Here is a 144,179-nt window from a genome sequence, read left to right as displayed (position 1 = left end):
CTGGAATCTGCAGGTTCCTCCAGCTCCCTTAGCCTGTACAGAAAAGGTGGGGAAATGGAACAAGCCCAGCTCCAAAGCAAATGCCCCTATATACCACTGGGTTAGGTACTGCTATTAGATCTGGTTTAATCTGTCTCGATGAACAAATACAGGATGGAGGAAAAAGTAAGGGCTCAGAGCCAAACCTTCAGCAGAGCCTGACCATAAGATTAGTAAGAAAGGCCCTGAGGCAACTGGACTGTCTTAGCCTCACCATGCCCTGCTTCACTAAACAACATAATCACAAAGGCAGGTTGGGCAAAGGCCAAAATCTAGCAGGGATTAGAGAAGATGGAGAGGAGAAATGATGAGCCTGTACCATTGCATCTGGCTTCTCAAATCCAGTGCTGCAGGAAAGGCCAATGGCCAATATGAGCGCATGCTCTATCGATTAGGTACAACGCCCCAAATAAACTTGTGCCTAATTAACAGTTGGGTCACATTTGAAAATATACCAGGTAGAATGTTACAAACTGACCTTAAAAACTCATAAGCTTGTCTTATTCTTTACCAGAGTCTCCTTTAGGCACTCTCTCATTCAAACTCCTGGTCTAGTCTCTATTTTACACTACTCTCTAGTATCTCCACTGACTTCTGACATGGATTCTAAACCACACATAGAAGACTTAATGATCTTTGAACTTATAAATGAAAATTCAGATATTTTAATCACTGGTTTGTTGCTGAACTCTCAGGGCCTGGTGAAGAGAGAACTTGAGCCGTGCGTCTGTTTTACTGTCATCGCCGCATCACGCATTGTTTGGCGAATGCTGAGGAAATGAAGCCAGCTCCCTATTCATGTCGGTTGGAAGAGGAAAAGGTGGGCCAATAAGAGATGAAGAACAAGCATTTTGGGAAATACTTTCCTAATTAACAAAGAATCCCAGGATAAGGCTTAGCAAACATACCTTAATCATTTCTGTGCGTTGGCATTCAGGATCACGACCAGCCATTGGCAAGATTCTAATCTTCTGTGTCTTTGAACACCTATCTGCAAGCGACAGAGTCATCTTTCTATGTGTGGCACTGTCCGTAGAGTGAGGTCTGCCAGGAAATAAACGAAGAGCATCTCACTGTTTACCAAATACATTTGTGAGCCAGTGATACCCACGTCACAGAAAAGCCCAGTGACCATTTCCTAGTCACCAGAAAAAACAGGCAGGGACACTCGACTGAATATACCAGGTGGACGATTGTGAGTTTTCTTCATTCTATGGCTCACTGAGACATTCTTATTCCACAAATGAAAAACAGAAGGTTGGAGTAAAAAAGACTGTATGGCATGATCACCTTCTAGCAATAAATGGATAAGCTCAAGCAACATTAATTAGATACTACAGGTTGGTGCAAAAGTAATTATGGCTTTTGCCATTACTTTTAATTAGTATTAATATATTAATATTGTTAATATAACTATCCTATTTTATAGATTTAGGAAACTGAGGCAAAAAGAGATTGAGAAAGTGGCACAAGGTCACACAAGTGGAAACGGAATTCAAATATGAGCCTAACTGATTCCAAAGCCTGTACGTTGACCTCTATAATTTCAAAAAGCTAAATCATAACCAACATTATTGTGCCCCCTCTAAAGATAAGCATTACCCAAGGCAGTTATAATAGTCACTGGAATTAAATACACTGACATTCTCTTGTAAGTCTGGTTAGCATGACCTGGTTCCCTAAGAAATAGCAACTTTCAGTGTATTTGACAAAATAACTTTTGAACCATCAGAACTATGCACAAGATCTTGGTTCTTGCTGAATCATACCGTGGGGTTACATCAATCAGGTGGCAGGCATTACAGAAACATCTATGTTTCACTGCTTTTACCATAAAAAATAATACATAATAATAATAACAGTTACCTGAAGGTGAGTTTCGTTTTAAAGACTGCTTGTCCCTGTAGACCAGTACCTTGTCTTATAAAAAGATGATTGTGGTCGCCCTGCAGTGGGGCTTTGTACACATCAAACACTTCATTGCCTAAATGCAGGGACATGCTGGAAAGAAGAAACATTTCATATACTAAAGTCATAAAGCTTTCACTCTACCATCTTACTTCACTTAAAGGTGATTCAGGCTGGGCACGGTGGCCCAAACATGTAATCCCAGCACTTTGGGAGACTGAGGCGGGTGTGATCACAAGGTCAGGAGTTTGAGACCAGGCTGGCCAACATGGTGAAACCCCATCTCTACTAAAAATACAAAAATCAGCTGGGCGTAGTGGCACATACTTGTAATCCCAGCTCTCGGGAGGCTGAGGCAGGAGAACTGCTTGAACCCAGGAAGTGGAGTTGCAGTAAGCCAAGATCGTGCCACTGCACTCTAGCCTGGGCAATAAGACAAGACTCCATCTCAAGGGAAAAAAAAACAAAACAAAACAGGTGATTCAACTGCTGCTCTCTCTCTTTAAATAGAATTCAGAAGGAAAGAAAATAAGTCATAATGAGAAAAACTGACTGACTACAAAGAAGTAACACATGCTGGGACATTTACCAGGCTCTACTACAGTCCCAGTGAAGGGCAATTTTTCTAAAATGTCAATTTGTGGCCAGGCACGGTGGTTGACGCCTTTAATCCCAGCACTTTGGGAGGTGGAGGATCGCTTGACCCAGGAGTTCAAGACCAGCCTAAGCAACTTATGGAGAACTGTGTCTACGAAGTGGTTTTTTCTGTGTGTGTGTGTGTGTGTGAGACGACATCTTGCTCTATTGCCCAGGCTGGAATGCAGTGGTGCGATCTCAGCTCACTGCAACCTCCACCTCCTGGGTTCAAGGAATTCTCTGCCTCAGCCTCCTAAGAGTACCTGGGATTACAGGCATCTGCCACCACACCCAGCTAATTTTTAGTAGAGACAGGGTTTCACCATCTTGACCAGGCTGGTCTTGAACTCCTGACCTCGTGATCCACCCACCTTGGCCTCCCAAAGTGCTGGGATTACAGGCGCGAGCCGCCGTGCGCAGGCTTTTTTTTTTTTTTCCCATAATCCATGCAGGGTGGTACACACCAGGTAGTTCCAGCTACTTGGGAGGTGGAAGGATCACTTAGGACTAGGAGTTTGAGGCTCCACTGAGCTATTATCATGTCACTGCACTCCAACATGGCAACAGAGTGAGACCCCATTTCTAAAACTAATAATAATAAATTTAAAAATAAAAAGTATTTCAAAACTTGATCCCTCTGACCCATTCTGGGTATGTCAATACCCTTCAGGCATTTTGTGCTCACCTTCCATCTGACCATTTGACTATCCGAGCATTGCTTTCTTTAATTTCATTTCCTTCTTCATCCCGGCGTATCCTCCATCTTATAGTATTTTCTACCTGTTTCACAACACAAGTACTTTAGAAAATTACAGTTTAAATGATTCTATGAATCTTTTTTTTTCCTTAAGAGGCACATAATCACAGAATAAGCATACAGAGGTGACAGATGTATGTGTGGCAGGAAAATGAACAACACTGAAACCCTCTTAATCACCTAGAGATGTTGGATAAATTAAAACAGGGGAAAAAATACACTTAAGTGAATTTCTGAACTCCCAGTATCAGAATCACAGAAAGCTTAGAGCATTTGAGCAGATGGCAGATACTAAATGTACAGTAACCTCGAGATACGTTAAGACACAGTAAGAATTACAAGGGACAGGCGATAAAACTTGAGTCCATGTGAGGCAGAAATTTTGAACTGAAACCCCTATATAAAGCAGGTTCTCTCATAGAGCTAAAAACTCTAGAAAAATGAGACCAAAAACTCTGCCAATTGGCACAAAGAGAAAAACTTCCCATATATGAGCAAGGATAAATAAGTACCCTATGAAAATTAAAACCCCAGATTTCAATAGTTTTAGAGCCTATCTTACCTGCATGGTGGAGAAACACCAGACAGAGTTGGCAAATGAAAACCACTGTTACTGAAATTAAAGTCAGTGGGACCTCCAGGATGCATGCAGTTTATCACTGCTGCCTCCTGGAAACCCACTAAAATGACAATGAGAGTAAAAACAGGACAGACAAGATAGAAAGAATGAGAATGAAGCTGGCAACAGACAGAGAGATGCCAACAGTGTGAAAACTGCCAATGCCAAGACCATGCTTCCCTCTGCCTGTTCCCCCAGTGTCAATCCTAAACACAGCTGCTCCCAGTCCCAAGGAGATCGTCTGCATCTCCACTCCCTTAGTTGCAAATGTCTGTGCAACTGGGTCCTAATGATTCCCCCTTCCGGTTTTTCTTCTTTCCCTATTTATTCCTCACAAATAGCTATAAAGTATGCTGACTGAATAACTCCGTAATATTCATGAATTAAATATGACATCATACCTGAAATTTGTTTCAGAATAGTCTGGGGAAGCTGGGGTGGGGAATATGGAGATGACAAAAGATTGTTAACTTGACGACTGTTGAAGTGGGTCACGGGCACAAGAGAGAGTTCATTATACTGTTCTTAATATATTGACGTATGTTTGAAATTTTCCTTAGTAAGGAATGAAAACAAAACAATCTGTCACTATTCCTGTCTTCCCTCTCATACGATAGGTTGGCCACATATAAATACACAAATACGCCAGGCGGGGGGCTCACACCTGTAATCTCAACACTTTGGGAGGCTGAGGCAGGCAGCTCACCTGAAGTCAGGAGTTCAAGACCTGCCTGGCCAACATGGTGAAACCCCATCTCTGCTAAAAATACACAAAAATTACCCGGGTGTGGTGGCACGTGCCTGTAATTCCAGCTACTTGGGAGGCTGAGGCTGGAGAATCGCTTGAACCCAGGGGGCGGAGGTTGCAGTGAGCCAAGATTGCACCACGGCACTCCAGCCTGGGCAACGACAGAGCAAGACTCTATCTCAAAAAAAAAAACAAAAACAAAAACAAAAAACGAATAGGCCATTATTAATCAAGAAGCCATTCTAAAAAAATGCTTCCTATTACATAAAGTGATTCAAATAGTAATTATTCTATAATAGGACACATTGCTAGGTCCTAATCTATCGGGATGAAGGACACATAATAGTATTTCTGAAGACAGGGGAACCTCAGAGAGGTACATAAGCTGTACCTGGTTCCATGGTTCCTTGTTCTTAAAGAATTAACTACAACATGCTTTAAGACTGGTCAGCCTAGTCTTAAACATCACTCAAGAAAATAAGGGTCCAGGGTTATTTTCTGTCACACACCAAGGTTTTAAGACAATAGTTTATGTTAAACATCAACATTTTATAGTCTGATGCACTGAAATTTTAGGGTGAAATACATATTTATAAATTTTTTTTTTTTTTTTTTGGGAGACAGGGTCTTGCTGTGCCACACAGGCTGGAGTGCAATGGCACAATCACAGCTCACTGCAGCCCCAAACTCCTGGGCTCAAGCAATCCTCCCACCTTAGCCTCCTGGAGTAGCTGTCACTACAGGCACGCACCATCTCTGCCGGCTAATTTTTTTTATTTTTAATAGAAACAAGGACTTTCTCTGTTGCTCAGGCTGGTCTCAAACTCCTGGGCCAGTCTTCTCACCTCGGCCTCCCAAGGTACTGGGATTACAGGTATGAGGCACCATGTCCAGCCTTATTTACGAAGTTTGATACCCATACTAGCATCTGGTATCACATGGTCTAAAAATATAATAGATATATTGATACAAGCCTAAATCAAAACATCCACATGTCTCAAGGAAATAATATAAACAGATGGGCTAATAAACAGAGATGAGTAGATGGGTAGTGGAGGGAGGACAGGAAAAACAAAAAAACAGTGTAAGCACTATATGCGTTGACTGTGTGATCTTGAACAAATTATTGGCATCTGTTTATCTCAATTTTCTTATTTGGTTTGCATTTCTATTAAGAGGAGTAGTGAAGTCTACTGAAAAGTTTTTGGATAGAAACCATCTTATACCAAGGTTATTTAGGTAGTTGTTAATCCACCACATTGAAGAGATGGTACTATTAAAAATATAAAAATTCAGCGCCTAAAAAATGCCAGACTATCCCTTTCTAACAATTTAATACTATTTAAGGTACCAAGGCCGGGTGTGGTGGCTCATACCTGTAATCCTAGCACTTTGGGAGGCCGAGGTGGGTGGATCACCTGAGGTCAGGAGTTCAATACCAACCTGGCCAACATCGTGAAACCCCATCTCTACTAAAAATACAAAAATTAGCTGGGCATGGTGGTGCGCACCTGTAATCTCAGCTACTTGGGAGGCTGAGGCAGGAGAATCACTTGAACCCAGGAGGCAGAGGTTGCAGTGAGCCGAGATTGTGCCATTGCACTCTAGCCTGGGCGACAGAGCGAGACTCCATCTCAAAAAATATATATATACCCACTGGAAAATAAGACATTTACGGGAAATCCTTCAGATTTAAGAACTGAAAATGCATAATTCCGGTTTCAGTATCATGCATTCAACCACCTCTTGTTCCCTTGTACAATTCAATTCTAAAATGTCTACTTGGCCAAGTGCAGTAGCGATCACACCTGTAATCCCAACAATTTGGGAGATCAAGGCCAGAGGATCACTTGAGCTCAGAAGTTCAAGATAAACCTGGGCAACACAGCTAAGACCTCATCTCTACGGGAAAAAAAAAAAAAAAAGCTGGGCATGGTGGCATGTTTTCTGTAGTCCCAGATACTCAGGAGGCTGAGATGGGAAGATCACTTGAACCCAGGACATTGAGGCTGCCAAGGGCTGTGTTTGTACCACTGTAATCCAGCCTGAATGACAGAGCAAGACCGTAGCTCAAAATAAAAAGATGAAACTTCTACTCAACCTACAGCCTCCTTACTTAAAAGATTAGAGGCCCTCCTTGGATAGTGTGACCAGATGGTATGAGGTATCAAAGAGAAGCATTCATGGGAATTTAGTACAATAAAATTTTCTCCTAATAGTCAACAAAAGCAATCAAAAGAACACAGCCATATAGTGAAGTGTTAGGTGAAAAAATCACTTTCTTTTTTTTTTTTTTTGAGACGGAGTCTCACTGTCTCCCAGGCTGGAATGCAGTGGCTGGATTTCGGCTCACTGCAAGCTCCGCCTCCCAGGTTCACACTATTCTCCTGCCTCAGCCTCCCGAGTAGCACAGGCACCCGCCACCATGCCCGGCTAATCTTTTGGATTTTTTTTTTTTTTTTTTTTTTTTTTTTTTTTTTGAGACGGAGTCTTGCTCTGTCGCCCGAGCTGGAGTGCAGTGGCCAGATCTCAGCTCACTGCAAACTCCGCCTCCCGGGTTTACGCCATTCTCCTGCCTCAGCCTCCGGAGTAGCTGGGACTACAGGCGCCCGCCACCTCGCCCGGCTAGTTTTTTGTATTTTTAGTAGAGACGGGGTTTCACTGTGTTAGCCAGGATGGTCTCGATCTCCTGACCTCGTGATCCGCCCGTCTCGGCCTCCCAAAGTGCTGGGATTACAGGCTTGAGCCACCGCGCCCGGCCTAATCTTTTGGATTTTTAGTAGAGACGGGGTTTCACCATATTAGCCAGGATGGTCTCAATCTCCTGACCTTGTGATCCGCCCGCCTCGGCCTCCCAAAGTGCTGGGATTACAGGCTTGAGCCACCGTGCCCGGCCTAAAAAAATCACTTTCAAAAGCTCAAGATTCAAGTTAGTTCTCCAGGTTTTACTTTATAAAAGGAAAAAGCATGAAATGGTACCTTTAATTTTAACCTGGTTCTACCTTCTTCATCCAGCATTTCTTCATCTTCAAATTCATCTTCATAATACTGAGGATCAAAAGGTCTACAAATTGTTTTCCAAATAAACTATTAATCATATTTTATAAAGAATATTACTGTTATGTAATAATATCTCTATTAATAAACACCATTATATCAAAAAATCATAATGATCAATATCTTCATGCTTAACTTCAAGGAAGTAGTAATTTTACTTTTTTCTTTTTTTGGAGATGAGTTTTGCTCTTGTTGCCCAGGCTGGAGTGCAATGGCACGATCTCGGCTCACTGCAACCTCCACCTCCCGGGTTCAAGCGATTCTCCTGCCTCAGCCTCCCGAGTAGCTGGGATTACAGGAATGTGCCACCATGCCTGGCTAATTTTGTACTTTTAGTAGAGACAGGGTGTTTCTCCATGTTGGTCAGGCTGGTCTCAAACTCCCGACCTCAGGTGATCCACCCACCTTGGCCTCCCAAAGTGCTGGGATTACAGGTGTGAATCACCATGCCCAGCCAATAATTTTACTTCTTAAAACTTGTTGTTAATACATATTGCTTGAAATAAAGTACAAGCAAGGGTAAATATTCAAAATATCCTTTCTTCTTCTTATGTAATTCTGCCAAAGAATAGGCAACATATGCTCTAGTTTTCCACATCATCGTGCCTGTGGGAAAAAAAATTTTTAAAGCACAAGAGTTTGAATAAACTTAGTAAATAATACCCATCAAACACTGTCTAATTGTCCAAAATCATCACCTTTTCTAGACTAACATTAGTTGCTACAATGGACACTGGCATTTCTCTAGCAAATTTCATCACTTTCAATTTCAGCTTTTTCAAGGTTGTACTACTTACAAAAGTATCTTGAAGACCTGTGGTGTCTGTTAATTCATAAGAAAGTATCAAACTGCTCAAAACAGTTATAGCATTAAAAGCCTCCCCTACCAATACATACTTTTTCTCTCAGGATGTGCTTGACTAATTTTTTCAGAGATACATGATCAATTTTCCATTTTTGTGATTTGTAAACTCAATGCGAAATAAGAAAAATAAACATTCTATGTATTTCTATTCAACATCCTGAAAAAATTTTGATTGATTTCCTTACCTGGGCTCTACACTGAGAAAGTTGGGCAATTTAACAAAATATAAGTCGTTTCCTAAATCAGTGTTTACTTTGGGTATTTCTACTTCTATTCTGGTCTCAGGAATTGGCTCCTCTTCCTGTTGATCCTGAGGCAATCCATTTTCATCCTAGTGAAAGAATCAGAAGTTTGGAGCTTGATGGGACCTTAGAAATGGCTTCCTTCAACCTCCACACTTTAATTACTCTGGGGTGCAAGAAACATAATTAGATATCACTTTAGGACTAAAGAAGCCCCCAGTCCCCATCCGAACCCACCCACACACAAAATGGGAAACAAGATCAATTTGGATACCTCAGTTCAAGAAACTATCTCCTTTATGATAAATCTATCTTCCAAATACTCATCAACAAAAGTGTGAAATTAACACTTTAATATGAAGTCACTCTATCAATTAAAACCAGAGAAGATTATCAACATAGCAGACACTTCTTGGCATGAGCAAGAAAAACATTCAAGTCAATGGTTCTCAAATCACAAGTCCTCACAGTTCAGTCCCCTAAGGCATGACACCAACCTCACGTTTGGCAATTATTTCCATTCCCCTTATAACCAAGAGTTCCCTACATAATGAAGAAAGTCATCTGTTCATTGTATTTTTGTACTAGAATTCAGTTATCAACTTCCTTTCTTAGAATAAAGGAGCCTCTTCACCTTTGAAACTTTATACTTGGCCTTGAATAAGTTCATGTTAGTAATTGACTTACAACAGGCTGTCCTGGAGTAGGTGGTTTGTCTTCTCCATCACTCCCTGAAGAGATATCATCTGCACCTCCAAATAGATCCATGGTTCCACCATTATCTTCAATGCAGAAGGAAAAAGGCATTAGTGTTACTATCTGTAACTAAGGTTCTTCACAGCTCATCATTTCAGCACATTCCCAAGGCTTCTGGACCAGCATCAGAAAACCACCCAAAACATAATGCTGAGCCTGGCTCTCAAAAGACCCAACCAGACAGTGTGGGGAGAGGGAAGGGGGCAAATCTAGTGAAAGGCAAGCTGCACAGGAGGCACTTATTTCTCCTTTCATTTTCACCATCCTTGTTCTCCCACCTTCCTTTATTCCCCAGGAGCCCAAATGTTTCCTACAGTCTAGATGCTCAAAGTTGGGGCTCAAGCACTCCACAGACACCTATTTTCCATACGTCTATCCCAGATTCAAAATTACAGTCCAGGCACAGTGGTTCACACCTGTAATCCTAGCACTTTGGGAGGCCAAGGCGGGTGAATCACTTGAAGTCAGGAGTTTGAGACTAGCCTGACCAACACGGTGAAACCCCGTCTCTACTAAAAATACAAAAATTAGCTGGGCATGGTGATGGGTGCCTGTAATCCCAGCTACTTGGGAGGCTGAAGCAGGAAAAAGGAAGCTGCCACACCTGGCTGGTACAACTACTTTCATCCTTCCAACTTATAATACCAGGTGGTGGTGGTAGTGGTGGTGGTAGGTGATGTTGTTGCTGTTGTTTTGAGACAGAGTCTCACTCTTGTTGCTCAGGCTGGAGTATAGTGGTGTGACCTTGGCTCACTGCAACCTCCGCCTACCAAGTACAAGCGATTCTCATGCCTCAGCCTCCCGAGTAGCTGGGACTACAGATGCATACCACCTCGCCCCGCTAATGTTCTGTATTTTTAGTACAGACAGGGTTTCACCATGTTGGCCAGGCTGGTCTTGAACTCCTGGCCTCAAGTGATCCACCCACCTTGGCCTCCCAAAGTGCTGGGATTATAGGCGTGAGCCACTGCACCTGGCCAACACGGGGTTTTTATGAGCTCTTCATCTAACTCACAGCTCAAAGAATCAGTTTCTTCATCTGTTAGGAACAAAACACTGAGACTGCATTATTCAAACTGAAGAATGGACATTGTAACCTCCACCCCAAGAAGAAGGCCAGCCCCCTAATAATGAATTCACTCTAACTATAAACGGACTGGGCACAGTGATTCACACCTGTAATCCCAGCACTTTGGGAGGCTGAGGTGGGCGGAACACTTGAGATCAGGAGTTCGAGACCAACCTGGCTAACATAGTGAAATCCCATCTCTACCAAAAATACAAAAAATGTAGCCAGGCATGGTGGTACGTTCCTGTAATTCCAGCTACTCAGGAGGCTGAGGGAGGAGAACTGCTTGAACCCAGGAGGCAGCAGTTACAATAAACTGAGCTTGCGCCACTGCACTCCAGCTTGGGTGACAGAGCGAGACCGTCTTGGAAAAAAAAAAAAAAACTACAAAGAAGCAGGTTCTTATTCCACTAATTAAGCATGAGCAGCTTCTCACAGCTATATAACTTCTCTGAGTACACTGAGTATATCCACACTCTTCTGTGGGTCTTGTGATCTGGGATAAACACACTCAGGGTTAGAAATGCACTACAGTTAAATGCAGAAAGGTATGGAAATATACATATATATATAAAAAATAATAATAATAGGGGTACCTTTTGGCACCTCAGTGTCGCTATCCGCTTCTGAATCAGATGCAATTGCATTCTTGCGTTTCATTCGTAAAACTTCATCTTCACTATCACTGCCTCTTGCAGATTCTATAAGGGTAGAATTAGAAGTTCTGCATAATCAGTCGCCTTAGTTGAATTTTGTGTTTTAAAAGCAATATTGGAGATAAACAAATTGTGATACACCCATACAATGGACTACTACTCAGCAATAAACAGGAATGAACTACTGATACATGTAACCAACTGGATGAATCAAAAATGATATATGCCAAGTTAAAGAAGCCAATCTGAAAGACTACATATTTACTGTATGACTCTATTTATATGACATTTTCGAAAAGCCAAAAGTATAGTGACAGAAAAGACACCAGTAGGTGCCAGGGTTTAGGGACAGCAGAAAGATGTGACTCAAAACGGATAGCATAAGGGAGTTTTTCAGGGTAACATCTATTCTGTATCCTGATTGTGATGGTGGTTATACAAATCTATAGATATGTTAACATGAATAAAGCTGTACATGCAGAACCCCCCCTGCCAAAAAAACAATCAACTCTAGTGTGTGTTAATTTAAAAAATAGAATTCTTAAAATAAATACTGGCGCCAGGCATGGTGGCTCACTCCTGTAATCCCAACAATTTGGGAAGCCGAGGTGGGTGGATCACTTGAGGTCAGGAATTCCAGACCAGCCTGGCCAACATGGTGAAACCCATCTCTACTACAAATACAAAAATTAGCCAGGTGTGGTGGCGTGCACCTGTAGTCCCAGCTACTCAGGAGGCTAAGGCAAGAGAATCGCTTGAATGTGAGAGACGGACGTTGCAGTGAGCCAAGATCTCACCACTGCACTCCAGCCTGGGCAATAGAGTGAGACTCTGTCTCAAATAAATACATAAATAAATACTGGCTTCTGCAAATAGAAAAACTTGATAGAAATGAGAAAAGTAGCACTAAAACTTATTATCAAATTTACATAAGACAAATTTCAGAGAAAAAAAGGTAAAAATATTAGAAAGAAACTAACATATATATCATTATTTCTAGAAGGTCCAATTGTTTACGTTAAAAACTTCACAAAAATTGGGCCGGGCGCGGTGGCTCACGCCTGCAATCCCAGCACTTTGGGAGGCCGAGGTGGGTGGATCACGAGGTCAGGAGATCGAGACCATCCTGGCTAACACGGTGAAACCCCGTCTCTACTAAAAATACAAGAAAATTAGCCGGGTGTGGTAGTGAGCACCTGTAGTCCCAGCTATATGGGAGGCTGAGGCAGGAGAATGGCATGAACCCGGGAGGCGGAGCTTGCAGTGAGCCGAGATCGCGCCACCGCACTCCAGCCTGGGTGACAAAGCGAGAATCCGTCTCAAAAAAAAAAAAAAAAAAAAAAACTTCACAAAAATCAATGGAACCACTGTTGAACTAGTAAGAGATAATAAGCAGGATGATCAGCTACAAGGTTCCCTCCTATGACCCTGCCCTTGACCTGGTCTGCTAGTATTTGGGATGTAGTACATAAGCCTTAAAGATTCTTTCTGATAACAGTAAAAACAACCCTACTTTTGGCCGGGCATGGTGGCTCTTGCCTGTAATCCCAGCACTTTGGGAGGCCAAGGTGGGCAGATCACCTGAGGTCAGGAGTTTGAGACCAATCAGACCAACATGGTGAAACCTCCTCTCTAGTACAAATACAAAAATTAGCTGGGTGTGGTGGTGCATGCTTGTAATCCCAGCTACTCAGGAGGCTGAGGCAGAAGAACTGCTTGAACCCAGGAGGTGGAGGTTGCAGTGAGCTAAGATCGTGCCACTGCACTCTAGCCTGGGTGACAGAGACTCCGTCTCAAAAATAAAAAGGATGAGTGGCCGGGTGTGGTGGCTCACGCCTGTAATCCCAGCACTGTGAGAGGCCGAGGCAGGCAGATCATGAGGTCAGGAGATCGAGACCATCCTGGCTAACACAGTGAAACCCCATCTCTACTAAAAACACAAAAAATTAGCTGGGCATGGTGGCGGGCGCCTGTAGTCCTAGCTACTCTGGAGGCTGGGGCAGGAGAATGGCGTGAACCTGGGAGGCGGAGCTTGCAGTGAGCCGTGATCGTGCCACTGCACTCCCAGGCTAGGCTGGGTGACAGAGCGAGACTCCGTCTCCAAAACGAAAAAAAAAAAAAAAAGGATGAGTTCATGTCCTTTGCAGGGACATGAGGGACATGGATGAAGCTGGAAACCATCATTCTCAGCAAACTATCACAAGGACAGAAAACCAAGCACCATATGTTCTCACTCATAGGTGGGAATTGAACAATGAGAACACTTGGACACAGGGCGGGGAACATCACACACCAGGGCCTGTCAGGGGTTTGGGGGCTGGGGGAGGGATAACATTAGGAGATACACCTAATGTAAATGACAAGTTAATGGGTGCAGCAAACCAACATGGCACATGTATACCTATGTAACAAACCTGCACATTGTGCACATGTACCCTAGAACTTAAAGTATTAAAAAAAAAAAAAAAAAAGCCTCTACTCTGAATTAGTTATTCAAAACTTACTGCAGTCCCATAGTCTACACAGATCTATATTCATCTCTGGAAATATGCTGCCCTCCTCTTCTAATAACACCAAGATGTGGTTTTTGAATGCTGTCCTGTGAGGTGTGTGTTAGATGCTATTTAAGCTAAGAAGATAGGATCAAAATATAATTAATATAATCAATCACCTATGGAAATGAAGCAATCCAGGTATCACTTCAGGAAGACTTCAACTCAATTAAGGTAACTTTTATATAATACAAAGAAATATGATCTCTAATTTTTTATACATTCTATATGAAGAATGTGTTAACTTGAGCAGAATAGTCTAAATGGCAATGATAAAAGCAGGGTCCAGAAACCGAAGTTCAGGTGTATGCCTCCTGTAGTCTTTAGGGAATGAGTGCTCTAATCCTAGCTCGTCTCTGTAGGGTGAGGACATGCATATCAATCTGTCTTGGCTCAGTGACACTGTCTACTAAGATCACCCAGCCATGTTTGCACTTTCTACATATTATACTCCCCAGGCAACCTCCTGATTATTATAAGGTGGTATCCACTGTAGATTTGCCCCTGGGGAAACATACGATTATAAGGGAGAAATAACTGAGCCTCTTGAAACAATTTTGCAATTCGATTTTATATATTAATATCTTGTAAATTTGACTAGTTTGAGTAAACTCCTTACAGTTTGACCATCTCTGGATGATCAAATTTTGGATCTCAAAAAGCTGAACGGCAGCAATGGTGCCCACATCTCAGTACAGCTGCTCTGTGGGGACATTTCAATGGGATTGTTTTTCCCCCAGGCTAATCTGTTCTCTCACATGAGGCATGCTCTTCAGTTATCCACAGAAATGGAACCAACTTAACTCATTAGGTAGCTCTTCTTACACCATATCCCACTCTCTAAGACTCAATTTTAAGTCCTCTTTAAATTGTTTTTCTCCAGACCCATCAACGAACAAATGGAAGGGAAAGTAGTAAGAAAGAATAAGTAGATTAGAAAGATTTAAAAGAAGCAAAATGTATTCTAGAGTTAGAAAAGTTTGAAAGGGAGGGACAGAAGAGAAAAAACAGGGTAACAAAGATGGGAATGAAAGAAGACTAAACGGGTCCCTGCTGTAGCTGAATGCTGCTTTCTGAGCCATTCTAGTTCTCATAAATGTATTACCTGATTTATGGTCCTGTTCCTCTTCATCATCTGAATGCCTGTGTTCTTCATCTGAGGCCTGTGGCCTTTCATCATCAGAATTTTGCATTTTCTCCTCATCAGACAGCTGTGGTTGTTCTTCATCATCAGAATTCTGTTTCTCATCATCATTATCAGAAGTTACCGGCCGTTCATCATCAGAATTAGCCTTTTCCTCCTCAGATAGCTGCTGTCTCTCATCATCGGAAAGCTGAGGCCTCTCCTCATCATCTGTGTTCTGCATTTTCTCATCATCGTCAGAATTCTGCAGCTTATCTTCATCAGATCCTTGTGCCCTCTCCTCATCATCAGAATTTTGTATCTTTTCATCATCTGACTGGTCACTTTTATCTTCTCTGCCCCATTTTTCATCATCTGAATGTGCTTTTTCAGAGCCTTCTGCTTCTGAGTGATGGCTCCCTCCATCAGATCTGTGACCTTCATCTTCATCATCATTAGGGGCTTCTGATCCACTGTGCTGATCTACATCTGAGGGGTCATTGTCCTCGTGGTCGGAACGCTCAGAAGCTTCTGATCTATTGTCTGATCTTTCAGAGTGATTATCACTACCACTATGATGTGAAGCTCCCTCGTCCTCACTGTCATCTCCAAACAGTTCCTTATTACTTGGTTGTCCTGAATCACCTCTTTCATCCTGATCACTTTCACTTCCAGAGGCATTACTGCCAGAGGCAGCATTCTCTTGATCAGAATCTGAGTCAGATCCAGAATCAGAATCTATGGGATCATATAAACATAGGATAACATCAGCAAAAAAAGGCAGAGTAAGGCAGTCCCAAAGTCCATCCCAACATAAAAGCAATAAAGAAACTGGCAAAAAACTGTTAGAACTAACATTCTAAGGCTGGGTGCGGTGGCTCACGCCTGTAATCCCAGCACTTTGGAAGGCCGAGGTGGGCAGATCACCTGAGGTCAGGAGTTTGAGACCAGCCTGACAAACATGGCAAAACCTCATCTCTACTAAAAATACAAAAATTAGCCGGCCGTGGTTGCACACGCCTGTAATCCCAACCACTCGGGAGGCTGAGACAGGAGAATCGCTTGAACCCTGGAGGCGGAAGATGCAGTGAGTGGAGATCATGCCACTGTACTATACAGCCTGGGCAACAGAGTGAGACTCTGTCTCAAAAAAAAAGAAAAGAAAAGAAAAAGAAAAGGAAAAGGAAAAATACAATAACTAAAATCAAAGAGTCACTAGAGGGGCTCAACCAAAGATTTGAGCAGGAAAAAGAAAGAATCGGTAAACTTGAAGATACGTCCATTTGACTGTCCCGTCTGAGAAACAGAAAGAAAAAAGAATAAAGAGAAATGAACAGAACCTAAAAAAAGCTTTATGGGACACCTTAAGTTATACCATTGTATGCATAATGTAGTCTCAGAAGAAGAGAAATGGGCAGAAAAAAATTGTTAAATAAATAATAGCTGAGGCCAGGCACGGTGGCTCACACCTGTAATCCCAGCACTTTGGGAGGCCAAGGTGGGCAGATCACTTGAGGTCAGGAGTTCGAGACCAGCCTCGCCAACATGGTAAAACCCCATCTCTACTAAAAATACAAAAGTTAGTCGGGTATGGTGGTGCAAGCCTGTAATCCCAGCTACTTGAGAGGCTGAAGCAGGAAAATCGCTTGAATCTGGGAGGTGGAGGTTGCAGTGAGCCAAGACCACACCATTGCACTCCAGCCTGAGTGATAGAGCAAGACTCTGTCTCAGAAAAATAAATAAATAAACAATAGCTGAAAACCTCCCAAATTTATGAAAAATATAAATCTACACATCCAATAAGTTCAACAAATGACAAGTAGGATAAAGTTAAAGAGGTTCACACCTAGATACACTGTTATCAAACTGTCAAAGACAAAGAAACAATTCCAAAACCAGCAAAAGAGAAGCAGTTCATCGCAGTTCATCGGATACGAGGAACCCTCAATAAGAGTAACAGCGGATTTTTCATCAGAAACCAAGGAAGCCCAGAGGCAACCAAAAGAGGACACATTCAAAGTGCTAAAAAGACTGTCAACCAAGAATTTTATATTCAGTACAATTATGCTTCAAAAACTAAGGCGATATGAAAGACAAAAGAAAACATAAATTGGACTTCCACAAAATGAAAAACTTTCGCGCGGCAAAGGACGTTATTAAGAAAGTAGGCCCGACGCAGTGGCTCATGCCTGTAATCCCAACACTTTGGGAGGCCAAGGTGGCCGGATCACCTGAGGTCAGGAGTTTGAGATCAGCCAGGCCAACATGGTGAAACCCTACCTCTACTAAAAATATAAAAATTAGCCAGGCATGGTGGTGCACGCCTGTAGTCCCAGCTACTTGGGAGGCTGAGGCTGAAGCAGAAGAATCACTTGAACCTGGAAAGTGGAGGTTGCAGCGAGCTGAGATCATGCCACTGCATTCCAGCCTGGGCGACAGAGTGAGACTCCATCTCAAAAAAAAAAAAAAGTGAAAAAAACAACCTACAGAATGGAAGAAAATATTTGCAAACCATGTATCTGATAAGTGTCTACTACCCAAAATATACAAAGAACATTTATAACTCAACAATATAACCAATTTTTTGTGTTTTTTGTTTGTTTTCTTGGAGACTGAGTCTCTCTGTATCCTTCAGGCTGGAGTACAGTGGTCAATCTTGGCTCACTGCAACCTCTGCCTCCCTCAAGCGGTTCTCCTGCCTCAGCTCCCGAGGCACACGCCACCACACCTGGCTAATTTCTTTTGTATTTTTAGTACAGACGGTGTTTCACCATGTTGGCCAAGCTGGTCTCGAACTCCTGACCTCAGGTGATCCACCCACCTCAGCCTCCCAAAGTGCTGGGATTACAGGAGTGAGCCACCGCGCCCGGCCTAAAACCAATTTTTTAAAACAGACAGAGGACTTAAATAGACATTTCTCCAAACAAAGTTACACAAATGGCCAATAAGTACATGAAAAGATGTTCAACGGTTGGACGCAGTGGCTCACACCTGTAATCCCAGCACTGTGAGAGGCCGAGGCAGGCGGATCACCTGAGGTCAGGAGTTTGAGACCAGCCTGGCCAAAATGGCAAAACCTCATGTCTACTAAAAATACAAAAATTAGCAGGGTGTGGTGGCAGGCGCCTGTAATCCCAGCTATTCGGGAGGCTAAGGGAGGAGAATCACTTGAACCCAGGAGGCTAAGGCAGGAGAATCGCTTGAACCTAGCACTTTGAGAGGCCCAGGCAGGCAGATCACCTGAGGTCAGGAGTTTGGGACCAGCCTGGCCAACATGACAAAACTCCATCTCTACTTAAAATACAAAAATTAGCAGCGCATGGTGGCGGGTGCCTGTAATCCCAGCTACTCAGCGATAGACTGAGACTCCGTCAAAAAAAAAAAAAAAAAAAGATGTTCAACATCATTAGCCTTCAGCAAAGTGTAAACTGAAACCACAATGAGACACCACTTGATAACATCAAGGATGGCTATTTTAGAAAGAAATAAAAACTTAAAATAACTGTTGGCAAAGATGTGGGGAAAGGGAACCCTGGTGCATTGCTGGTAGTAATGTAAAATGGCTCAATCACTATGGAAAACAGTTTGGCTGCTCCTCAAAATATTAAAGATTTACCATATGAGTCTGCACTCCTACATAATACCCTCCTCCCAAAATTAAAAACAGGCACCCAAACATGTACATGAATTTATTTGTTTATTTTTTTGGAGACAGAGTCTCACTTTATCACCCAGGTTGAAGTAAAGTGGCACAATCTAAGCTCACTTCCAACCTCTGTCTCCCAGGTTCAAGTGATTCTCATGCCTCAGCCTCCTGAGTGCCTGGGACTACAGGCATGCACCACCACACCTGGCTAACGTTTTGTATTTTCAGTAGAGACAGGGTTTCACCATGTTGCCCAGGCTGGTCTTCAACTCCTGAGCTCAGGCAAATCCGCCTGCCTGAACCAGGAATGTTTACAGTAGCACAATTCAAACAACCCAAAGTCCATCAACAGATAAATGGATTAACAAATTTAGGATATATACATTCAATGGAATATTATTAAGTCATTAAAAATGAATGAAGTACTGATACAAGCTACAATGCCTTGAAGACATTATGCTAAGTAAAAGAAGCCAGACACAAAAGACCACAATGCATGATTCAATTTGTATGAAATTCCCAGAACAGAGAAGTACAGAAACAATAACAGACAGGGGTTGGAGGAAGGAGCATATGGGAAGTAAGTGCTTTATGGGCACAGTGTTTTATTTGGGGGTGATGAAAATAACAACTAGATATATGTTGTCTACAAGAGACTCACTTTAGAACCAAATACACAAACAGGTTGAAAGCAAAAGGACAGAAAGATGTTACATGTAGACAGTAACCAAAAGAGAGCTGCAGTAGGTATACTAATATTAGACAAAACAGATTTTATAACAGAAATTGTTACAAAAGACAAAGGATCATTAAATCCATCATGAAGATATAATAATTATAAACACATATGCACCTAAAAACAAAACCAAGAGAATTGAAGGGAAACATAGACAGTTCAACATAATAGTCAGAGACTTCAATGATGGATAGAACTGGCCAGGCATGATGGCTCACGCCTGTAATCCCAGCACTTTGGGAGGCCAAAGTGGGCAGATCACTTGAGGTTAGGAGTTCAAGACTAGCATGGCCAACATGGTGAAACCTCGTCTCTACTAAAAACACGAAAATTAGGCAGGTGTGGTGGCACGTGCCTATTGTAATCCCAGCTACTAGGGAGGCTGAGGCAGGAGAATCACTTGAACCTGGGAGGCGGAGGTTGCAGTGAGCCAAGATCGTGCCACTGCACTCCAGCCTGGGTGACAGAGCAAGACCCTGTCTCAAAAAAATAAAATAAAATAACGGATAGAACTGCTAGATCAAAGATCAATAAACACAGGACTTGAGCAACACTATAAACCAATTAGACATAACAGACAATCAATAGGACGCTGTATCCAACAATAGCATCTTCCCAAGTGCATATGGAACATTCTCCAGGATAGACCATGCTAGGATACAAAACAAGTCTCAAACATTTTAAAAAACCGAAATCATACAAAATACATTCTCTGACCACAAGTGAATTAAAATTAGAAATCAGTAACAAAAAGAAATCTGAAAAATTCATAAACTTGGGGAAATTAAACAACACACTTTAAAACAACTAAGGACTCATAGAAATCACATGGAGGGCCAGGTGCAGTGGCTCACACCTATAATCCCAGCACTTTGGGAGGCTGAAGAGGGGCAGGTTGCCTGAGTCTAGCAGTTTGAGACCAGTCTGGGCAAAATGGCAAAACCCTATCTTTACTAAAAATACCAAAAACAAAGAAAAAGAAAAGAAAAGAAAAAACATAGCCAGGCACAGTGGCATGCACTTGTAGTCCCAGCTACTCAGGAGGCTGAGGTGGGAGAATCACCTAAGCCAGGGAGGTTGAGGCTTCAGTGTGCCAAGATCGCGCCATTGCACTCCAGCTTGGGCAACCAGAGAAAGACTCTGTCTCAAAAAATAAAAAAATAAAGAAATCGCAAAGAAAATTAGGAAATATTTTGAGACAAATAAAAATGAAAACACAGGCCAGGCACGGTGGCTCATGCTTGTAATCCCAGCACTTTGGGAGGCTGAGACGGGCGGATGCAACGAGGTCAGGAGTTTGAGACCAGCAGGGCCAGCATGGTGAAGCCCCAGTCTCTACTGAAAAACAAAAAAAATTAGCTGGGTGTGGTGGCACATGCCTGTGGTCCCAGCTACTCAGGAGGCTGAGGCACAAGAATCACTTGAACCTGGGAGGTGGAGGTTGCAGTGAGCCGAGATGGTGCCACTCACTCCAGCCTGGGGAACAAGAGCGAGACTTCATACCAAAAAAAAAAAAAGAAAAAAGAAAACACAGCATACCAATACGTAAGGAAACATGTTCTGTGCTCCCAGAGGTTGGGGGGAAAAACTTAAGGATACAATGAAAACAGTCCTCAAGGTGCTCAAAAAAATTAGGCTGAGCATGGTGGCTCATGCCTGTAATCCCAGTGCACTTTGGGAGGCCAAGATAGGTGGATCACAAGGTCAGGAGTCCGGGACCAGCCTGGCCAACATAGTGAAATCCCATCTCTACGAAAAATACAAAAATTAGCCGGGTGTAGTGGCACGTGCCTGTAGTCCCAGCTACTCAGGAGGCTGAGGCGGGAGAATTGCTTGAACCCGGGAAGCGGGGGTTGCAATGAGCCGAGATCATGCCAGTTGCACTCCAGCCTGGGTGACAGAGTGAAACTCCGTCTCAAAAACAAACAAACAAACAAAAAATATATATATACACACATATATATCTGTAAAAATCTTTGTTTAAAAAAAAAAGTCAATAATCTAACCATTCATTCACTTTAAGGAATCAGAAAAAGAAAACTAATAAACTAAAAAGAAAACTAAACCCAAAACAAGCAGAAAGAGGGAAATAATAAATTAGAGGCCAGGTACGGTGGCTCACGCCTGTAATCCCCAGCACTTCGGGAGGCCGAGGTGGGTGGATCACCTGAGGTCAGGGGTTCAAGACCAGCCTGGCATACATGCTGAAACCCCATCTCTACAAAAATACAAAAATTAGCCAGGCGTGGTGGCGACCACCTATAATCCCAGCTACTCAGGAGGCTGAGGCGGGAGAATCACTTGAACCCAGGAAGCGGAGGTTGCAGTGAGGCGAGATCATGCCGTTGCACTCCAGCCTGGGCAACAGAGCGAAACTTCATCTCAAAAAAAAAAAAAAAATTAGAGCAATGATAAATGAAATAGAGAATGGAAAAACAATGAAGAAATTTAATTAAACCAAAAGTTTGTTCTTTGAAAACATCAAAAAGCAGACAAGGCTTTGGCTAGACTGACAAAGAAAAAAAAAGAAAACTAAAATTACTAAAATCGAGAATCAAAGTGAGGACATTACTACTAACTTTACAGGAATAATAAGATTGTAAACTACGATATACTAACAAATTAGACAACTTAGATGAAATTGATCAATTCCTAGTAACACACAAATTATCAAAACTGATTCAAAATGGAATAGAAAATCTGAATAGACCTATAACCAAGAGTTTGAATCAGTAATGGGAAATTTTCCACCAAAGAAAAGCCCAAGACCAGATGCCTTCACTGGTAAATCCTACTGAATGTTTTTAAAAGATTTAACACCTATCCTTCTCAAACTCTGCCAAACAACTGAAGTGAATGAACACTTCCTAACTCATTCTATGAGGTCAATATTACCCTTCTACCAAAGCCAGAACAAGACATCACAAGAAAACTACAGACAAATTATCCACCAAAATAGAGATGAAAAAAACCACTTAAAAAAATACTCCCAAATCAAACCCTAAAGCATATGAAAAGAATATATACCAAGCTGGGTGAGGTGGCTCACACCTGTAATCCCAGCATTTTGGGAGGCTGAGGTGGACAGATCACTTGAGCCCAGAAGTTCAAGACCAGTGTGGCCAAAATAGCAACATCCCACCTCCACTAAAATTACAAAAATTAGCTGGGTGTGGTGGTATGTGCCTGTAGTCCCAGTTACTCAGGAGACTGAGGTGTGAGGATGGCTTGAGTCCTGGAGGTAGAGGGTGCAGTGAGCTGAGGTTGCGCCACTGCACTCCAGCCTGGGCAACAGAGCAAGAGCCTGTCTCAAAAAAAAGAGAGAGAAAAAAAAAACAGAATATACATCATGACCAAGTGGGATTTATCCTAGTATTACAAGGGTAGTTCAACATCTAAACATGAATCAAAGCGAAACACCATATAAAGAACAAAGAAAAAATCATGTGATCATCAACGCAGAAAAAGCATCTGATATCCAACACCTTCTCTTGATGCCATTCAACAAACTAGGAACAGGAGTGAACTTCCTCAACCTGATCAAAAGCATCTACAACAAAAACCCCACAGATAACATCATATGTAATAGTGAAACCCTAGATGGTTTCTTCCTAAGATCAGAGACAACACAATGATGTCTACTGTCACCACTCCTATTCAACATTTTACACAAAGTTCTAGCTGTGGCAATTAGGCAAGAAAAAGAAATTAAAGGCATACCAATTGGAAAGGAAGTAAAACTGTCTCTTTCATAGATAAGTTTTTTTTTTTTTTTTTTTGAGACAGGGTCTTCCTCTGTCACCCAGACTGGAGTGCAGTCATGTGATCTCAGCTCACTGCAACCTCTGCCTCCCCGGTTAAAGTGATTCTTGTACCTCAACCCCCCACGTAGCTGGGATGACAGGCGTGTGTCACCACACCTGGCTAACTTTTGTCTTTTTATTAGAGACGGGATTTTGCCATGTTGGCCAGGATGGTCTCAAACTCCTGACCTCAAGTGATCCACCCACCTCCACCTCCCAAGAATTTTTTAAAAGAGACAGGGTCTTGCTCTGTTGCTCAGGCAGGAATGTACTGGTACAATCATAGCTCACTGCAGCCTTGAACTCCTGGTTCAAGTGGTCTTCCTGTCCTGGCCTCCCAAAGTGCTGGGATTACAGGTGTGAGCCATTGCACCCAGCCAACATGATCTTATATATAGAAAATCCTAAAGAATACACGCACACACACAAAAAAGAAGATTACAGCTCATACATTCAGCAAGGTTGCAGAATATAAGATCAACATACAAAAATCAGTTGTACTTCCATACACTAGCATTAAATAATTCAAAATGAAATTAAGAAAACCATTCCACTTGCAGCCGGGCGTGGTGGCTCACACCTGTAATCCCAGCACTCTGGGAGGCTGAGGCAGGCTGATCACCTGTGGTCGAGAGTTTGAGACCACCCTGGCCAACATGGAGAAACTCCGTCTCTACTAAAAATACAAAAATTAGCTGAGCGTGGTAGTGGGTGCCTGTAATCCCAGCTACTCAGAAGGCTGAGGCAGGAGAACTGCTTGAACCTGGGAGGCAGAGGTTGCAGTAAGCCGAGATTGCGCCATTGCACTCCAGCCTGGGCAACAAGCGAAACTCCTCAAAAAAAAAAAGAAAAGAAAAAGAAAACCATTCCACTTCCAATAGTATCCAGTAGAATAAAATACTTAGTAATAAATTTAACCTAAGAAGTGCAGGAGTTACACAATGAAAACTATAAAACATCGTTGAAAGAAATTAAGAACTGGCATATTTATACATGGAAGCAGCATGCTAGGCCTAGGTAGAAGTTCTACTCATTGTTAAAATAAGAGTTATCGGATGTAGTCTGGGCACAGTGGCTCACGCCTGTAATCCCAGCACTCTGGGAGGCCGAGGCAGGCGGATCACAAGGTCAGATCAAGACCATCCTGGCTACCACGGTGAAACCCTATCTCTACTAAAAATACAAAAAAAAAAAAAAAATTAGCCAGGCGTGGTGGCCAGCGCCTGTAGTCCCAGCTACTCAGGAGGCTGAGGCAGGAGAATGGCATGAACCCAGGAAGTGGAGCTTGCAGTGGGCCAAGATCGGGTCACTGCACCCCAGTCTGGGCGACAGAGCAAGACTCCATCTAAAAAAACAAGAGTTATCGGATGTAGTTATTTTCCACAACTCCCACAGACCAGGGAGATAATGAAATATGCTAGGCATAAAAGGAATCATATCCATACAATCAATCTTCAGGACCAACAGCAATCTTCAAGGATAGCATACAAGATTTGGAAGTAAATTCTGGAAGAAAGTCTCAATGGACTTACAAGAAGGTAAAACATGAAGCCCAGAGACGCAACCAGCTCCACTCCTCACCTCCCTATACACCGAGTTTGCAATGCGACAGCACTGCAGCGTACACCTTACGAAACTATTGTTTCTACTCATCCAGTTAATCAATTATGTATTAAGCACTGATGTAAGCTGGGAGGTAAGGGGATCATCTTTTCATTGTGCCCTCAAAATCTAGCAAAACAGCTGGAACACAATAGGGGATCAATACTTATCAAATTAATTCATAACTTCATGGAAATTAGCCATGGGAGGGTTCACACAGAACTGTACCTTGAAGGGTGAATGGGATATACACAAGTAAAAATGAGGAAAAAATGAAAACATGAGCAAAGGTAGTGGAACAAGAGTTAGTATACGGAGCTCTATATTTCCATATTTATCCTGACTAGCATCTCCTGGATACCCATCCCTGTAAAGCCTTCACACTAGAATTTAGTTCTCTGTACCTCCACCTAGTGCTGCCTTCACTACACTCTAGAAATGATGAATAAATTGGAGTTAGAGAAAATAGAGGAAGAAAATAAAGAACCACCAAACAATGCATTTTACTAAGGAAAAAAGGTACACAGATACACCTGGAGCCTAGAGGGTTGCAAGAATTCTGAACTTGGTCTTGGGTTCTTTCTCACTTCAAATAGCTCCTATTCATATTTCAAGTGCCCGTAGTCTCAACTACTTGAAGGCTGAGGCAGAAGGATGGCCTGAGCCCAGAAGTTCAAGGCCAACCTGAACAACAAAGTGAGATCCTGTCTCTAAAAAAGTAAACTTTAAAAAAAACACCCACAATCCTGTGCCAGAAATACTTCCATGCACCATGCACATACACTAATTCATTCATTTCATCAACAAATCCTTCATTCCTCCTCTCCGCACACAGACCCCATGCACTCCCCAATCTAACATCACAGACTCCGGAAATTCTGTAGTTTCTGTACAAGCTCTTAGAGAACATATACTCTCCAATGTGAAACATCTATCTGTAACCCCATCCCATTATCCGTCCCAGACCCCTCATCCAGACATCTCAAGCACCCTATCACACCATGCTCTGGTTTCATTCAAGAGGGCATTCTGAGGCCCTCTGTAAATTCGCCTACCCCATCCCATATTCCTGCATTCGTTTCCATTCATTCACAAATAGCCCTTACTCTGCGCTGGCCTGTGCAAGGCAAGGCGGAACAGGACTCCAGCGTTCCTACCGGCGCTGCGCAGGCTCGCCTGCACCTCCACCACTGCCCTGCGCCCACTTCTCTCTACAAGCTCCCAGGCACCATCAACTCCACCGACACCCAGAGCCTCGAGGCGCAGACTGTGTCTGACTCTCCATCCCGCCCGCCGGAGGAGGATGGCACCTCCGGGAGTGCAGGGGGCGCTGAGGCAGGAGTGGAGGAACCGCCACCTCTTGCCCGCGGCGCCGGAGCCTCCACGGTTGTCCGGCTCCCACAGCGGAAGGCCTGCCACGCACCCATCCTCCGAAGCCCAGTGAACCCACCTTTACGTTCAGCTTCGCTGTCGGCGTCGCTCCCGAAGAGATCCTCCATATCCGCCATTGTCGCTCACGTCCGCTGCTGCCTCGGCTAGGGGCAGCTCCCGGCCTCTCTTTACGGCACGGAACCACCGAAACACGACAGTGTCGCAAAGATTCGCTGAAGACACTCTTTTCCTTCTGTGACCTAGTTTTCGTTTGCCCAGTGAACCTATCCTCTCCCGGGTGTGCATGGTATACAAGCCAGGCCATTTCGTCAATATCTATTATTTGCCAGGATTCTTACCAGGCGGCGGGGCGTCCTGCGTTCGGGTGTGGGTGCTGGTGCGGATGGGTTGGGCGGTGACTGGGGCTCTCTGGGGCAGGGCCTCTGGCTGGATTAAACCTATCGCGAGTTAGGCCTGAAGCCGTTTGTTTCTTACTAGCAGCTATTCTCCAGTGGTTTCATCCCAAACCCCTTTACCCTCTTAAAAATTGTTGAAGACGCCGAAGAGCTTTTGTTTACGTGGGGTACAGCTATTGATATTTACTGTATTCTTACTAATACGGTAATAAATTTTTAAGTTAATTCATTTAAAAATAATATCCATGTTAACAAATAGCTTTTTTAAGCTTTAAATGACCATTTTTTTGGCCGGGCGCGGTGGCTCACGCCTGTAATCCCAGCACTTTGGGAGACCAAGGCGGGCGGATTGCCTGAGCTCCTGAGTTTGCGACCAGCCTGGGCAACACGGTGAAACCCCGTCTCTACCAAAATACAAAAAATTAGCCGGGTGTGGTGGCGGGCGCCTGTACTCCCAGCTACTTGGGAGGCTGAGGCAGGAGAATCGCTTGAAGCCGGACGGTGGAGGTTGCTGTGAGCCGAGATCGTGCCACTGCACTCCAGCCTGGGCGACTGAGCGAAACTCCATCTCAAAAAATAAAAAAATAAAAATAAATGAAAAGACCATTATTTTCAAAAAAATATTTAGGCCAGGCGTGGTGGCTCACGCCTGTAATCCCAGCTCTTTGGGAGACCAAGGCGGGCAGATCGTCTGAGGTCAGGAGTTCGAGACCAGCCTGGCCAACATGGTGAAACCCTGTCTCTACTAAAAATACAAAATTTAGCCGGGCGTAGTGGCACATGCCTGTAATCCCAGCTACTCGGGAGGCTGAGGCAGGAGAATCACTTGAAACCTGGGAGGTGGAGGTTGCAGTGAGCTACGATGGTGCCATTGCACTCCAGCCTAGAGACAGTGAAACTTCATCTAAAAAAAAAAAAAAAAATTTTAGAAGAGTGGAATTGTTTTAGTTTTGAAAATATCTTTAATGCCTAGCTTTAAAGAAGACGTCTTATTTGTCATACCTGTTTCTACAATCTGTTGAGAAATGTAGTTGAAGCACATGAAGAAAATCTGGTCTTGCATAAATACATTTGTAATTGGAAAAGGGAGGCTCTCTCAGGGCTGTCTGAGATCCCCTGAAAGCGTCTCCATCCAACCACAGCTTTGGAGCAGTGATTCTCAAACATCACAGATTTTCCTTCCTAGTTTGTTTTGAATGTCCTCTCCAAAACTCATGTTGAAATTTAATTCCCATTGTGAAGGTGTTAAGAGGTGGGACTTTTAAGAGGTGATTAGGTCGTGAGTGGTCTGCCCTCCCGTGTGGATTAATGCCATTATCACGGGAGTGAGTTAGTTATTGCAGGAGTGGTCTCCTAATAAAAGAATAAGTTCGGTCCCCATTTTCTCATCTCACTTCTGTCTCCTGCCATGGAGTGACTGACCCTTGCCAAATGCCAGTGCCATGCTCTTGGACTTTGCAGTATCCAAAACCATGAACCAAATAAACATACTGTTTATAAATTACCCAATCTGTGGTATTCTGTTAGAGCAGCAGAAAACGCACATTCTAACACACTTTGTGAACACTTTATGTTTACATACGTTATGTATAAAATTGAAGCAAGTATTCCACAAAGCATCATTTCCCTTTCTACTAATATGCATTCTGAGATTTTCTATTCGATTTAATTCTATTTCAGTTTTTTGTAGTGCTGTCAGGCAGTGCAACTCACTAAATTTGATTTCATTACTTACAAATGGGTTGCAACCTGCAGCTAGAAAAACATTATTCAGAGGGTTCCATTGGCTGGTTTTGCAAGAAAAAACTTGATTTTGCTAGGAAATGTTGTTACAGTTAGTTGTACATTATAAAGTCAGATGGTAATAGAGTTTTCATAAATGGTCAATGCTAGGTAAGCCCCCTCACTTTAAAGGGGCTCAAAAAAATGAAATGATTTGCACAGGTTAAAGAAGAAGGTGTCTTAAGGAAAACACAATTATATTTTAATTTTTAAAAGAGGTCTGGGTGAGGCCAGGCGCGGTGGCTCACGCCTATAATCCCAGCACTTTGGGAGGCCGAGGCGGGCAGATCAGCTGAAGTTGGGAGTTCGAGACCACCTTGACCAACATGGAGAAACCCTGTTTCTAGTAAAAATGAAAAAAATTAGCTGGGGGTGGTGGCACACGCCTGTAATCCCAGCTACTCAGGAGGCTGAGGCAGGAGACTCACTTGAACCCAGAAGGCGGAGGTTGCAGTGAGCCAAGATCGCGTCACTGTACTCAAGCCTGGAGAAAGAGAAAGACCCCAAAAAAAAAAAAAAAAAAAAAAAAAAAAGATGTATAAAATATATACTTACACCAAATCACACAAAAAGGAATATATGTTTTTAAATTTGTGTAACACCTTAAAGACTTAGAGGAAAAACAACAGATTGATTAAACAGAATATATTCACTGAAAATTCACTCCATTTATGGTAAACTGCCACTCCACAGGAGGATCATGTGGCTTTTCTGAGTACTTTGTGGAAGGAGTTGGCCTTTAGAAGGGAACAGGCTGATCTGAATTAAAGAGAGCAAGAGAGGAACCCTGTAGTTTCTCTCTATAGTAGTAAGTGAATACTCAGCTCATTTCTTGGAAGACACAGGATATTCACTAACAGGCTGCCGTTACTCGATTCCTTACTGAATTACTGAATTAGGTTTCCACAATGGGTGCTATACGGATATAAAAATAATAACAAACATATTTCTTCATTTAAAAGAGTTTGGGGGGCTGGGTGCGGTGGTTAACGCCTATAATTGCAGCACTTTGGAAGGCTGAGGAGGGCGGATCACCTGAGGTCGGGAGTTTGAGACTAACCTGACCAACATGGAGAAACCTCATCTCTACTAGAAATACAAAATTAGCCGGGTGTGGTGGCACATGCCTGTAACCCCAGCTACTCAGGAGACTGAGGCAGGAGAATTGCTTGAACCTGGGAGGCGGATTTTGGAGTGAGCTGAGATCACACCATTGCATTCCAGCCTGGGCAACAAGAGGAAAACTCTGTATCAAAAAAAAAAAAAAAAAAAAAGAAGAGTTTGGGGGAAATGAAACAAATATCCTAAAACATCTGAAGAATTTCAGTTTTAGAAGTTAATTATAGGCCGGGCGTGGTGGCTCACGCCTGTAATACCAGCACTTTGGGAGGCTGAGGCAGGCAGATCACGAGGTCAGGAGATCGAGACCATCCTGGCTAACATGGTGAAACCACGTCTCTACTAAAAATACAAAAAATTAGCCGGGCGTGGTGGCAGTGAGCCGAGATCATGCCACTGCACTCCAGCCTGGGTGACACTGTGAGATTGTTGTTGTTCTTGTTGTTGTTGTTGCTGTTTTTTGAGTCAGGGTCTCACTTTGTTGTCTAGGCTGGAGTGCACAATCACAGCTCACTGCAGTCTCGACATCTTGGCTCAGGCAACCCTCCTGCCTCAGCCGCCCACGTAGCTGGGACCGCAGATGCATGCCACCACGCGTGGCCATTTTTTTTTTTTTTTTCCAGACAGAGTTTCACTCTTATTGTCCAGGCTGGAGTGCAGTGGCATGATCTTGGCTCACCACAACCTCTGCCTCCCTGGTTCAAGCAATTCTCCTGCTTCAGCCTCCCGAGTAGCTGGGATTACAGGCATGTTCCACCACGCCCAGCTAATTTTGTTTTTTTTTTTTTAGTAGAGAATGGGTTTCTCCGTGTTGGTCAGTCTGGTCTTGACCTCCTGACCTCAGGTGATCTGCCCACCTCGGCCTTCCAAAGTGCTGGGATTACAGGCGTGAGTCACCATGCCCAGCACATTTTTAAAAATTCTTTGTAGAGATGAGATTTCTCTATGTTGCCCAGGCTGGTCTCAAACTCCTGGGCTCAAGTTATCCTCCCACCTTGGCCTTCCAGGGTGCCTGGATCATAGGCATGAGCCACTGCACCTGGCCCAGGCACTATTTTCATATAAAAGAGTTTGGGGGACAAGGTTATTTATAGATTCAATGCCATCCCCATCAAGCTACCAATGACTTTCTTCACAGAATTGGAAAAAACTACTTTAAAGTTCATATGGAACCAAAGAAGAGCCTACATCACTAAGACAATCCTAAACCAAAAGAACAAAGCTGGAGGCATCACGCTACCTGACTTCAAACTATACTACAAGGCTACAGTAACCAACAGCATGGTACTGGTACCAAAACAGAGATATAGACCAATGGAACAGAATAGAGCCCTCAGAGATAATTCCACCCATCTAAAACCATCTGATCTTTGACAAACCTGACAAAAACAAGAAATGGGAAAGGATTCCCTATTTAATAAATGGTGCTGGGAAAACTGGCTAGCCATGTGTAGAAAACTGAAACTGGATCCCTTTCTTATACCTTATACAAAAATTAATTCAAGATGGATTAAAGACTTAAATGTTAGACCTAAAACCATAAAAACTCTAGAAGAAAACCTAGGCAATACCATTCAGGGCATAGGCATGGGCAAGGACTTCATGACTAGAACACCAAAAGCAATGGCAACAAATGCCAAAATAGACAAATGGGATCTAATTAAACTAGAGAGCTTCTGCACAGCAAAAGAAACTACCATCAGAGTAAACAGGCAACCTACAGAATGGGAGAAAATTTTTGCAATCTACCCATCTGACAAAGGGCTAATATCCAGAATCTACAAAGAACTCAAACAAATTTACAAGAAAAAAACAAACAACCCCATCAAAAAGTGGGCAAAGGATATGAACAGACATTTCTCAAAAGAAGACATTCATACAGCCAACAGACACATGAAAGAATGCTCATCATCACTGGCCATCAGAGAAATGCAGATCAAAACCACAATGAGATATCATCTCATACCAGTTAGAATGGTGATCATTAAAAAGTCAGGAAACAACAGATGCTGGAGAGGATGTGGAGAAATAGGGACACTTCTACACTGTTGGTGGGACTATAAACTAGTTCAACCATTGTGGAAAACAGTATGGCAATTCCTCAAGGATCTAGAACTAGAAATACCATGTGACCCAGCCATCCCATTACTGGGTATATACCCAAAGGATTACAAATCATGCTGCTATAAAGACACATGCACATGTATGTTTATTGTGGCACTATTCACAATAGCAAAGACTTGGAACCAACCCAAAGGTCCATCAATGATAGACTGGATTAAGAAAATGTGGCACATATACACCACGGAATACTATGCAGCCATAAAAAAGGATGAGTTCATGTCCTTTGTAGGGACATGAATGATGCTGAAACCATCATTCAGAGCAAACTATCGCAAGGACAGAAAACCAAACACTGTATGTTCTCACTCATAGGTGGAAATTGAACAATGAGAACACTTGGACACAGGGTGGGGAACATCACACATTGGGGCCTGTCATCGAGTGGCGGGGGGAGGGATAGCATTAGGAGATATACCTAATGTAAATGACGAGTTAACAGGTGCAGCACACCAATGTATACATACATAACAAACCTGCACATTGTGTACATGTACCCTAGAACTTAAAGTATAATAATAATAAAAAAAGAGTTTGGGGGAAATGAAACAAATATTCTAAAACATCTAAACAATTTCAGTTTTAGAAGTTAATTATAAACTATGAAGAGGTGCTAAAAATTGAAAGCCAGAAAATGATCAACGTAGATGGAGGTTAGTCAGCAAAGGTTTCTTTCCCGAGTAGCTGGAACTGTAGGCTTGCACCATCACTCCTGGCAAATTTACTTTTTAATTTTTTGTAGAGACGGGGTCTCCCGTCTTTGAGAGGCCGAGGCAAGCAGACCACTTGAGGTCAAGAGTTCAAGACTAGCCTGGCCAACATGGTGAAACCCTGTCTTTACTAAACAACAACAAAAAATTAGCCAGGCATGGTGGCACTTGCCTGTAGTCCCAGCTACTTGGGAGGCTAAGGCAGGAGAATGGCTTGAACCTAGGAGGTTTTTTATGTACACATCCATAGCCCTTTACCCAAAACCCCTGGAGCAATACGCATTTTAAAATTCAGATTTTTTTTCAGATTTCAAAAAGTAATACAGTATCTAAACTCTATTACCACACCCAGCAGGGGCTGACCAGCATCCTATAATCAAAATGAGATTTCTGTAGTAAAACATATGACAATTCAAACTAAGAGTGATAAACAAACTTTAAACAGGTTTAGATCAGTTTGGGTCAGCATTTGCCATCAAAATGAGTTATGAAAGAATGCTCAATTTCAGAGATTTTTGGGGGGGATACTTTAAAACACCATTAAAAGAAAACAAGAAAAAAATTTTTTAAAGAAAACAATTTCAGAGATTTTTTGGATTTCAGAATTTTGAAAAAGGGATTGTAGACTAGAACTAACTTATTTCATTTTCACAACAACCCTATAACATAGATTATATTACATTCCTCCCATTTTACATGTCAAGAATTTGAAGGAGTCAGCCACGGTGGCTCACACCCATAACCCCAACACTTTGGGAGGCCAAGGTGGGCATATCGTTTGAGTCCAGGAGTTTGAGGCCAGCCTGGGCAACATAGTGAGACCTGGTCTCTAAAAAAACAAAAAAATTAGCCAGGCATAGTGGCTTACCCCTGTAGTCCCAGCTACTTGGGAGGCTGAGGCATGAGGGAAGTCAAGGCTGCAGTGAGCCATGATTATGCCACTGCACCCCAGCCTCGGTGACAGAGTGAGATCTTGAAAACAAAAAAAAAGGGAGAGAGAGAGAGAGAGAGAGAAAGAAAGGGAGGGAGGGAGGGAAGGAAGGAGGGAGGGAGGGAGGGAAAAGACAGAAAGAAAAAAGGATGAAAACAAAAAGAAGGAAGGAAGGAGGGAGGGAGGGAGGAAGAAAGAGGAAGGAAGGAAGAAAGGAAAGAAGGAAGAAGAAAGAAAGAAAGAAAGAAAGAAAGGAAGGAAGGAAGGAAGGAAGGAAGGAAGGAAGGAAGGAAGGAAGGAAGGAAAGAAAGAAAGAAAGAAAGAAAGAAAGAAAGAAAGAAAGAAAGAAAGAAAGAAAGAAAGAAAGAAAGAAAGAAAGGAAGGAAGGAAGGAAGGAAGGAAGGAAGGAAGGAAGGAAGGAAGGAAGGAAAGAAAGAAAGAAAGAAAGAAAGAAAGAAAGAAAGAAAGAAAGAAAGAGGAGAGAAGGAGGAACAGAGAAGCTAAGAGGCTTTGCCCTAAGCTACACAGCTAGGAAGACTTGCTCAGACGTAATAACATAAACATATTTTCAGTTTAGTAGGATTATTTGACTTTTAAAACGTAACGCCACACACTAATAATTTTCGTAAAGAATATTTTATTTCCAAGACACATGGTAAGGAGGAGAAAAAAAATTCTGAATAATATTTATATAAAGGTACCATTAAAATTTAAATATAGGCTGGGCATGATGGCTCATGCCTGTAATTCTAGCACTTTGGGAGGCCAAGGTGGGCGGATTACTTGAGCTTAGGAGTTTAAGACCGACTTGGGAAACAGGGTGAAACCCCATCACTACAAAAAATACTAAAATTAACTGGGGGTGGTGACGTGTGCCTGTAGTCCCAGCTACTTGGGAGACTGAGATGGGAGAATCATTTGAGCCCAGGAGGTCAAGAATGTAGTGAGGCAGAGATTGCACCACTGCACTCCAGCCTGGGTGACAAAGTGAGACCCTGTCTCCAAAAAAATAAAAAGTAAAACAATGTGAATATGTGTGTGTGTCTAGCATGTAAACAAAGAGACTATCTTTGGAAGACTGCATCAGAAGCTAGACCCAGCACTAGCCTCCAAGAGAAGGAGCTAGGGAACTGGAGGGGAGGGGGAGGAGAGAAACATCACTTTTCACTCTGTAACTTTTTAATTTTGTACTAAATGAGCATATTTAAAATTAAAATTAGAAGTAGAAGGGCCGGGTACAGTGGTTCACACCTGTAATCCCAGCACTTTGGGAGGCTGAGGTGGGTGCATCACCTGAGGTCAGGAGTTCAAGGCTAACCTTGCCAACATGGTGAAACCCCATCTCTACTAAAAATACAAAAATTAGCCGGGTGTGGTGGCAGGCACCTGTAATCCCAGCTACTTGGGAGGCTGAGGCAGGAGAATTGCTTGAACCCGGGAGGCAGATGTTGCAGTGAGCCAAGACCTCTCCATTGCACTCCAGCCTGGGCAACAAAATGAAACTCCGTCTTAAAAAAAAAAAGAAAGAAAATGTGAATACCGAAATGGCAGTAGTGTTTAGTTAACTCTGGATGCTGAGATTTTATTTTTTTATTCATTTTAATATTTTCTAGAGTTTCCACAATGAACATGTATTTGTTTTAGAATAAGCAGGAAAAAAAACCTTTGTTTAGGTAGCATATCCTTTGTTCAACTACAATTTTCCTACTAGTTTGGTATCTAGGATGCATAATTCATCATCAACTGGGAATCACATTAGTTGCCTCAGGTATTTTTTGTGTGTTTGGAGCTATTTACCCAGTTGGAACTACAAAAGCTATTTTTTTTATTTTTTATTTTTTTTTTGAGACGGAGTCTCGCTCTGTCACCCAGGCTGGAGCACAGTGGCCAGATCTCAGCTCACTGCAAGCTTCGCCTCCCGGGTTTACGCCATTCTCCTGCCTCAGCCTCCGGGTAGCTGGGACTACAGGCGCCCGCCACCACACCCGGCTAGATTTTTGTATTTTTTTTAGTAGAGACGGGGTTTCACCGTGTTAGCCAGGATGGTCTCGATCTCCTGACCTCGTGATCCGCCCATCTCGGCCTCCCAAAGTGCTGGGATTACAGGCTTGAGCCACCGCGCCCGGCCAAAAGCTATTTTTTTTAGACAGAGTCTCTCTCTGTTGCCCAGGCTGGAATGCAGTGGCATGATCTTGGCTCACTGCAACCTCCACCTCCTGGGTTCAAGGGACTCTCCTGCCTCAGCCTCCCAAGTACCTGGGATTACAGGCACACACCACCATGTCCAACCAATTCTTATATTTTTTAGTAGAGATGGGGTTTCACTATGTTGGCCAGGTTAGCCTTGAACTCCTGACCTCAGGTGATCCTCCCGCCTCAGCTTCCCAGAGTGTTGGGATTATAGGTATGAGCCACCGCACCCAGCCAAAAAAGTTATTTGAATGTAGAGCTGATTACCTCATGGAAGCATTTGCAGGGTATCCAGAAAAAGTCCGAAAACATACTTCCCATTATTCAATGTAAGCTGTTTTCTAAAACAACAGCAAACCCCTTTCCCGAACCTCTTTCCTCCGCCACCATTAATCTAACTTGCTTTTCAAAGATTCAAGTGTCATCTCCAAAGCACTAGCATGTAAATCACTCCCTATGGAAATGAGAGTTTGGACATGCAAATATAAGCTTGGAAAGGGTTCCAGTATGCTTCCTATGAAAAGTCAGACTTATGTGAAGAAAGAAAGAACAGAATAAAGGTAATAAGTCAGAAATTATTTCTTAGGACAGAAGCAAAGTTTGTCCTTTTGGAACCTTTTAAATATAGGGTTGGTTTTAGGAACCCGCTTCCTGGAATAGGTAGACTTTAGGCTCCTTCCTGAAGCTTGAGGGTTACCAGAGAGCTATGTCCTGAAAAGACCTTTGCAGCAGGCAGGATGAGGTCAGCGTACTCAACACCAGAGCAGGAACAACTACTGGAGGAAAGAATCAGAAGGAACAAAGAAAGGAGGACGAGGTACGGAGGGTGCTGTGGGTGTTAGTGGAGGAAGCTGAATAAGAAAAATGATATGCAGAAAAGATATCAAAGAAACTGAAAATGAGAAGTATAAGGAAGGAAAGCAAAGACAGAAAAAATAGATTAAGAAGATAAAGGGAAAGGAGTGAGAGAAGGGGATGGAAAAATAGTTGTTTAAGGCACATAATAAAATGGCACCGAGGTGGGGAAATATTGAAAGAAAAATATGAAAACATCCCAACAACACAAATATAGAGACAGAGAGAAACATCAGGAAATGTAGACTTCCCTGCCAACCAAAATTTTACAAATAGAAAGGAACCACTAAAGCAGATCCGGCTCAAACACAAAGCAAAACTGAAAATTTTCACTTCACAGCAAAACAGCTCTGATTAGATCTTTCACTGGATTTCCTTATTCAACTGGCTGTTTTAGAATCGTGTGAGAACACAGCATAAGTGCAGAGATACTATCTCGTCAGCGGGTGGGGACCGCTGGCATGCAGGCTGCATCTGGCCCTCAGTATATTTCATCTCACCCACAGAGGACTACCAAGAGGAGATAATGTGAATTTCATGCTTCCAATAGCAAAAAAAGCATTGCAGTATTAAAATCCTTAACAGTAATATGGCAAAAGGCCACAAGATGGTGATGGTATACCCTAAAGAGATCTCAATCATATGTAAAGTGAGGTACACACACACACACATTCACACATACACCATACACTTACTAATTTTTCTTTAGCAAGAAATTGTCATGTGTGTGGTGGTGGTGAAGGAGGTCTTAAGGAGAGAAGAGGAGATTTGAAGAATACTGCAGTTAGATAGTAATCAAAACACTTCTTATGATAAAATCAGGCAGTGTTTATTCATTTGTTTTTGTGTTTTCCCAAGTGGAAAAAAAAAAAAAAAAAAAGCAGTATTTTTCAGACTAGAAAACACTAAGGAAACACTTTTCAACTATAGGCACTCTGATTTGTATGCATCTGCTGACAAAGTAACTCATTTATGTAAAGTGACATTCACCTTTTAAGGAAATTTTTAAATTTTTTCTTGGGCTCCATAAGATGAAATTTCCCTAAAGAGTCCAGTGAAGATTTTATTTCCTTGACTGCAATTTATTTCCTTACTCACTGAGGAAATGACAGGCAGGATTAACTCCTTTCTTTAAACAGGTGTGACATTTTAGGTTAATAATGATTCATAGTGATATATGGATAAGTTTAACTTTCAGATGTGCAAACATACACGTACGTACTTTTTATCTGCTACTTAACACAGAATCGAAATTCGGGTAGGGAAATAGGGTAGAATCCTGGGCCTAAAATGTCAAAAAGAAGTAACTAATAGGAAAACAGCCAAAAAATATCCCAGGGTCATAAATTTCTATTTGTAAAAACAATATTAACCTTTAGAAATTTTTTTTTAGGCCAGATGCGGTGGCTCATGCCTGTAATCCCAGCACTTCAGGAGGCCGAGGCTGGCAGATCACCTGAGGTCATGAGTTCGAGAGCAGCCTGACCAACATCGAGAAACCCCGTGTCTACTAAAAATACAAAATTAGCTTGGTGTGGTGGCACATACCTCTAATCCCAGCTACTCAGAGACTGAGGCAGGAGAATCACTTGGACCAGGGAGGTGGAGATTGCTGTGAGCGGAGATCACACCATGGCACCCCACCCTGAGCAACAAGAGTGAAACTCCTAAAAAAAAAAAAAACAACAAAACACACACACACACACACACAGGACAACGGGGCTCTTGCTTGGAATCCCAGCACTTTGGGAGGCCTAGGTGGGTGGATTGCTTGAGCCCAGCAGTTGGAGACCAGCCTGGGCAACATACCAAGACACTGTCTCTATAAAAAATTTAAAAAATTAGCTGGCATGGCATGTGCCTGTAGTTCCAGCTACTTTGGAGGCTGGGGTGGGAGGATCACTTGAGCCTGGGAGGTTGAGGATGCAGTAAGTCATGATCATGCCACTGTACTCCAGCCTAGGTGACAGAGCAAGATTTTAATAATTATTATTATTGAAATAATAATAAGACAGCCTTTTGAAAGGGCAATTTGGTATTATCTATCTAAACTGTAAATGGCTATACTCTTTAATTAAATATTTCCATGTCTAAGTTCAAGGCTGCAGTGAACTTTGATTATGCCACTTCACTCTAGTCTGGGTGAAAGAGCAAGATACCATCTCGTTAAAAAAAAAAAAAAATCCAGTCTAGAAATTTATCTTAAGAAATTTGACAGATGTGCAAATATATGAAAAAAAATCACGAAAACTTTGTTTATAATAGCCAGAAATTGGAACCAATCAAACACCCCCTCAATAGAGAATTGTTCAAATAAATTATAATTGTGTAGTTACACAGTGGAATACTAAGTAGCAATTAAAAAGGATTAGGTTGATGAATGTGTATTGAAGAAAGGAGCATCATATATTGTTGAATCACCAAAGCCCGCTAGGAGTCTCGCTCTGTCGCCCAGGCTGAAGTGCAGTGGTGCAATTTCAGTTCACTGCAGGCTCTGCCTCCTGGGTTCATGCCATTCTCCTGCCTCAGCCTCCCGAGTTGCTGGGACTACAGGCATCTGCCACCATGCCTGGCTATTTTTTTTCTTTTTTTAATTTTTAGTAGAGACGGGGTTTCACCATGTTAGCCAGGATAGTCTCGATCTCCTGACCTCATGATCCGCCTGCCTCAGCCTCCCAAAGTGCTGGAATTACAGGTGTGAGCCACCGCAACCGGCCAGAAACAAATATTTAAATATGCAGTAAATGTCTAGTAGGATGTGTACAGTGATGTGCTAGGAAAAGCTTAACAACCAGTTCTCCAGGTAGGGGGGAGGGAAGCCCTGATATGTGGTGTTTGCCAATTTCATGGTGTAAATATTCCTGGCATGGCTGATTTGAAGCTGTCAATGTATAGCTATTGTACACACTCAGGAAGAGATCTACACAGTCAGCTTAAATGGGCCACTGCAGGCAGGACGCAGCACAGCTCTATATCTCTAGGAGGTGAGATTATGGGAAGACTGTTATGTCCTACTCTATATACTTCTGTGAGTTTGTTTTGTTTTTTGTGTCACACTTTTGCAATGAAATTGTATCACTACTACAATCAACAAGAAAAATAAAAATACTGACTTAAAAAACCAAAGATTTTTAAAAGACTGTTTAAAGTCATGAGAAGATGCCTATAACATATTGCCAGGCGGCCAGGCACGGTGGCTCAAGCCTGTAATCCCAGCACTTTGGGAGGCCGAGACGGGCGGATCACGAGGTCAGGAGACCGAGACCATCCTGGCTAACACAGTGAAACCCCATCTCTACTAAAAAACACAAAAAACTAGCCGGGCGCGGTGGTAGGCGCCTGTAGTTCCAGCTACTCAGGAGGCTGAGGCAGGAGAATGGTGTAAACCCGGGAGGCGGAGCTTGCAGTGAGCTGAGATCCGGCCACTGCACTCCAGCCTGGGTGACAGAGCGAGACTCTGTCTCAAAAAAAAAAAAAAAAAAAAAAAAATTGCCAGGCGAAAATTGTTGGCTGGCTGTGGTGGCTCACAACGTTGGAAGGATGAGGTGGAACGATCACTTCAGCCCAGGAGTTCTAGACCACACTGGGGAACATAGTGAGACCCCTATCTCTACAAAAAATTATTTTAATTAGCTGAGTGTGGTGGCATGTACCTGTAGTCCCAACTACTCAGGAGGCTGAGGCAGGAGGAATGCTTTAGCCCAGGAGTTCCAGGCTACCATGAGCCACAATCACACAACTCCACTCCAGCCTGGGTGACAGAGCGAGACTCCACCTTTAATAAATAAAATAAAATACTGTATATCATGGCCAGGCACAGTGGTTCACACCTACAATCCCAACACTCTGGGAGGCCAAGGTGGGCAGATCGCTTGAGGTCAGAAGTTTGAGACCAGCCTGGCCAACATGGCAAAACCCCATCTCTACTAAAAATGCAAAAATTAGCTGGGTATGGTGGCCCATGCCTGTAATCCCAGCTACTTAGGAGGCTGAGGCAGGAGAATTGCTTGAACCTGGGAGGTGGAGATTGCAGTGAGCTAAGATCACACCACTGCACTCCAGCCTCCTGGGTGACAAAGCGAGACTCTGTCTCAAAAAAAAAAAAAAAAAAAAAAAAAACTGGCTGGGTGCGGTGGCTCACGCCTGTAATCCCAACACTTTGGGAGGCCGAGGCAGGCAGATCACGAGGTAAGGAGATCGAGACCATCCTGGCGAACACGGTGAAACCCCATGTCTACTAAAAATACAAAAAATTAGCTGGGTGTGGTGACAGGTGCCTGTAGTCCCAGCTACTCAGGAGGCTGAAGCAGGAGAATGGCATGAACCCAGGAGGCAGAGCTTGCAGTGAGCTGAAATCCTGCCACTGCACTCCAGCCAGGGCGACAGAGTGAGACTCTGTCTCAAAAAAAAAAAAAAAAAAACCCAGAAATGTATTCCTTTGCAAAGTTCTAGAGGCCAGAAGTTAGTTCATCAGTATCACTGGGTCAAATAAAGGTATCAGCAAGGCTGTGATCCCTCCAGAGACTCTAGCATAAGTTAATTGCCTCCTTCAACTTCTGGTGGCTCCTGGGCACTCCTTGGCTTGTGGCCACATCACTCGAATCCCTGCATCTGTGGTCACATTGCCTTCTCCTCATCTATCAAATTTCCCTTTGCCTCCCTCTTCTAAGGACATATGTAATTCCAGTTAGGGCCCATGAAATAATACAGGATAATCATTCCATCTCCACTTGATCTTAGCCAAAAGGCCGAGAAGCGATAATCATTCCATCTCAAATCCCATATTATTATTATTTTTTGAGATGGAATCTCACTTCGTTTCCTAGACTGGAGTGCAATGGCATAGTCTCTGCTCACTGTAACCTCTGCTTTCCAGGTTCAACCAATTCTCCCACCTCAGCTTCCCAAGTAGCTGGGATTATAGGCACCCGCCATCATGCCCGACTAATTTTTGTATTTTTGTAGAGACTGAGTTTCAACATGTTGGCCAGGCTGGTCTTGAACTCCTGACATCAGGTGATCTGCCTGCTTCAGCCTCCCAAACTGCTGAGATTACAGGCATGAGCCACGACATCCAGCCTCAAAATCCATAATGTAACATCCGTTTTTGCCGTATATGGTAACAGTCACAGATTCCAGGGATTAAGACATGGATAGCTTTTGGGGAGATATACATAGCCTACCACAGATAACTGCCAGTAAAAGTTTCTGTTAATACACAGGAGAGCTTCTTCATGGTCCCTAACCCTTCTTTCTTCACTCAATTCTTTCTATTTCAAGGCACCTTATATGAACAGGAGTTTAAAATTTTTATTATTTTTTATGTTTTTAGAGACAGGATCTCGCTCTGTTGCCCAGGCTGGAGTGCAATAGGGCAATCACTACCCACTGTAACCTCAACTGCCCCAGTCTCAAGCAATCCTCCTGCCTCAGCCTCCCAACTAGCTAGGACTACAGGCATGTGCCACCGTACCTGGCTAATTTTTATTTTTTATTTTTGTAGAGAAAGGGCCTCTCTATGTTGCCCAGGCTGGTCTCAAACACTTGGTCTCAAAGGATCCTTCCACCTCAGCTTCCTGAATTGCTGGGATTACAGGCATGAGCCATCGCACCCAGTTTAAAATTCTTTAAACTGCCAACTAAAATAATTTATCTAGCAATGTCTAGCAGGCTACTAGAGATGAATACAAGTTTAAAAGCAGTAGAATCAAGCATGAGGAAAAAAACACCAGAAGTCCATTGTTTTGGCTACTAAACACAGCAAGATTAATAGGAACAGCCTAAACAAGTGAAGCACTCTAAAACTAATTTGGTGAAATCATTCATTGCACATCTATGGTGTGCTGCTATCCTAAGACTTGTGAGAAGGATACAAAGAAATTAGAAGACAACTCTGAGTCAAAGTGTTTACTGTCTAATGATTCCTTTTGCACTAAAGAGTTAATAAGGAAAATAATACAACAAAGTAGCCTAGATTTTCGATAATGCCCAACTTTGGAACAGATTATGCAAATCCATGCTAAGACCAATACAAAAGAAGCAGGTTGATCTCCTGCTGTAGTTACATAATTGCTATGGGCAGTGAGAAATTGGGGCCATCTCTCTGCAGATAAAAATATGATTGCAATCAATATGCAAAGTAATGCACATATTACAGAAAAACATGAAAATGTCAATATTTCATAACTTTAAAAGTTAGAATGGTATATGATTTGGGCAGGATAAAAATATAGGCTTGCGGCCGGGCACGGTAGCTCAAGCCTGTAATCCCTAGGAAGTCCTACACCGCTTCTTCTATACCTCGCCCTATGCATCTCCTCCATCTGACTGTTCATCCGTATCCTTTGTAATATTCTTTACGATAAATGGGTAAACATAATTTAAAAGCATTTTCCTGAGTCTTTGAGCCACTTAAGCAAACTAATTGAACCTAAGGGGAGAGTCGTCATGCAAACCCCACTTTATAGCTGGTGGGTCAGAAGTACAGGTCAGAACCTGGGACTTGTGATTGGCATCTAAAATGGGGGACAGCCACGAGTGGTGGCTTATGCCTGTAATCCCACCACTTTGGGAAGCTGAGGTAGGCAGATCGCTTGAGCTAGGAGTTCAAGATCAGCCTGGGCAACATGGCAAAACCCTGTCTCTACAAAAAATACAAAAAAAAGGGGCAAACATGGTGGTGTGCGCCTATAGCCCCAGCTACTCAGGAGTCTGAGATGGGAGGATCACTGGAGCCCGGGATGTCAAGGCTGCAGTGAACTGTGATCAAGCCACTGCACTCCGGCCCGGGTGACAGAGCGAGACCCTGTCTCCAAAAAATAGTAAATACATACATACATACATACATACATACTTAGTTGTCTCTAATTTTCTCCTAGACTTTTTCCTATACAAAGATACTTCAAATGCCCTAAAGCTATATAAACCCAGATCTCAGTAAGAATGGATTATTCACTTTTCTTCAAATGTGCTCCAAGCTGTTTTCCAAGCTCTGTGCCAGATTCTTCTACCTGGCCCATCCTCCCATTGCATCTCCAAAGGTCCTTTGACCTACATATCGTTCAAGTCACACTTCAGACGCTGTGTCCTCCCTAAAGCCTTTGCCGATGTCAGCAACCCTGGACCCTCAGAGGACTGTGTATGTATCTATAACATGGCCTTTTCTGATTTATATTCTAATTACCATTCCTAGGAAACTAGAAACTAGTTCCCTGGAGACCGGTACTGTTTCTTTTTCATCTCTTCACTCCCTGGAGGCCTTGCACATTGTAGAGGCTCTGAATACATTTGTCGAGTTATGTAATAAAGGTTTACATGGTTTGTATTAATTTCTCTTTATGTGATACACTTTCCAGGACAATTCAACTTCCTTGGAGGTCCATGGTTGGTGGGGGGGTAAAATTTCTAACTCTCCAATCACACGGTTGGTTTCCCTGGCAACCAGCCCCCATTCTGAGGCTATTCAGGAGCATACCAAAAGTTACCTCATTAGAAAAAGATGCACCAATCACAGGAATTTCCAAGGAATTTTAGGAGCGCTGTATCATATGCACCTATCACGCAGGAAATTACACAAGTGTTGGGAGCTCTGAGTCAGGAACCAAGGTCAAAGACCAAATATTAGAACAAAAGATCCTCCTAGCACCACTATTGCTCAGGAAATTAGAAGGGTTTTAGGAGCGCTACATCAGGAACTGCAAATGAAGATCAAAATATATACCTTACAATGTCACAGACAGACACAGGAGATTGTTTGCATATGGAAGGATTGATTAAATAAGTCATCATATTGAGGATAATAGGACTCAAGTTTCTCACTGGCAGAAATAGAGTTATACATATGGAAAGTGAAAAAACTAGAAGAACTATTTGGTGTTGGATTAGAAAGGTATTAGTGCAAATTCATAATTTTAAATATACATAGATGGATGTAGAAATAAATACAGATGTAAATGTGTGTATATGTAAAAGTTTATATATATAAATGCTCACATATATGTACACACATACACATATTTCATATATTCTCTAGCTCTGTCCACAAAAAGGGCCTGAGAACAGTGACACCTAACAGCAATGAGCAATGCATACACATAATGCCCAGATCTTGGTTCTTCTTTTCTTTCTTTTCTTTTTTTGAGATGAGGTCTCACTATGTTGCCCAGAATAGTCTCAAACTCCTGGACTGAGGAATCCTCTGCCTGTTTCCCAAGTAGCTGGGATTACTGGAACACACCACCATGCCCAGCTTAGCTCTTGGTTTCTTTTTATTTATTTACACTTTTTTGAGACAGAGTTTTGCTCTTGTCGCCCAGGCTGGAGTGCAATGATGTGATATTGGCTCACCGCAACCTCCGTCTCCCGGGTTCAAGCGATTCTCCTGCCTCAGCCTCCCAAGTAGCTGGGGTTGCAGGCATTCACCAACATGCCTGGCTAATTTTGTATTTTCAGTAGAGACGGGGTTTCTCTATGTTGGTCAGGCTGGTCTTGAACTCCCAACCTCAGGTGATCTGCCTGCGTCAGCCTCCTAAAGTGCTGGGATTACAGGTGTGAGCCATCGTGCCTGGCCAGCTCTTGATTTCCAAATACCATTCTCCACCGAAAGGAACCAGGGGCCCCTTGCAGAACGGCTGATTCCAGGGCTGAGGCAGATGCTGGACATGGTGGCTCATACCAGAGCCTGAGACAGAGGATTGCTTGAACCCAGGAATTTAAGACTAGATTACAGGCCATTTATTTTTGTAGAATGTCTTTCAATTTAGGTTTGAGGTTTCATCATGATTATCACTGTGGTGAGTGATGTACTCCAGCCTGGGCAACAGAGTGAGACCCTGTATCTAAAAAAAAAAAAAAGATTTTTTTTAAAACTGGAAGTTTGATGAGGAATGGAATATTTACATAGCTTCAAGGTATTCCTCACAAAATACTTAATTACAAAGAGAAAAAGAGTAACTTTACAATGGAAAAGTCTGGAAGACACCATCTTATTCAAGTGATCAAAATTAGCCACATCAGTGATGAGACAAATTGACATCATGCTATTGGAAGAACACAGCGTCACTTCTCTGATTGTTCTGCCAAAGCAGCATGAATCTAATCATGATAAAACCTCAGACAAGCCTACATAGAAAGACATTCTATAAAAATAAATGGCCTGTAATCTAGAAAAGTATCAAAGTCATAGAAGTAAAAGAGTCTAAGGAACCATTCAAGATTGAAGAAGACTGAAGACCTATAATAACTAAATACAGCCATCATTTCTGAACATTGCTGATTGTGATGATTGTTGCTGGAGGAATATTCTTATTAGTAAGAAATACTAAAGTATTTGGGCATGATGGGGCATTTTCACCGCTGAAGCTTTGCAAGAAGTCTCTGAGTCAGAGTTTAGTGTCCAGGATGTTTGTTAGGGAGTGTCTTTGGGATCGACACCTGTGCCAGGGCAGAGGCGGAAGCAGGCTTAGACAGAAGGAAAAATAAACTGTATGTAAGGAAGGCCCAGCAGCCTCAGCTGACCTCATGAGGAGCTCTGGAGCTACAGTGACCCTTGGGCATTGTCCCAAACCAGCCTGAAAGGGCTAGACTTTCAAATTATACCTTGATCAGCCACTGGATGAGGACTGTTCCCAAAAGGGCATGAGCTTGGGTGAGGTCGCTTTCTGCAGCTGTAGGAGTTGATGACTGATTGCTGTCTGCTGACAGCACTCCAAGTAGAGGGGACAAGAAGTCCTTCCATAAAGGGCAGCTCAGTGGCTTCACCCCACATCCACTTCTTCATATATGTTTGAGTAGTAACTCCTGCAATATTTCTGATAGGCCTCTCTCCCTGGGGAAACTTAGGAAAGGAAGACTTGTAGAACAAACTATAGCTGCCTCTGCTATAGCTGGTCCTGGGGCCACAGTCAAAACTTACAGGCTTTCTAGGCCAGGCGTGGTGGCTCATGCCTGTAATCCCAGCACTCTGGGAGGCTGAGGCGAGCAGATCACTTGATGTCAGGAATTCGAGCCAGCCTGGTCAACATGGTGAAACCCCGTCTCTACTAAAAATACAAAAATTAGCCAGGTATGGTGGTGCACACCTATAGTCCCAGCTACTCAGGAGGCTGAGGCAGGAGAATCGCTTAAACCCAGGAGGCAGAGGTGGCAGGGAGCTGAGATGACACCACTACACTCCAGCCTGGGCTACAGAACGAGATTCCGTCTCAAAAACAAACAAACAGACAAACAAAACAAAAAAACTTACAGGCTTTCTAAATTCCTCTCATTCTCAGCTACCACCTCTTTTAGCCTTGGTAACTTACTGAAAGGAGACGATTTAGATTCCCATCTCAGAAAAGTCTGAGTTCCTGGTCACCAGGCCTTTCTGAGGACAGAGTTGCTGTATGATCCATTTACCTTTATAACAAGGCAAGGCAATAACACGAGGCATTCAAGCAGATCCTCAGAGCACTGAAACATTTTTCCTTCCCCTTATTGTATAACAGAAGAAGAACTAACTCCTTCTGATGACCAGGGTCAATACCCTTGCCAAGATTGTTGGTCTATTTCTAGCTTGCTGGTCTCTGGATTCTAGGAGTCCTCAATGCCCAGATGGCAGCTTTTGCTAGTAATTCGGACTTTGGCTGTGTCCCCTGGTGGAAATATTCCCCTTTTATTTTTTATTATTTTTTTGAGACAGAGTCTTGCTCTGTCACCCAGGCTGGAGTGCAGAGGCACGAGCACAGATCACTGCAGGCTCCAACTCCTGCGCTCAAATGATCCTCCTGCCTCAGCCTCCCAAGTAACTGGGATTACAGGTGTCCACCATCACAGCTAGCTAATTTTTGTATTTTTAGTAGAAATGGGGTTTCACCATGTTGGCCAGGTTGGTCTTGAACTCCTGACCTCAGGTGATCCACCTGCCTCAGCCTCCTAAAGTGCTAGGATTACAGGCATGAGCCACCGCACTGGGCTGTTTTTTTGTTTTTTTGTTTTTGTTTTTTTTTGAGGCAGAGTCTCACTTTATTGCCCAGGCTGGAATGTAGTGGTGTGATCTCAGCTCACTGCAACCTCTGCCTCCAGGTTCAAGAGATTCTCCTGCCTCGGCCTCCCAAGAAGCTGGGATTACAGGCATGCACCACCGTGCCTGGTTAATTTTTTTAACATGGAATATTACTCTGTTGCCCAGTCTGGAGTGCAGTGGCACCATCTTGGCTCACTGCAGCCTCCACCTCCCAGGTTCTAGCGATTATCCTGCCTCAGCCTCCAAAGCAGCTGAGACTACAGGTGTGCCCCACCACACCCGGCTAATTTTTTTGTGTGTTTTTGGTAGAGACGGGGTTTCACCATGTTGGCCAGGCTGGTCTCGAACTCCTGACCTCAAGTGATCCACCTGCCCTCAGCCTCCCAAAGTGCTGGGATGATAGGTGTGAACCCCTGCGCCCAGCCTCCATTTTTAAAATTATAACCATTTAAATGGGTATAAAGTGGTATCTCATTATAGGTTTGATTTGCATTTCCTTAATAACCAATTATGGTGATCATCTTTTCATGTGCTTATTTTCCATTCATATATCTTCTTTGGAGAAATGTCTGTCAAATCCTTTGCTTATTGTAAAAATGAGTTACGTATTTTATTATTATTGAGTGAAGAGTTTTTTAAATATATTCTGGCTAGTAGACTCTTATCAGATATATTATTTATAAATATTTTCTCCCACACTTTGGGTTGTTAACTTTCCTTTTTTAAGGTTTCCTTTTTATTTTAGTTTCCCTCTTTTTATTTTATTTATTTATGTATTTATTTTATTTTTTTGAGACAGGGTCTGGTTCTGTTGTCCAGGCTGGAGTGCAGCAGTGCAAACACGCTCACTTCAACCTCCACCTCCTGGGCTTAAGCCAACCTCCCATCTCAGCCTCGTGAATAGCTGGGACTACAGGTGCATGCCACCATGCCTGGCCAATTTTTGTATTTTCTGTAGAGGCAGTGTTTCACCATGTTGCCCAGGCTGGTCTTGAAGTCCTGAGCTCAGGTAATCTGCCTGTCTTGGTCTCCCAAAGTGCTGGGATTATAGGCGTGAGCCACCATGCCTGACCTATATTTATTTATTGATATGGGGTCTCACCCTGTTGCCAGGCTGGAGTGCAATGCTGCAATCATGGCTTACTGCAGCCCAGACTTCCCAGCTCAAGTGATCCTCCTGCCTTCACCTCCCCTGTAGCTGGGGCCACAAGGGTGTTTTGTTTGTCTTTGTTTTTTTATTTAGAGATTGTGTCTCCCTGTGTTGCCCAGGGTTGTCTCAAGCTCTTGGGCTTAAGCTATCCTCCTGCCTTGGCCTTCCAAAGTATTGGAACTACCAGCGTGAGCCACTGTACCTGGCCTCGTTTTCACTTTCTTGATGGGGTCTTCCGAAGCACAAAAGTTTTTCATTTATATAAAGTCCAAGTTACCTATTTTTCTTTGGTTGCCTGTGCTGTTGGTGTCATATCTAAGAACCCATTGCCTAATTTAAGTTTTCTTCTAGGAGTTTTGTAGTACTAGCTCTTGCATTGACCCATTTTGTGTTAAATTTTAGTGTACTATATGAGATAAGGTCCAATTTCATTTTTTTGCATGTGGCTATTCTTTTCTCATATAATTGTTTTGGCATTTTAAAAAACTTTTCAATAGCCAGGCACAGTGGTTCACGCCTGTAATCCCAGCACTTTCGGAGGCTGAGGCAGGCAGATCACAAGTTTAAGAATTCGAGACCAGCCTGGCCAATATGGTGACATCCCGTCTCTACTAAAAACACAAAAATTAGCTGGGCATGGTGGCATGCGCCTTAGTCCCAGCTACTCGGGAGGCTGAGGAAGGAGAATCTCTTGAACCCAGAAGGAGGAGGTTGCAGTAAGCTGAGATCGCACCACTGCATGCCAGCTTGGGCGACAGAGGGAAACTCCATCTCAAATAAAATAAAATAAAATAAAATTCAATAGCTTTAGGGGTACAGTTGTTTTTTGATTATATAGATGAATTGTATAGTGATGAAGTTTGGGCTTTTAGTGTACCTATCCCACTAGTAGCATACGTTGTCTCCAGTGGGTGATATTTTATCCCTCACCCCGCTACCACCCTTCCTGTTTTGGCACTCTTGTTGAAAATCATTGCCCATTGCTATGACTTGAATGTGTCTTCTCCAAAATTCAGGTGTTGCCAATGTGATAGCATTAAGAGGTGGGGACTGTAAGAGGTGACTGAGGCTATGAGGGATCCTTTCTTGTGAATGGGGTTAGGGCCCTTAGGAAAAACGTTTCATGCAGTGTTCAGTCTCTTGCCTTCTGCTTTCTGCCATGTGAAGACATAGTATTCCTCCTCTCCAAAGGATGCAGCCCTCACCACACAGCCAAACCTACCAGTACCTTGATCTTGGACTTCTCAGCCTCCAGAACTGCAAGAAAATAAGTTTCTGTTCTTTATAAATTACCCAGTCTCAAGTATTTTGTTATAGCATATAAGCAAATTAAGATTTTGTTATAGCACATAAGCAAAATTAGATAAACATGTTTATTTCTAGACTCTCAATTCTATTCTATTGGTCTGTATGTCTATCCTTTTGCTAGTGCCACAGTTTTTATTACCATAGTTTTGCAGTAAGTTTTGAAATTGGGAATTGAGTGGTATACCTTTGGCCTTTTCCTTTCTTTTTTTTTTTTTTTTTTGAGACGGAGTCCCACTCTGTCCCCCAGTCTGGGGTACAGTGGTGCAACCTCAGCTCACTGCAACCTCCTCCTGCTGGGTTCAAGCGATTCTCCTGCCTCAGCCTCCTGAGTAGCTAGGATTACAGGCATGAGCCACAACACCTGGATAATTTTTGTATTTTTAGTAGAGACAGGTTTCACCATGTTGGCCAGGCTGGTCTCGAACTCCTGGCCTCAAATGATCTGCCCACCTCAGCCTCCCAAAGTAGTGGGATTACAGGCGTTATCCACCATCCCTGGCCACATATAGCCCTTAATAGGGAAGAACAACTCACTTCTGTAGACTCAGAGGGTCAAGAAGAATCTGGGAATTCTAGATTTTGGGGTCATCAACCAAGATGTCCCTATCCCATGTGTCAGAGTCTCACTCTTTCCCAACGAGAGCCCTGACCTAATTTGATTGGTAGTTTAATCTTCTTTGGAGTTTGGCTACACTGATGATTTAGTCTGGGTCTTATCCTCAGCATCTCTGCCTTCCCACCTTAGGTCACAAAAGTCTCTTTACATGCTACCAGAGACCCTCTGGCGAAAGCTTTCGTTTGGCTCTTAGTTGCCTGGTGGTTACTCTCTCAGCCTTTTGGTTTCTTTTCCTAGAGCTTCAACAGAGGTAAACAATAACCATACAATCCCACTGTCCTTAGAATTACTATTCCTGCCATATATTGCTTGAACTAATACTTCTCTTTCATTGGTATACCATCCCAGTTCACCACTGGTGAAAGTTTTAATACCTGGCCGCCACCTTGTGCCAGGGGTTATCTGGGTTCCATCTATTACCAGTAACAGGGTCCTCCCTACCAGCTAGGTGGGTGAGTGACCCAGTTCTAAAACTCCATCTTATCTGTGCTTTCTCAGACCTCTCCTGGCTCTGACTGTGGTAGTTTGGGTTTTCCAGGAAGTAGACCCTGAGACAGACTTCAGCGTACAGGATATTTATTAGGCAGGGCCCTTGGGATCAACATCTGTGAATGAGAGGGAAAGGAAATAAGATTGCGCAGAGGGTGAAGTCGATCTGAGATGTAGGTTGATAGCCTCAGTTAACCCCACATAGGAATCTCTCCAGAGGAAATGGATCATCAGAGTTGTTCTGACAGGACAAAATAGCTAGGCCTTTTGCATTAGTCTTTTTTCACGCTGCTATAAAGAAATACCTGAGACTGGGTAATTTATAAAGAAAAGAGGTTTAACTGACTCAACAGCTCCACATGGCTGGGGAGGCCTCAGGAGACTTACAATCATGGCGGAAGAGGTAGCAAGCACATCTTAGATGGCAGCAGGTGAGACAAAGAGAGAGTGTGTGTGAAGGAGGAACCGTCTAACACTTATAAAACCATCAGATCGCCGGGCACGGTGGCTCACACCTGTAATCCCAGCACTTTGGGAGGCTGAGGTGGGCAGATCACGAGGTCAGGAGTTCCAGACCAGCCTGACCAACACGGTGAAACCCCGTCTCTACTAAACATACAAAAATTAGCCGGGCGTGGTGGTGCGTGCCTGTAATCCCAGCTCCTCAGGAGGCTGAGGCAAGAGCATTGCTTGAACCTGGGAGGCAGAGGTTGCAGCGAGCCGAGATCGCACCATTGCACTACAGCCTGGGCAACAAGAGTGAAACTCCATCTCAAACAAAAAACAAACAAATAAAAAAACACCATCTGATCTCGTGAGAACTGATTCACTATCACCAGAACAGCATGGGGGAAACCCGCCTCCATCATCCAATCACCTCCCACCAGGTCCCTCCCTCCACACACGGGGATTATGGAGATTACAATTTGAGATGAGATTTGGGTGGAGACACAGAGCCACATCATATTACCTTTCTACTTCTGCCTTGATCACTCATTGGATTTGGGCAACCCAGAAAAGGCACATCTTCTTGGGCAAGGTAGCTCTCTGCACATGAGGCAAGCCCAGAAGGAAATGGTAGCTGACAGCTGTGTGCTGAGCACAGTCCCCACAGCAGGGCAGCACCTTCCTTGAAGGGGGATCTGGTCAAAACATCTCAACATCCACCACAGGTATCATGTCAGCAATTGACTCTTAAATTGTTCAAATAAAAATTAATTATGCTATGTATGCAACTTTTCTGTTAGTTTGAAATACTTTAAAAATAAAATACTTTTAAAACAAATGAACAGACTTACACAAATTAAATGTGACTGAAAAAAATGTCTGAAAAAGAGCCTCCTGGTTTTTTTTTTTGTTGTTGTTATTTTTTGAGACGGAGTCTCGCTCTGTGGCCCAGGCTGGAGTGCAGTGGCCGGATCTCAGCTCACTGCAAGCTCCGCCTCCCGGTTTACGCCATTCTCCGGCCTCAGCCTCCCGAGTAGCTGGGACTACAGGCGCCTGCCACCACACCCGGCTAGTTTTTTGTATTTTTTTAGTAGAGACGGGGTTTCACAGTGTTAGCCAGGATGGTCTTGATCTCCTGACCTCGTGATCTGCCCGTCTCGGCCTCCCAAAGTGCTGGGATTACAGGCTTGAGCCACCGCGCCAGGCCTGAGCCTCCTGTTGCTGACACAAAGAAAGGAGCATGATGTTGAAGAGATGAAAATTCATTCAAATGAATAAAATATGGATGGCCGGAAGAATTAGTGAGAGATAAGAGTGAAACAGTAAATTGAAGCTTCATCCTTGCTGATGCAATATAATTCCAAGCCTTCAGAATAGGGCAAGAATGCAGAATGCTTATTGCCTCACATTTACACTGGCCTTTAATTTCACCTCACCTCTTCTGAGTAGGTGAAGTCTCTTCTAGATTGCCTTTAGTAGTTCCTGTTCCCTATCTCCCTCTTCCTTTTGTTCCTTTCCTCCTCACGACCATCATGAAAATTGGTCTGTGGAGATCTGAGTCTTTCCTAAGCTTCTCATACTGGGATGAAGATTATTTTTAGGATTAATCTGAGTCACAGAGGGAGGAGGGAAAGAACCATTTTAATCTTTTCCTTTTCACTCCTTCATAACCTGCTGTACGGCTAAATCATTTTACAAATACGTCTTTCCTCCTTTTCCCTAGGAATGCTTTGCCTTTTATTTTTCCTTTGGAAACAGTATCCATAAGCCTTCATCACAAGCTTCTAAAAGTGGAAGGAATTTTTCTTTGTTAGAATGGACCACGGGCTAAATTAAAGGAGATTGCTATAAGCTGCTTTCATGTAAGTAAATCCATTTATTATTATAGCGGTTGTTGGGATCTGAGGGGTTATATAGTTGCCCCTGCTTCCCTTTCTCACTGGCCCCCTCAGCTATACCCCTGTCAGTCCGTTTTGTGCTTTTTATAACAAAATACCTGAGACTGAAAAATTTAGAAAGGAAAAAAAATTATTTGGCTCACAGTTGTGGAGGCTGGGAAGTCTAAGAGGGGACGGCATCTAATAAGGGCCTTCTTGCCGCATCATCCCATGGTAGAAGGCGGAAGGGCAAGAGTGATCTCAAGAGGGCAAGATACTGAACTCGAAGCTTCCAGCTTTATTATAATCAGCATTAATCAATTCATGGGAGTGCAGCCCCTATGACCTAAACACCTCCCATTAGGCCCCACCTCCCAATGCTGCTGCATTGGGGATTAAGTTGCCAACATACCCTTTTTGGGGAACACGTTCAAACCATAGCAACCCCACTCTGGATTTTCCCTTCTGTCCCTCCGAGGCTGAGTGTGGAAGGCACTCCTGCTTTCTGTGGAGAGATGCAGGCAGAGACTGTGTTTGACCTTCTTCCTTTGCAGCAACACGCTTGAGTATGCCTCATGTTTCACTGTTGGACCACATTTCTTTGAAGGGTAAATAAGCATGTGAACGCTACACTTTAAAAAATATCTCTACCAGTTTACACATTAAACACTGAGGAAACAAGGAAGAACAAACAAACCCCCCCCAACTAAGTTACCCCAAAAGGTGGGAGAAAGTTCTATCTTGGATAAAATAGGCACTCAAAGGCTATCTGTTGAATGAACTGAATGAATGAAGAGAGATCTGGGCCAGGTGTGGTGGCTCACTGCCTGTAATCCCAGCACTTTGGGAGGCTGAAGAGGGCAGATCACCTGAGGTCAGGAGTTCAAGACCAGCCTGGCCAACATGGCGAAACCCCATCGCTACTAAAAGAGTACAAAACTTAGCCAGCTGTGGTGGTGGGTGCCTGTAATCCCAGCTACTCAGGAAGCTGAGGCAGGAGAATTGCTTGAACTTGAGAGGCGGAGGTTGCAGTGAGCCGAGATCGCACCACTGCCCTCCAGCCTGGGCGACAAGAGTGAAACTCCATCTCAAACAAACAAACAAACAAAAAATCTGGCTTAACTTAGGTGAACGATAGTTTAAACAGGCAAGCTTCTGGCTGAAGATACTAACAACAACCTTATTTAGAGTAGGTTAGCCTTTTTAGAGTGCTTCCACACACATTATCTCATGTACTCCTTGGACAGACCCTGCCCTGCGAGGGAGGGGAGCAGGTGCTATTTATACCATTTTAAAGTTGAGATTAAATGACTTGCCTGGAATCAAACAACTAAGTGGCAGAACTGGGGCCAACACCTAGGTCTGCTGACTACCATTGGTGCCAAGACACCAGAGAGATTCTTCTGGTTTCAGAGTGAAGCCCCCAAGGGTTACTGCTGGGGGACTTGTCTTACTTAAAACTGTCATAGACTGTGTGGAAGCAGACCCATGTAGGAAACATCACACGGCTGAAATGGCCTTAAGCTCTCCAGAGGAGTAAACACCAGGCAGATGGACCTAAATTGAAAAGATAAGCTTCACACAGCTTATGTGAGTGGACAAAAATATGGCAAATGAGTTTCATTCTGTACTGAATTGGAATAATGCATTTAGTATTGTTAGTCTAAAGTCACTTAAAAGATGAGTTTGGAGCTGTGTTTTATTCTAAGAAAGAGACCCATGAGTTACTGTTGACTGTTTCCTAAAGTCATATAACAGTATGCTAGGCCTCTTTGCTAAGAACGTGGAAAACAGAACTGAAAGCATTATTTTGTCTTACATTTGACAAAATGGTAATGAAGTTATACCTGGAATCATGCATTTAATTCTCCCTGGAAACCATAAAAAAGAGTCTAGTATTTAATAGATATATCAGGTCATAGAAAGAGGTAACTAAAATGACCAAATAGATTTCCTAAGAAGAAAGTTGCTTTAAAAGTAAAATTAAATAAGGGGAAATTTGAAGGAAACCCCTATTCACCTTCTGTTTTTAACAAACATTTATTTGAGAAACCACTATATTCAGACACTGTGCTCAACACTAGAGTTTACAATGACTAAAACACAGAAGTTCACAATCATTGTGTGAGAATACCAGCCGGGATGAATCATGAGTCCAACTCAGCACAGCTATTCTTGTGTGCTTAATGAATTGGCAGCTGGTTTAGGGTGCAATCTCTTGAACTTGGTTGGTATGTGTTGGTTGCCGGGGCCAATCAACCCTGGTAAACCTGCAATCAAGTTCTTCAAGCAGCAAGTCTGAAGGACTGGACCCTTCATATCAGCCAGAGCATAAAGTGAAGTTATGATTTATTAATAGTGTCATTAACATTTAGTTGTTTACCTGGGTCTAACAGATACCATCCTTCTCTGTGGTCTCAGCACTTCTGAGCTCGGAAGGTGCAGATAGTCCCTGCTGGTGACTGAATTATGTTCCCAGGAGTTGATTTCCAACTTGGTTGTTTGAAACTGAAAATACATTTTTTCCCCAGAGAATTAATGTTAGAAATACTGGTTCTGTTCTCAGGCAAACTCTTAGAAGGCCATTTAGCTTTGAGACTATAGAACTGTGACCTACGACATTGTTTCTATGGGAAAATGTGCCCCAGAAGGAACAAGGTCTTCCTTCCTACCCTACTTCCTACCTCCCTGTGTAATGAAGCCTGTGTGTTTACTACAGGAAGTGCTGCTCCCAGGAGTGGGCGGCTGGGCTTTGAGGCAGCCTTGGACACTTGTGCCCTAGGGCAGAGATATTCTCACTTCTCCTGCCCCAGCTCTGGCAGGGAGGGGAGTGGGAGCAGGTCGGGAGTCTGCCCCTGACCCATCTTCTTCAGGGCTTCTGCGGGGTGGGGTTCTAGCAAGACTGGCTACATAATTTCTGGGGCCCTTTGTTCAAAAGGCAGAAAAATAAAAATGCTGCTAAGTTAGTGAAGTATAAAACTTTTTTTCCTTCTGCTCTCTCTCTCGACGTATTACAGTGTTTTAAATATGTGATTTAATGTTATTCTATGTAAGAAAAAAGAAAAATGTAAATGATTAGCATGAATGTTATAATTCATTTTTATACTGTGCAAAACCAGTTTTAAATACAAATGTAAGATCATTTAACTCCCGAGGCAGGAGGATTTGCTTGAGCCCAGGAGGCCAAGGCTATAGTGAGCTATGTTTGCACCAATGTACTCTAGCCTGGGCAACAGAGCTAGAGCTCTATCTAAAAATTAAAAAAAAAAAAAAAAAAAAAAAAAAAAATTAACTCCTTTGTGGACTCACCAAAATGACACAATTTCTATTTTTTAGCTCTTACATACATATATAGTTGGTTATTACCAGAACAGTAGAAAAACTACACAAAACTACCTCAACTGTTATTTCATCTTTTTTTTTTTTTTGAGATGGAGTTTCACTCCGTCACCCAGGCCAGAGTGCAATGGTGTGATCTTGGCTCAATGCAACCTCCACCTCCCAGGTTTAAATGATTCTCCTGCCTCAGCCTCCCAAGTAGCCGGGATCACAGGTGCCCGCAACCATGCCCGGCTAATTTTTGTATTTTTAGGAGAGATGGGGTTTCACCATGTTGGGAAAACTGGTCTCGAACTCCTGACCTCACGTGATCCACCTGCCTCAAGCCTCCCAAAGTGTGGGGATTTCAGGTGTTAGCCACTGCGCCCAGCCCTTATTTCACTTCTTGATGCACACACATTGTACTCACACTCCACCTTTGACTTACTGAGGAGTAAGAAAGTACTAAAAGGCAAAGGAAATGTCCTCAGCACAAGCAGTCAGCTAACACAGGGAAGTGACACAAGAAAGAGAAGATACCATATGGTACCTTTGTCTTTTATGTCTCAGGATGCCATTGCCTTCTTTCTGTTTGAAGTTCTGGTTCCAGTGGAAAGCATGACTTCTCAGAACTATCAGGACCCCCACTTACTCAGTCGTAGACAAAACAGGCTTACCTTGTATAAATACTTATTTGCTTTGTCTCGTTGAATTCTGATGCACTGTGGGCTCACCAGAATCCTGTGCACGTGGGTCATGGAGAATGCTATATATGAATGGGGTGGCAAGAAATAGTGAGCATACTTATTGCATCTATCTCCTCTGCTCACCTGCGGCTTCACTGCCACATCTGACTTCACTACACAATGTGAGTTCAAAGACAAAATCATCAGGAATGTTGGCCAAGCGCGGTGGCTCACGCCTGTAATCCCAGCACTTTGGGAGGCTGAGGCAGGCGGATCACGAGGTCAAGAGATCGAGACCATCCTAGCTAATCTGGTGAAACCCCGTCTCTACTAAAAATACAAAAATTAGCTGGGTGTGGTAGCGGGCACCTGTAGTCCCAGCTACTCGGGAGGCTGAGGCAGGAGAATGGCGTGAATCCGGAAGGTGGAGTTTGCAGTGAGCCGAGATATGGCCACTGCACTCCAGCCTGGGTGACAGAGCGAGACTCTGTCTCAAAAAAAAAAAAAAAAAAAAAAAAAAAAAATCATCAGGAATGTCAGGATAGTCATAGCAGAACATTAAACCAAGCATGGGGTCTTTTTGCACACAGGGCCCTGTGTAATGCCCTGGTTGTGGGAGGGAAAGGAGAGAACTGTGAAAGTATGGAATGGGCATTTATAGGTTTAGAGGCCAGGATGGGCAGGTGAATCTTAGGCCTCTTGAGCCCCTGGCTGTTTTTCTTCCAGGACACCAGACCTAGGGGATTGCCAGAGGCAATGATGAGTGCAGATAAAGACTGCAGAAGTGGTTATCAGTTTCCGGGGATGATGACATCCTCTGGGAAGGGAGTTCCAGTGGCAGTAATTATCAAATAGCGGGTGAGAGGCGGGATTGTGGAAGGCAGACCTACTAAGCCTACCATATTATATACTGATTGATAAATGATGCACTCAGAATGACCAGTGAAAGCAAATGTTGGGAACAGGTTTAGTTAGAGGTAGTGATTACCTTCTTCCCCAAAGGACAGGATAGCTTGACTACTGAAGTGTAAAGGGGAGGAGCATGACCCTTGCGAGTTGAAAGCTGCTTTGTCTCCACAACTCAAAATATTTATCATTCCCTGTGCATGGGCTGACGAACATCATGTCTATTCTTTCCTTTTATTTACTCTGGTCATGTGGCAGAGGCCCAGGTTGTTCTCAAAATCTGAGACTAGTCATAGAAGGCTTTGGGGTCTCAAGAGGTTCAAGTTGGACACTGTCTCCAGAAATTAGGAGTATCTGTTCTCCTCAAGCCACTGGGCCTCTCAAGATATAAGAAAGGACAGAATGCAATAAGAAAACCTTTGGACTAAATTTCCCTAAAGCTAGAAAGTGTCATTCTCTCTATGCTTCTCTTAAAGTGTGTTGAGGGAGGCTGTAAGTTTCGTATTACTAGTTTAATTCTACCATTTCTACAAATTTGCCCTGCTTGCAGAAAATACTGACTTCCAAAGCAGATAAATTAGAGGGGCTCTTTGGATTATTTATTTGGTTTTATAAATTTATCCCAATAGATATTTCCCAGTACATTCAAATGTTTAATTATATAACCATTATTCAAAAAGTAAATGTATAGTTTTTGTCTCATAAATTGATTTTATTACAAGGAAAGCCAGGTTTTGTCTAAAATATTTAAGTAATTTTTTTTTTTTTTTGAGACAGAGTCTTGCTCTGTTGCCCAGGCTAGAGTGCAGTGGCACGATCTCGGCTCACTGCAACCTCTGCCTCCTGGGTTCAAGTGATTCTCCTGCCTCAGCCTCCCGAGTAGCTGGGATTACAGGCGCCCACCACCATGCCCGGCTAATTTTAGTATTTTTAATAGAGATAAGGTTTCACCATCTTGGCCAGGCTGGTCTCGAACTCCTGACCTCGTGATCCACCTGCCTCAGCCTCCCAAAGTGCTAGGATTACAGGCATGAGCCACTGTGCCTGGCCTTAAGTAATTTCTTACAGCTTTTTTATGAAATCCCATTTGTCATAGTCTGAGAAAATGATAGAACATTTGTAAAGTGTGTACCTGAAACGGGTTACTTGGTAGGAACTTGATACATGATTGCTATTACCATTCTCCTCCTGAAGGATATATATATATTTTTTTAAGACAGAGTTTTGTTTTTGTTGCCCAGGCTAGAGTGCAATGGCACGATCTTGGCTCACTGCAACCTCTACCTCCCGGGTTCAAGCGATTCTCCTGCCTCAGCCTCCCGAGTAGCTGAGATTACAGGAGCCACCACACCTGGCTAATTTTTGTATTTTTAGTAGAGATGGGGTTTCTCCATGTTGGTCAGGCTGCTCTTGAACTCCTGACCTCAGGTGATCCACCTGACTCGGCCTCCCAAAGTGCTGGGATTACAGGCATGAGCCACTGTGCGTGGCCTTTTTTTTTTTTTTTTTTTTTTGAGACAAGAGTTTCACTCTGTTGCCCAGGCTGGAGTGTAGTGGCACAATCTTGGCTCACTACAACCTCAGTCTCCTGGGTTCAAGCAATTCTCCTGCCTCAGCCTCCTGAGTAGCTGGGACTACAGGCACACATCACCAGGCCAGACTAATTTTTGTATTTTTAGTAGAGATGGGATTTCACCATGTTGGCTAGGCTGGTCTTGAACTCCTTACCTCAAGTGATCTGCTCACCTTGGCCTCCCAAAGTTCTGGGATTACAGGCGTGAGCCACCGCACCTGGCAGAGGGGATAAACTCTTGTTGCCCCATCCAGTTAAATGTTGGATACTAGTTTTGTTTGCAGGTAGTCTTCCATTTCCAAAAAGCATTCCTGTGATCTGCCTCATCAAAATGTATGTACAGGTTTGATGGATTTTGACTGAAAACATTCTCTCCATCATCTTTAACTCTTGCCAGTCCTCATTATTCACAGATTCTGTTTGCAAATTTGACTATTGTTGAAACTTATTTGTAATCCCAAAGTAGTCACAGCACCTTTGTAGTCACTTTTGAACATGCACAGTAACGAGATATTTGAGTCACCCTACATGAATATTGCCAGCTGAGGCCAAATAAGACAAGATTCTGCCTTCTTGTTTCAACTCTTGTACTGTAAACGAGTATCCTTTCTATGGTCTATTTGGTGCCACGAGTTTTTTGTTTTTAGAAACAGGATCTATGTTGCCCAGACTGGACTCAAACTCCTGGGCTCAAGTGACCCTCCTGTCTCAGCCTCCTGAGTAGCTGGGACTATAGGCTTATGCCACTGTGCCCAACCATCACATTTTTTGCTTTCTGTTGGTGATTTTGCTGTTAAAGTGGCCGCCAAATGTATTGCTGAAGTGCTGTATGGAGTTCCTAAGCACAGAAGGCGGTGAAGTGCCCTACAGAGAAAATACATGTTAGATAAGCTTTATTCAGGCATGAATTACAGTGCTTTTGGCAGTGAGTTCAGTGCTAATGAATCAACAATAAGTATTTAAAAAGGTGTCTTTAAACAGAAATACACATGAGACAAGATTATATATTCACTGGCTGATGAGAATGTTGTGCCAGAGGTTTGCAGGAACCTAACCTTGTATTTCCCCTAGGAGCAAGGGTTCCGTTTTCACTAATTTACTGTTCATGATGACTTTACAGAACATAAGTAACACAATCATGAGAATCCACTGTAAGGATGAACTGTACTTGGCAATGAATTTCTTCAGTGGAAGGCTGTTTTGTTTATTTACAAATCAAATTACAATGTGTTCTTCTATAAACCATGTCTAGGAGAGCAGTCATTTTAAATTAAGAGTATAAACAGACACACAGAAGCTTCAAGCTGGGGACCATGGAAGTTATCAGCTGGCTGTAGGCCCCTCCTCTCCTCAGCAGTTCCTTTTAGAGCCTCCTTGACAGGTGGCCATTGTTTTCTGATTGAATGCTTCCAGTGATGTAGCACTCATTTCACGGGAAAGTCCTGTCCACTGTGGCTCAGTTCCAATATCCAAAACAGTCCTTTCTTATGCTGAGCCAATGCCTCTCGGTAACAGCCCTCTCAGTGGTTTTAGATCTGAACTCCCAGAGCAACCATTCTCTCCTCTGCACACAATAACCCTTCAGCAAATCTCTTCTGCAGGTTAATCAGACCCAATTCTCACATCTTTTCTTCAGAGAACATGGTTTCCACACCCCGCCTGAACGTCTCCTAATGAATTACTCTAATTTGTTATGTGTGGTAGCTTTTGTAAATGTGGTGTCTATATTTGAACACGTAAGTTCAGATATCTTGAGCTGAATCGCATAGGTGTGGTACCCCCTGGGACCTGGACACTGTTTCCTATTAACACATTTTGTTACATTTCTTTTTGGCATCTGCTCGCACTGCATTAATATCCCTTATTGTCACAATAGCAGGTTTAGCCAAGTCTCCCAAATCCTGGCCCTTTTCAAATGATTTTTCTGAACAAAGATATTGTGCTTTATTGCAGTCAAATGTCATCTTTTTAAAAAGATTCTTTGCAACCTATGGAGATGCTTCTGAGTAATTATTTGGAAATCTATCACACTCTGCTTTATATCTCCTTTAAGTTTAATAAGTACCTTAACTTAAAACATTGATAAAAATATTACCCGGCCAGGCACAATGGTTCACGCCTGTAATCCCAGCACTTTGGGAGGCCGAGGCGGGAGGATCACAAGGTCAGGAGTTTGAGACCAGCCAGGCCAATATGGTGAAACCTCGTCTCTACTAAAAATACAAAAATTAGCCTGGTGTGGTGGCGGGCGCCTGTAGTCCCAGCTACTCGGGAGGATAAGGCAGGAGAATCCCTTGAACCCAGGAGGCGGAGGTTGCAGTGAGACAAGATCGTGCCACTACACTCCAGCCTGGGCGACACAGTGAGACTCTGCCTGAAAAAATATATGTGTATTACACAAGACTAAAGAGGGGAAAATTTATATTGCTTTTCTAGAGAACTCTCTCAAGATTCCTTGTCATGCTATCAATTGGCACTCTGAATCAACCTTTCTCTGCTATAATCTAAACCCACATCACTCCATCTTATCCACAAAAGTGTCTTGCCTTCCTGAATGACCAATTTCTTGGTTAAGTAATGTAAAAATCCTATCAAGAAAGGAAGTGGTATTTCTCTGTAATGACTTACTTGAAGAGAAGTCATGATGACCTGTTACATTTTCCCTAACATACTGTCTTTAATGATTTATATCAGACATTTTCCAGGGTTTACCATCAAATGTAGTAGTTGGTATTGCTAAACTCTATTTTCCATCCATTTTGAAAATCAAGGTATTTGATAGTTTATCTTCATAGGGTAACTTAACTGGAAGAAGATAAAACAAGAAGCCTAAAGAGGGAACTTAAAGAGGTAATGTGGGAGCAACTGGGTGACTTAACACACATCTCTGACTCATCTAAGCATTCACCAAGTCCACTTTACCCAATAATCTTTCTTGTATTACCATCTTCTTCCTCACCCAGTAAAGGTACAATACCCATCTAAATATATTGTGTCTCTCTCATGAGATACAGTTTGGTTTGACTTCTCTATTACTTGCAACAGAAAAAAATTTTTACTTACACAGGAAAGGGAGGCTCCTTAGAGGACATGGGAGTTTTGTTACCAGAAGACCATACGTTGGATACAGGGCAGAAAAAACAATGGATTCTTCTACCTGCTCCAGGTCTCCAATCTCTTGTTCAATCTACCCTTCCTATCAATGCCAGTGTTATATTCTAAAATACTAGTTGTATCCTTTACATTCCTCTCCTACTCTCTTTAGCATAAAATCCAAAAGTTTTGGCCTTGTAATCAAGGCCTTCTCAGTGTGGTGCTAACTTGTCTTCATTCTCCCAGGCCTATCAGACTTCTCCCATTTTCCAAAGTGTGCCCTGCATGCTCATGTCTTTGTACATTCTTTCATCCGAGATGTTTTTTTTCCAGATACTACCCGATGGAATCAAGCCCAGTTCAAATACTCTCTCTCCCTGTGTCCCCAGTTCTTATCAATTGTTCCTTCCATTATAGTCCAACAAGAGCAAGTAATTTGCATCTCTGCTCAGGAAGCACTCATCTAGTTCACACTGTACTTATTTTTTCTCTCCTGCGTTCCTCCACTATGGCAGTGACTTTCAAACTTTCAGCAATAGCATAGCTCATAGCAATAATAAGCAGTAAATAGAAATACATTTTACATTATGTTCCAAGAGACAACATTCATATAAACTATATATTTCATCAATTTTAAGAAGTACTTCCTCCATTTTAATGCCTCAAATCAGGATTTAGGCCAGGTGCGGTGGTTCATCCCTGTAATCCCAGCACTTTGGGAGGCCTGAGGCAGGAGGATCACTTGAGCTTAGGAGCTGGAGATCAGCCTGGGCAACAAAGTGAGATCTAATCTCTACAAAAAATAATTAGCCAGGTGTGGTGGAGCACACCTGTAGTCCCAACTACTCAGGAGCCTGAGGCAAGAGGATTGCTTGAGCCCGAGAGCTTGAGGCTGCAGCGAGCCATGATCACACCACTGCACTGCAGCCTGGGTGACAAAGTGAGATTCTCTCAAAACAAAACAAAACAAAGTATGTAGCAATAAGGTATCATATTTTGATAGAGTTTTCACTTTCTTAATAGTACATAAAATAATGGTATGTTTCATAATGAATGACATTTTCAGATCCGTTGAAATGTGTTACATAACCAAGACAAAAGTTGCACAAAACAATGTTTGCCCTTTCTTCTGGGCAATGCTCTCTTATTTAGTTTTTTGCTCTATTAAGACAAAATGCAAATTGTAATCCACTAAAATGATTTCACTACTCACTAATGGATCATAATCTGCAGTTTGAAAAAATGCTGAGAATTGAAACTTTTTTTGTTTTGTTGAGACGGAGTTTCACTCTTGTCGCCCAGGCTGGAGTGCAATGGTGTGATCTCGGCTCACTGCAACCTCTGCCTCCCAGGTTCAAGTAATTCTCCTGCCTCAGCCTCCTGAGTAGCTGGGATTACAGGCGTGCACCACCACGCCTGGCTAATTTTGTATTTTTAGTAGAGAGGGGGTTTCACCATGTTGGTCAGGCTGGTCTCAAACTCCTAACATCAAGTGATCCACCTGCCTCGGCTTCCCAAAGTGCTGGGATTACACGTGTGAGCCACCGCACCTGGTCTATGCCCAGCTAATTTTTGTATTTTTAGTAGAGACAGAGTTTCACCATGTTGGTCAGGCTGGTCCCGAATTACTAACCTCAAGTGATTCACCTGCCTCGGCCTCCCAGAGTGCTGGGATTACAGGCCTGAGCCACCGCACCCAGCCAAGCATTGAAACTTTTTATAGCTACAGAATGGGATTTATTTATTTATTTTTTTTTTGGAGAGGGAGTCTCGCTCTGTCACCCAGATTGGAGTGCAGTGGCGCGATCTTGGCTCACTGCAGCCTCCACCTCTTGGGTTCAAGCGATTCTCCTGCCTCAACCTCGTGAGTAGCTGGGTGGTGCACGCCACCATGCTTGGCTAATTTTTTTTGTATTTTTTAGTAGAGATGGGGTTTTACCCTGTTGGTTAGGCTGATCTCAAACTCCTGACCTCAGGTGATCCACCCATCTTGGCCTCCCAAAGTGCTGGGACTACAGGTGTGAGCCACTGCCTAGAATAGGATTAAGAACTAAAACCGGGCTGGGTGTAGTGGCTCACGCCTGTGATCCCACCACTTTGGGAGGCTGAGGTGGGCGGATCACTTGAGGTCAGGAGTTCAAGACTAGCCTGGCCAACATGGTGAAACCCCCCTCTCTAATAAAAATGCAAAAGTTAGCTGGGTGTGGTGGTGCCACCTGTAATCCCAGCTACTGGAAGATTGAGACAGGAGAGTAGCTTGAACCTGGGAGGCAGAGCTTGCAGTGAGCCGAGATCCTGCCACTGCACTCCAGCCTGGGCCACAGAGCCAGACTCCATCGCACAAAAAAAAAAAAAAAACTAAACTAAACTAAAACTGGCCGGGCTCAGTGGCTCACTCCGGTAATTCCAGCACTTTGGTAGGCCAAGGTGGGTGGTCAGGAGTTTGAGACCAGCCTGCTCAACGTGGTGAAACCCCATCTCTACTAAAAATACTAAAATTAGCTGGGCGTGTGGTACAAGCCTGTAATCCCAGCTACTCAGGAGGCTGAGACAGGAGAATCGCTTGAACCCGGGAGGTGGAGGTTGCAGTGAGCTGAGATTATGCCACTACACTCCAGCCTGGATGACAAGAACAAAACTCCATCTCAAAAAAAAAAAACCCCAAAAAACTAAAACCAATTACATTACCATGACTTTACAGTTCAACTATCTGCAATAAATATAAATTGAATTCCAAGAAACTCTTGCCCAAAACGGTGGGGTTGCAAATAACTTGATCGTGGTTTCAGGAACTTCCTAAAACCCATTTATCTCATTAAGTTACTGACAGAATTTGCCTTCATCAGGGTAAATAGCCCTCTGCTCTACCGAGTTTAACAACTATTTATCCCTTTAGGCTCTCTTCAAAACTCTCCCCATCCTCTGCCCACCCATCCTAAACTATGATATCACAAATTTGTCCCAAACCCAATCAGAACCGTCACTGAAAAACCAGTCTTAAACCAGATCCCTGGGCTGGGTGTGGTGGCTCACGCCTGTAATCCCAGCACTTAGGAAAGGCGAGGCGGGTGGATCAACAGGTCAGGAGATTGAGACCATCCTGGTCAATATGGTGAAACCTCGTCTCTATTAAAAATACAAAAATTAGCTGGGCGTGGTACGCGCGCTTGTAGTCCCAGCTGCTCAGGAGGCTGAGGTAGGGGAATCGCTTAGCAGAGGTAGCAGTGAGGCGAGATCGCGCCACTGCACTCCAGCCTGGCGACAGACCAAGACTCTGTCTGAAAAACAAACAAAAACCAGAGTCCCCAAATCTTGTAATTATTCCATCCTTGACCTCCCCTTTTGAAAAGGTACAAAGATTCTGTCAACTTAGTGGTCTCCCTTACTATTATAAGCCAACTTTGCATTATCCACAGGTTATTTACCGGAAGTCAGCAGTGACACCGGATTAAACGCTCCTTGAGGGAAGGCCCAGTGCTTGGTATTTATTCTCCCACGTTCTCTGGGTGATCAAACATTGACGGAAGAGGAAGGTAAACGAGTTCTCAAACGGTGAGAGGAAAAATGTCCTGAGGATCAGAGGAGAGCCTAGAGCAGGGGCAGTGGGGCTGAAGGTAAGAGCTCTTGTTGCAGAAGTTGGCAATTCTGCGGTTGCAATAAGTCTCCCCTTTCTCTTGGTTTTATTCACTCATCACCTCTTCTTCACACCTGGTACTCAGCTGACGTTGTTTTAAATATTAAAAAATATAAAGCATTCGAGCTCACCCCAACCACTTAACTTCGTTACTCTGTGATTTTTTTTTTTTTTTTTTTTGAGACGGAGTGTCACGCTTTCGCCCAGGCTGGAGTGTAGTAGCGCGATCTCAGCTAACGGCAAGCCTCAGCGGGGTTCAAGGGATTCTCCTGCCTCAGCGTCCCGAGTAGCTGGGATTACAGATGTGAGCCACCACACCTGGCTAGTTTTTGTATTTTTAGTGGAGACGGGGCTTTCACCATGTTGGCCGTGCTGGTCTCGAACTCCTGGCCTCAGGTGATCTGACCGCCTGGGCCTCCCAAAGTGCTAGGATTACAGGCGTGTACCACCATGCCCGGCCCTTTGTGATTTTTTTGAAGTGGTCTTTGCCTCACTCTTGAAGATGCCCATAATAATGGCTAAAGGGCTGTTGTATGGTTCTCATAGAGATGGTGATGAAGTCATTGAAAAAATATGCTGACCTGCATCTCTCATTTCATAAATACTTAAATTTCACATAAACACTGGAAAGGCTCCTTGGACTCAATAAGCCATTAAAAGTAATGTAAGTTTGCTTTTAGCCAAGAAGTGGGCCCAAGAAGGTACCCATCCACCTTTCTACGTTTCACAGTGCATCCCTTTCCAAATCCAAATTATCCTATCCCAGTTCCTGCAACAAGGCTTCCCAGTCTTTGCTCACACTGTTCCCTCGGCAGAAACACCCTCCCCTTCACCTCCTGGTTACACCCGCTCCTCCAAGATCCAGCTGAAAGGCCACCCGTGGCGACCTCTCCTAAAAGCCTTCCTCCATACTCTCTGGCAGAATGAATGACCTTAGTACTTGGCCTCGGACGCGTCTGCCTTGTGCGCGGGCTGCCGCCTCCCAGCCTAATCCATATTGAGGTCCAGCCTTCCTGGAGACTGAAGCCTCTTCCTCTCGGATTGCCCAGTGCTCTGCACGTAGTAGGTGCTTAGTAAACGCTCGCACTGGGTTTGGTCACGTTGTTCCCTTAATGCCGGGGCAGGTAGTAGAGCAGAGACGGCCCCGGCTGTCTTCCTCCTCGCCCGCCCGCAGGCAAAGCCCCCCGGAGACGCAGGACTAGCCGCGTGCCTTTCCCACCGCCCCCGCGGCGCGCGCAGCCCAGTCACGGGCACTGGAAATTCCGGCGCGTGCGGGCGCGCTTGGCAGGGCGGGGGCGGGAGAACCCGTGGAGTGAGCCTGTGACGTGAGGGGGCGTGGCACGGAGAGGCCCCGCCCCCTCTCCCTCGCCCTCTCTCGCGGGTCGGGGTTACATGGCGGCGACTGCGGCAAAGCGAGAGCCTCGGAGACGCCGCTGCTGCCAGCACAGCCGGAGACCTGAGCCGACACTGGGGGCTGTCCGCGGGCCCCGCACTCTCTCGATGAGTCGGAGAAGTCCCGTGAGTGTGTGTGTGTACGTGTGCGGGGTGCGCCGGCGGGGCGGCTCGGGAGGGCGCCGCGGCGGGCCCGGCGGCGGCGGAGCCGGCTCCCTCCTCCATTGTGTGTGACCCTCCGGCGGCTGCCGCTCAACAAAGGCGCTTTTGTTTGGTCTGCCGCCCGCCCCCTGCTCGTCCGCCTGCCCGCCTTCTCGGGCCTGGCCGGCGCGTCCCCGCGCGGGCCGGCGGGCGGCGGGCCGGGGTCCCCGCGTGGGGCCGGCGAGGCGGCCAGTGGGCCCCTCCCACCCGGCACGCCCCTCGCCAGTCGCCCTGCCGGGCTGCGCCGGTTCCCTGGCCCCGCACGCCGGCTGCTGCCCCGCCACCTGCGCCCGGCTCCGCGGGTTCGAAACCCAGCCGGACCGGAGGGCGGGCGAGCGAGGGGCGGCGGCCCGGGGAACATGAGGTGGCGTGGAGTCTCGCCTTCCTGGCAGTCTGCCCTTCGAAATGCTCCCGTGTCTCCTCCCCCGTCCCAGCCGGTGACTCGGCCTCAGCTGACTCCGGCCGGGCAAAGTCTCCAGTGGCGTAGCGCGCAGCGCTCACCCGGCTCGCCTCAGAGCCCTGAAGTCCGCCCAAGTTTTGAGTCTAGCCATGAATGAGGTACTGAAAACTCGGAGACGAAATTCCTGATTTCCTCCCCCGGCCCTGCAGTCTTGCCTTAGCTTCTTTCGGGACCTTAAGTGGTGTTCTGTGAAAGTGCCCAAATGAAAGCTTGTTTTGTCGGTTCACCAAAAAGGGCCTTGTCGCTTTGCTGTGCATTTTAGTCCGCCTTGTGAGTTGTGTCGAAAAGTAAAGGTGTTTTGGCAACCTTTTGTTTATTGACGGGTGTAGGACCCAACCGGTTCAGGTGTTACGGGGGAGCTCTGTGCAGCAGGAGCTTCTCGATTCCTTTCCTGTTTTATTTTTTCTTTTGCTGGTTCATTGGAAAAGGTCCAGTGAAAGGGACTGGTGAGTTGGAATTAGAAGCCTGCTTGTATTAACGGCGTAATTCATGTTCATTGCTAAAGATGCAGTCTCAGTAATGACTTTTTTTTTATTTTAACGAATACAGATGATTTGTCGAGGGGAAAGATTAACACGCCGTAGAATGAAGAGCAAGCAGCTTCAGAGTAATTTTCTGATGACTGATTCTTCTAGCCTGTCTCTTACAGTTTCAATTGGGCATGTCCTCTCTCTTTGACGCTGGAAAACTGAGATGGAAAGAATGATCTGACCAGAAGAATGTAGGGTCCAAACAGGGCCTGGCCCTGAAATCAGGAATTTCTTCATAGAAATGTCAGATTTTAATTTTTAAAAAATAATTTTAAATTGGGTGAAAGAAACTTTGTCTTTAGATAGTAATTGTTCAAACATGTTTATGAAGTGTTTGCTATGTGCCAGGGAGTGTAAAGTCTTTACATCATTTATTAAGAATTGCCATGTTAAGCTTGTCAAATTATTTATTGATGTCCTGAATTCAGTAATTGCAGTTAATCTAGAAAATATGCCAGATTTGAGCAGAACATATTTGATGACCTACGTATTACTGTTCAGAAGAAAACACTGGAAAATGGAGAATATTTTAGGAAAAACTTCGTATATGAGGATATTTTGGAATTCAGTTATTTGCAAAAGAGCATTAGAAGTAGTCGTTGGCTACTTTGTGATTAAAAAATCCAGAGAAGAGTGATCTGAAGTAAGTTAATTTTGCGATTAAAAAAATGCACACATTCTAAAGACAAATGTTAGCACTAAAAATGTTGCAGTGCTTTACATAAATTCATTTAAAGCATCGTGAGAAACATAACTGACAAAATAGTAAGGTTTGCTGACTCAGGGTACTTTGCTGAAGGGGATGGGGTCGGGTAGGAGGAAGCTTACAAGTGCTGCTGCAAGTTTTGAGTTGGATGATGACTCATGCTGCCCACGGACTGCTACGTGGCTTTTTTTTTTTTAATTGTATTTTTTTTTAAATGATAGGCTAAAATGTTCCTGTCCACATTGAAATTCTTTCTCATTTTTTTTCTGAAGAGGAACAGCAGTTTCTATAAAGTAATGGCTTCTTAAATTGCATTTTAAAAGGATATCGTATACCCTACAGGTGGAATTGTGTAACGTTTGCTGAGAGGAAAGGTAAAACCAATTGCTGATCAGGTGCTGAAATTAAATGTTTGATACTAGCAGGTTTTTGGCTACTGCTGAGAGAGATTTGTTACAAGTTATTTATAAAGGACAGATAGTACTTTTATGGTGTAATTAGAAATTGATCTTATGTTTTTATTGGTTATGTGAGTTATCTTTATATTTAATATTTAATCAGATATGGCTCTGAATATGAATGTTTCACTCATGGAATTATTAAAACATGATTATATGTTGTGCTTTGTGATTTATGTGAATTTTCTGTTTTAATAAAGACAATTTGAAATAGGTATTAGGCACTATTTTTCTTTTTCTTTTTTTAAGATAAACTGAATGTACACTTCCAAATTTAAAACTTTAAGTTGAAACTTGGTAATAAGATAAATCTTTTGACTGATTTTAATACAGGCAATGTTTAGCAAGTTGGCTTAAAATAAGATTGAGAGGGGGAAAAAGATTGAGAATGGCAGTTTAAGAGTGGGGCTGGGTGCGGTGGCTCACACCTGTAATCCCAGCACTTTAGGATTCCACTGAGGTGGAAGGATCGCTTGAGGCCAGGAGTTCAAGACCAGTATGGGCAACATAACAAAACCCTGTCTCAATTTTTAAAATAAAAGAAAAATTTCCCACCCATCCTCTAGTTTTTCTGTGTATACTGTTTAATTTTCCAAAGGGATTTGAGGAGTTTGTGGACAGTAAAGTGTTTGTTGTTGTTTTTGTGAGACAGAGTCTTGCTCTGTCACGCAGGCTGGAGTGCAATGGTGCAATCACTGCTCACTGCAACCTCCACTTCCTGGGCTCAGGTGATCCTCCTGCCTCAGCCTCCTGAGTCCCTGGGACTACAGCTGTGTGCAACCATGCCTGGCTAGTTTTTGTATTTTTTGTAGAGATGAGTTTTCACCATGTTGCCCAGGCTGTTCTTGAACTCTTGGGCTCAAGCAATCTGCCTGCTTCAGCCTTCCAAAGTGTTGGGATTTCAGGTGTGAGCCCCTGCTCCCGGCCCATAAAATGTATTGTTAATGTGAATTAAATTTTTGGAACTATTTTGGAAGACTGTTGCGTGCTTTATATCTAGAGGATTTTTAAATAAAGTTTAATTCAAACTTTAAAAAAAATTTTCTAGTAAAGGAAACATAAAAATACAAATATAAAGTATTGAAAATTTTCAGAGCATCACATTACTTAGAGGTTTAACACATTTCCGGCATTGTTTTCAAATATAGATAATTAGCTGTAGTGCATAATTCAGAGTTTAAAAACAAACTGAAGCCAGGGCGGTGGCTAACGCTTGTAATCCCAGCACTTTGGGAGGCTGAGGTGAGACTCCAAAAAACAAACAAACAAACAAAAACTGGATATCTTAGCTTGCTTCCTGTCTCCAAGGTACTGTTTTATGAAATGCTGAGCCTTCTCACCAGTGCTATCCAATTCCTTGTTACTTTTGAACCATTTGAACCTTGTGTTACTCTAGGTCCCCTGTTAAAATGGAAAGAAGATGCCTCAGAAGTAAATTCTGTGTGGCATTGTTGGCTGCCTTCATTAGTTCCTTCAGCCTGTTTTGTGGGCTGTTACATTACACTACAACCTACCTGTGGTATGGGAATTTTGCTCATTTTTATTGCTGAGAACCTTGACTGAGACTTTAAGAAAACAACTCCAATGTTACTGTAATTAATGGCATTTTCCAGGGGTTGCTTTCATGTGAAGCTGATGCTTTTAAGGTGACAGTGATGTGGGCCAAGTCCAGCACTGGTTTTTTCATCTCCATGAACTGCCTATTTGGAAAATACTGTGTGGCTGTCTGATAGAGTTGGTTTTTTTTTTTTGTTTTTTTTTTGTTTTTTGTTTTGAGACGAGTCTCACTCTGTCGCCAGGCTGGAGCACAGTGGTGCCATCTCGGCTCACTGCAACCTCCGCCTCCCACATTCAAGTGATTCTTCAGCTTCAGCCTCCTGAGTAGCTGGGATGTGAGGCACACACCACCATGCCCAGCTGTATTTTTTTTTTTTTTTTTTTTTTTAGTAGAGACGGGGTTTCATTATGTTGGCCAGGATGGTCTCGCTCTCTTGACCTCCTGATCCACCTGCCTGGGCCTCCCAAAGTGCTGGGATTACAGGCGTGAGCCACTGCGCCCGGCCCATAGAGTTCTAAAAGCTTTGTCTTTTATACATGTCAGTCTTCTAAGTCCATTTCTAAAAACTTGTTCAGAGATTGAATGTTTATATAGCAAATAAAATTTTCCAATTGATTTTCATTAAATTTGGTATTTTTTTCACAGAAAAAAAATGGTATCATAAAACTTGTTTTTAGAATCCTAGCATTTGAACAAATAAAATACATCAAATACTCAAAAAAAAAAAAAAAAAAGAATCCTAGCATTTACCTCAGAAAAGTCTGCCTCTGCAGAGAGTACAAATCTGTATGTATTTAATTCTGTACAATCATAAAACTTTTAAAATATTACTGTTTTGGAGGTGTCATGGGCATTATCTTGTTTCATTCGTGTACATCATTTGACAGTTAAGGAAACTGAGGCCTGGAGAGATCTAAGACCTTGGTACTGAAAGTGTGATTTCTGGACCAACAGTATTAGCATCACCTGCGAACTTGTTAGAAGTTAGAATCTTGACCTCATCTCAGTCCTACTGAATTAGAATCTTAGAATCTACATTTTTTTTGTAAATAAGAGGCACAATCTTGCCCTGTTGCCCAGTTTGGATCGGAGTGTAGTGGTGTGATCATAACACACTGCCACCTGGAACTCCTGGACTCAAGTAATCCTCTCACCTCAGTAGCTGGAATACAGGTGTGTGCCATCATACACTGCCTTTTTTTTTTTTTTTTTTTTTTTTTAGGAGTGGAGTCTCGCTGTGTTGCCCATTCTGTTTTCAAACTCCTGGCCTCCTACCATGCTGGGAAGAACCTACATTTTAACAAGATTTTCAAGTCATTCAGTGCGCATTCAGTTTGAGAAGCACTGCTTAATGATGCATACACCTGGGCAGTATAGTGAGACCCTGTCTCTACAAAATAAAATGAGCCAGTTGTGGTGTGCACGCCTGTAGTCCCAGCTACTTTAGAGGCTGAGATGAGAGGATTGCTTGAGCCCAGGAGGTTGAGGCTGCAGTGAGCCCTGATTGCACCACTGCGTTCCAGCCGGGGCAACAGCAAGAGACCCTGTCTCAAAAAATACGTAAATAAATAAAAATTAAAATGATGCATACATGGTTGTTCAGCTCGTTAGTCTTCTGAGTTGCTCTTTCCACTGACCCTTCAGAAAAAAGTCAAATGGAAAATGTAGAAGCTAATCACTGCCCAGTTGAACTTTCTATGATGATAGATGTGTTCTGTGCTATCCAGTGAGGTAGCCATTGGCCATGTGTGACTGTTGAATACTTGACGAGCAAGTAGTGCACTTGAGGAATTGAATTTTTTATTTAATTTTAGTTACTTTAAATAGTTGGACGTAGCTGGTGGTTACATGGACAACACAGATCTAGATGATCTTTGCCCACCTAAAATCTAAGTTGTAATTTAATAATGGGTTAGACTCAGTTTAATAATTGTTTTCTCCTAATGTACAAATTGGAGAGAGGGTATGTTGACTTAGTTTTTCTAATATGCCCAGGTATTATTTTAGTATGTATTATAAAACAGTGCTGATATTTTAATTGATACATCTGTGTTCAATAAAGTAGATAATCTAAGTTGTAAGGAAGTCCATTCCTTCCCATTTTAATAGGTATTTTCACTTGTATTTTTTAAAAATGGCTATTATTTGCTTCATTATTCTGTGGAAAGCATCGACAGGATAGTTTTTGCCTCTGGCCTAGTATCTCTAGGCTTGTTGGCACTTGTTGGTAACTTCCAGATTGATCTGCTGTTTATGTTAATTCCAGGTGCAGAAACAGAGTGGTTCTTAACCTCCCACCTTTTTTTTTTTTTGAGAGGGAGTTTTGCCGTTATTGCCCAGGCTGGAGTGCAATGGCGTGATCTTCACTCACTGCAACCTCCGCTTCCTGGGTTCAAGTGATTCTTATGCCTCAGCCTCCCAAGTAGCTGGGATTATAGGCATGCGCCATCATGTCCAGCTAATTTTTTATGTTTAGTAGAGATGGGGTTTCAACCATGTTTGAAGTAGATAAAGTAACCTGACCTCAGGTGATCCACCGGTCTCGGCCTCCCAAAGTGCAGGGATTACAGGCGTGAGCCACCATGGCTGGCCTTAACCTTCCACCATATGCAATGGGAAAATTCTAACCCTATAGTCACAGGCCTATGTCCAAATCCTGGCATTTACTGTGTGTGTAATTTCATGAAGTTGCTTTTCTTAGAGCGTCATTGTTCTTCTTTATAAAATGATATTTACAAGACTGTAGTTAGAGAAGAGAGAAATAATTTGTCATTTAGAAAATGCCTGTCATGGCTGGGCGCGGTGGCTCACGCCTGTAATCCCAGCACTTTGGGAGGCCAAGATGGGCGGATCACAAAGTCAGGAGTTCTAGACTAGCCTGGCCAACATGGTGAAAACCCATTTCTACTAAAAATACAAAAAATTAGCCAAGTGTGGTGATGCATGCCTGTACTCCCAGCTACTCTGAAGGCTGAGGGAGGAGAATCACTTGAACCCAGGAGGTGGAGGTTGCTTTGAGCCAAGATCGCACCATTGCACTCCAGCCTGGGCGACAGAGCGAGACTCCTTCTCAAAAAAAAAAAAAAAAAAAAAAAAGAAAATGCTTGTCACATAATAGGTCCTTAGTAGATATGAGTTACCTACCCTCCCCCTCCTGCTTGGATTTTATAGCCCTCTGTAATTGAGTTACATGCTTAAGATTCGAATCAGGCTTAACACATATTTTGAGTCTTTACCAGTTACTGTAATTTCATGCCTTGCTTCATTCATGTTGTATCCCATGTAGATTTCGCCACTTGTGCTCTGGACTTCTTCTCTTGACTTTTTTTTAATCTTAAATTTTTTTGTGTGTGTAGATGGGGTCTCCCTCTGTTGCCCAGGCTGGACTCAAGCAGTCATACTGCCTCGGCCTCAAAAAGTGCTGGGTTTACAGGCATGAGTCACTCTGCTCAGTCTGTTGATTTCTCTTTATTTATGTATTTATCGTTTTTTGAGATGGAGTCTCACTCTGTTGGCCAGGTTGGAGCGCAGTGGCATGATCTCGGCTCGCTGCAGCCTCCACCTCCTAGGTTCAAGTGATTCTTCTGCCTCAGCCTCTTGAGTAGTTGGGACTACAGGTGCCCACCACCACGCCCGGCTAATTTTTGTATTTTTAATAGAGATGAGGATTTGTCTCTATGTTGGCCAGGCTGGTCTTGAACTACTGACCTCAAGTGATTTGTCCACCTTGGCCTCCCAAAGTGCTAGGATTGCAGGTGTGAGCCACCGCACCCTGTCAGCCTGTTGACTTCTTAAGGACTTACCTCGTTCTTGCCTGCATCATGAATTTTTCCCTTTCTGGATCATCTTTGTTAGTATACAGATGTGCTTTAGAACTGTACTGTCCAGTATGGTAGCTACTAACCAGTAGTGCTTTCTGCAATGAAATGTGTGACTGTTAAAAGAAAAATTTTAAAAATTTAGTTCCTCAGTGATGCTAGCCGTATTTCAGTTGTTTAGTAGCCATATTTGGCTAATGGCTACTTTATTGGACAGTGCAGATATATATAGAACATCCCTATCATTGCAGACAGCACTATTGGACAGCAGCTCTAAGTGAGGCTTCCTTCTTTATAAGCCCTCTCCCCATTCCACATTATTCTCTAGCTACAGCCTCATTTCTCTGATTCTCCTCCAAACCAGTTTTCAAAAGTTGTCATTTTGTGCTCTCTCTACAAAGTAGTGCTTCTCAGCCTACTACAGATTGGCCTCCATTCTTACCATTAAAACTACTCTAATCAAGGTTACCAGTGGTTTCTATTTACTAAATTCGTCTTACAGGCTCTTGTAGGAGCGTTCAATGTAGTTGACCACTGTTTTCTGCCTGTTCATCTACTTCTCATTTTATGAGACATATGTTTTTGTTTTCCTTCACTTTACTCCTTGTTATACTGTATTTTTTTTTTTCTGAGACGGAGTCTAGCTGTCATCCAGGCTGGAGTGCAGTGGCGCAATTTCGGCTCACGGCAACTGCCACCTGCTGGGTTCAAGTGATTCTCCTGCCTCTCAGCCTCCCCAGTAGCTGGGATAACAGGCGCACACCACCACGCCTGGCTAATTTTTGTAGTTTTAGTAGAGATGGGGTTTCACCATGTTGGTCAAGCTGGTCTTGGAACTCCTGACCTCAGGTGATCCACTGACCTTGGCCTCCCAAAGTGCTGGGATTACAGGTGTGAGCCATTGCACCTGCCCTTTTTTTTTTTTTTTTAAAACAGGCTTCTCTCCTTTACCTACATCTAAGTATTGGCATACCTAAGACAGAATAAAACTCCTGGGTTTTTTTTTCACCCTCTTTTTCTAAATTCATCCCCTAGGTGGTCTCATTCAACTCATTGTTTTAAATGCCATCTACATGTGAATCATTCTCATATTTATGTTTCTAGTTTAGACTTCTTGCCTGAGCTCCAGACATATTATCCAACTGCGTTGCTAGACATTACCACTTAGTAACCTAGTAGGCAGTTGTCTAAATATACCTCACATGTCCAAAATAGAACTCTCTTCCATAATATTCTTCCAGTCTTTCCCTCTTCCGTAACTGGCACCTAGGAGTTATCCTTGAATCCTGTTTTTCCCTTATCCCTATAGCTAATCCATCATCAAGTTCTTTTGGTCTCCAGAATATCACTTAAATCTATTTATTCAATGATCTGTTTTACATCTTTGTTTCTACCACCCTAGTCTCAGCCCCCATTATGTCACCTGGCTTACTGAAATAGCTCTTAACTGGTCTTTGCTTTCACTCAGCTACCTTGTTCAGACATTCTTTCTCCCGGTAACAAGAATCTGCTTTCAAAAATGTAAATGAAATAATGTAGATTGCCTGCTTAAAGCGGTTTCCTAGTTTTTCTTTGGTCTTAGTTATGAGATTCAGAATCCTGCCTCATGTGTTCTTCCTATCTTATTGCTACCTCCTTTCCTATGCCCTTTGCTGGAGATGCTGTGGCTACACTGGCATTTCTTTTGCTCCAAAATGCCAAGTTTTGTCCCGCCTTAGGTTGTTCAATTTGTTGTTTCCTCTGTTGGGAATGCCCTTCTCCCATCTCTCAGCAATGCTGGTAGCTTCTTACTCAGGTTTCAGCTCCTCAGAGGGCCATTTCCCAGCTACTAGGCCAAATCTGAATTTGTTGATTAGCTAACTTGTTTGTTGGTCTCTCCTTACTAGATTGCAAGCTCTTTGGAAGCAGAATAACCTTGTCTGTCTTATTCTCTACTGTATCGTCATACAGTGCCTTTCACATCAGTAAATTTTTGTGGACTGTATAAAATGTTTGATTCCTTTAAATCTCGGAAGCGAAAAACTGCATTAATAATTGCATCGTACCCAGCGTAACGTGATTCTGGACTGGGTCCTTTACGTCCCAAGTACATGATTGGGATTATTGCAGAAACTTAAATGGGGTCTGATTATTAGATGGTAGTACTATACCAGCATTAATTTCCTGATTTTGATGATTGTATTTTAGTTATGCAGAAGAAGGATTTTTTTTCTTTTTTTGAGACAGAGTCTCAGTCTGTTGCCCAGGATGTACAGTGGTGCAATCTCAGCTCACTGCAACCTGCGCTTCCCAGGTTCAAACAATTCTCCTGCCTCAGCCTGTGGAGTAGCTGGGACTACAGGCGTGTGCTACCATGCCCAGCTAATTTTTTTTTTTTTTTTTTTTTAGACAGGCTCTCACTCTGTTACCCAGGCTGGCGTACAGTGGCGCAATCTCGGCTGACTGCAGTCTCTGCCTCCTGGGTTCAGGCAGTTCTCATGCCTCAGCCTCCCGATTGGCTGGGATTACAGGTGCCACCTCGCCTGGCTCATTTTTCTGTATTTTTAGTAGAGACAGGGTTTCACCGTGTTGGTCGGACTGGTCTTGAACTCTTGACCTCAAAGGATCCACCCACCTTGGCCTCCCAAACTGCTGGGATTACAGATGTGAGCCACCACGCCTGGCCTTAATTTTTGTATTTTTAGTAGAGAGACAGGGTTTACCCCTGTTGGCCAGGCTGGTCTCAAACTCCTGATGTCAAGGGATCCGCCCACCTTGTCCTCCCAATGTGCCAGGATTACAGGTATGAGCCGCTGCGCCCAGCCAGAATAAGGTCTTTGTCTATAGGAAATATACACTACCCAAAGGGTTGGGGAGTGAAGGGAGATATATACTAGTCAATTAAAAAAAGGTACAGTGAGAGATCTTGGAATTTGGTTTACAAACCTGGTTCAAATCCTGGCTCTCTCATTTATGTGTGATCTTGAATGTATTTTTTAAATTCTCTAAAATAAAGATTATAATATTTATTTTGCCTATTGAGAGGATTTAGTGTAAGGGTGTATGTCCAACACAATACTTCACACACAATACAGTCTCAATAAAACCTTGCTTATATTCTTTTAAAATTCAAATATTAAAAAAATGTTGACCAGGCGTGGCGGTTCACGCCTGTAATTTCAGCACTTTGGGAGGCCCAGGTGGGACGTTTGCTTGAGCCCAGGAGTTCAAGACTAGCTTAGGCAATATTGTGAAACCTTGTCTCTACCAAGATAATAAAAAAATTGAGCCAGGCAGGGCTGCTCGCACCGTGGTCATAGCTACTTAAAAGGCTGAGGTGGTCCACCCACCTTGAGCACTGGTGGCGGAGGTTGCAATGAGTCATGTTCATGCCACTGCACTTCAGCCTGGGCGAGCGAGACCCTGTCTCAAGATATAAATAAAATAAAAATTTCAACATTTTATTTTCATGTTCAGTGCTATGACTTCCTTTATAATATGAACAAATAATTTTTTTTTTTTTTTGAGACGGAGTCTTTCTCTGTCACCTGGGCTGGAGTGCAGTGGCGTGATCTTGGCTCACTGCAAGCTCTGCCTCCCGGGTTCACACCATTCTCCTGCCTCAGCCTCCCGAGTAGCTGGGACTACAGGCGCCCACCACCATGCCTGGTTAATTTTTTTGTATTTTTAGTAGAGATGGAGTTTCACTGTGTTAGCCAGGATGGTCTCGATCTCCTGGCCTCATAATCCGCCTGCCTCGGCCTCCCAAAGTGCTGGCATTACAGGTGTGAGCCACCGTGCCTGGCCCAATAATTTTTAATTTTTAAGTGTTTTTTTTTTTTTTTTTTTTGAGACAGAGTCTTGCTCTGTCACCAGGCTGGAGCGCAGTGGCACAATCTCGGCTCACTGCAACCTCTGACTCTCTCGTTCAAGCGATTCTCCTGCCTCAGCCTCCTGAGTAGCTGGGATTACAGTCATGTGCCACCATGCTTGGCTAATTTTGTGTTTTTAATAGAGATGGGGTTTCTGCATGTTGGCCAGGCTGGTCTCTAACTCCCAACCTCAGGTGATCCGCCTGCCCTGGCCTCCCAAAGTGCTGGGATTACAGGCGTGAGCCACTGCGCCTGGCCATGGATAGGTATTTTTAATAGGCTTTTTATATTTTTGAGATATTTACCCTTTCTGAGTTTTTTATTCCTCTCTGTAGATCTGGGGTTCGTTACATTTTTCTTTCATCCTAAAGGACTTCTTTTAGCATTTCTTGAAGTGAAAATCTGCTGGAGACAGATTCTATCCAGTTTTCTTAATACTTTTTTTTCTTTTTTTGTTTTTTGACGGGGAGTTTCACTCTTGTTGCCCAGGCTGGAGTGCAATGGCACAATCTTGGCTCACTGCAACCTCTGCCTCCCACGTTCAAGTGATTCTCCTGCTTCAGCCTCCCTAGCAGCTGGGGTTACAGGCATGTGCCACCACACCCAGCTAATTCTGTATTTTTAGTAGAGATGGGGGTTTCTCCATGTTGGTCAGGCTGGTCTCAAACTCCTGACTTCAGGTGATCTGCCCGCCTCAGCCTCCCAAAGTGCTGGGGTTACAGGCATGAGCCACTGCTCCCAGCCTCCTTTTTAAAATGGAGACAGAGTCTCACTGTGTTGGTCAGGCTGCTCTTGAACTCAAGTGATTATCCCACCTCAGCTTCCTGAGAAGTAGCTGGGATTACAGGCATAAGTCACGGTGCCTGGCATCTTTCTGCTTTTGTCTTTTTGAAAAGGTCTTCATTTTTGAAGGTTATTTCCCTTAGATACAGAATTCTGGTGTGATGGTTAGTATTAGGTGTCAACTTGATTGGATTGAAGGATGCCTAGATAGCTGGTAAAGTATTGTTTTTGTGTGTGTCTGTCAGGGTGTTGCCAGAGGAGATTGATCTTTGAGTCAGTGGACTGGGAGAGGAGGACTCACCCTCATCAGTGTGGGTAGGCACCAACCAATTGGCTGCCACTGAGGCTAGAACAAAGCAGGCGGAAGAAGATGGGATAAGGCTGGCTTGCTGAGTCTTTTGGCTTTCATTTTTCACCCGTGCTGGATGCTTCCTTCTGTTCCTCCTGCCCTTGAACATCAGACTGCAGATTCTTTGGCCTTTGGACTCTTAGACTTAGACCAGTGGTTTGTCGGGGGTTCTCCAGCCTTCTGCTGCAGATAGAAGGCTGCACTGTTGGCCTCCCTGCTTTTGAAGCTTTTGGACTGGGATTGAGCCACTACTGGCTTATTTCTTCCCCAGCTTGCAGACGGCCTGATGTGGGACTTCTTCGCCTTATGATTCTGTGAGCCAATTCTCCCTAATAAGCTAATGAGCTCCCTTTCATATATACATATAACCTATTATTTCTGTCCCTGTGGAGAACTGTGACTAATACATCTGGCTTGATAGATTTTGTTTTTTATTTTGGTTTTTCTTTATTTTCTTTTTGGGTTGATAGTTTTTTTTTTTTTTTTTTCCTTTTGGTACTTGAAAAATGTTCTATTGTTTTCTGATTTTCATTGTTTCTGGTGGTAAATCAGCTATCATTCTTATTCTTCTTCTCTAGTATATACTTTCTCTCTTTTCCCTGGTTGCTTTTATTCCAAGTTGCTTTTTTTTTTTTTTTCTGGAGATGAAGTTTCGCTCTTGTTCCCCAGGCTGGAATGCAGTGGTGCGATCTCAGCTCACTGCAACCTCTGCCTCCTGGGTTCCAGCGATTCTCCCCTGCCTCAGCCCCCTGAGTAGCTGGGATTACAGGCATGCACCACCATGCCCAGCTAATTTTGTATCTTTAGTAGAGATGGGGTTTCACCATGTTCTCTAGGCTGGTCTCAAACTCCTGACCTCAGGTGATCTGCCTGCCTCTGCCTCCCAAGTGCTGGGATTACAGGCGTGAGCCACTGTGCCCGGACTCCTGGTTGCTTTTAAGAGTCATTCTTTTTTGTCATTTGTTTTTTTGAGACAGAGTCTCGCTCTGTCACCCAGGCTGGAGTACAGTGGCTGATCTCAGCCCACAGCAGCCTCTGCCTCCTGGGTTCAAGCAGTCCTCCCACCTCAACCGCCCAAGTAGCTAGGACAGGCGCCTGCCACCATGCATGGCTCATTTTTGTATTTTTTGTAGAGTCAGGGTTTCACCCTGTTGCCCAGGCTGGTCTTGAATTCTTGAGCTCAGGCTATCCGCCTGTCTTGGCCCCCCAAAGTGCTGGGATTACAGGCGTGAGCCACTGTGCCCTGGCCAAGAGTTGTTCTTTCTCTTCGTTCCTTCTCTTTTCTTTTTGTTTTCAACATTTCACTGTGTGCATAGGTATGTTTTTTGTTTGTTTGTTTATTGAGATGGAGTCTTCCTCTGTCACACAGGCTGGAGTGCAGTGGTATGATTTCAGCTCACTACAGCTTTCTCCTTCCGGGTTCAAGTGATTCTCCTGCCTCAGCCTTCCAAGTACCTGGGACTACAGGTGCGTACCACCACGCCTGGCAAATTTTTGTGTTTTTAGTAGAGACAGGATTTCACCTTGTTGGTCAGGCTGGTCTTGAGCTCCTGATCTTGTGATCTGCCTGCCTTTACCTCCCAAAGTGCTGGGATTACAGGCGTGATCCACTGCGCCCGGCCCAGGTATGGATTTTTTTTGTATTTATCCTGCTTGGGTTTCATCGAACTTCTAGATTTGTGGGTTGCTGTCCATTATCCTTTTTTTTTTTTTGAGACTGGGTCCCATTCTGTTGCACAGGCTAGAGTACAATGGCTCGATCTTGGCTCACTGCAATCTATGTCTCCCAGGCTCAAGCAATCCTTCCGCCTCAGTCCTCTGAGTAGCTGGGACTATAGGCATGCATCACCATGCCTGGCTAATTTTTATGTATATTTTGTAGAGATGAGGTTTCACCATGTTGCCCAGGCTGGTCTCGAACTCCCAGACTCAAATGATCTGCTTGCTGGCCTCAGCCTCCCAAAGTGCTGCAATTACAGGCATGAACCACTGCGTCTGGCCTTGTTATCTCTTCATATGCCTTTGCTTTACTGAACCTTTAAGCTCTGCTTTTCAGTCTAGATTCTGGTTCTTTGGACTGCTGGGAAATTCTCTTTGCTCTCTAGTCTCACTCAAGATTTTCCTTATCTCCTGATTTTGCCCTAATTCTTTGACTTAGCCTTAGGAGGAATATCTGTCTTACGTTCTTTGAAGACTTGAAGACTCAGAATGCCTCAGAGGTGTTATTCCATGCTTCCTGTCTTGATCTCCTTCTACAGAGAGGGCCGCTGCCTTGAATATGGTAGAGGCTCTTTTCATGGGATTTTCTCCGCTTTTCTTCCTTGCTCTCAGACTTGCACACACTGAAAACCCCTAGGGGGCTGGGCACAGTGGCTCACGCCTGTAATCCACCACTTTGGGAGGCCGAGGCAGGTGGATCTCGTGAGGTCAGGAGTTTGAGACCAGTCTGGCCAATATGGTGAAGCTAAAAATACAAAAATTAGCCGAGTGTGGTGGTGCACGCCTGTAGTCACAGCTACTTGGGAGGCTGAAGCAGAAGAATTGCTTGAACCTGGGAAGCGGAGGTTGCAGTGAGCCAAGGTCGCACCACTGCACTTCAGCCTGGGTGACGGCAAGACACCATCTCAAAAAAAAAGAAAACCCATAGGGAAGAGTTAGCATTGGGGCTTGTAGTTGGGCCTCCTCCAGATTCTCTAATACATTATCTGAGTCCACATGCAACCATTAAAATTAAGTTCATTATAGGTTTGGCTGGTTTCTCCTTAATCCTGTCAGTGGATTCCTGGTTCTGCCACTTCGCCAGGAATGCGAATAGCTATGGTCTCTTCCCTTCTGAAGGGTTTGACATTTTCTCTGATTTAGCTTATTTATTATTTAGATTTCTTTACATCCTTAGCTCTCTGATGGTTTTTTTTTTTTCTTAAACTATGATTTTTGTAGCTTATCCAGCTTGTTGCAGTTTATAGAGTGAGGCTTGGTATCTTGCAACTTTGAGCATTCTAGTCAGAAGTGGAAATCCTGAGCCTTTTGTTAGAATTATAAAATTTGAGAGCTGGAAGAGACCATAGAAATCATGTAGTTTAAGCCAGGTGGGGTGGTGTGCGCCTGTACTCCTAACTACTGCCTGGCTCTGCCTGGGTGACAGGGCAAGACCTTGTCTCTTAAAAAAGAAGAAATCCTGTAGTTAGCCACTTTGTTTTCCTGATGAGGAACTGAGACATAAAAAATGTGAAATTCTTTGACTACACAGCTGATTTAGCCATAGATCCTGGAGTAGACACCAGATCTTTAAACTTATGGTTTATTTCTTTTAATATAAGCTGTCCGACTTAGTTTTGTGTTGTTAAAACAGAACACCTGAGACTGGGTAGTTTATAAAGAAAAGAAATTTATTTCTTACAGTTCTGGAGGCTTGGAAGTCTGATACTATGGTGCTGGCATCTGGTGAGGGTCTCCTTTCTGCATCATCCCATGGTGGAAGAGAAAGAGAGGCCCAAACTTGCTTTTGTAATAGGCCCACTCCCACAATAATAACATTAACCCATCTGCTTCTTACTAGTGATTAATAATCACCACTTATTAGGCCCCACCTCCCAACACTTGCATTGAGGATTAAGTTTCCAACCCATGAACTTTGGGGGACACATTCAAAGCATGGCACGGGCCTAGTGAAATCAGACTGGACTCTTTCAGTAGGGCCAAATTCTCAGCTGGGTCTGATAGGAAACAAACTTAAAATTTTGTTTTCAAATCTCACATGCTTTCTTTTTTTCTTCCTTCCTTTCCTTTTCCCTTTCCTTTCCTTTTCCTTTTCCTTTTCCTTTCTTCCCCTCCCCGCCTTCCCCTCTTTTTGTGAAAGCAAGAAATTATATGCCATTCTGAATTTTTTTAAAATTAGGGAATTGGCCAGATGCAGGGCTGATCTGTAATCCTAGCAATTTAGAAGACTTAGCTGGGAGAATAACTTGAGGCCAGGAGTTCAAGACCAGCCTGGGTAACATAGTGAGATCCCATTTCTACAAAAAAAAAAAAAAAAAAAAAAAAAAGAGCGTGGTGTGTGCCTACAGGTCCCAGGTACTTGAGAGGCTTACTGGGAGAATTGTTTGAAGCTACAGTGAGCTTTGATCATGCCACTGCACCACAGCCTAGGCAACAGAGCAAGACCCTGTCTCTTAAAGAGAGAAAGGGAATCTTCAACTAAGCGTATGGTTCTGTCCGTTTGATAAGAGTCCAGAGATGTTTTATATGGCCTTGCATAATGTGACTTTCTTTAGACCTTCACCAGAGTTAGCTCAAAAACAACAGCAATCATGTTTGATCTGTACTCTGAAAAGCTGTGGTGCTAAACCCTGCTAGGATGGACTGAAGAATACTGTCAAGGTCTTGCATATCTTCATTATACCTTCTTTGGTATTAGATGGGCTGATAGGACTTTTTAAGAGTCCTGTTTGACTGATTATATAGGATGCTATTTCAGTGGCACAGTCCCTCCCCACCACCTCAACAAAATAAGATGAGAGCTGTAACAAAGCTGAAGTGTTTTATTTCTTCATTCTGAGTGGGTTGAAACCAGCTGCCTTCTTCATGTTATTGGCAGACCTATAGAGTGAGGGTCCTGGTGGAATGCCTGGAAAGGAAAATACCATGTCTAGGAATCTTCACTGATGTTTTCTAGTGGTAGATCAGAATATGATCAGATTCTGAAAAATTTGAGGTAGGACTTCCCTTCTCCAAAGCTTTCTACTGCCAGGTAGCATATGCTATTTACATTGATTCGTTCAGTACATATTTTAGGGTACCTACTAATTACCAGGTACTATGCTTAGGAAATGTCCCCGAAGCTACTTAGTCCCACACCTTTTGTAACAGACAAAGCCACAGAAAAAAGGAGGGGAATGGTGCCCTGGAAAATGAAGAGTAGAGGTTCTGAAGAATCAGATTAGATTAGATTAGATTGGGGAAGGATGGCAAAAGAAAAGGGAGTGAAAACGTTATTAGAAAGAAGAGAAAGAAAAGTGAAATGTTAGTGAGATAGGGAGGAATCCACTACATGTCCCTGTGCTCCAGGAGTAATAATGTGTTCCTATGAGCTCAAGATTGAAAAAAAAAAAAAAATTGACCTCTGCTCTACGTTAATGCCTAAAACAATGCCTGGCACATGGTGAGCATTCAGTAAAACGTTGAATGAAACGTAATGGATGGATGGGAGAGTTGAATCTGTTTAGTCTGTGTAAAAGATGTTTTAAAAGCATCTTGGCTCATTCTGCTTCTGGGCTCATGTTGGGATTGCTTTTCCTCACTCCCTTGGTTATACACGTATGACCGTGTGACCTACTTTAGTCAGTAAAATCAGAGAAGTGAATGGTGTCACTTTTGGATGGAAGCTTTGTTGCCAGTGAGATAGTCTTGTTTTCTCTGCTACATTGCATGTCATTGGTGGAGATGGTAGGTACTTTAACAGCTTGGCTGACAGCTACGTTGGACTTGTGGCATGAGCACGACTTAGATTTTTGGGGGCCATCTATTATCCTGACTGCTACGAAAATTTATATTTTCATCTGGTTAGAATCCTCAGGTGTCCAAAGGTGCTTGAAGAAAGAGGCTGTGCACATGTCTCCTGTCCTGCATTTGCACCAATATTTCTTTAATGTTAATGAGGTTAGGAATCTTAGAATAAAGCCTCCTGCCAGGAGGAAGATAAGAAATGGAATGAAGGGTTATTATAATTATTTAAAAATTTCCAGCCATAAATTTGTGGAAAGGATTGTATTTGTTTAGTATGCAACAATTCGAATAATATCTCTCCCATTCTGAGCATACGTATTAGCATAGGGCTTGGGAATAAAACTAAAGAAATGTAAGATTTGTTCTGTGGTTTTGTAAGTCATAGACTTAGAATTGGGAGAGTCTATAGGGATGTTATTACTAGTTTATCTGGTCTATGAATTTTTGAATTTCTAATATGGATGACTTAACAGTAAAGCTGTAACTAGGAGATGGAGTCTCGCTCTGTCCCTCAGGCTGAAGTGCAGTGGCAGGATCTTGGCTCACTGCAACCTCCACCTCCCAGGTTCAAGCGATTCTCCTGCCTTAGCTCCTGAATAGCTGGGGTTCCAGCCATGCACCACCATGCCAAGCTAATTTTTGTTTTTTTTACTAGAGATGGGGTTTGGCCATGTTGGTCTGACTGGTCTCAGGTGATCCACCCGCCTTGGCCTCCCAAAGTGCTGGGATTATAGGCGTGAGCCACCCCGCCTGGTTGTAACTAGACTTACTAATTGTAATCTAGTTACACATTTACTGTAAGTCATCCATACTGGAAATTAACAACTAGAGATAAGCAACAAAAGAAACATAATGGCATGCGCTTTTTTTTTTTTTTTTTTTTTTTTGAGACAGGATCTCACTGTGTTGCCCAAGCTGGAGTGCAGTGGTGTGATCTCAGCTCACTGCAGCCTCAGCCTCCCAGGTTCAAGCAATTCTCCAACCTCAGCCTCCTGAGTAGCTGGGATTACAGGTGTGAACCACCACACCTTGCTAGTTTTTGTATTTTTAGTAGGGATGGGTTTCACCATGTTGGCCAGGCTGGTCTCCAACTCCTGGCCTCAGGTGTTCTGCCCGCCTTGGCCTCCCAAAGTGCTAGGATTACAAGTGTGAGCCACCACGCCCAGCCTGTTTTGTCTTTAAGTTGAATAGTTTGTTACTGTCTTCTCTGACTTTGAAAGTTTCTCTCTGTAGATAAGCATAGATACTGATACTACCCAAAGCCTTTTAGACTTTGGCATTTTAGATCTGAGGTCCTGTGTCTCTTCCCAGGTTCTTAAGTGTATTTGTTGTTAACAGTTTACACTCCCAGCCTCCTTGATGTCCAAATCCTGAAAGGGTCCCTGATAGCTCTTACAGCCACCCACCACCCATTAGGAGCAAGGGCTTTGTCAAGAATGCAGTGAGCAAGCGGCTAAGCTGTAGCACTTGGCCTTCTCTGCCCAAAAACCTTAGTAGCTTTGATGAGAGCTTGAGACATGATCTCAGGGAAGGGCAAATTTGCTACAGCTACATTTATCTGTGCCAGGTTAGGAGATAGCTCTAGGTGAATATAAGAAAAGCTCAACCTTTCCCTTCAGTCCAAAAGCAACTGGGTTTTGGCCGAGGAGATGTGAGGCTGGCTAGGTTCCTGTTAACTCAAATTACTCGCTTGACTATGGAGAAGAGCAAAATGAGTAAGAGCCTTTGTCGAGAGGGGATGGGGGAAGTGCTGTCAGTGAATGTGAACAGGCCAGATGACCCATGTCAGCATTTATCCAGAGAAGCAGCAGAGCAGGAGGTTGAGGAGAAAGCCAGAAAAGTAACCTTTATGTTTGTGGCCCTTACTTCAAACTTTCTTTGCACATCTAGACTTCCTTTTTGACATAGATAGGCCAAGTTGCTCCTTAATAAGAAAAAAAGAAAATTCAGTTTCTATAGATTGGCGAGATAGGACAAAGTAAAGTTACTTCTTTTGTTTGCATTTCATTACTTTATATACTTAGTCTTGACTCCCAGTACCAGCATTGCTCTTGGTGTGGGGGCAGACCAGGTGACAGAGAGCAGGAAGTAATGCAGCAAAGAGAGCAGTGCTTGAGCAGACAGTTGTGGCTAATGCACTTTCAGGGAACTGCCTTATAAACTTAGGAAGCTGCTATCCAGCCTGGATTATAGAGAGCCCTTAATTCCATGGCATGGTAGATCACTGAAAGAAAGCCAAAGATAAAAAGCCAACTTTATTCTTGTAAATTATTCTCTGTACTTCATTTTATTCACCAAGTTTTTAAAAACAAAACAACATCAAACCAGCTAATCAAACTTAGCGATCATTCCCCAGACCACCCAGAATCAGCACTGGTTGGTAGGAATGGGTAGCATTTATTTGGAGGCAGAGAAATTGGAAAGATGCTGGAAAAGGTCCCTTTATGTTACCTTCCTTTTTACTCCCTTGTTGAAGTGTGTAGAATATGTAAAAATATGGAGCCGCAGTTTTTTCCTGGGTCTAAGCTTTAAACTTCGCCTTTATGAAATTAAGTATGAAAGATGGTGGAGATAATGGCAATTAATAGGACACTGATGTGGATGGAGGATGCAGTGACCATCTGCTGGTCCAGCTGAGTTTTATATATGCTTTAGTCAGGCCAAGGAGCTCCATGGTTGACGTGAAAGTTGGAGGTAGTTGGAGACATCAGAATTTGGAATATAACTGCCCTAAGAGTTAAGGTGATGAGGGAACAGTTTTCTTTCTAGGGCCACTAGGAGAGCATGAGAGGCCTCTGCCTTTTTTATGGTTACCAGGCACACACATCTTGACTTTCTTAATCAGGTCAGACCCCCAGTGTGCAGACTCTCAGTAGTATCTTGTAGCATTCGTTGGTACCACTTGTCCTGTCTTCATTTCCTTGTTTACTTTTCTTCTTTTTAAAAAAATTGTCTCTAGTCACATGATAAACTCCATGAAGGCAGAGCCCAAGTCTCTCTTTACTCACCATTTTATCCCCATTGCCAAGGGATTTACTGACACAGATACTTATCAAATACGTACCGAATAATGGAATATGACTGAATTGTAAACACTTAATGGATCCACTGTATGATATAGAGGTACAGCATGACTCCCAACTTACTAATTAAGGTGGGTCTACTTTCCAAGATCCTGGCTCCAGCAGCGTTTGGTCTAATGGATCGTGAAGGATCCTGAAGACTACTACTCACAGAGCAATGAGGCAGAATCACTGAACAAACACTGCCATTGTAAATACTTTCCCCCCCAGGTGTTTACTTGGTATAATCCTCATTGTCTAGTGGAATTACAGTTTGGTTTATAAATACTACCTTCTCTTGTTAGAATGTATAGTCTTCATCATCTGAGTACATAATGATGGCTCTGCAGTTCTCAGTGTAGGCAAAGCTCCTACCTTCCCTAGTATCATTTTTTACCCACTCTGCCTCGTTAAGTGCTGACCAGTCACTGATAATTCTGAAAAGGCACTCTCCTTGAAGTTTCTAGTTTGTGAGGCTTCTTAGTCTCAATAAAATTTAAGTGGGGCAGATGTGAATGGAGGTCTTAAGTAAGGATCTCTCATTTTCATGGCTTTCCTAATCTGGCTACAACGCCTACTATAGTGCTATTCTGTCAGATAACAGTGGTGTAATTTTTGACAAAGCATCATTTGTGCTTGACTAGGTTGCTAGTAAAGTAGAAGTTTGAGAGAGAACTTGGAGATCTTACTGTTCTTATTTCATTTGTCTGTGGAACTGATTTTACAGTCAGAAATGTAAAACATGACTGAGCTTTAAGGAATTGTCTACGTTAAGGCAGGAAGGTAGGCATGAACAAGCATTCTATTTCAGGTAGAGACTAGAGATGTAAAATTTTGGAAATAGTGGAGCCTTTGAGAAATACTGGTTTTCTTGATGAGCCTGCAAAACATAGTGAAACCCTGTCTCTACAAAAAATACAAAAATTAGCCGTGTGTGTTACTTGCCTCAGCAGCACATATACTTTAAAAAAAAAAAAAAAAGAAAGCCTGGTGTGGTGGCTCCTGCCTGTAGTCCCAAATACTTGAGGGGCTGAGGTGGGAGGATCGCTTGAGCCCAGAAGGCAGAGGTTGCAGTGAGCAGTGATCAGGCCACTACACTCCAGCTTGGGTAACAGAACAATACCCTGTCTCAAACAAACAAACAAACGAACACACTGGTTTTCCTAGGGTATTTCCGGGGGAGCAGGAAGAATCAAGATGTGTACAAACAGAAAAACCTTGGTGGGAGGGAGACGCAGTATTAAAGCCCCCCCCCTTTTTTTTTTTTTGAGACGGAGTCTCGCTCTGTCGCCCAGGCTGGGGTGTGCAGTGGCCAAATCTCAGCTCACTGCGAGCTCCGCCTCCCGGGTTTACGCCATTCTCCTGCCTCAGCCTCCCGAGTAGCTGGGACTATAGGCGCCTGCCACCTCGCCCGGCTAGTTTTTTGTATTTTTTAGTAGAGACGGGGTTTCACCAGGTTAGGCAGGATGGTCTCGATCTCCTGACCTTGTGATCCGCCCGTCTCGGCCTCCCAAAGTGCTGGGATTACAGGCTTGAGCCACCGCACCCGGCCAAAGCCCTTTTTAAAAATCTGAAACTTTTACCAATACAAACATTTATTTTTATTTCTATTTATTTATTATTTTGAGACAGAGTCTTGCTGTTGCCCAGGCTGGAGTGCAGTGGCGCGATCTCACCTCACTGCAACCTCCACCTCCCAGGTTCTAGCGATTCTCCTGCCCTCAGCCTCCCAAGTAGCTAGGGTTACAGGCACTCATCAGCACGCTGGGCTAGTTTTTGTAGTTTTAGTAGAGACAGGGTTTCTCCATGTTGGTCAGGCTGGTCTCCAACTCTCGACCTCAGGAGATCCACCTGCCTTGGCCTTCCAAAGTGCTGGGATTACAGGCGTGAGCCACCACGCCTGGCCCCAAAAATGTATTTTTATTACTTATTTCCACAATCCCATGGGCTAGATCACATAACAGCATTGAAAATCCAGTGGCTAAAGACCAAAGACAAGACTAATGGCTCAGTTGGATAATGGCAAATGATATGTTGGACTTAAGTTGTTTGAATTTTTTTGCGGGGGGAGCGGGGGGCAGAGTCTTACTCTGTCGTCCAGGCTGGAGTGCAATGGCATGATCTCAGCTCACTGCAGCTTCTACCTCCCTGGTTCAAGCAGTTATCCTGCCTTACTCCGGAGTAGCTGGGATTACAGGCATGCGCCACCACGCCCGGCTACTGTTTGTATTTTTAGTAGAGATGGGGTTTCACCATATTGACCAGGCTGGTCTTGAACTCCTGACCTCATGATCCTCCCTCCTCGGCCTTTCAAAGTGCTGGAATTACAGGCGTGAACCACCGTGTCCGGCCTTGAAATATTTTTTTAGTTCAAAAGTTTATTCACAAACTTTTTAAGTGTTTTATTACAAATAGACTGGTAAGCTACAGAATTTTTAGGACTTTTTTTTTTTTTTTTTGGCGGGCTAGGGGGCTGATTTCTGAGAAGCAGAGAAAAACTTGCAGAGGAGAAGCCATCTGTTACAGTAAAAGAAAGCTCTTTTACTATTAGTGTCCTTCATGTTAAGCAGATACAAGACCCGTTCTCATTTATTAAAAGAACTGAAGGATAGTAAGTAATCAGTTTTTCTTAAAGCTGTCTTTCTCCTACTGGACAATGAGTTGAGTTTACTGAGGGCCGGAATCCTTTTGCTCATATCAGGTTTGCTCCTGCCTAGCATGTAGTAGTTGCTCAATATATGTTTATATATTAAATGAATAAATTGGTGGCTTTATTCTTTCTGCCTCAAATATTGTCTGGTCTTACTTGTTGGGAATTCTGACCACCTTATTTTCCATAATGCCTTATATCTGGTACTCTGGGTACTCTGCCGATTCAAGGATTAGGCCATTAAGAAACTGAAAGAACCAAGTTGCATTTATTTTTTTTCAGGCTGGCTAGGGAACCATCTACTGGAGTTGAGGCTGTTTTTTTCCTGCCCTTTTAGAGGATATTTTTTAAAGTACGAAATATTTTAAGCGAACAGAGATCAATATAACGAACCTTTATATACATACCAGCCAGCTCTGTAAGAGTCTAGTAATCTGCCATGCTTGTTATTTTAAAATAAATAACCCATTAAAATGCAGAGAAATGATTCTGGTCTCTTTCCTTAATAACTTCCAGGTAATCATTATGAATTTGGTATTTGTCTCTTTTTTTTTCCTTTTGCAATATACATATGTACTTACAAAAAAACTATTTTGCATGCATATAACTACTTATCTGTTCTCCTATTTTATGAAGTTTAGGTTGTTTCTAATTTTCTTTACCAAAAAAAATGAGCATTTCTCTAGGGAGTTTACTGTGAAGAAAAATGGCTGGGTCATAGAGTATGCTATTTATTCATTTATATGTTTCTGCCAAATTGCTCTGAAGTTCTTGTACTGATTTAAACTCTAACCACTATTGTGTGTAAGTTTGTTTTTCCACACCCCTCAGACTTGACATTAACAGAGAAGCATGTTTTTTCAATCTGAAATGTTCTTTTAAGGTAATCTTTTCCTATCAGTCACATTAAATACCTTTTCATAGGTATTATTCATTGTTCAAGTTTACTTTTATAAATTGAAGAGCATTATTCACATACTTATTTGTGCTGTTAGATTTTTGTTCATTGGATATTGATAGGCATAGTTAATAAATAAACATGCTCTTTAACAAACACATTGCAGACTTCTTATATATTCTTTTAGATAGATGTTACTAATGTTTTACCCCTCATAAAACTCGAGTTCTATAAAAATATTATGAACCTTCCCATACTTGTTGGCATTTCAGAAATGGTACAACCTAATGAGCCTAAGTGTTACCAAGAATCTAGCGTAGTGAAATCTGGAGCCTGGGCCAATGTGTGTGAATTGCTCATAACAGTTTGTAAGCTATTTTTGATTAAGGGTAATTTGTCACTTAATGACCATCAAGTTTAATGTAGCAGTAGTACTTTATTGCTAAATGCTCAGTTTGTGTCATATTACAAATATGAAGAAAAGGGTATTTCCTGCAGTGGTGACTCTCTTCTTTTTCTCATCCCCCCAGGTTGTATCAGAGTAAGATGGACGGTAGCTTTGATTGTGATTGTGGTGAGCTGGAGCCACCTGATCACTAACAAAAGACATCTTCTGTTAACCAACAGCCGCCAGAGCTTCCTGTTGAAATAAATATATAGCAACAAAGGAAGAAAAGAAGCAAAACGGAAATAGTGCTTACCAGCACCTTAGAATGATGCTGCTCAGGACCAGTCCAACACTGAATGTATCTGCACTGTGAGGAGAATGTTCATAGAAGCCTGTTGTGTGCATATTTATTCACATTTTTGTTAAATGTTAAATCGTTTAGCACGGTAATCTGAGTGCACAGTATGTCATTTCATTCCGTTTAAGTTTCTTGTTTTCTTTAAATGTCTGCAGAGTTGCTGCCCCTTTCTTGAACTATGAGTACTGCAATCTTTTTAATTCTCAATATGAGTAGAGCTTTTTGAGCTTTAAATCTAAGGGGAACTCAACAGGCCTGTTTGGCATATGCAATGAACATCAAGAAACCATCTTGCTGTGGAAGCATAATTATTTTTCTTCTCCCTTTTTGAAAGATCTTTCCTTTTGATGCCAGTTTTCTTCCTTGTTTACACAAGTTCAATTCGAAAGGAAAAGGCAATAGTAAGGGTTTCAAAATGGCAGAGAAATTTGAAAGTCTCATGAACATTCATGGTTTTGATCTGGGTTCTAGGTATATGGACTTAAAACCATTGGGTTGTGGAGGCAATGGCTTGGTTTTTTCTGCTGTAGACAATGACTGTGACAAAAGAGTAGCCATCAAAAAAATTGTCCTTACTGATCCCCAGAGTGTCAAACATGCTCTACGTGAAATCAAAATTATTAGAAGACTTGACCATGATAACATTGTGAAAGTGTTTGAAATTCTTGGTCCTAGTGGAAGCCAATTAACAGACGATGTGGGCTCTCTTACGGAGCTGAACAGTGTTTACATTGTTCAGGAGTACATGGAGACAGATTTGGCTAATGTGCTGGAGCAGGGCCCTTTACTGGAAGAGCATGCCAGGCTGTTCATGTATCAGCTGCTACGGGGGCTCAAGTATATTCACTCTGCAAACGTACTGCACAGAGATCTCAAACCAGCTAATCTTTTCATTAATACTGAAGACTTGGTGCTGAAGATAGGTGACTTTGGTCTTGCACGGATCATGGATCCTCATTATTCCCATAAGGTATGTAGAGAAAGCCAGCTGAGACAGACCTTTAAACTGATACGCTTAATCAGGAATAGGTACTTGCATTTTCTTTGTATATTGTGGCAGAATTTTTAATCTTATTAAACTTTACATAGTGCCTTTTTTCTGATACAAATCTATCTTTCACAGTCTCTCTGTTTGAAATGAAGGTGGAGTGGGATAATTAAATACAAATTTCTAAAAAAAATATGGTTATTATAATGAAGTTCTAAAGTATATGGTTATTTATTATAAATGAAATTCTCCCTTAGTTATTTAAGAGTGGAATATACTTTCTTTGGGACAGAATTGTGGTAAGAGGGGATACTATTTCAACTTTTAGGTCTTTTGTTTTTGAGACAGAGTTTCACTCTGTCATAAAGGCTGAAGTGCAGTGGTGCCATCTTGGCTCACTGCAACCTTCACCCCCTAGATTCAAGTGATTCTTGTATCTCAGCCTCCCAAATAGCTGGGATTACAGGTGTGTGCCATCACGCCCAGCTAATTTGTTTGTATTTTTAGTAGAGACGGGGCTTCACCATGTTGGCCAGGGTGGTCTTGAACTCCTAGCCTCCAGTGATCTGCCTGCCTCAGCCTCCCAGAATGCTAGGATTACAAAGGTGTGAACCATCATGCCTTGTCTTTTTTTTTAGAGACAAGATCTTGCTGTGTTGCTCAGGCTGGCGTCAAATTCCTGGGCTCAAGTGATCCTCTGGCCTCAGCCTCTTGAATAGCTGATGCTAAAGGTGCATGCCAGCACACCCAAACTTATGTCTTCTTTTGTCCCTTTAAGACTGTACTATTCAGTTCTGCTTTGTTTAAACTAAATTTAGCTTGAAATCTAAATTCCCATAAACAATTGGTAGTAAGTATAGCCAAAAAGATTCACAGCAGCTTCCTCTTAGATAGCAAATGGCCTTCATACAAGAATTTAGTATTTTTCAAGCTGAACCTTGGTCTTTTAGTTTTGAAATGAAATCTTATGTGGGACCATGATGTTTAAAATAGAAAAGTGGAGCTGCTTTGGCTGTAAAGAACCCCTGGGAGCCCTGCTTTGTTGGCTTTTCACAGTACATGCCTAAGACAAATCTTCATATGTGTTGTTTCACATTAAGATTTTTTTTTTTTTTTTTTTTTGAGACCAAGTTTTGCTCTTGTTGCCCAGGCTGGAGTGCAATAGTGTGATCTCAGCTCATTGCAACCTCCGCCTCCTGGGTTCAAGCAATTCTCCTGCCTCAGCCTCCCAAGTAGCTGGGATTACAGGCGCCCGCCACCACGCCCAACCCATATTAAAGTATTTTTACTTGGGCCAGGTGCAGTGGCTCACACCAGTAATCTCAGCACTTTGGGAGGCTGAGGCAGGCGGATCATGTGAGGTTGGGAGTTGGAGCCCAGCCTGACAACATGGTGAAACCCCATCTCTACAAAAAATACAGAATTAGCCGTGCCTTGTGTTGCATGCCTGTAATTCCAGCTACTTGGCAGGCTGAATCCGGGAGGCAGAGGTTGCAATGAGCTGAGATCGCACCATTGCACTGCAGCCTGGGCAACAAGAGCGAAACTCCATCTCAAAAAAAAAAAAAAAAGATATTTTGTAGAAAATGAGTTCTAGGCTGGGAGCGCAGTGGCTCCTTCCTGTAATCTCAACGCTTTAGGAGGCGAAGGCAGGAGGATCACTTGAGGCCAGGTGTTTGAGACCAACCTGGGCAACACAGACACTTTTTTTTTTTTCTAGAGAAAAAAGAAAAGAGATTAGTGTTATACTGACCGTGTCCTTTTTATGTATTTACTGTATCCACAGTGAAGTATTGTGGATAGAGCACTGAACTAAGACTTATACTGTCTAAAATTGACTCCATTTCTACATCTAACTAGCTATATGACTTGAAGCAGATCCCTTAATCTCTCGGTCATCACACCTATAAAATGGAGTTAATGTCTACCATCACAATCTCTCAGGGTAGTTTTGAGGATGAAATAAGGCAATATATGTATAAGATTTTGTATGGTGCTTTGTAATTGTAAAGTAATTGAATAAATTGGTTATGAATAGGATTTATAGTAGAGGTCAGTAAGGAGGCTGACATTGGTTTATAAGTAGCACCTCTGGTGCTCTTCCCTACTGTTCTGACTTGAAGCATACTTGCTCCTTGATTATCTCAAGACTTTGAGTGAAACCAGCTCATCTGAAAAATACTTTGAATGTGCGGCCTAGAGTTAACACTATAACTAGAGTTTTACATAATTTTTTTTTTTTTTTTTTAAACAGGGTCTTGCTCTTGGCTCACTCCAACCTCTGTCTCCTGCGCTTCAGTGATCCTCCCAGCTCAGCCTCCCAAGTAGCTGGGACTACAGGCGTGTGCTACCATGCCAGGCTAATTTTTGTATTTTTAGTAGAGATGGGGTTTTACCATGTTGCCCAGGCTGGTCTCAAACTCCTGGCCTCAAGCGATCCACCCACCTCGGCCTCCCGAAGTGCTGGGGTTAAAGACTAAAGATTTTTCTTTCTTTTTTTTTTGAGACAGTTTCGCTCTTGTTGCCCAGGCTGGAGTGCAGTGGCGCGATCTCGGCTCATCGCAACCTCTGCCTCCCGGGTTCAAGCAATTCTCATGGCTCAGCCTCCCAAGTAACTGGGATTACAGGCATGCACCAGCACACCTGGCTAATTTTGTATTTTTAGTAGAGACAGGGTTTCTCCATGTTGGTCATACTGGCCTCGAACTCCCGACCTCAGGTGATCTGCCCAGCTCGGTTTCCCAAAATGCTGGGATTACAGGCATGAGCTACCGCGCTCGGCAGATTAAGGATTCTTTAATCAAGTTTTAAGTACTGTTCTTTAGCTAAAGTAAAAAAAAAGTTTTTTGTTTCTTTTGTAGGGTCATCTTTCTGAAGGATTGGTTACTAAATGGTACAGATCTCCACGTCTTTTACTTTCTCCTAATAATTATACTAAAGCCATTGACATGTGGGCTGCAGGCTGCATCTTTGCTGAAATGCTGACTGGTAAAACCCTTTTTGCAGGTTAGTATTTTGTGGGGGAAAAAAGTTTCCCAAAGAGAAGTAATTTTGCATTTATCTCTGAAGCAAGATTCATATAAGATTTAAAATAATTAGTTGTGATCTGGAATACTAAAATGAACAGATAAATTGGTGTTTTTATTCCAAAAATTGAGAAAACTTATTCACATTCACTAAATTGGTCACTTCATAAATTATCAGAACTCTAGTGTTTAAATATAATTTCATATTTTGTGGACCCATGATAGTTGTTGGTAATCTGTGTTGATACTTGAGTTGCATAATTCTGTCAGTATCATCACTTCCTGGTGAAAATTTTAAGCCATTGTTGAAAATCCAACAAATTTTTCTTGGTCCCCTCCCCCTATAAACAACCAAACAAGTAATTTTTTGTTAAGTTTGGTGCTATTTAGAAGTCTAAAGAAGTGTGTGAGAGAGGACTTTGTCAAGATGAGAAAAAATGAATAATCCATGAAAAATGTCTTGTGTCATAAAGCAAAGCATACATCTATATAAAATTATTTAGTATAGACTAGAGCTATAAACTTGGAGAAGCTATACATCAGTGATTGCTGGAATGGAAGGCATTATGGAGTCATAATAGTGAAGAATTGTAATTGGGGAAGAGAGAAAATGTGTTATTTAAGAGTACCCATATAAATAAAAGTACAATCCTGGTTCATTCATGAATCTGAGATTCATGCAAGTTGTCAAATAATAATAAACGTATTCATGACTAGTTAAGATGGGTTCAGATACTAGAAAGTATTTAGAAAGTAGGCAGAGGACTTTCCATATGGAAAAGTAAGGAATAGTAGGGGTACTGAAGATTTTTTAGTTGGGGAAGTGGTGTGATAGTGATTAAGGCCTTTTTCTGTGTTTTGAGATTACTTTTTCCCCCTCTATACCCTTTTTTTGGTTGTTGAGATGGAGTCTCGCTCTGTCACCCAGGCTGGAGTGCAGTGACGCGATCTTGGTTCATTGCAAGCTCCGCCTCCCAGGTTCACGCCATTCTCCTGCCTCAGCCTCCCAAGTAGCTGGGACTACAGGTGCCCGCCACCATGCCCGGCAATTTTTTTGTATTTTTAGTGGAGACGGGGTTTCACCGTGTTAGCCAGGATGGTCTCTATCTTCTGACCTTGTGATCCGCCCGCCTTGGCCTCCCAAAGTGCTGGGATTACAGGCGTGAGCCACCGCACCCTGTCCTCTATACATACCATTTTTAGAGTTGTTCCCCCCCGACCCCCAGACTGTGCTAAGAGCAGAAGGAAAGGAATAGGCCAGAGCCTATTTACATAAGAAAGATTAGTGTACATAGGAGAGCACTGGTGAAGAAAGGACAGCATGCATAAATGTCTTTTAAGTATGTTAATGCCAGTACTTAGTTTATATAACAGCCAGCCCTTTATAATTTTTTTCTATTTATCTAAAATTTCTGGCTGGGCACAGTGGCTCACGCCTGTAATCCCAGCACTTTGGGAGGCCGCGGCGGGCAGATTACTTGAGGTAAGGAGTTCAAGACCAGCCTGGCCAACATGGTGAAACCCCGTCTCTACTAAAAATACAGAAATTAGCCAGGCATGGTGGCGCACGCCTGTAATCCCAGCTTCTGGGGAGGGTGAGGCACGATAATCACTTGAGCCTGGGAGTGGAGGTTGCAGTGAGCCGGGATCAAGCCATTGCATTCCAGCCTGGGCAACAGAGACTGTCTCAAAAAAAAAAAAAAAAAAAAAGTGCTAAGATGTATGATAGTTTTCTAAATTGAAATTCGGAGGGATTCCTAGAAACTAAATTATTAAATGGATTGATTTTTGCTTAGGAACAATACTGTGATTAGAGGTTATGTTCCTGGTATCAAGTGCCTTCCAGTATATATAAACAATTCTGTATTGTTTGTTGCAGTGTCACAAATTACTCCAAAACTTAGTAGCTTAAACAACAAACATTTATTATCGTTTTACAGTTTCTGTGTGTCAGAATGTGGGAGTGCTTTAGCTAGGTGGTTCTAGCTCAGGTTTTCTCAGTCAGGATGTTGGTAAGGGCAGCAGTTACCTGAAGGCTTGACCAAGGCAGGAGGATCCACTTCTAGATAGCTTACTTACATGACAGTTACCAAGAGGCTTCGGTTCCTCACCATGTGGGCATCTCCATAGGACTGCTTGAGTGTCTTCATAATATGGTGGCTGGCTTCCTCTAGAACTAATGATCCAAAAGACAGCAAGGAGATAGCCAGTATATCTTATTTTAAAAAGTTGTGTTGTTATATAATTCACATACTATACAATTTATTTAAATTATACAGTTCCATATTTTTTAGTGTATTTACAGAGTTATATACTCTGTAAATAACACAATCTAATTTTGGAACACTGTCTTGGCTCCTAAAAGATCCTGCAGACCATTAGCAGTCACTTCTCATTTCCTCTTTCCCCCAACCCCTGGCATCCACTAATCTACTTTGTGTGTCTATGGATTTGCCTACTCTGGTTGTTTCAGATAACATTTGGACTTTGGGACGGGCTTCTTTCATGTAGCAATATTTTGGAGGTTTACCCATGTAGTGGCATATATTAGTACTTTTTTCCTTTTTATGGGCAAATAGTATTCTGCTCTATGAATATACCACATGCTATTTATCCATTCCTCAGTTGATGGACATTTGGGTTCCCACTTCTTCATCATGAATTATGCTGTTGTGAATATTTGTGTACAAGTTTTTGTGTGAAAATGTTTTCAATTCTCTTGGGTATATATACCTAGGAGTGGAATTCCTGGGTCGTGTGGTAACTGTAACTTTTTGAAGAACAGTTTCCCAGCACAGCTGTACCATTTTACATTCCCACCAGCAGTGCAGGAGAATTAAATTTTATCTTTTTGAGTATAGCCATCCTATCAGGTATGAAGTAGTACCTCATTGTGGTTTGTTTTTTCTTTTTTCGAGATGGAGTCTCGCTTTGTTGTCCAGGCTGTAGTGCAGTGGTGCAATCTTGGCTCACTGCAACCTCCGCCTCCCAGGTTCAAACAGTTCTCCTGCCTTCAGCCTCCCGAGTGGCTGGGATTACAAAGGCATGCACCACCACGCCCACTTAATTTTTGTATTTTTAGTAGAGATGGGGTTTCACAGTGTTGGCCAGGCTGGTCCCAAACTCCTAACCTCAAGTGATCTGCCCGCCTTGGCCTCTCAAAGTGCAGGGATTACAGGCAGGAGCCCATTGCACCAGGCCTCACTGAGGTTTTGATTTGCATTTCCCTACTAATGGATGTTGAATGTCTGTACAGATCTATTGCCTATTTTTTAAATTGGGTTGTCTTTTTATTGTTGTAAGAATTCTTTACATAATTCTGAATATAAATCTTTTGTGATTTACATGTTTTTCTTCTATTCTGCAGTTTCCTTTCCTTTCTTGATAGTGTCTTTTGAAACAAGTTTTTTTTTTTGTTTTTTTGTTTTTTGAGACAGAGTCTTGCGCACTCGCCCAGGCTGTAGTACAGTGGCACAATCTTGGCTCACTGCAGCCTCTCCCTCTTGGGTTTAAGCGATTCTACTCCCTCAGCCTCCTGAGTAGCTGGCATCACAGGCACGCATCACCATGCCCAGCTGATCTTTGTATTTTTAGTAGAGACGGGGTTTCACCATGTTGGTCAGGCTGGTCTCGAACTCCTGACCTCATGATCCACTTGCCTCGGCCTCCCAAAGTGCTGGGATTACAGGCGTGAGCCACTGTGCCAGGCCTGAAACAAGATTCTAATTCTGAAGTTCAATTATCTTTTTCTTTTGTCCCTTTTGCTTTTGGTGTCATATCTGAGGAATAATTGCCTGACCCAAGGTCGTGGTTGTTTTCTCCTGTGTTGTCTTCTGAGAGTTTTATAGGATTAACTTTTACAGCTGGGTGCGGTGGCTCACACCTGTAATCCTAGCACTTTGGGATGCAGAGGAGAGTGGATCACCTGAGGTCAGGAGTTCGAGAACACCCTGGCCAACGTGGTGAAACCCTGTCTCTACTAAAAATACAAAAATTAGCTGGGCATAGTGGTGCGCACCTGTAATCCCAGCTACTCGGGAGGCTGAGGCAGGAGAATCGCTTGAACCTGGGAGGCAGAGGCTGCAGTGAGCCGAGATCGTGCCACTGCACTCCAGCCTGGACAACAGAGCAAGACTCTGTATTCGGTGGCGGGGGGAAGAAAAAGGGGGATTAACTCTTACACATTCTTTTGCATGTGGACGTCCGTTTGTCCTGGCACCATTTATTGAAAAGATTCTTTCCCCATTGAATTATCTTGACACTGTCATCAAAAATCAGTTGACCACACATGTAAAGTATCTTTTTGTGACCAAGTCTCAAAAGTTACATACTGTCAACTTTAGCTTTATTTTATGTGTTAGAAGTGAGTCACTAAGTACACTTCATGATCAGTGGGAGCAGAGTTCAGTTCCACCCTTTAAAGGGAGGAGTATCAAAAGAATTTTTGGACCGTTTTTTCATTTTTTACCTTCTCGAATGAACAAGGATTAAGTGGATACACACACACACACACACACATATATATATGTATGTACATATGTGTATGTGTGTGTGTGTGTGTGTATATATATAAAATTATTGTTTTTTTTTTCGAGATGGAGTCTTGCTCTTGTCGCCCAGGCTAGAGTACAAGGTGCGATCTTGGCTCACTGCAACCTCCACCTCCCAGGTTGTAAACGACTCTCCTGCCTCAGCCTCTTAAGTAGCTGGGATTACAGGTGTCTGCCATCACACCCAGCTAACTTTTTTTTACCCTTTTGGCCTGGCTGGTCTCAAACTCCTGACCTCAGGTGATCTGCCTGCATTGGCCCCCCACAGTGCTGGGATTACAGGCAGGAGCCACTGTGCCCCGCCAGGTGGACACATTTTAAAGCCACCACAGTAACGAGTCAGAAAAACAAGCCAGGTATGGTGGCTCATACATGTAATCCCAGCACTTTTGGAGGCTGAGACCAGAGGATCAGTTGAGCCCAGGAGTTCGAGACTAGCCTGGGCAACATAGTGAGACCCTGTCTCGACAAAAAAACAAAAATGTAGCTGGGCATGGTGGCACACACATGTGGTCCCAGCTCTTCAAGGGGCTTAGGTGAGAGGATTGCTTCAGCCTGGCAGGTCAAGGCTACAGTGAGCTGTGATCATGCCACTTACTCCAGCCTGTGCAACAGAGCAAGACTTTGTCTCAGAACAAAAACAAATTTAAGTCTATATAATGAAAAATCATTTGGTCATGCTCCAAGTCATAGAAATGAGGTCAGTGCCTACTGCTGCTGCATGGATTATACAAAGGTTTTTTTTGTGGTTTTTTTTTTTTTTTTTTGAGAGGGAGTCTCGGGAGTCTCGCTCTGTCACACTAGACTGGAGTGCGCTTACGTGAGCTCAGCTAACTCCTCCTCCCAGGTTCAAGGGATTCTCCTGCCTCAGCCTCCCGAGTAGCTGGGACTACAGGTGCACGCCCCCGTGCCCAGCTATGTTTTGAAATTTTAGTAGAGACAGGATTTCACCATATTGGTCAGGCTGGTCTTGAACTCCTGCTCAGGTGATCCACCTGCCTCGGCCTTCCAAAGTGCTGGGATTACAGGTGTGAACCACTGCTCTCAGCTGTATTTGTGTATTTTGAAATGTTTGTTTTTAAACGTTCAGTGCACATTCAGACATTAAGTATAGGAATAAAAATAATTGGATTTGTTTTAAAACTCTTTAAGTAGCATAGTTTTTACATTTAATAGGAATAGTTTGTGAAATGATCAGAAAGATCTAGGTTGTAGTTTTTTTCTAGTTGCCAGATGCTTCACTGATTTTTGTCAGTGAACCATTCGATAAAAACATGAAGGGAGAGCTGAGTGGTTATTAGGTATAAGTTGCAAATGAACACAGCAACAAAAGGTAAGGACCAAGCATTCATTGGAAATCAGTGTATTTTTAGCCTGTAGAAAGTGTTATAGTCTTATTTTTTGGTGCATTTCTCTTGTGTGTACAGATTGTCTCTCTGTAGGTGTTCTTGTCCCAGGTTCCCAGGTTAACACTTCTACTTGGGCAATAGATGTTTTCCCTCTTTCCTGCTTAGCACTTCTATTCCTCGCATCTTCACTTTACCCCTTCTGCTGGATCGTTTTTATCAGTATTCATTCAAACATTGATAGAACTTTTCCAGTCTTACAAGAGAATCTCTGTCCTCACCCCGCAGCAGTCCCTCAGCTACTGCCACATACTACTGTATTTTTTTTTTTTTTTTAAATTGGTGGGCATCCCTTTGGTGTGATTATCTCTTGCGATTCTTTGTGGTTGGGCCCAGCTTTAACTTAGTTGTGTGTGTGTGTGTGTGTGTTTTTTTTTTTTGGAGACGGAGTCTCGCTCTGTCGCCCAGGCTGGAGTGCAGTGGCCAGATCTCAGCTCACTGCAAGCTCTGCCTCCCGGGTTCACGCCATTCTCCTGCCTCAGCCTCCCGAGTAGCTGGGACTACAGGCACCCGCCACCTCGCCTGGCTAGTTTTTTTGTATTTTTTAGTAGAGGCGGGGTTTCACCGTGTTAGCCAGGATGGTCTTGATCTCCTGACCTCGTGATCCGCCCGTCTCGGCCTCCCAAAGTGCTGGGATTACAGGGTTGAGCCACCGCACCCGGCCACTACTGTACTCTTTGAATGTAAAACTTCTCAAAAGATGTGTGCATCCTTGCTTAATTCCTTCTTAATTCCTCTGCTTACATTCCGTCTTTCACCCTGTCCAATCAGGCTTGGTCCTCCACCAAAAACCACTCTCATCGAGGTCACCAGTGATCTCCATAATGCTAAATCTCTTATCAATTCTAAGTCCTCATTTTGAACCATCTTCAGCATTTGTTACAGTTGATCTTCCCCTCTTCAGGTGCTTTTTCAGCTGTCTTTGGGCATGCCACTCTTCAGTTCTTCCCTGGCCTCTTTCCAGTCACCCTTGCCAGTTCTTCTCTTTCGCCTCATGTTGGAAGTATCCCAGATTCAGTCCTTGGACTCCCTGCTCCTCTAGTTTCACTTAGTCCCTGGGTAATCTCATTCTTTTTCATTCCTTTAAGAATTATCTATATCTGATGATGACTCTTGAATGTATATCTTCAGCCCTGACCTCTTGTCTGAATTCCAGGTTCCTTAACTCAATATCTCCACTCAAATGTCTAATAACAAAAGTTAACCTATCCAGAACTGGGCCTCTGATATTTCTTCCTCATACTTTGTTTTTACTATCTTCCTCATGTTAGCAAACCAGTACCTCCATTTTTCAGTTGCTTAGACAAGAATCTTGTCACTGTCCTTCACTTGTTAGTCTGTTAGCACAGATCTGTGGGCTCTTTCTTCAAACCATATCCAGACTCTTAACAGCTTGTTATTATCACTCTTACTATCCCTCCCCCAGTCCAGTCGGCCGTTATGTCTCTCCTGTTAGAAGGACCTTCTCTTTCCTGCTTCAGTATGTGCTGTCTTTAGTTACCACATCACAGCCAGAGTGGTCCTGTGGAAAGATAAGGTAGATCATGTCGTATCTCTGCTCAAACTGTATGATGGCTTTCCTTCCAACTCAGAGTAAAGCTGACCCTTTGTTCTAGTACCACTCTGACTTCATCTCCACCTATGTGCTCCAAGCTACTCTGCTTTTGCTAGGCTTATCTAATTGTTGTTTCTTGGACATACCAACCTGCCTGTCTCCTCTGGGCTTCTCTCCATCTTCCTAGAACTCCTTTCTTTCTTCCATATGAATGTTTGGTGTATTCCCCACTTCCTTAATTTTCCACTTCTTAGTGAGGCTTGCCTTTGTCTCAAAACAAAACAAAAACCAAGTCTCATTCTGTTGCCCAGGCTAGAGTGCAGTGACATGATCTTGGCTTACTGCAACTTCCTCCAGGGTTCAAGCAATTCTTGTGCTTCAGGCTCCCAAGTAGCTGAGTTGCATTTTAAAAGTGCTCCTAGGGGCCGGGCGCGGTGGCTCAAGCCTGTCATCCCAGCACTTTGGGAGGCCGAGACAGGTGGATCACGAGATCAGGAGATCGAGACCATCCTGGTCTACACGGTGACTAGGAGCACTAGGAGCACTACAGGCATGCGCCATGCCTGGCTAATTTTTGTATTTTTAGTAGAGATGAGGTTTTACCATGTTGGCCAGGCTGGTCTCCAACTCTTCACTTTTTTTTTTTTTTTTTTAAGTATTAACCACCCTATTCTTCCCAACAGTCCTATCACCCTTAGCTTACTCTTTTTCCTTATAGCATATGTCACCGTAAGATCCATGAAGGCAGGGACTTGGTCTGTTTTGTTTCACAACTGTATTCTCAAGTGTCCTGCTGATAGTAGGAACTAAAAAAAATTTTGAATGTTCAATGCATTTATAGACATTAAAGGAAAGGCAAGTGGAATTTTTATTGTTTTTGAGACAGGGTCTCACTCTGTCATCCATACTGGAGTACAGCAAATGGAGTTTTTAAAAGTCACCTATTTAGCCTAGTTTCCCCCTTTATTTCTTCAATTGCCTAACAGCCTAGAAATACTGAGCCCTAACAAAGAACTGTAAAGCTTCTCATCTTAAAAGTCTAGTCCAACCCTTCATTTCACTGATGGTGAAATTAAGTCCTAGAGATGTTAGCTGTTGTCTCTGAAGTTATAGCCAGTTAATTAGTGGCACAGTTAAGACCAGAATCTAGATCTCTTAAATCTCAGTTGCTTTTTTTTTCACTAGTCTGTGATAACCTTAATATGAGACCAAACTTAGAGTCAGTTCCCTGTGGAAACAAAGCAGCTAAAACTAAATATATCAGTGAGCAGAAATGGAAATAGATAAGTAGATTGGTGATAGTCAAAGCAGTGAAACCTGATGATTCAATTCAAACTTCCCCCCACTGGTCATTATAATATTTAAATTAGTATGTTTATTATGAAATAAGTAAACATTGAAGAATGTGTTGTATTTAGTGTTTTTTTGTTTTGTTTTGTACCTCAGGTGCACATGAACTTGAACAGATGCAGCTGATTTTAGAATCTATTCCTGTTGTACATGAGGAAGATCGTCAGGAGCTTCTCAGCGTAATTCCAGTTTACATTAGAAATGACATGACTGAGCCACACAAACCTTTAACTCAGCTGCTTCCAGGAATTAGTCGAGAAGGTATTGTGACACGAGAGTAACCCTCACATGAATGCCTGTGTGTGAAGTAGAAATCTGTGTAGGGGAGCCGGAACGTTTTATCTTTAGATATGGGACTTTCTCCCAAATAGTCTTTTTATACTTAAGGTGTACCTAAAACTTCGACTCTCATCTCCCCTTTTTTTTTGTCCTGGTGCTTAGGCTACGATCTGTTTTTTTGTTCCTCTGAATCACTTTCCAGAGCAAGTAGCAAGTATTTTGAATGTAGGCACTGGGGGCAAAATCATGATGGCATTTTTTTCCTCAGATATACTTGTAACTCCTGTAAATGCCTGGATAGAAGGAAAGCTGCTGTCTTTCATTTCAGCAGGTTTTGCAGGCTTTTCAGTAGTTCTACGTTCTTAACCAGTCTTTGCGTCTGTCTTCACAAATTCCATTGCTAGCTCCCTTTCTCGTAACCCCGTAGCCACTGTCACAACATCCCTGTTCAGAACTAAATAAGTCCTCTGTGAGAACACTTTATTTTTTATTGAAAAATAGAGACAGGATCTTAACTGTGTTGCCCGGGCTGGTCTTGAGCTCCTGAGCTCGAGCATTCCTTCCGCCTCAGCCTCTGAAAGTGGTAGTGTTACAGGTGTAAACCACCACACCTGGCCAAGGAGCACTTTTATTTATTTATTTATTTATTTTTTTTGAGACGGAGTCTCGCTCTGTCGCCCAGGCTGGAGTGCAGTGGTGCCATCTCGGCTCACTACAAGCTCCGCCTCCTGGGTTCACGCCATTCTCCTGCCTCAGCCTCCCGAGTAGCTGGGACTACAGGCGCCCGCCATCTCGCCCGGCTAGTTTTTTGTATTTTTAGTAGAGACGGGGTTTCACCGTGTAGACCAGGATGGTCTCGATCTCGTGATCCACCTGTCTCGGCCTCCCAAAGTGCTGGGATTACAGGCTTGAGCCACCGCGCCCGGCCCCTAGGAGCACTTTTAAAATGCAAACTAGTAATTGCGAATTGGGAGGTGGAGTGGGGAACAGGGTGGGTGTCTGCGTACCCTCTGCAGGTGTGGCTCTGCTCAGCCAGGTGGAGACACTGTGCTCAGCCATAACCTGGATCCACTTAAGAGTCGTTGTCATTTTTTGCTGAGTCTCATCAAGAGGATGGTGCTGTTGAAGCATTTGTAACCTTGCTGTATAATGCTATTTGAATCTTTTTCATACCCTCCTTAGGGTGGGGACCGGGTTTTAATCTTGGAACTAAACTGAATATTTGGCCAGTGACTGGGATTAACCATTGAGCAAAGATCCTTGGTCACGTGGCAGCACTGTGCTTGCAAGCAAGTGAACGCAGAGTGGATGGAGTTTTTGAGGCTAAAGATTTATCAATTATATGCTCCATACTACTTTCTTCTTAACAGTGGAGTTTTATTTTGGGACAGAGCACATTCCAGGGCAGTGGCAACTTGGTAAAAAGAATACATGTTCTCACCCCACACTCTCTTTATGATCTTTGAAGGAAAAAAGCAAACAGGATTAAGTACATCTGAGTGAACCTATAAGACTCCTAGGAGCCCTACTCTGGTTAATTTCCCTTGATACTTACCTTTCATCCTCCCTTTCTGTGGTTTAGCATACATTGCTCTATCTTAGCATGCTTCAGCACCATTGTAGCATTCCTGTAGTCCTGGCTGCTCGGGAGGCTGAGGCAGGAAGATCCCTTGAGCCCAGGAGTTCAAGGCTACAATGAGCTGTGATCATGCCATTGTACTCCAGCAAAGACCCTGTGTCTTAAAATTCTCTTTTTAAAGAAAAGAATGGGTTCTTTCTAGAGTACAGGTTGGCTTGAGAGAGAAAGGCCATCTTTCTCACTTAGAAGGCAAGGATAAGAGGATGTGTGAGTGACCATAGTGAGGAAGTGTAAGGATTGAGACAAATATGAAGTGGGTTTATCTGTTGAGAATGATAAAGAAGACTGGAGTATAAAGAGAAGGCCCGATAGCAAAGGTCACAATGAAATTGTTCAGTATGAATTTGTAATGAGCCAGATAGGGGATATTGCAGCTAGTGTTCATCAGTTGTGTGTGGCCAGAGAGTAGATGGTGGTGATGATCCAGGGTTGAAGGTCGGTATCATAAGGCATTGAAGTGTGTGGCTGATGTAAATACAGCTTTCAGGCCGCGTGAGGAGCTAAGGAAGGCCTACTAGCCTGTTTTATTTTAAGAATTGGGTTTGTGGTTAACCAGAGTCCTAAATAAAACCAGAGTTTTATTTCTGACAAATTAACTTTTTAATTGTGTAGTCCATTTTTCCCCTTTATAAGATGGGGACCTGTTAGTATAATTAAGATGCTCATTTCCTATTGTGTAGTATGAAGTGCTAAGGGAATCACTTAGCTAGTCATTTAAATAAATGAGATCAACATTTGCTGTTTTTCTAAAGGTGAGCAGTTCTTTTCTCAAAAACTTTTACCTTTTCTTTTGCAGCACTGGATTTCCTGGAACAAATTTTGACATTTAGCCCCATGGATCGGTTAACAGCAGAAGAAGCGCTCTCCCATCCTTACATGAGCATATATTCTTTTCCAATGGATGAGCCAATTTCAAGCCATCCTTTTCATATTGAAGATGAAGTTGATGATATTTTGCTTATGGATGAAACTCACAGTCACATTTATAACTGGGAAAGGTAAAGTGATCCTAAATTAGAAAAACGAGTATTTACTGAACTTTCAGTGGACTGTATGTAATGAGTTTTTTAATATTATGTATAAGACAATGTAGAAGTCTTAAAAATTTAGTAATGTAAAAATACAAAAATTAGGTGTGGTGGCGGGCGGGGGTGCCTGTAGTCCTAGCTACTTGGGAGGCTGAGGCAGAAAAATCACTGGAACCCAGGAGGTAGAGGCTGCCGAGATCATACCACTCCATTCCAGTCTGGGCAATAGAGCAAGACTCCATCTCTATTTTTTTTTTTTTGAGACAGAGTCTTGCACTGTCACCCAGGGTGGAATGCGGTGGCGGGATCTCAGCTCACTGCAAGCTCTGTCTCCCAGGTTCACGCCGTTCTCCTGTCTTAGCCTCCTGAGTAGCTGGGACTACAGCTACCCACCACCACGCCCAGCTAGTTTTTTTTTTTTTTGTATTTTTAGTAGAGACGGGGTTTCACCGTGTTAGCTAGGATGGTCTGGATCTCCTGACCTTGTGATCCACCCGCCTCAGCCTCCCAAAGTGCTGGGATTACAGGGTTGAGCCACCACACCCGGCCTAGAGCGAGACTCTATCTCAAAAATTTAGTAATGATCCTTAAATAGCCGTTAATTTAAATATTTAATAATTACTGGTTAGATGATACATGATGGGAAAAGTTAAATGCTACTTTGAAACATTTTCAAAGTCATTAAGGCATATTTAGTAAATAAAATTATAAAGTCCTTAAACTGTGAAGGTTGGAAGTGAATCATTTTATGAATGTCAGAACAATTTATCAGAACAATTTAAGATGTTAGATGACAAGACTCAATCATATCCAATAAAGTATCTCCAGTGTCTCAGTGGTAGTTACATCTTAAGATAAAAATTATTTTCAACTAATGTTAGATGCAGTTTTTTTTTTTTGTTTTTTGTTTTTTTGAGATGGAATCTCATCCAGGCTGGAGTGCAGTGACGCAATCTTGGCTCACTATCCTGCTCCAGCCTCCCGAGTAGCTGGGATTACAGGCACCCGGCTGATTTTTAGTAGAGGTGGGGTTTTATGTTGGCCAGGCTGGTCTCGAACTCCTGACCTCAGGTGATCTGCCTGCCTTGGCCTCCCACAGTGCTGAAATTATGGGCTTGAGCCACCGTACTCAGCCAGTATTTGAATCTGTTTTCCTAATGACAAAATTAATTTGGGGACACTTAACAGAGGTTCAGTAAAAGGGACTTTTTGAAGTCTAAACATTAGTGTATAATTTGATGTTTCATAAAGTAAAAAATTGGATTTCTAGGGAAGTTTGGCTGGGCGTGGTGGCTCATGCCTGTAATCCCAGCACTTTGTGAGGCCGAGGCGGCCCAATTACCTGCAGTCAGTAGTTCGAGACCAGCCTGGCTAACATGGTGAAACCCCGTCTCTACTGAAAATACAAAAGTTAGCCAGGCTTGGCGGCAGGCGCTTGTAGTCCCAGCTACTCAGGAGGCTGAGGCAGGAGAATCACTTGAATCTAGGAGGCGGCAGTTGCAGTGAGCTGAGATTGCGCCACTGCACTCCAGCCTGGGCAACAGAGCAAGACTCTGTCTCAAATAAATAAATAAATGCATTTCTGGGAAAGTTTAGATATAATTCTGCTTCAGAGTAGGATGGTAGCTTATAGAGTCATCAGGTGATTTTGATGTATGGCCAGGTTTGGGAACCACTAATGACAATCTTAAGAAGAAGTTTTTTTCCTCCTCCTCAAATATTGAGGTATTGGTATGGTATGTTTACACAAATCTGCAAACTATTTTTTCTCTGCATGTGTCCATTTCTACCCCCCTAAATATGGTTCTTTGCTTTTTTGAGATGGAGTCTCACTCTGTTGCCCAGGCTGGAGTGCAATGGCGCCATCTCTCTGTTCGCTGTAACCTCCTGAGTTGAAGCAATTCTCCTGCCTCAGCCTCCCTGGTAGCTGGGACTACAGGCATCCGCCACCATGTTCAACTAATTTTTGTATTTTTAGTAGAGATGGGGTTTCACCATGTTGGCCACGCTGGTCTCAAACTCCTGACCTCAAGTGGTCTGCCCACCTCTGAAGTGCTAGAATTGCAGGCATGAGCCACTGTACCTGGCCTGCATTTTCTGTTATACCTAGCTAAGTCATCTAATCTCTTTTCTTTTCCCTCAATGGTTGTGCATGTCAGTAATAGGATAGCACATTCAGTAACACATGTACACAGGGAGATTTTTTGCTATTCATGGTGATGAGTTTTCCAGCAAACCTCTTCTAGTTGCCCTTACTGTAAACATTTGTAAGGTACCTGATTGAGATTCGAGATCTGCATTTTGTGGCCATGAAGTCTTTCGTTTGCATGAAACTGGTGGACAGAAAACAAATTGGAAATAAATGAGAATTGGTCTTATTTCAGAATGGAAGACTCAGTTCCTCATGAAGTTACATACTTCATTGGCAATTACCAAATATGTTAACAGAGCTTACCTATCAAGACTAAGTTCTGGTAGGGCAAGGCAGGCATATGACTTTATTCTCCTATAATTATCCCCTCATAGACCTAGCACAGTGCTGTCACATAAAAGGTACTCGGTGAATTTGAAAATGAAATCATATACGTGGAATAACACTAGTGTATTGATTTTTTTCAGGTATCATGATTGTCAGTTTTCAGAGCATGATTGGCCTATACATAACAACTTTGATATTGATGAGGTTCAGCTTGATCCAAGAGCTCTGTCCGATGTCACTGATGAAGAAGAAGTACAAGTTGATCCCCGAAAATATTTGGATGGAGATCGGGAAAAGTATCTAGAGGATCCTGCTTTTGATACCAGTTACTCTACTGAGCCTTGTTGGCAATACTCAGATCATCATGAAAACAAATATTGTGATCTGGAGTGTAGCCATACTTGTAACTACAAAACGAGGTCGTCATCATATTTGGATAACTTAGTTTGGAGAGAGAGTGAAGTTAACCATTACTATGAACCCAAGCTTATTATAGATCTTTCCAATTGGAAAGAACAAAGCAAAGAAAAATCTGATAAGAAAGGCAAATCAAAATGTGAAAGGAATGGATTGGTTAAAGCCCAGATAGCGCTAGAGGAAGCATCACAGCAACTGGCTGGAAAAGAAAGGGAAAAGAATCAGGGATTTGATTTTGATTCCTTTATTGCAGGAACTATTCAACTTAGTTCCCAACATGAGCCTACTGATGTTGTTGATAAATTAAATGACTTGAATAGCTCAGTGTCCCAACTAGAATTGAAAAGTTTGATATCAAAGTCAGTAAGCCAAGAAAAACAGGAAAAAGGAATGGCAAATCTGGCTCAATTAGAAGCCTTGTACCAATCTTCTTGGGACAGCCAGTTTGTGAGTGGTGGGGAGGACTGTTTTTTCATCAGTCAGTTTTGTGAGGTAAGGAAGGATGAACAAGTTGAGAAGGAAAACACTTACACTAGTTACTTGGACAAGTTCTTTAGCAGGAAAGAAGATACTGAAATGCTAGAAACTGAGCCAGTAGAGGATGGGAAGCTTGGGGAGAGAGGACATGAGGCAGGATTTCTGAACAACAGTGGGGAGTTCCTCTTTAACAAGCAGCTCGAGTCCATAGGCATCCCGCAGTTTCACAGTCCAGTTGGGTCACCACTTAAGTCACTACAGGCCACATTAACACCTTCTGCTATGAAATCTTCCCCTCAAATTCCTCATAAAACATACAGCAGCATTCTGAAACATCTGAACTAAAACACTCAGCAGACATTTGTCTTTGTATTCATGAAATGTGTTTTGTCTTTTTTTATTACTAGTGTTTAAGTCATTTTTTACTTGAATCAGATGGTGTCATTTAGTAAGGATTTTATGAGTTCCTTGGTTTTTAAAATCCAGACTTTCTTTTTCTACATGTGAGAGTTTTCATTTTAACTGGCATGTCATTTGCACACAGAAATAAAGACTAGAGCAAAATAATGCAGGAGGAGAAAAGAAATGCACTAAGACAAGTAAAGAACATTCTCTCATAGAACAATGATTTGTTTTACAGGAAACAAACCTTGCCTTGAAATTTACACAGTGAGACTGTACATAATTGCATGAAAATAGCTATTTTTTTCCTAAGACATTTTTCATTCATGAGTATTTTCAAGTTTTTCATACTGTACACATTTCTTAAAACACATGATACCAGCAGCAACTGAAAATGAATGCCGAATTTGGTACACATGTGTTATCTACCTCAAGGTAACAAGAGTATGTGGCAAAACATATACCACCCATAGTGCTTCACAAAATGCACTTCTATTTAGCCAGCGTTTATTGTAGTAAACTATTCTTAATAAAACTCATTCACTGTTTATAAATGTTCTGATATGCATTCTTTATAGTGAAGTGTTAATACATCACATCTTATTTATTTTAGCAAATCAGTATATTTTCTGTATTTAATTATAAAAATTAACTTAGTTTTTAAAATTTATTTGCAAATACACTTTTTCCATTTGGCACTATGGTTCGTTGCCTACTTAGCTGAATCTATAATGTCAGCTTATCCTAAGGCTGTCCACGTACTTAATTTACTTAAAGTGTTCATTTTAAGTAACGTGCTCACTGTGTATAGGAATTTGTATTTTGGAGGTGCTTGATCTATCTACAAAGAAAAATTAGGAATTACTTTATTATAAAATGCTCCTAGAAGTCTTAATTGTGTTTATTTTAAAAAAAAAAAACGAATGTTAGACTTGTGTGCATGGAAGTAATTAAGGTACATCATTATTGTAGTTCAAAAGTTGTACATGATAAGACATTTTGTTTTTACTGTATGTTTTTACTGAATGATCTATTCCCCATCCCAAGGCAAGCATGAATAAAATTAGGTTAAACGTAGCATGTGGCATCACAGTCTCTTAGAATTTGTTTCATCTATTTTGTTTTATTGAATACTGTCTGTATCTTCGGTTATCCTGTTTGAAGAAAAAGGACAAATAAAACATGGCCAGCAAATACGGCTCCTGTTTCACTCTTGGATTAATGAAAATTTTCTGCTAGAATGAAAATTACTACCAGAATCACTTTGAATTATGGCTATAAATTGCTAGTCTGAAAGGCTGAGAAGGTTGAAGTCTTTTGACTTCAACCATCACACATTAGAATGGAATAAGGCTTTATAGTATTTCAAAACTGTTAGGTAAAATGTATAGTTGAATCTTTGAACTGTGCAGTCAGAGAAAACGTGAGAAGTATTTGCTCCGTAATACATCTTTGCTTAAGAAATTACCCTTTTACCTATCCAGCTATAAAACCATCCTCACTTTTCTGTCATCCTTGTTTTGTACAACACCAATTCTGTTAACATCTGCCCGCCTGCCTTCTCAAAGCCACATATATATATTTTTGTTTGTTTGTTTTCTGGTTGAACACTGTCCACGTTATGAATTTAAACATACTCAGATTACCTTAAGAGGACAAGCTCTGAAGTGTAGTCATGAGAATTGATTTGTGGGGGGCAGGAAATGGGACACTTGTAGTTGGATGTGGGTGGGGTGACAAGTGCAGAGGCTTTGAGTGTCATGAGAGCACCAGACAGGAGGTAAAGGAAGCAACGGGCAGCAGGCATTGGTCCCTGATCCTCCATTATAACCATTTTTTTGCAAATCTATGTTCATTTTGAGAATAATTAGCTTTGACTCAAATGCTGTCTTCCCTGAAGGAGGCCTATGATTTTTCTTACTGGGAAACTTGGCTCCTGGGCTTAATCCACATTTGTTACTGTCACCTTGGCAGTTTAGTGGCCATCTACACAATGATCTGACTTGTTGGCATTAAAAAGTCAAAACATAGTCATCAAAGAAAGAAGAAAGTAAAACTGAAACCGCTTATATAAAATATGCTTGCTTTAGGGTGACCCAGGCTGAGTACTAAGTAAAGTCAAATTTGCAATAAAAATTTTATGTGCCATTTACTTTGTCCCCACTTGCAATCAAAGTATCTTTATAGGGTAATGAAGATGAAACACAAAGAGACAAGGTCTTGCTCTGCCACCCAGGTTGAAGTGCAGTGGCATGATCACAGCTCACTGACTCTTGAACCTAGGCTCAAGTGATCCTCCCACCTCAGCCTCTTGAGTACCTAGGAGTAGCTGGCACCTTTGTCAAAGATCATTTTACCATATAGATGAGAATTTATTTCTGGGTTCTCTACTCTGAGACAGGGTCTTACTCTGTGGCCCAGGCTGGAGTGCAGTGATATGATCATAGCTCACTGCAACCTTGACTTCTCAGGCTCAGGCAATGCTGCCTCAGCCTCCTGAGTAGCTGGAGCCAAGGCATGAGCCAACATGCCCAGCTAGTTTTTAAATTTTTTTTATAGTTCTCTTAAAATGTGTTTATAGAGACAAGGTCTCCACATGTCACCCAGGCTGGTCTTGAATCCTGGCCTCCAGCCAATCTTCCTCAGCCTCCCAATGTGCTGGAATTACAGGTGTGAGCCATTGTGCCTGACTGTAAAGCATTTTTTTCTGACATGAGTATGGCCACCCCTGCTCTTTTTATCATTTGCCTGATAGCTTTAATTTTAATTGCTACGCCACAACATATTTTTTTAAATGACATCTTCCAAAATTTTGCTTCTACCAACATCTTTGCAGTGAGAATTCTTGTGAACATGTGTAAGAGTGTCTTTAGGGCAGATACCTAGGAGTGGAGTTTCAACATATCTTCAAGTCTATGAAGATGCCATATCCCTGTCCAAAAGTGATTGTACTGACTCACATTCCTGCCAGCAATACACAAGAGTTCCTATTCATCCACACGCCTCCAAACAAGAAACCAAGTTTCTTCCACTGAATTAATCCTACCAGCTTTGCAATGTTCAGTTTACAGTAGGAATCAGGATTTCTAATTCCAAACAAGTGCCTGGCTGGAAATCATGACTACACCTTAGGGATCCTTACGTAGGCACTTCAATATGAGATTGCCTTGTTTCTCATTTCCTATTGCTGCAGCCACTGCAGCTTGGGAACAGAGGCTTTAAATCTTAAAGGCTGAGCCAATTATGTAATTATACTGGGGGCCTTATCTAAGGAGAAGTAGATAATAAATCAAATAGGGTTTTCAAATAAAATCCAAGCAAATATAACCTTTGCTTCTCAGTTAAGACACCTGTATAGTATTGCTTATGAAATTATTTTATTTGCAAGTACTGTTTTCCATTCAATGCTTTGGTGTGTTTTATATAGAGCACATTTAGTTAGTGGTCTAGTCAGCAAGTGGACAGTTGTCTAAACCGCTGACCTGCTCCCAGCCTTTTCAGTACCTGCTTACTATTGAATTAAAAGCCAGTAGAGACTCTACCCTAAGTAGGTCCATCATGTATGGCATATTAGTCAATTGCAGTTTTACCTGATACCTCTCCATGTGAGCATTGTTTATCATTCAGATCCTAGTACCTTCTGAGTAGAGAAGAAAGAAGATTGAACTGGAAATCAGAAGACCTGAGTTCTGGACCCAGTTTTACCACTGACTCTCCGTCACTTGGGTGTCACGATCTTGGTGAGCCTAAGTTCCTTATTAAACTAGAAATGCGTAGTACTCGAGCCTGACCTGAAACAACTTCTGAACCAGACGGTGTCTTATTTAATTCTAACCCATTATAATAGCACAGCGATTAGCTCTTGCCAGGATGTGCTTGCTGATAGATCTTATTTCTGTATTATTTTTATTGAACTGGCTGCATTAAATGTGCCTTTTAAGCAGACTGAGAATGAAATTTTGTGTTCAGTGCACCCTTACCAGTTGACAGGGAGAGAAAAAGGCAAAAGTATTGGAACGCCAGGGTTGTTTGCCTTTGAAAGAGCAGTGTAAATTCACCAAGCTCTTTCCTGTAGGATCTAGAGCAGTCTCCTTAATTAAGCCAGGTGAAGAGAAGGATCTTTGTGAGCTCTTTCAACATAGATTCCAACATCTATGTAACAAATATCTTACAGAAGGGGAAGGGTGTTTGATCGTCCACATTAGAACACTGTTTCAGTTATAATGCAGAGGTCTAACAAAGAAATTCCACTGGATTCACATGTTTATCTGAGTATAATACAGTGGTAGTGTCACAAACCTAGCTAAGCAGAATACTGACTTTCCATTACAATTGTCAGCCTCTGCAACATCTTGCCTAATTAGGTCTTAGTGCTGTTGTAGTTGGGTGAGTGGGAATGCTGGTGCCAGATTTGAGATGCTGATCCCAGTCTCCTGGTTCAAAGTCCAGTCCAAGCCTGTTTCTTCATGCCTAATGTAAACCACAAACTTGGAGCCACGTCTGTACATTTAGACTCTGCTTCCACCTGGACTTACCAATCCCACACCCTCCTGATTTGAACCTCTGAGGCAACCTCAGCTGCCAGCTGGTACATTGAACCTTGCAGCATTGCATAGTGTTTAGGTACACATGCTGCAGAGTTAGATCCAATCAAAGTTTAAAACTGTTCTGCTTACAAGCCTTGTGGCCTTGGAGAGGTTATTCAACCTTTTGATTTTCCTCATTTGTCAAGTAGAGCTAATGATACCTAATTCGTAGAGTTGTAAGAATTCAATGAGATACTGTACACATAGGCTTTTTAGCATGATGCCTGGTACTTTTTATATTTATTTTTCTTTTTGAGATGGAGTCTCGCTCTGTCGCCCAGGCTGGAGTGCAGTGGCGTGATCTTGGCTCACTGCAAGCTCCAGCCCCCGAGTTCACGCCATTCTCCTGCCTCAGCCTCCCGAGTTACTGGGACTATAGGCACCCGCCACCACACCCAGCTAATTTTTTGTATTGTTAGTAGAGACAGGGTTTCACCATTCACAGGATGGTCTCGATCTCCTGACCTTGTGATCTGCCCGCCTTGGCCTCCCAAAGTGCTGGGATTACAGGCTCACGTGAGCCACCGCGCCTGGCCAATGCCTAGTACTTAATAAATCACCATTGCCCTTGTCCTGTCTGAATTACTGCCCACTGCCACCCAAATTGTACCAAACACTGGATTCTGACCTTGACACTGCCTTCAGTATTGCATTCTCCTATCGATCTAAACTTCTGGCCTTGACCTACAGATGGCTTCTCGCTCTAGCCATAGTACCCACCAGCTCTATCCAACTTTTGGCTCCAGCTTCTGGTCCTTTCTCACCAGCCAAACCCTTACACAAACGAATTCAGTGAAACAGCTCTCAGACTCCAAAAGACTAGACTGAGCCCACCAGTCTGCAATTCTTCCTCCACCCCACCCCCTAGAAGAGGCATCTTCATTTAGAAGCCAAAAGCCTTGGAGTCACTTTACACTCCTTTCTCTGAAAACTCATATCCAATCCATCGATGAATCCCATGGCCGTATCCAGAATCTGACCACTTTTCACCATCTCCATCGCTGCCTTGTGATCCAGTCCACCCTCCCAGTCTGCTGGACCATGCCTATAGCCTCCTAACTGGCCACCATGCAGTTTACGGTCAGTACAGCAGAGTGATCCTCGTAAGGCCTAAGTCAAACCACATCACTCTAGTTTCTCAAAATTTGAATGACTCCACTCCTGAGGGTAAATACCAATGTCTTTACCGAGGCTTACAGGCACCTCTCCACTCCTTCCCTCCTGTGCTCGCATGGGTTCACAACAGCACTGGGCCACAGTTGCTCCCATCTTAGGGTTTCTGACATGCTCTTCTTGCTGCCTTGAAAGCTCTTGGCCCTGACAGCTGCATCACTCCCTCCCTCCCTCCATTAGAAGTTTTTGCTCAAATGTCACTTTATCACAGAGGCTGTGCCTGACCAATGCATATATAAAATAGCATGCATCCCATCAGTCATATGCCCCTGACCCGCTTGATTTTGCCTTCCAGCACATAACCACTGACATGGTATATCTTTATTTACAGATTGTATTCCCGCCTTAGAATATAAGCTCCTTAGCCGGGCATGGTGGCTCACGCCTGTAATCCCAGCACTTTGGGAGGCCGAGGCGGGTGGATCACGAGGTCAGGAGATTGAGACCATCCTGGCTAACATGGTGAAACCCCGTCTCTACCGAAAATACAAAAAATTGGCCAGGCGTGGTGGCGGGCACCTGTAGTCCCAGCTACTCGGGAGGCTGAGGCAGGAGAATGGCGTGAACCCGGGAGGCGGAGCTTGCAGTGAGCCGAGATCACGCCACGGCACTCCAACCTGGGCGACTGAGCGAGACTCTGTCTCAAAAAAAAAAAAAAAAAGAGAATATAAGCTCCTTGAAGCAGGGACTTTGGCTCTATCTCCAGCCCTTACGCAGGGCGTGGGACATGGTGAGCACACATGGTGAGCACGCCGTATTTACTGAATGAAGGCATGAAGGAAACTAATGCTGGCTGCCTCATTTGTAAATTCCCTCTGGATTGATGGTGCTCTGGAACAGCGAAGCTCTACTGATAGGGCTGGGGTTTGCTTATTCGTTTTGGGGTTATAGTATTCACAGTACTCTAACTTTGTGCAATTTGCAAAGGGGTATCTAACTTTGGGATTCCTTAGATGTGACTCTCCTGAACCAGCAAACTCCAAGTTGCAATCCCGAGAACAGTTAGAAATTCTTGGAATACGTAAGACTGGTTGGGCTGGTTTATTATCCTTAATCGCATTGTCAAGTGTAGGTGCCGTTTAGGTGAACCATTGTATTGCTCCTGAGTCAGCTGCTCAGCTGCTTCTCTGCTCTCCTGGCTGGGATGACTGTACCTGTTAGGATTGCACAACACGCTCGTGACCCAGTTAAGACAACGCAGAGCAGTTTGGTTTTCAACTGTCTCTGCGCTATTGCTGTTCGTAACCCTGGCAGCCGAGCCAGGCCTACATTCTACATCTAACTCAGGATCTGTGGCAACAGTATCCTGTTTTGCACGGTAGCCTTTGCAAAACAGCAAATTTATCAGGATTCAAGGGTGATTTCTGGAGCCCAAGAACTGGATCTCAGGAAGAACCGGAACCAGGCCCGGGGAGGGGGAGCACCATAGCCCAGGCAGGAGTCTGCATCTCATCTCTGCTCTATTCTTTATCAACCAGCTGGGCTTCTGATCCCAACAGTGGGTGGAATCCGGCTACTTACAGCTTCAACTTCAAATGTAACCCTCTAGCTATATGGAGTTCTTCTGTCTATCCATCCCTCTGCCTATTTCTCTCTCCCAATTCAAGGTTTCTCTGAAAGCAAATCATATTGGCCCTCCCCCTAGTTATCTATGGCCAGTTGGCAGGGTTACGTTGAGGGATTGCTGCTGCTGTTATGAGTCAATCCTTCTTGACTGGGAGTGGAAGGCAGGTAGGAAAATCATTTTTAGCTGGCCGTCCCCAAATGTACCTGCAACACATGGCAATAAGCTATCTCTTCCTGTTTATTTTTTTATAGTCATATTATTGTCATATATTTTACAGACATATTATTCTGTAGGGCACTGCTTCTCCAACCAGACCCACTGGAGTCCTCCTGGCATTGATGTCACCAGCTTGTCTTTTTTTTTTTTGAGACAAGAGTCTGACTGCCAGGCTGGAGTGCAATGGAGCCATCTCAGATCACTGCAACTTCTGCCTCCTGGGTTTAAGCGATTCTCCTGCCTCCGCCTCCCAAGTAGCTGGGATTACAGGGTTGTGCCACCATGCCCAGCTAATTTTTGTATTTTTAGTAGAGACGGGGTCTCGCCATGTTGGCCAGGCTAGTATCAAACTCCTGACCTCAAGTGATCCACCCACCTCGGCCTCCCAAAGTGCGGGGATTACAGGTGTGAGCCACCGCACCTGGCCCCAGCTTATCTCTTGTGGAGTTCATCAAGATAGTTTATAGCTTTATTAATTACAATCCCTTGACTTATGTATAGTGATGATTGGTTGGTGATTTTTAGAGCATACTTCTCTACATCTTGTGAGTTTCATAATAATCCTATGAGGTCAGGTGGACCAGATATTATCCCCATCTGCAAGTGAAGGATACGGAAATAAACTAAGTAATTTGCCCAAGTTTGGGCAGTAGTGAAATCAGGACTAGAATTCAGGCTATTAATTCCTAGACAGTTTTTTTTTCAGTTTTCTTATGTGACTAAAAAATGTACTCAACTGTCTGTTACGTGTCACATCAATATACTTGTTGTAAATTTTAAGTTACTGATTCAGCAATTTTTAATTTTAAAATATGTTCCAATTTTATTACAATATCATTCTTAAAACCGTATTAATTTCATTTACTGAATTAATTAATTTTTTTTAGATGGAGTCTCGCTCTTGTCACCCAGGCTGGAGTGCAATGGCGTGATCTTGGCCCACTGCAACCTCTGCCTCCCAGGTTCAAGCAATTCTCCTGCTTCAGCCTCCTGAGTAGCTGGGATTACAGGCGCATGCCACCATGCCCAGCTAATTTTTGTACTTTTAGTAGAGATGGGGTTTCACCATGTTGGCCAGACTTGTCTTGAACTCCTGACCTCAGGTGATCTGCCTACCTCAGCCTCCCAAAGTGCTGGGATTATAGGCATGAGCCACCACACTCAGCTTACTGAATTTTAAAATTTTATTTTATTTTTTTCAGAATCGGGGTCTCACTCTGTCACCCAGGTTGGAATATAATGGCATGACCATAGCTCACTGCAACCTTGAACTCCTGGGCTCAAATGATATTGCCTACTTCAGCCTCCCAAGTAGCTTGGACTACAGGTGTGTACCACCATGCCCAGGTAATCTTTTAAAAAAGGTGGTTTTTTTTTTTTTTTTTTTTGAGACGGAGTCTCGCTCTGTCGCCCGGGCGGGAGTGCAGTGGCCGGATCTCAGCTCACTGCAAGCTCCACCTCCCGGGTTTACGCCATTCTCCTGCCTCAGCCTCCCGAGTAGCTGGGACTACAGGCGCCCGCCACCTTGCCCGGCTAGTTTTTTGTATTTTTTAGTAGAGATGGGGTTTCACCATGTTAGCCGGGATGGTCTCGATCTCCTGACCTCGTGATCCACCCGTCTTGGCCTCCCAAAGTGCTGGGATTACAGGCTTGAGCCACCGCGCCTGGCCTTTTTGTGTGTGTGTGTGTGTGTGTGTGTGTGTAGAGTCAGGGTCTCGCTATGTTGCTCAGGCGGGTCTCAAACTCCTAACCTTAAGCACTCCTCCAACTGCTGGGATTACAGATGTGAGCCACTGTACCTGGCACTACCTAATTTCTTTATACATAACAGTTGAGTAATTTATGATTTATCAACTGTATTCTGTTTATGGTTTATTATCTTCTAGAACGTAAGCTCCATGAGAGTAAGAAACTTTGTCAGAGTTGTTCACTGATGGACCTCAACACCTAGAACAAGATCTATACATCATAAACCCTCAAAGATGTGCTGAATCTATTTTTTTGTTTGTTTGTTTGTTTGTTTGAGACAGAGTCTCACTTTGTTGCCCAGGCTGGAATGCAGTGGCACAATCTTGGCTCTTTGCAACCTCCACCTCCTAGGCTCCAATTCATCCTGCCACCTCAGCCTCCTAAGTAGCTGGGACCACAGGTACCCACCACGTCTGGCTAATTTTTGTGTTTTTAGTAGAGACAGAGTTTCGCCATGTTGGTCAGGTTGGTCTCGAACTCCTGACCTCAGGTGATTCACCCGCCTCGGCCTCCCAAAGTGCTGAGATTACAGGCGTGAGCCACCACGACCGGCCTACTTCCCTCACTATCAGAAAACCCCACCACACATGCCAGGTAATCATATTCATCCTAACACAGTGTTCCTATTTTATACATATATGTGTGTGCATGTGTGCACATGCATACACATATACGCTTTGCAGAACTTATTAAAGGATTTTTTCAAAAATGAGAATGTTGGAATCAAAATTCTTGTATATATTGCTTTAAGACAAAGAACCTGCCTGAGTCATTGATTTAGCTACCTTCCCATGCTCAACAGGAGAAAAGACAAAGGAGTTCTAAGACTTCTAACAAATGTTAATTTATGTACCATCCGCATTCAGACGTCATTTGAGTTCTATTGTTCATAATGATCAATTAGCATAAAAGAACTATAGAGGTTCCAGTCCACATTTCACAAAATATACATTAAAGTTTGAAGTTATGATGTCTCAGAGGACTTACAAGGACACTTACATGATACTAAATATGTGACTTAGGGTGTTTCATTTTTATAAATGTTTCCATCACCAACTCCCTTAGCACTATCTTCTAAATGGCTTCACTGTTTAGAATCTGTCTCCCGCACCCCTGCATCACCAGGCCTTTCCTTATCTGTCCAGCTGCTGAGCAGAAAAGCATGAGGACATTGCTTTATTTCTAACTTTTAAGAAAGTAGGCCAGGCATGGTCACTCATGCCTGTAATTCCACTGCTTTGGGAGGTCGAGGCAGGTGGATCACCTGAGGTCAGGAGTTCGAGACCAGCCTGGACAACATGGCAAACCCCTGTCTCTACTAAAAATATAAAAATTAGCCGAGCATGGTGGTGGGTACCTGTAATTCCAGCTACTCAGGAGGCTGAGGCAGGAGAATTGTGTGAACCTGGGAGGTGGAGGTTGCAGTGAGCCGAGATCATGCCGCTGCATTCCAATCTGGGCAATGAGAGCAAAATTCTGAAAGAAGAAAAGAAAAGAAAAGAAAAGAAAAGAAAAGAGAAAAGAAAAGAAAAGAAGAAAGGAAGAAAGGAAGGAAGGAAGAAAGAAGGGAAGGAAAGGAAGGAAAGGAAGGAAAGGAAGGAAACGAAGGAAAGGAAGTAAAGGAAGGAAGAAAGAGAAATAGAAGTTCATTGTTGAAAAATTAGAAAATGCAGGTAAGGAAGTGGGAAGAATTCCCCAGAATCCCATTACCTGGGTATGATCACTGTTAATTACTATTAATATTTTGGGTCTTTCCTCTTCCCCTCACTCCCTCCAGGCTAATTGCATTATTTTTTCATACTTACAAAGGTAAAAATAATTCAAAGATGCATAAAAGTAATTTCCTGTTTTCGCTCTCTCTATATTCTCTCCCCTCCAAATATCCCTATCTCCACAGGTAACCGACATTAATAGTTTATTATACATTTATCCAGAATTTTTCAAAGGTATATACAAATATATATGTACTTATAATTGGGTTATTTCGCATACGGTTCTGCAACTTTCTTTTCTCACAATACATTTCAAGCATCTTTCTATGTTGGTAGTAATTGACTTTGTTGTTTCTAATGCCCACAGAGTATGTAATTATGAGGATGCATCATCATTTGTAGAACCAATTTCCTATGAATGGACATTGTTTACTATCACAAGCAACACTGTAATAAACATTCTTTGTGTGTCTTTGAGTCATTTCTGAGGATACGCTTTTAGAAGCAGAAACTCTGGAACAGAGTTGGTTTATGCTGAACATTTTAGTGGATCTCCCACAGGCTTTTAGGCCTGTCTGCCCAGTGCAGCAGATGGGTTATTTTCAGTTGGTGCTTCTGACCTAGGCTGTGTCATACCCATTGGAAATGTCGTGCATTTCACTCCTGGATACCAAATTGCCCCCTAAACGGCCGTACCCATTTATATTCACAAACAGTCTGTTTCTCCACCCCAAGCACCCACTTTTCCTCACTCTGGCCAGCGCTGCATATTATCAGAGAATTCACCTTTTTCACAATTTTTTTTTTTTTTTTTTTTTACCCCAGATGGAGTCTTGCTCTATCGCCCAAGGCTGGAGTGCAGTGGTGTGATCTTGGCTTACTGCAATCTCTGCCTCCTGGGTTCCAGCGATGCTCCTGCCTCAGCCTCCCGAGTAGCTGGGATTACAGGCACACACCACCACAGCCAGCTAATCTTTGTAGTTTTAGTAGAGACAGGGTTTCACCATGCTGGTGGGCCAGGCTTGTCTCGAACTCCTGACCTCGTGATCTGCCCACCTCGACCTCCCAAAGTGCTGGGATTACAGGCTGAACCACCACGCCCGGCCTCATGATTTTAAAGAACACTCTCTAAATATGTCACGCAGGTTGCGAAAGTCCATGATACATATTTTTTCTTGTATCTTTCACATAGATTTTTTGTTTGTTTCAATGTAGCTCAATCTGTTAATATTGTCTTTTATATAGCCTAGATTTGGTATCACACTTGGGATGCCCTTCCCCATACCAAAATTATTGAACTAGTCTTCTTATTTAATGTTTTAGATTTATATCTGTAATCCACTTCAGATTTATTTATTCATTTTTGAGATAGCGTCTCGCTCTGTCACCCAGGCTGGAGTGCTGTACCACGATCTTGGCCCACGGCAACTTCTGCCTCCCAGCTTCAAGTGATTCTTCTGCCTCAGCCTTCCAAGTAGCTGGGATTACAGGCATGTGCCACCACACCCGGTTAATTTTTGTATTTTTGGTAGAGATGGGGTTTCACCATGTTGGCCAGCCTGGTCTCAAACTCCTTGCCTCAAGTGATCCACCCACCTTGGCCTCCCAAAGTGCTAGGATTACGGGTGTGAGACACTGTGCCTGGCCCACCTCAAATTTATTTAGTAGCTTAATTTTGATACAATGCATATACCATACAATTCGCCCTTAAGAAAGTATACAGTGACATGCTTTTTACTATATTAACAAGGTTGTGCAACAATCACCACACTCTGATCTCAGAAAACTTTCATGTCCCCTAAAAGAAACACTGTCCCTACTAGCAGTCATTCCTCAATCTATCTCCTGGATCCAGTGATCCTGGGTCCCTGCCTCTGGTGTCTCTCTGGACTTTGGAGTCCACTTACCCTGCCACGCCTGCCCATCTTCCCTGCCCCTCCCTGCTTTCGTGTTCTTCTCAGACTTTGGACTTGGCTTTTTCATGCACATTACAGTGTCCACCCCTCCCCTCTCCCCTTGGGAACAGCAAGTCCTGGATGCTGCTTTCCTTCAGATCCAGGGCACCAACTACACTAATCAGCAACTTGTCAGCCTCTAAGCGTGTTTCTGCTTATCCCTGAACAACTCATCCTGACTCATCCCACAACTGCTCACGATTCAGTCTGAACATGTCTCACTCAGCCGTGACACCCAGGAGACAGGGCCTTCTGCTTGATTCTGTATTCCCCTTCCCCTGATACGATCACATATAAGATACATGTGAAGCCATGGGGTGGTTGAGAACAAGAGTGAATGGTGAGAAGGAACCAGGACTGATCCCTGTAGGACACTAACAGTCAGAGGCCAGAGACAGGAGGCACAGCCAGCAAGGGAAGCCGAGATGAAGTGATGAAAGAGGTAGACAGAAAATCAGGAGAACAGGGGGACTCAGAAGTCAAGAGACAAAAGTGTTTCAGCTTGGAGGGGGAGGCCAGCAGGATCAAATGCTGCTGAGAGAATTCACATAAGAGGCCGATTAAAAGGTACACAATGGACTTGGCAACAGAAAGATCATTGGTGAATTTAGCAAACTTCCACGTCCATGATCAGGTAACTCCACTATTTAACATCCTTTAAGACTCCCTAGTGCCCTTCAGATAGAGTGCCCTTTGTTCCAGCATCATCTCTCTCTCTCTCTTTTCTCTCTCTCTCTTTTTTTTTTTGGTGACGGAGTCTCGCTCTGTCTCCCAGGCTGGAGTGCAGTGGCGCTATCTCAGCTCACTACCAGCTCCGCCTCCTGGGTTCATGCCATTCTCCTGCCTCAGCCTCCCGAATAGCTGAGACTACAGGTGCCCACCACCATGCCTGGCTAATTTTTTGTATATTTAGTAGAGACGGGGTTTCACTGTGTTAGCCAGGATGGTCATGATCCACCTGCCTCAGCCTCCCAAAGTGCTGGGATTACAGGCGTGAGCCACCGAGCCCGGCCCGGCATCATCGCTTATCACTTTCATACACTCACCCAAGGCTCCAGACATACTGAGCTACTTGCATGGATAGATGGCCCATTCTCTCTTGCTCCCGTACTGTCCCCTCTGCATGGAACCCTTTCCTCTTTCAAACTCTCAAATGTCCTTCCTGACTAGCTCAAGTGCCATGTCCTCCAGCAAGCCCTCCCTGACCTCTCAGATTGGGTTGGGTGGTTCTCTTCTCTCTTCCCATAGCACCTTGTGTGGGTACAAGGTACATTTTCCCCTGGGGGTATGTCTTATCCAGCTTTGTTTTGCAGTCCTCTGGCCAGGGCCTGTCCCCTGGTTTTCCCAGGCATGTAGTGAAGCAAGCCTTGGTAGTAGAGGTGGGGGGTGCATCCAGCTTCTCTCAGACCAGAAAACTTGCAAGCCAAACTGGCTATGAGCCATGGACTATCTCTTTGGGTTCATGTCAGGTTTGCTAAGAGACCTGGGCCAGGAGTGCAATTCCTGGCAACTTAGTCCTTGGGGTCATTAGGTTGAAAAGTCCCCAGTGTTATCAGGTTGATTGCTTTTCCCAGCACTATCTACTATGTCTCCCCACACAACCGGCCTTGGAATCTCTCCACCTCTACCTGCTCTCCTGCCCCAGGTCCCTTCCCTCTGCATGCACTCATCTTCCAAGCATCTGAGGACCTCTCAGCCACTCGCATTTGCTTCCGCATATGTTGGTCTCCCTGGGGTCTTCCCTCGCCCCACAGGTCTTTGCATCGTACGTGGGTAACCCTGAGTCTGGTCTCTGTGGTTAGATGCGAACTCCCCGCAAGGGCGAGGAGAACCCTCTTCCTCGTTGCATTTGCGGAGTGCAAACCTCCTACACTCTACTGACTGAATTCAGGGAATATCCACTTGCACGTTATCAACGACCAAAGAGGCAGGCATTAGAGGGCCAGAAGCTTTCAAACCAGTTTGAGTGTGGTTCTTAGGCGCACTGGTGGAGTTACACGCAAGATGTACCCATGGCACGCTCCTCCCCTAAAACCCCACTCCCAAACTCGGGACTCAGCCGCCTCCTTGCCCTAAAGCCAGGCGCCCCCTTGTGGAAGAACACCTTCTCCTCAAACAGGTCAAGCGCGGCTCCTCGCCTGCAAACCACACGTTGCCCCTGGCAGAAAACCGTTCCTAAGATTAGAGAGTAGATTCGCTCTGCTTTTAAAGACATGTAATAATGCATGTGCTTTATTACTGATAATAAAACTGTGCCTACTCCTGTCATAAAATTTAGCAAGTGAGGCAAATTACAAAAAAGATTCCATTAAAAAAATTTACCACAACCACAGATAGCCACTGTTGACATTCTGGTGTTTTATCTAGTCCCTTTTCTATGAAAAGATATGAAATATGTAAAGAATCTACATATGGGTATACATAACATAGAAGTTAAAATGTAAATTTGGCAGCTGAGGCCATGCCTCCTCCAGACTGTAACTGAGCCCTCTGGCCTTGAACACCCCTGTGCCCTGCTCAGCCTGAAGCCTGCCCTCCCTCAACACCTTGGCACCCCAGCTTCCCTATCCTGCTCTACTTTTGTTTTCTTCAACATTTACCACCTTTCCCCTCTAAACAGTTTCCTCATGTATCATGTTTACTTTGCGTCTCTCCATCGCCCCTCAATATAAGCACCAAGGCGGCAGAATCCTTGTCAGTTTTGTTCAGTGATGCACCCCAAATGCCTGGAACAGCTCGAAGCACATGGTAGGTACTAAATAAACCTTTGTGAGAAGATGACTTAAGATTATATAAATCTGCTACTTTCATCTTTAAAAATTATTTGTAAACCTATATAATCAACAAGAGTATATAATATCCCACCCTTTGGTTACATCATGATTTTACCATTCCCCTCTTGTAGGTCATCTAGGTTGATTATAATTTTGCATATTATTAATCTCAATATCCATCATTTATCTACCTACCTACTAACTATCTCTCTACATGCCTAGCTCTGACCAGTTAAAAAGGCCTATATATGTAGAGGGGAAAAAAAAAAAATTCCTTTCTCATTAAAAAAAAAAAAATTCCTCTAATAATTGATCTTAAAACTTCATTTCTCATTCCCTTGGCATTTTCTTTCTAGCTCTGTTCTCCTGGAAACCCGATAAAGGTGGAACGTTGGCTGTGTTACCAGGCAACAATGCTCGTGGTAAGAACGATCCACTTCATCTGGACAGCGAGGGCTGCGAATGAATCATAAGTACCTGGTGGGAACCTGTGGCTCTGGAGTTCTGAATCTTGACTCTTAGAGCTGGGCATGCCCCTTGAGGAGACAAGGAAGCTATTCCCATGAGGCTCCTACTAGAAATACCAGTTTCTCATTGGAATAAGGCTTTAACTTGCTGTTTATGTGACATTTCAGTTTAACTGGGTATCCTTTATTTTATCTGGCAACCCTACTTGGGGAAAAGGAGCTAGAGAGACACCTGCCATCACACAGCTGGCGTGCTATTTCATGCCTTTGTATCCCTATTCTAAATTAAGTTAGACCGGGCACAGTGGCTCACGCCTATAATCCCAGCATTTTGAGAGGCCAAGGTGGGTGGATCATCTGAGATCAGGAGTTCAAGACCAGCCTGGCCAACATGGTAAAACCCTGTCTCTACTAAAAATACAAAAAATCAGCCAGGCGTGGTGGCAGACTCTTGTAATCCCAGCTACTCAGGAGGCTGAGGCAGGAGAATCGCTCAAATCTGGGAGGTGGAGGTTGCAGTGAGCAGAGATTGCACCATTGCACTCCAGCCTGGGCAGCAAGAATGAAACTCCATCTCAAAATAAATAAATAAATAAATAAATAAACAGTCAATGCCAAGCATGTCCTGTTGTAGTCATGCGAGTCCAAGTGTCTAACAGACCCTGAGAAGAACTCCAAAGTGGGCATCGTAACCTAGGGACAGTGACCGCCCTAGGAACAATAGCACCCCAAGAACCCAGATTATGGTCTGTAAGTACATTTTCCATTGAAAGAAAACAGCTGATTCTAGCCTGGAGCAGCAAAGGTACACGATGAACCTGAACATCCTGTCATACCAGAAAGCAAGGAACGTATTGAAGGCCACTGTGCCCATGTCAGAGGACTCAGGCGCTTGCCTGGAGAGGCTGAGCTTCGCACATAGGAAGAGATGGGGAGTGAGTGTGGGTAGGGATGTAACAAGACTGGCCATAAGTTGATGATGATTTAAGCCGGGTGATGGGTATGTGAGGGAGTCACTATGTTATTTTCTCTAAGTTTGCTTTTGTGAAATTGTTCATAATAAAAGTCTAGACATATTAAAAGAAAAAGTGACTGTACCAATTTGCATTCCCTCCAGCAGAGGTGTAGAATCATAATGGTAATCTTAGATGGCTATGTGAAGTATTGAGTCGTTTATACAGCCTATTATAAATATTTAAATATATATACATGTATATGTATTTAAATTTAGACAGAGTCTTGCCCTATCACCCAGGCTGGAGTGCAGTGGTGTGATCTGGCTCACTGCAACCTCCACCTGCCGGGTTCAAGCAATTCTCCTGCCTCAGCCTCCAGAGTAGCTGGGATTACAGGCATCCACCACCACGCCCGGCTACTTTTTGTATTTTTAGTAGAGACAGGATTTTGCCATGTTGCCCAGGCTGGTCTCGAACTCCTGACCTCAAGTGATCCACCCGCCTTGGCCTCCCAAAGTGCTGGGATTACAGGCATGAGTCACTGCCCCAGGCCTGTACTTTAAATATATTTTAAAGATATGTTGTTATATAGGCTGCAAATTTAAAAAATTGGGGTATAAAGAAGACTGAGTTGGCAGGGTGCAGTGGCTCACGCCTGTAATTCCAGCGCTTTGGGAGGCCGAGGCAGGCGGATCACCTGAGGTTGGGAGTTCGAGACCAGCCTAACCAATATGAAGAAACCCCATCTCTAATAAAAATACAAAATTAGCTGGGCGTGGTGGCGCATGCCTGTAATCCCAGCTACTCGGGAGGCTGAGGCAGGAGAATCGCTTGAATCTGGGAGGCGGATGTTGGAGTGAGCTGAGATCATGCTATTGCACTCCAGCCTGGGCAGCAAGAGCGAAACTCCGTTTCAAAACAAACAAACAAACAAAAACAAACAACAAAACAAAACCTGAGTTGTAAAAAACAAACAAAAAAAAATTACAGGGACCCAATTGTACATATATATAAATGAATAAGTAATTGGAGTCTCTGGCTTCAACAGATGAAGAGTTCAGGTTGAGAGAGAATTTAAATTCTGCTCAAAGAAGGAAACACACCGGCAATCTTGAGATGCCCACGTGCCTCTGTGCTCCATTGTTCTCTCCTACAGAAGCAGAAAAGCAGCAAACCAAGCATGCTGGGTTCCCAGAAGACCAACGCTGTGAGTCTAGGGGCAAAGGCAGCCTTTCTATCGCTGCCTATCCAGGGCTCCTGGGGACCGCTTAGCGCTCTACCTCACTACAAGCAACAGCCTAGGGTGCGTTACCAACCCCACACAAAGAAAGAGCCAGAGTTCCTTCGAATTTGTTTGAGAGCTGCTGCTCATCTCTGCAGCTCCCAGCAGCAGGCTGTGCTGGGGGAGCAGGGCTGTGTCTGAGTACCCCTTGTCAGGCAGCACAGATACCTGGCATGTTCCAGGCTGTGGCCCAGACTGTGCCAGGTAACCAGGTTGCATTTAGCCTATGGGGTACTCCCTCCCTCACTCGCTACATTGCTTTTTACTATCTTGTGGCCCCTTTTACAAATCCAGCCCACTACACCTCCCACCTCCTGGTGGAGCCAGCTGTGAGCCTCAGCAGAAGGGTCTTGGTAATTGCGGGCCTCCCAGGACACTTGCCAACCTTGAGGGTTTGCTCAGTTACTGGAAAGCAGCTTTAAAAGTATAAATAGCTGTGGTAAAGACTGCACTTGTGAGAGGTGTCAAACCACAGAATACCCAACTTCTCCCTCCTGACAACTGATTTTTTTTTATTTTTTATTTTTTGGATGGAGTCTCACTGTGTCGCCCAAGCTGGAGTGCAGTGGCGCAACCCCTGCTCACTGCAACCTTTGCCTCCTGGGTTCAAGCAATTCTCCCACCTTAGCCTCCTGAGTAGCTGGAATTACAGACACCCGCCATCACGCCCAGCTACTTTTTGTATATCTTGAACTCCTGACCTCAGATGATCTGCCCACCTCAGCCTCTCAAAGTGCTGGGATTACAGGCATGAGCCACTGTGCCCAGCCCTGACAACTGATTCTGAGAAATGCTCTTCTCCCCTTGAATAGCTGGTCTGTCTCCACTGGGGGAAACTCCAGTTTCTAAAGGTACACGAATGACACCATCCTGTGGGTGGGTGATGGCCCTCGTCTCTCTTTATCTGACCTGATTTTTCAGTAGGAAACCAACTTCTTAGCCAGATGGGGCCTGTTCTGAATGTGCAATTGCTGCTAAATACATATCTTTTAAATCAAATTTACTCTTGCTCTAGCTGCTTGATTTTTTGGGGCAATGGAAACATGTAATTACAATCATGCTGAACTGTATTTGTTTCTAGAAAGCTTCAATGTTTGATTTTTAGAATAAAATAAGCTTTTTTTTTTTTTATACATTCATTTCTTTTTTTTTTTTTTTTTTTTTTTTTTTTGCTGTTAAAACATTCATTCCAGGATGATCTACCTCGGGAGCACAGATTACAGGGTGATTATTTTGGTTCAACATATAGAACAAGGAAGTGGCACACATGGATACAACTGTGCTTTAGAGAAAACCTCTGCCAGGCCTCTTGGGTCTTTTTCTCTCCTGCTGCTTTAACAGATGCCTCCCCTTGTTGTCCAAATACTGTAAAACTCTGAGCTTGTAAAGAGAAAACGTGGCATTGAGTGTGGCGAGGTTTCAGGTGCTCTTTTGTTGCCATGACGCTGATTATTTTCTCGTTCTCCCCAAGCTCCTCTGGTATCTTCATTTGCTTCCCTTGAAGAAAAGTTCTTCTTGGTTTTCCTAATCCCTTTCTACTGATATTCTGAAGACACCAAGAGAGACCTGGGCACACTCTTTCTTTCTTCTCAGTTTTTCCCCACTCAGAGATGACATGATTGCAGACATGACATCCATGAGCTCAAAGCTCTCATCCCCAAATAAACATTGAATTCAGCCAAACATTGGTCAAGCCCCTAAACATGTATGTTAGGAGGATATTTGGCTGCAAGTTACAGATAACAAAACAAAACAAAAAATCAGTCTGCCTATGGCCTTATTAAAAATGAATCTCCAGCCGAGCACAGTGGCTCAGGCATATAATCCCAGCACTTTGGGAGGCCAAGGCGGGCGAATCACCTGAGGTTGGGAGTTCGAGACCAGCCTGACCAACATGAGAAACCCAATCTCTACTAAAAATCATCATCTCGGGCCAGACATGGTGGCTCACACCTGTCATACTAGCACTTTGGGAGGCCAAGGCAGGTGGATCACCTGAGGTCAGGAGTTTAGGACCAGCCTCACCAACATGGAGAAACCCCATCTCTACTAAAAATACAAAAATTAGCCAGTCCCAAGGGCTATACATGATATGCACCCTCACAGCCCCTTGCCTGTCTCACCTCAGTGACTGTCACGTACCTTTGGCTCATTCTGTTCCTGACCACACTGGCTGTTATACCGCTCCTCAACATACCATGTATTCTTCTTTCTTCTGTCTCTGCCTGGAATATTCTTCTCCCAGATATCTGCTTGACTTAACTCCATTCAAGTGTTTGTAAAAATCTCATCTTTTCAATGAGGACAACCCCTCCCTACCTACTCTTGATCCCCTTTACTCTTCCCCTCCCTCTGATAGCACACACAGTTTTCTGACATACTATATTTACTAATTCCATTCATTGTCTGTCTTTTCCAGTTACAACATGGGTTTCATGAGGTCAAGGACTTTTTTTTTTTTTTTGAGACTAAGTCTCACTCTGTCTCCCAGGCTGGAGTACAGTGGCACGATCTCGGTTCACTGCAAGGTCCACCTCCCAGGTTTACACCATTCTCCTGCCTCAGCCTCCTGAGTAGCTGGGACTACAGGCACCCACCACCACGCCCGGCTAATTTTTGGTATTTTTAGTAGAGACGGGGTTTCACCGTGTTAGCCAGGATGGTCTCGATCTCCTGACCTCGTGATCCACCTGCCTCGGCCTCCCAAAGTGCTGGGATTACAGGCATGAGCCACTGCGCCTGGCTAGGACTATTTTTTTTGTTTTGTTTTGTTTTGTTTTTTAAGAGATGGGGTCTCATTATGTTGCCCAGGCTGGAGTGCAGCAGCTATTCATCAGTGTAATTATAGTATACTACAGCCTCAAACTCCTGGGCTCAAGTGATCTTCCTGCCTCAGCCTCCTGAGTACAGGTGTGCCACCAAACCTGGCTCTGTTCTGATCTCAGATTTTCATAGATTGAGAATGTCTTCTTCAGGGACTCTGACATTCCCAAGAACCTTGGGATAACAACTTTTGAGATCCCGCAACACATAGACCAACCAGATCACCCTACAGTGAAGCATGCTAATAAATACCCTCAAAGCTTTCAATCAGCATTTTATTTCAGGCCCTGCTCTTAGATACAGGCTGAGAATCTAAGATAACAAAACATCCAATGAAAACCTCTAACACTAAAGAAAGCCCAAAAAGTTAATAATAAATTGGGGGGGGGGGGGTTGAAGTATTTGCAATAAATGAAGACTACAAGGAGAAGTATATTTAATATCCACAGAAAGATAATATTATGCATCCATGGAACAAAGAAAAGGAATATATTATGAAAAATATTCAGAGAACAAAAAATAACTCTAGGAAACAAAGAATGTAAAGAAATAAGAAATTCAAAAGAAGAATGGGAAGATAAAGAAATCTAGCCGAAACAAAACGAAACAAAAAAGCCAAAACTAAGGAATGGAAAATAGTAGTACAAGGATAAGAAAATTAGATACCATCAAGGAAGCTCATCCAAATATTAACAGCAGTAGGAAGAAAACAGCAAAGCAGCAAGAAGAAATTAAATGGAATAAACCAAGATAATCTCCCAGAACGGAAGAACATGTGTTTCCAGATTGAAAAGCTTTACCTAGTGCCCAGTACAATGAACAAAAGTATACCCATATGTCATCGGGAAATTTCAGAACTCTGGGTTCAAAGAGAAGAACCTACAGGCTCTGGACAGGAGAAAACAGACCACACACACGATCGGGAATCAACACTGGAAGCTAAAGAACATGGAAGACTGTTTTTAATATTAGAAGGTAAAATAAAATGGAGAAACGCCTCTAAAATTCTGAAGAGAAATAATCTGAGATCTAGAATTTTATGCCCAGATATGATGGGTGCACCAAGATCTCAGAAATCACCACTAAAGGACTCATGTAACCAAACATTAAATGTTCCCCCAAAACCTATGGAAATTAAAAATTAAAAAACTTTTAAATATAGAATTTTATAACCAGATAAAGTATTATTCCACTGTGAAGGTGGAATAAAGAACATTTCAGATGTGCAAGGTTTCAAATATTTACTTCCTATCTATTCTTTCTGAGAAAGATATTAAAGGATATGCTCCATCAAAATTAGGGGTCAAACCAAGAAAGAGAAAGTCCAGGGATACAGAAACAAGAGATCCAACACAGGGGAAAGCAAAATAAATCCCAGGATGATGATACTGAAGGGATGTTGCCAGATAACAATTGTACAGTAGTCACAAAGGACAATCAGTCCAGATTTGAGAGGATCAGAAGCCTATGGGAGACAGTTCTTCAGGAAGATAAAATATACAAAATACCTGAGGTAGATAAATGTCTTGAGAAGAGATTTAAATAACAGAGAATTTAAAGATAGTTTCCTGAAAGTTTACAGAAAGCTAGTCAACAAGTAAAAAAAATTTAAGACAATTAACTCAAGGGAAAAAATGGTGCAAGAAAAGTAATCATAGTTAATTACATGGCTCAGCTCTGAATAGCATACAAAGTCAATGTAAATAATGATACTGATTTAACCCAAATTATGATATAATTATATTGGGTGGGGTTGGGAAATAGAAATTGTGTGTGTGGCAGATAATATGGGACAGGAGGAGATGAAAGAGTTAAATCCCTACTTATCACAGTGCAAAGACAATTGATACTGTCCCCAACTGAAAATCAAGACACAGTCATCCAAGCATTCTATTTAAAGATATAGAGAAAAATACTAAGAAGATCAGTTAAAATAATTAAAAATAATTGCCTCTGGGGCTGGGAAGTTGGGGGAGGGAGACTAGGCACTGCTGTTTTTCCTAAGAGACCTCATTAAACGATTTGGCTCTTTAAATTATGACTATGTATAATTTGAAAAATAAAAAGTTGACACTCATCTAATTCAAGTGGGTGTCCTTATTTTAAGCATCTTAAAAGTTAAGAGAAATCTTAACTGGGTCAATTAGCTTGACTGAGCTCAAATGGAACGGTATTATAAAACGGTTGGATATTAGATATTCATTTGATGCAATGGTTAACAACCCCAGATGCACAACCCTGATTGCACAATAGAACCACGAGGGGAATTTTTAGAACCTACTCATGCCATGCCCCATCCAAGCCACTCAGATTGAGCCTCTAGGGCTCACAGGGGCATCCATAGTTTTATTTTTATTTATTTTATTTTTTGAGACAGAGTCTTACTGTCACCCAGGCTGGAGTGCAGTGGCATGATCTTGGCTCACTGCAACCTCCGCCTCCCGGGTTCAAGCTATTCTCCTGCCTCAGCCTCCCGAGTAGCTGGCACTACAGGTGCATGGCACCATGTCTAGCTAATTTTTGTATTTTTAGTAGAGATGGGGTTTTACCATGTTGGCCAGGCTGGTCTCGAACTCCTGACCTCAGGTCATCCGCCTGCCTCAGCCTCCCAAAGTGCTGGGATTACAGGCAGGAGCCGCCGCACCCAGCCCATCCTGGTTTTTTGTTTGTTTGTTTTTAGACGGAGTCTTGCTCTGTCGACCAGGCTGGAGTGCAGTGGCATGATCTCTGCTCACTGCAAGCTCTGCCTCCTGGGTTCACGCCATTCTCCTGCCTCAGCCTCCTGAGTAGCTGGGACTACAGGCATGTGCCACCACGCCTGGCTACTTTTTTTTTTTTTTTTTTTTTTAATTATTTTTAGTAGAGACAGGGTTTCACCGTGTTAGCCAGGATGGTCTCAATCTCCTAACCTCGTGATCCACCCGCCTCAGCTTCCCAAAGTGCTGGGATTACAGGAGTGAGCCACCGCACCCGGTCGCCCATCCCTGGTTTTAAAAGTCCTTCAGGTGGCCACGCCTGGCCCATTCCTAGTTTTAAAAGTCCTTCAGGTGGCTGGGCCTGGTGGCTTACACCTGTCATCCCAGCACTCTGGGAGGCCGAAGCAGATGGATCACTTGAGATTAGGAATTGAAGACCAACCTGGCCAACATGGTGAAGCCCCACCTCTACCAAAAATAGAAAACTACAAAAATTAGCCTCTACTAAAAATAAAAAAATTAGGTGTGACAGCCTGCGCCTGTAGTCCCAGCTGCTCCAGAGGCTGAGGCAGGAGAATCACTTGAATCCAGGAAGTGGAGGTTGCAGTGAGCAGAGATTGCGCCACTGCATTCCAGCCTGGGTGACAGAGTGAGACACCATCTCAAAAATAAAAAAAATAAAAAAGGAAAAGAAAAAATTATAATGTGTATCAAGATTGAGAACCACAGTTCTAATGACGGCCTGAGGAAATGTTTTTAAATTCACTCCTAAGTTGCCTTTAAATGCAACTCAAAGGATACTTACTCAATGGCATAGAATCTAAGTTTTGGTCCCACTTCCGAGAGAGGGAGGCTAGGTAGAAGATGACCCCACTTTGGAGGTAGGAACAGAACAGGGAATCCAGGCTGTACGAGGAAGTCAAAGTCAGTAGTGCCACTAAATATAATCCTAAGGTCATGAGAGCAATAGACTTCATGGCCTTAGCACAGGGCGAAGAGTGGGAATGCGGGCCACAGATTAATTTTCTTCCTCCTGAAGAAAACAAAATGCTGGAAGAATTCCTTTATCATGTGTTCAGAGCACAAGTTAGCCTGTGACTCTTCAAAATACAAACACAGACCGGGCACTGTGGCTCATGCCTGTAATCCCAGCACTTTGGGAGGCCAAGGCGGGTGGATCAAAAGGTCAGGAGATCAAGACCATCCTGGCCAACATAGTGAAACCCCGTCTCTACTAAAAATACAAAAAATTAGCCAGACGTGGTGGCAGGTGCCTGTTGTCCCAGCGACTTGGGAGGCTGAGGCAGGAGAATGGCGTAAACCCGGGAGGCAGAGCTTGCAGTGAGCCAAGATCGCGTCACTGTACTCCAGCCTGGGCGACAGAGCCAGACGCTGTCTCAAAAAAACAAAAACAAAAACAAACAAAAAACAACAAACACATAAACCAAACCTTCAAAACAATTACGTTTAGCAGATAAGAGCAAACTAATGATGCCTTCCTTCTCTCTGGGCTGCTAGAATCACTCTGTATTAGTCTCAGAGGCAGGATGATTTTATGATTTATCAGGTCTGCACTTGATTTTTAAAAACACATTTTATGGGCAAGCATTAGGTCAGCAGAAGCTTCCTTCCCACTTGGCATATTTCATAAATCAGATGCAGAAAACACTTGGAAGCAAGCCCATGCTGGATATTCAGGGCTGTGTCTGGAAGTCAAGGTCACTATCATTACATTCCAAGTCAAGGGCAATGGCCTTAATGGTCTCAACTCCCAGGGAATGTCCTTACCTGAGGCCCAGGATGGAAACGGGTTTTTAAGCAAAACGGAGGGTCCCACCTCCCCAAAGGAGTCTCCTTCTCCCTACTGGCATGATGAGACCTGCCTGACACTAGCCCCAGGATCGAGGATGGCTAGCATTTCATAGGCGCCATGTGCCAGGCGGTGTTCTAAGTGCTTCATGCATATCCTCACCCCTGAGGTATTTGGGTGAACCACACTTGCTAACTTGCCAAAGACCACATGATGGTCAAATAAGAACCAGAATTCACAGTACAAGGCTCATGCTGGGACAGTACCAGGTTAAATATCCATGGAGAAAAAGGAAATCTAGGAAACAGGTCAGGAGGGAGGCTGGGAGGCCATAGGAGGCAGAGATGATGGTGTTGCCAGGTGGCTCCTCTCCTTCCCAACTGCCTATCCCAGCTCATCTCAGCTGCTTGCCCTCTCATCCTCTCCTTGGAAAAACATCCCGGCTGTCGGGGCCTGGAATGCTCCAGCATTAGCCACACCCCTCTGGCCTGATGTGTATGGCTGTGTCAATGTGTAGCAGAAGGCAAGTGGCTTTCACCCTGGTGCCAAGGTCTGTGAAGTCAGCAGACTAGGGAGGACAGTCTGGCTGACAGAGGTGGCCTGCCTTGCAGCTGGAAGCACTTATATAAGGATCACAATGCAATGTGGCTGCTTTGCACAGCCTTGCACCTCCGGACGAGCTTCTGAAGGTTGCTAACATGCAGTTCTGTGAAGTTAGTACTGCAGAGGAAGGTACCATCCAGATGGAGGTGTTCTGACTTAGGGACGCCTTACTCAACTGGCCAGACTTGGAGAGTTGTAGCCAGTACATCACAAGCATAGTCCTTCCACAAGCCATGCTCAAGGGGGTTGAAGGACGAACCCTGCCCCCAAGGGAATGCTTAACCACATGGGGATTGTAGTGCTTTGGCTCTGGGTTCTTACGGACTACTATCACCCATTTTCCATTCCTTAGCTTCAAATATTACAAGAGGCATGGTTTAGAAATGTGACACTGTTAGCTACTTGAGCAGAACTTGGAACAGCAGCTGGATGGCAGACAGTGCCAGATGGAGGCCTTAGGGTGAGAAGCAGCTGAGTGATGAGGGTTAGAAGCAGCACCATTTAGCTGTGTAAGAGGCAGAGGGAGGATGGATCACAGCTGACCTCTGACCTAGTCTAGGACAGGCACCCTGCCCTCCAGCTGTGGTGCTGTTAAGACAGGGTTGGTGGCTGTGTGGTGTCAGGAAAGCCAAGTGGCCATAAGTCACCAGTCCTATTTTAAAGGCACATGTGTTTCTTCTCCAGGTCTTGCCTGGGCAGTCCTTTCCCTTTACCCTTGAGAATCCTGAGGTTTAAACACGGGAGGAGGTGAAACCCTCCTATGTTGCAGGTGGGAACGTTTAATAACGCAGCCACACTTTAGCTGCCTGACCGGCGCCATCATGGGTCGCATGCATGCTCCTGGGAAGGGCCTGTCCCAGTTGGTTTTGCCCTATTGCCACAGCGTCCCCACTTGGCTGAAGTTGACATCTGATGACGTGAAGGAGATTTACAAACTGGCCAAGAGGGGCCTAACTCCTTCACAAATCGGTGTGATCCTGAGAGATTCACACGGTCCTGCACAAGTACGTTTTGCGACAGGCAATAACATCTTAAGACTTCTTAAGTCTAAGGGACTTGCTCCTGATCTCCCTGAAGATCTCTACCATTTAATTAAGAAATCAGTTGCTGTTCAAAAGCATCCTGAGAGCAGCAGAAAGAATAAGGATGCTAAATTCCGTCTGATTCTGATAGAGAGCTGGATTCACCACTTGGCTCGATACTATAAGACCAAGCGAATTCTCCCTCCCAGTGGGAAATATGAATCATCTACAGCCTCTGCCCTGGTCACATATATTTGTCTAGGTACTCAAGCAATAAAATGATTGTTTAACAACAACTGTAACAAAAGCCAATAACGTAGCCATCGTGAAAAATAGATTAGTGGTTTCTCAAAGCAGTAAACACAGAGTTACCATGTGACTCAGCAATTCCACTCCTAGATGGAATTAAAAAACATGTCCACACAAAAGCTTAAAGTTCACATCAGCATTATTCATAATAGCCAAAAAGTGAAACAACCCAAATGTTCATCAGCTGATGAATGGATAAACAAAGTTTGGTATATTCAAATAGCTGAGTATTACTCAGCCATAAAAAAGGAATGAAGTACAGACATATGCCACAATGGGGACAAACCACGAAAACACTATGCTAAATGAAAAAAGTCAGACACAAAAAGCCATGTGTTATCTGATTCTATTGATATGCAATGTCCAGAATAAGCAAATCCATAGAGATAAAAAGTAGGTTAATGGGGAGCAAGATGGCCGAATAGGAACAGCTCCAGTCTCCAACTCCCTGCGCGAGTGACACAGAAGACCAGTGATTTCTGCATTTTCAACGGAGGTACTGGGGTCATCTCACTGGGGAGTGCCAGACAATCGGTGCTGGTCAGCTGCTGCAGCCTGACCAGGGAGAGCTGAAGCAGGGCGAGGCATTGCCTCACCTGGGAAGTGCAAGGGGGAAGGGAATCCCTTTTCCTAGCCAGGCGAACTGAGACACACAACACCTGGAAAATCAGGTAATCCCCACCCCAATACTGTGCTTTAAGGAAACAGGCACACCAGGAGACTATATCCACACCTGGCCAGGAGGGTCCCATGGCCACGGAGCCTCCCTCATTGCTAGCACAGCAGTCTGCGATCTAACCACAAGGCAGCAGCGAGGCTGGGGGAGGGGCGCCCGCCATTGCTGAGGCTTAAGTAGGTAAACAAAGCCCTTGGGAAGCTCGTACTGGGTGGAGCTCACAGCAGCTCAAGGAAACCTGCCTGTCTCTGTAGACTCCACCTCTGGGGACAGGGCACAGCTAAAAAACCAACAGGGGAAGCAGCAGAGGCCTGTGCAGACCCGAACAACTCTGTCTGACAGCTTTGAAGAGAGCAGTGGATCTCCCAACACGGAGGTTGAGATCTGAGAAGGGACAGACTGCCTGCTCAAGTGGGTCCCTGACCCCTGAGTAGCCTAACTGGGAGACATCCCCCACTAGGGGCAGTCTGACACCCCACACCTCGCAGGGTGGAGTACACCCCTGAGAGGAAGCTTCCAAAGTAAGAATCAGACAGGTACACTCGCTGTTCAGCAATATTGTATCTTCTGCAACCTCTGCTGCTGATTCCCAGGCAAACAGGGTCTGGAGTGGACCTCAAGCAATCTCCAACAGACCTACAGCTGAGAGTCCTGACTATTAGAAGGAAAACTATCAAACAGGAAGAACACCTATACCAAAACCCCATCAGTATGTCACCATCATCAAAGACCAGAAGCAGATAAAACCACAAAGATGGGGAAGAAGCAGGGCAGAAAAGCTGGAAATTCAAAAAATAAGAGCGCATCTCCCCCTGCAAAGGAGCGCAGCTCATTGCCAGCAACGGATCAAAGCTGGTCAGAGAATGACTTTGACGAGATGAGAGAAGAAGGCTTCAGTCCATCAAACTTCTCAGAGCTAAAGGAGGAATTACGTACCCAGCGCAAAGAAACTAAAAATCTTGAAAAAAGAGTGGAAGAATTGATAGCTAGAATAATTAATGCAGAGAAGGTCATAAATGAAATGACAGAGATGAAAACCGTGACACGAGAAATACGTGACAAATCCACAAGCTTCAGTAACCGATTCGATCAACTGGAAGAAAGAGTATCAGTGATTGAGGATCAAATGAATGAAATGAAGCGAGAAGAGAAACCAAAAGAAAAAAGAAGAAAAAGAAATGAACAAAGTCTGCAAGAAGTATGGGATTATGTAAAAAGACCAAATCTACGTCTGATTGGGGTGCCTGAAAGTGAGGGGGAAAATGGAACCAAGTTGGAAAACACTCTTCAGGATATCATCCAGGAGAACTTCCCCAACCTAGTAGGGCAGGCTAACGTTCAAATTCAGGAAATACAGAGAACACCACAAAGATACTCCTCCAGAAGAGCAACTCCAAGACACATAATTGCCAGATTCACCAAAGTTGAAATGAAGGAAAAAATCTTAAGGGCAGCCAGAGAGAAAGGTCGGGTTACCCACAAAGGGAACCCCATCAGACTAACAGCAGACCTCTCGGCAGAAACTCTACAAGCCAGAAGAGAGTGGGGGCCAATATTCAACATTCTTAAAGAAAAGAATTTTAAACCCAGAATTTCATATCCAGCCAAACTAAGTTTCATCAGTGAAGGAGAAATAAAATCCTTTACAGATAAGCAAATGCTTAGAGATTTTGTCACCACCAGGCCTGCCTTACAAGAGACCCTGAAGGAAGCCCTAAACATGGAAAGGAACAACCGGTACCAGCCATTGCAAAAACATGCCAAAATGTAAAGACCATCGAGGCTAGGAAGAAACTGCATCAACTAACGAGCAAAATAACCAGTTAATATCATGATGGTAGGATCAAGTTCACACATAACAATATTAACCTTAAATGTTAATGGACTAAATGCTCCAATTAAAAGACACAGACTGGCAAACTGGATAAAGAGTCAAGACCCATCAGTCTGCTGTATTCAGGAGACACATCTCACATGCAGAGACATACATAGGCTCAAAATAAAGGGATGGAGGAAGATCTACCAAGCAAATGGAGAACAAAAAAAAGCAGGGGTTGCAATCCTAGTCTCTGATAAAACAGACTTTAAACCATCAAAGATCAAAAGAGACAAAGAAGGCCATTACATAATGGTAAAGGGATCAATTCAACAGGAAGAGCTAACTATCCTAAATATATATGCACCCAATACAGGAGCACCCAAATTCATAAAGCAAGTCCTTAGAGACTTACTAAGAGACTTAGACTCCCATACAATAATAATGGGAGACTTCAACACTCCACTGTCAACATCAGACAGATCAACGAGACAGAAAGTTAACAAGGATATCCAGGAATTGAACTCATCTCTGCACCAAGCGGACCAAATAGACATCTATAGAACTCTCCACCCCAAATCAACAGAATATACATTCTTCTCAGCACCACATCGCACTTATTCCAAAATTGACCACATAATTGGAAGTAAAGTACTCCTTAGCAAATGTAAAAGAACAGAAATTATAACAAACTGTCTCTCAGACCACAGTGCAATCAAACTAGAACTCAGGACTAAGAAACTCAATCAAAACCACTCAACTACATGGAAACTGAACAACCTGCTCCTGAATGACTACTGGGTACATAACAAAATGAAGGCAGAAATAAAGATGTTCTTTGAAACCAATGAGAACAAAGATACAACATACCAGAATCTCTGGGACACATTTAAAGTAGTGTGTAGAGGGAAATTTATAGCACTAAATGCCCACAAGAGAAAGCAGGCAAGATCTAAAATTGACACTCTAACATCACAATTAAAAGAACTGGAGAAGCAAGAGCAAACACATTCAAA

At 43.2% G+C, this 144,179-nt stretch overlaps 2 protein-coding genes, 1 long non-coding RNA gene and 1 pseudogene across 3 annotated transcripts in view; 3 read left to right on the top strand and 1 right to left on the bottom strand.

Annotated features, from left to right (window-relative positions):
* Window positions 1-2,170, top strand: part of LOC111552794 — a 22,612-nt gene extending 20,442 nt beyond the window's left edge. The window contains exon 4 of the long non-coding RNA XR_002734728.2: window positions 735-2,170. This is a non-coding gene — a long non-coding RNA (uncharacterized LOC111552794). The remainder of the gene's footprint in view (window positions 1-734) is intronic.
* The window catches only part of LEO1 (LEO1 homolog, Paf1/RNA polymerase II complex component), a 39,285-nt gene extending 12,902 nt beyond the window's left edge, over window positions 1-26,383 (bottom strand). The window contains exons 1-9 of the mRNA XM_023227214.1: window positions 26,265-26,383; window positions 15,010-15,765; window positions 11,293-11,397; window positions 9,559-9,653; window positions 8,815-8,960; window positions 7,687-7,771; window positions 3,269-3,363; window positions 1,906-2,040; window positions 948-1,083 (exon numbers count right to left, since the gene is read on the bottom strand). Coding sequence (XP_023082982.1) covers window positions 948-1,083; window positions 1,906-2,040; window positions 3,269-3,363; window positions 7,687-7,771; window positions 8,815-8,960; window positions 9,559-9,653; window positions 11,293-11,397; window positions 15,010-15,765; window positions 26,265-26,322 — 1,611 coding nt within the window. The 5' untranslated portion in view covers window positions 26,323-26,383. The remainder of the gene's footprint in view (window positions 1-947; window positions 1,084-1,905; window positions 2,041-3,268; window positions 3,364-7,686; window positions 7,772-8,814; window positions 8,961-9,558; window positions 9,654-11,292; window positions 11,398-15,009; window positions 15,766-26,264) is intronic.
* Window positions 26,384-67,754: 41,371 nt separating this feature from the next.
* On the top strand, window positions 67,755-114,168 carry MAPK6 (mitogen-activated protein kinase 6). The gene is made up of 6 exons (XM_023227219.1): window positions 67,755-67,926; window positions 93,160-94,345; window positions 97,225-97,369; window positions 106,347-106,511; window positions 108,965-109,166; window positions 111,816-114,168. Exons 2-6 carry the CDS (start codon window positions 93,791-93,793, stop codon window positions 112,912-112,914), a joined length of 2,166 nt encoding a protein of 721 aa, XP_023082987.1. The 5' UTR covers window positions 67,755-67,926; window positions 93,160-93,790; the 3' UTR covers window positions 112,915-114,168.
* Window positions 114,169-140,161: 25,993 nt separating this feature from the next.
* On the top strand, window positions 140,162-140,644 carry LOC111552774 (annotated as a pseudogene).
* Window positions 140,645-144,179: the final 3,535 nt, after the last annotated feature.

Source organism: Piliocolobus tephrosceles, chromosome 6 (assembly GCF_002776525.5).
Source record: "Piliocolobus tephrosceles isolate RC106 chromosome 6, ASM277652v3, whole genome shotgun sequence".
Classification (NCBI taxonomy): Eukaryota; Metazoa; Chordata; class Mammalia; order Primates; family Cercopithecidae; genus Piliocolobus; species Piliocolobus tephrosceles.
This window is presented reverse-complemented; position numbering and strand designations above follow the sequence as displayed.

What these genes read in the sequence shown, in the direction of transcription:
- MAPK6 (XM_023227219.1), top strand. Translation starts at nt 93,791, where the DNA reads ATGGCAGAGAAATTTGAAAGTCTCATGAACATTCATGGTTTTGATCTG. An exon ending in TGGTAAAACCCTTTTTGCAG is followed by an intron (nt 97,370 to 106,346) that starts GTTAGTATTTTG and finishes TTTGTACCTCAG; the next exon opens with GTGCACATGAACTTGAACAG. An exon ending in TCCAGGAATTAGTCGAGAAG is followed by an intron (nt 106,512 to 108,964) that starts GTATTGTGACAC and finishes TTTCTTTTGCAG; the next exon opens with CACTGGATTTCCTGGAACAA.